This window comes from Micromesistius poutassou (assembly GCF_964030765.1).
Source record: "Micromesistius poutassou genome assembly, chromosome: 20".
NCBI lineage: Eukaryota > Metazoa > Chordata > Actinopteri > Gadiformes > Gadidae > Micromesistius > Micromesistius poutassou.
This window is the reverse complement of record NC_140290.1, coordinates 3749573-3893751: the sequence shown is the minus strand read 5'-3', so window position 1 is coordinate 3893751 and position 144179 is coordinate 3749573. Positions and strand designations below refer to the sequence as shown.

The window sequence follows — 144179 nt, the reverse complement described above, 5'->3', positions numbered from 1 at the left end:
TATACACACACACGACACAACATAAAGATAGATCCAAGACAAACATTTGTTGATGCACTATTGTTTCCAGAAAGGAGAGTCCTGCACTATGTCTGATTAGTAACCTGATGGGCTGGGATTGGATATATCGGATATATTACTGGGATCAGATCTATTGGGCATAGGGTTGATTACTTTGCATTTCAAATGACGTTGGATGTTTTGGCACAGCACATTTTGTCCCCACCATAACCTTTCGAAAAGGGTCTCTCCGCACAGACAGTCTTTTCTCTAACTAATACATCTTTAAGTCATGCAGCAGATTGCAAACCAACTCCTTTGGAAGAGAGTTGCTTAATGAAAGTTGAGTCTCCTAGCCGACATCACAGACAACCTCGACCGGGATCAAAAGTGGACCGATGGTCAAAGAGGGCCTGTCGTCTCACCAAGAGGGCCGGACAGGCAGGATAAACCATTCCTACTGGAGAACAGGACAGAATAACAACGTGTCTCTGAGCAGCCAGAAGAGCAATAAAAGGGTTGGTGTTGGTGTGTGTACACACACACACACATACAAACAAACACACAAACAAACTCATCCTGACACCAGCCAGGAGGAATCAATGGCTTCTAAACAGTTTCATTTGTAGCCTTGTGTGATCAGAATTCACTCAGGAATATTCCCCTCTGAAGTGTGGCAATCAATGGGAACCTACTAGGATGTACAAAGTATATAACCACAATGGTGTACATAGTGGTAACTTCAAGAAAGCCGGTCAAAGACACAGCGTAGAATGACGGAGGGCTTGATACGCTCTAGTGACTTCAGAGGGGGTCTCCACCAAAAGGCCAGCCTATAGAGGCTGAAGATTAGCCAGGGAAAGCAATTCTTTCACCTATCTCTAAAAGACAGATTGTTTTTTACATTAGTTATAAAGCCAGAATGAAAACACAAAGTCTTTGAGAAATTGTTCACATTCCTAAACACAATACCGATTTTACCTTGCAGCTCAAAGTGAGGTTAACCATGTGGCCTTCATTTAATCCAAGGACATTTGATCCACAGGAAATAACCTGGAACAACAAATATTTGTTGTTCCTTATCCTTAAAGTTATAAAATAAGGTAAAATGACCTGGACCCATATCTCAGGCCCCATTGGCTGAACCATCCCAAACTGAAGCCTGATTTCCAGCTTGTTCAGGGATTTATGGGGTTTATGGTGTTTATAGGGTTTATGGTGTTTGGTGCAGACTCACAACAAGATGGAGTACAACAAGTTATAGGGTTTGCGAGCCGTGGGCTACTGGGCTCTGAGAATAAATAGGAGAATTACAGCACCACCCCATTAGAACTACATGCCCTTAAATGGGCTGTCAGGAAGAAGTTCCCAGATCTGCTGCTATATTCAAAGGTCATGGTAATCACAGAACACTGTCCTGTGTGGCTCTTGGAAACGGAGAACCTTAGGGCAATCAAACAAAGGTGGCGGCCCACTTGGCCCAGTTCACTTTCAAGGTACACTGTAAGCTTTTCGAGATTGAATCTAAATGCAAATGTACTGATGAAAGCAAACTACTGTATGCTGCTGGGTCACCCAGCTAACCGGAAGCCGACCAATGCTGTAAGGAGCCACCTCCTCAGTGGACACACTGAGGAGGAACTTCATCAAGTGGGTCCAGCGGCGACAGTCCTGAGAATGGGTAATGAACCTTCCTTAAGGGGAGTTGATCGGGCAGAGGGGCAGTCTGAACCTGCATTAGGGGGTTTGTTCAAATGTCTAATGGATCCAACCGATGGCGAGGAGGTCACTGCTGACATATGTTTACGAAACCCTGCATGATCATGGTGGTCATTTCAGCCATAAAATCACCATGGACAGGCCGGGGAGGAGCTACTACCGGCCATTCTTGTCCAAGGATGTGTGATGCTGGTTACAACAATGTGGTGAAAAGAGGTGATCATTGGCAAGGGATGCGTTTCCCAAGACACAAGCTCCAATGACCTGTTCCAATGTTACCGCACCCCTTGAGGTCCTCGTCAAAGATAACCCCGTCCCAGAGCCCTCAGAGGGTCTGAGATGGTGCTGGTGAGGACGTACATGTTCACCAGATTCTCACCAAACAACCTGATACCCGGACCACAGCGGCAGCCCTTGTCCTCATGGTGTGTGACTCCACGCTCAGAGTTTGAAGATAGTAGCTTTTCCGGATCTACAGGATTGGAACTGGAACTGGAAGGAATACTTACCTGTTTTAGACCTTGCATACAATAGCCACGGTCATTTATCCCATTTCTACCTGCTTTTTCAGCGTCGCTGTCAAGCGAAACATCCCCTTAGACGTGGAGAAACTCAACATCCCTCTGAGTCTGACGCTTACAAGGTAGTGTGTGTTCCCCATTGCTATCCCAACACCCCGCGCCCTCACTATGTACTAGCCAAAAGAGACTCACCTTGTTACACCCCTGATACAGACCCAGGGGAGGGTCTGGCAGGCTGGGACAGTCTGAGGATGCAGAACAGTGTGTGGAACAGCTGCAGGGTTAAATCCCCATTAGGTATAAAGACTTAACAATTAACAGGTGTTAACAGGGTGCATGCTTAACTAGTTGTATAACGTGTGGTACTGTTTGTTATTCTTAAAGGTTTGGATGGGGTAAATGTGGCCAGACGCAGAGAAAGTGAAGGAAGACATTAAAAATACATTTGTATTCCTCTGTAATAATCCGGCATAATCATAAAATATCAAACTAATGCTTCGTCCATGCACATTGGTCAAATTAAGAAGTACAAATAATTCTAGCAGATGAAGTACAGTGTGTCCCAGCAGATCATTATCTCTATCCACAAGTGTGCTTACTTTGAAATACGGTTGCTATGATGATGAGCCAATGGTATCCAACGGCACACTGTCTAAATGATCCTTCAGCTGAGAGAGAGACTCTGAATTCATACAAAATTGTTTCTTCCTTCCTTTACAGATTTGAAAAACTAATTTAATTTACCTGGTTAATTTTTCTATTTCAAAATTAGAACTGCCATGAAAACATACGGTGTCCCTTGGGGTCTACCACTACCTATACATCCACTTATCAAACTATTTGAACAAAAGGGGAGCAGAGGGCTTGTCTCCAGCTTCTACAAAACCCTTCAAGATGCAGTCCGTTTGCCCATGGGGATAACCACTGTATGGAATACGGATCTAACCTATCACCAATCCCAAACCAACTGGAAAAGGGTTTGGGATAACATCTCAATTTGCTCACGGAATTTGAACCACCAATTTATAGACTTCAAATTAATCCATAGATTTTACTTAACCCTACCATATTGGAAACCCGCATACCCTGTGCTCCTAATATCCTACTCCTAAATGATGATTCCTTAATCTCACTTTTATCCAGAGAAGACTATGGTTAGGGCAGGGCTAACTGCAGCCAAACAAATTCTGGTAATGAGATGGAAGCCTCCCCATTCTCTTAGCATCAACCTATGGCACCTAGGCTTCTTGGATGTCCTCACATTGGAGCTTTCGATAGCAAGAATGCTAAAGAAACCACAGTTGAAGCGTATTCTAAAAACATAAAGAAGACGAAACAGTCATATCTCACATATTTGACCTAGATTCAATACTAATAAATAAAAAGGAACCAAATAGGCCTAAATAAATTCCAAAGGTGAAATGGCAGTATAATAACAAAATAAATAGTTTTCATTTCTTCTTTTTATTTTTTTTATATATTTTTTTTTGCCACTTGATTTTTATTATTATTATTATTATTATTATTATATATGTTTTTAAAAATATTTTTCTATTTGTATTATTATTTTATTCATTTTCTCTCCCATATGGCTATTTTAGATTTTCTTATGAGAAGTAGGTTGTGGGTGGGTTTGGGTGGGTGGGTGGGTGGGGAGGAGGGGGGGTAGGTGGGCGAATGGGGTGATTATGTGTCTCTGACCACTATAATTGTACTGTTGTGAATCCTCTTCATAAAGAAAAGAAAAGAAAAATAAAATTGTTTCTTCTATATTGCAATGGATTTTTTTTTTTAACAAAAGCACCCCAAGTCAGTATTTATTTAAGACAATTCCCAAAATCGTGTTTAGTTTAGGTAGATTGTTACTTATGGTTAGGTTTATTAGGTTAGGTCATGTTTAGGTATTAGGTATGCTTATGTTTGGCTATAAGGTTAGAGGGTTTAGGTGTTAGGGTTAGGGTTATAGATGGTTCATTTGAGGTATTGGGTTATGTTTAGGCATTAGGTTATATGTGGTTAAGATCAGGGCTCCGTTTGTTGCCAACTGTACTTTAGTCCCTTCATTAAAAGAGGGTTCCCAGCTGTGTTAGGAGTACAGTAGCTGGGCTCACAAACACAGTATGCAGAAACACAACTAATCAAACTAGACAAATCCACTGTGGTCACTGCTCCAGCAGATTGGCATAGATACATTTCTGTCCTAATGCCCGCTGTCAATTGATTCAAAATTGTTGGTCAGTGTTGCATAGTAAATGTTTGTTTTGGAAATCCATGGCTTCCAGGACTGACTTTCATGCCAAGATTATACCAAGCCTAAACCAACCAAACCCAACAGGGAACCAAACCTTAACATGCACAATAATTGTGAGTCTTCAGTCTCTGAAAGACTTCCACAGGTCCAGTGGCAGTAATCAACAGACGGATCACTAACACGACACGCCCTTTACTTTGTGGATGTCCTTCACCTTCACAATCTATGAATGGGATTCATAGATTTGACAAAACATTTGTAAAGTGTTTCCTGCAGATCCTTCACCATAGTTGCCACAGTTATTTCTCCATAGTTGCTATTTTGCGGTTCTTCCAGTTTGTTTCAACTTTCCACGTCATCATAGTACACATTTCGTAGTAGTAGTAGTAAGTAGTAACGTCAGCTCATCAAAACAACATTTACACATCTCTGCACACAAAGCATTGAACACAATCAGCAAAGCCATGTTGGCTATAACAGTAAGTGCATTTAAAGGTTTAAGGAGGGGAAGAACAGGGGGACCAATAGCTTGGGTCTGTGACTGTGCGAGCAGAAAAGGAAAGTGTAATGCGTGTGGTACACAAATCCACAACCACACGGCCGACCAAGAAATAACATTGCTGGAACATTTGATGATCAAATAAAAAATACAGGTAACACTTTATATTAAGGTACACATATTAACCATTAACTAGTAGCTTATTGGCATATTGGCCCTTTATTATTCATTATAAAGCACTTATTAATGCCTTATTCTGCATGACCATATTCTACAACGACTATGCCGTTAACTAAGAGTTTACCTTCAATAACCTCATAATTACTGATTATTGATAGTAAGAAATGAAGTTGCTGTACATGAATAATCTTACTATCCCTGGCTCAGTGTGGGCCTTATAATGTGGTAATACCAAAATAATTCTCCATTAATAACAATAAATAAATATGGTATATTCCTAAGGAACAAAACACAAAGGTTTTAAGAGTGATATGTTCCCTTGAGTGTGTGTGTATGTATACATATACATATATATATATATATATATATATATATATATATATATATATATATATATAGACCCTAATATATTGGGTTTTTGTTACATTGCACACATACACTTTGATATACTGTGAAGTACTGGCACTGGGCCACTTGACAATTTATACTGTGTATAACGTTTGTCCTGTTTGTCCTGTTTGTTCTGTTTGTCCTTTTTTTAGCACTTATCTATAGCATCTATTGGTTTTCCTTAGCGCTACTTTGTATTTTTTCCTGTGTTTTCCACACTGTGTATTATTTACTGTTAAAAACGATGAGGAATTAGTAAGGCATGAATTAGGATTTCCATTGGGACAGAGTTTCCTGATGGAATATCAATCTGATTCCACTGTATTCTACATCTCGGCAGGTAGCAAGATATTCATTGAACTTTGTAGGCTTCTGTTTCATGACTCTGTTGGTCTGATGACGGTCACTCGTCGCCTGTCATCACCCCAGGGGATGTGCGCTACTCCGTCACACTTGATACCCAAACCGCACGCTTATTAGCGTCTAGAGGAGCCTCACAAAGCACAAGAACAACGAGGGACCCTGGGCTAGTGTTTATATGAAACCACGTTTGAACATTGTTTGTCGAAGCAAACCTCTCATCGAAAATAGAAATGGATTACTCCTTTTGTGGCAAGGAAATATATTGACCAAGAGAAAGTGTGTGAGGTTATCTGAAGAGAGCCAGATGCCGTTAACACCATGAACTGCAGAAGAATCCAATTATCCACAGCCATGGTGTGTGTGGAGGCCCCAGCATTTGTGAAATTAGAGTCCCGGAGAACACAGTGGCAGTAAATACTGACAGCACTGTAGCTTATTGATTAAGTCATGAAATGCAATCACACTCGGAGTGGCTCCTTCTGCAGAGTTTAGCCAACGTAACGCCGGAACATTCTTCAATAGAGCAGGCATTGATCAACCAGGGATGGGAAAGAGAGAAACGACAGAAATGACAGAAAATGACAATTTATTTGAGATGGAAGTAAATAAAATAAAGTTTCTGGTTGAAATGTATTCAAACGGGGGGAAGGCGTTGGTTTAGTGGCTTCAAGAGCGGAGCCAAAACACCTTTTTGTGACGGTAAATAATAAACATAAATGAATCAATCAGGCGCTTGAGCCTCGTCACTATAGCAGCGGTGAAAAGGCATGTGGGCCGGGGTGAAGAGTCTCTGCTCTCCAAACGCTGATTGGAGGTTCTTCACTCCACTTTAGCGCTGCATACGTACGCATGGCTGGAATAATGGACTCATTGTTCTCATGTTACGTTATGTTATCCAACAGTTTAGGAGGTTCATATTTTAGCATTCTAAGGCAGTCAAACCTCAGGGCAGACGCTGGAGCACACACACACACTCACACATACACACGCACGCATACGCACACACACGCACGCACACACACACACACGCATGCTGGACCAGCCGTTAATCTCTGACACACACACACACACATGCACAAACACACACTCACACACATGCACACACTGGTCTCAGAACAAAAGTCCAACCCACAGGCGTGTTTGCCACCTGCTCCCCGCTAAAGAACACAAAGAGCAGCCCACGGCTCCATGGTGGTGAAGTGGTGAAGGGGGTCGTCGCCTCTTAGACCTAAACTCATAGTGACCCACCCCCCCCACCAACCCCACCCACCTATCTGCGTGCTCATTGGTCCATCAGAAAAGGGTAAAGTGGCTGTTGTGCATGGGACAGTGTGGAGGTCATGAGGGGCCGGTGCTGCAGGTGGAGACGGAGCCCGATGAAAGGAGAACGGGTGTCATGGGATGGTCAGGTTTGTGATCACAGCCAGGGATGGATTCAAAGGGTGTTGGATGATTTAAACACAGACTCACCATGTCCACCATGTGACTCCCGCACACCTAGAATATAGAAAATCTGACAATTCAACCATTGCAAAAACAAATATCAAACATCCATCATCTGTAAAATCAAATGGTTATTGTCAAACACAATTTTAACACGTAACTCAAAACCTCTCGACAGAAACTGTAATGTCTGGTGCCAAGACGCTGAACAGCCATGGGAGGGACTGACGATCGCTCCTCATCACTGTCATAAACCCGGAACCACCAAGATCGTGCCCATTAACTCACGGCACCCCTAATGCCGCACACCTCCCACACACACACACACACACACACACACACACACACACACACACACACACACACACACACACACACACACACACACACACACACACACACACGGTTGAGTCAGCCTGCGTGCCGAGCCGACTCACCCAGCACCTCGACCGGCTGAACTCCTCCACAGTGTCGCTGCACGGCGACGTGTCAAGTGCAACAAACGTCTTGTTCAAGCTGTCATGTCCGTCATGCGTGGCCCCCCCGCCGAGGCCTTTGTCCCTCCCCCGTCCCCCGCTGTGCCAGAGGAGACGTCTTCTCAACCAACGTCACGGCGCACTGTGTGCAACTCGTCAAACATTTATGAGGATTGTTGTTTGCTGAATGCGTTCAACGCCTGGTGATCGCTCATTGTTTCTTTGTCTGGAGGCGGAGGCGGCGGTCTTGAAATTGGTTAAGTGCAACGGAACTGAAGGCCACTATGTCAGCGTGGAGCGAGACCACCGTATCTCAGCCCTGTTTGTTAGGGAGAACTATAAAGCGCTGTGCTACGGCCGTGACTCTCTGACATTACTGTGCTTCTCCATCGCTGCATGTTACCAAAAGCTGAAGTCATTGGATGAGTTTGAACAACCAGGTGGTGGAGGTGTTCCGTTGATCTATATGATGCGGTTTATGTACTTAATCTAAATACATGACCAGGGCTGCTGGTTCTCTGGTATTTTACATCTCCTGGGCCACACTGGGATCGTTATGGGATCTGACATCGATAAAATGCATAAACATCATATTTGAACATTGATTTGTCCAAGCAACAAAGCACAGAAAGCCCAGTGGTAACGTTGCAAATGATAAATAATAGTTTTTTGTTTTGCTTCTATTTTCTCATCTCATAATCATCATTTCATGTCACTACCAGAGTTGCATTATCAGCAGTCGGACAGACAAGCAGAGCTTTCATACATTCATCTGGATCAATAGACTCTTTCACCGGGGTGCCATCGCAGGACAACCCAGGTGTCCCTCATCCCGCTATGGGTCAGCTCCCAGCACCAGGGCCAGGAGCAGACAGCTCCCAGCACCAGGGCTAGGAGCAGACTGCTCCCAGCACCAGGGCCAGGAGCAGACTGCTCCCAGCACCAGGGCTAGGAGCAGACAGCTCCCAGCACCAGGGCTAGGAGCAGGGCCAGGAGCAGACTGGTCCCAGCACCAGGGCCAGGAGCAGGGCCAGGAGCAGACTGGTCCCAGCACCAGGGCTAGGAGCAGGGCCAGGAGCAGACTGCATCCAGCACCAGGGCCAGGGCCAGACTGGTCTTCACTGGGGGGTCAGCTCCCAGCACCAGGGCCAGACTGGTCCCCTCAGGTGGGTCTGCCCCCCCTGAGACACTGTGCTACGACTGAAGCGCTGTGGAAAGGCTCTGTGATCAAGGGGATTTTGTCATGAATGACTGAATTGAAAATGGCAGATTACCCAGAGTTGTAAATAGCCAGCCTGTTTTTCCTTTTCTGTTTCTGTGTCTTGTTGGTTTTGATTTTTACATTGGATGTATTCTATATCTCCTACCCTTTAATGCGTGTCCTCCCCCTTGAGTCGTATTTAAAGATGAAGATGAAGTCAGGATGTGCATCAATTATTCAAGGTGAATATTTCAGCGGCGGCGGTCTGGAGACTCATTAAGTCTTCTTTATGGCCTCTGTCGCTGTCACATATTTTTAGAATTACCACAAGTTCCCCACCATAGGCTTCTTGGAATTATGAAGAGCACATTATGATACAAGCTTATCGCTATTATAGTAACAATGCCATCAGGGAACTAATAATGGCATCGCTTTACATTACAGTGTCCTTGTTACAGTATAATTACACATAGCACGTAGCATGTAACCTGTTTCACAAAATGTATGCCATAGTGTTGGGTCTAACCCTAACCCTAGTGAGGAACTGGTTTCTGCTGGTCCTGACTGTTACCCAGGCCCCAGCCCCAACCACACTGTGTAGATACATACTGTTCCAGAGTGTTATTACATATTAAGTACATACTGTTACATTTCTTGTTTAATTACACTGTAACAAGAAAATTGTATGTAAACTAATCTCACCTGAATAATAACAATCAGATCCACTTTAGTATCTGATGTGTACTGTAATGATCTTTAAGCATTGTGACCGTCCAAGTGCTAGTCCATGTAACAGTTGTGTAATGATTGCAGATGGACCTCATATTTACAATTGGGAGAATAGGTTTGGTGATGTCGTCCAGCTCACAAAATGCTCTTTTGTGAGCTTTACGATTTCACCATAATCTGAATCCATATGAAAACAAAATATATATATTTACATATCTCAATTATGGAGCTACAATTGAGGGTATTGAATTGAGGTTTGTTTGAAAATAAAATTAGTTGTTTTTGAGAATTAACTAAAATAAATATTCTCTCACACATAAATATATAAATAAACAAAAAAACATGTCTCAAACGATTGGTAACATCCTATGACGTCCAAACACTTGATGTGCCTCATTGTGCATTCCTCTGCATTAAGGACAGACTACAGTGGAGGCATAGTGATTAGCTTCATTAACGATAAGGGAGGCTACGTCCAATTTAACTCTCAGATAAATAGCTTTTGGCAGAAGGCAGGGAGACTCAATCAGCGGCGCCTGCTGGAACACAAGTAATGCAATGAGGCAACAGAATAGAAGACAGCCCCATGCTCTGAGTGACAGCTCCGAGGACAGACGTGACACATAATTTGGTCGTCTTTCGACTGATTTGGCCTCACAGGAACGCGGAGCCGATCACAGAGGCACGATCAATACTGAGCCCAGACACGGCACTGCCCTGACAAAGCAAACTGTCTGGCCTCCTATGAATTGTTTTTAGCTTTCAGAGATCCATCCCTGTCGCCTTTGATCGGTTGCAATGACAGCTAGGCTTTCTGTGGGGTTATGTCATCGTGCCATCCGACGCTCAGTCCATCTGCCAACTGTGGAGAGCTGTTCTTCTTTTTCTTCCGGACACAGCTATCTGAAGATCATCTGTGAAGGAAACGTCAGAGGGCAATCTACGTCAGTGTCAAAAGCACACGCACCGATAAGAGTCCCGTCTCTTCCTGTTATCTGTTCACATGCAGGTTGATAATGGTGACCAAATCCCCCACGTATGATCGTCATAAAATGAATGAGCGCCAATATAATGACTGGTTCTTCTTCTTCTTCTTCATGAGTTTGCCAATTGGTCATTTGCACAAAGATATCGTAGCTAGCTAAATTAGCTAGCATAAGGAATTAGGTTATTAACTGTCTGGTGCCATTTTATTAAGCTGTTAACACTGTATATTCAGTAAGAAGAAACTTGTTGCTTTATTGTGTCCCACATGTAATTTAGACAATTTGTGTTTATAGCGAGGCAAGGTTTTCTTTATGGGCTTGTTTCTGTGTGGAATCTCTGTAGGAGTGAGCACTGTGTTTGGCAGGCTGGTGTAAAAGGCTGGAGGCCGGTGTGCACCAGATATATGTTGTTAATATGTGGTTAAAGGATTGCTTTGACATATACTCAGTGCTCTCTAGTTGTCACACAACAACTGTTGCTGCTCTAACCTGTTCCACACGGACGGAACGGAACTATTTAGTTGTCATAATCATAAGCAGATGTATTGAGTGCAATACTAAATAATAAGGCGTCACTTTGGGTGCCAGTGCAACACAGTCAATTATTTACCTTTTTTACGTTTACGTGTCAACATTTTGTATATTTCCACTTTCTTATTAATGTTGAGTATGATGGCAATCAAGGTGTGTGACCTAGAGAATTTAGAAAAAGAGAAAAATTAAATGGTTTCCATGGGAACAAATATGGCATCGTTAAGACAAGGTTTCCTGTTGTCCCGGTGGATGCCCGGGCCGTCCGGGCTCGTGGCTTCAGCCTCCTTCAGCGTCCCAACTGCCAACGGCCAGAACGTGAGGAGGCTCGCGGGTCAGTCCAGCCGTCCAGTCTTGTGTTAGAGGCATGACCTGGAGAGGAGTGAGAAATGAAGAGCGTTGGATTGTATATGGAGCTCCTGGTTCCACGGTGGAGATCTGGTTGGTTTTCATCAGCGTTGAGCGTTCCCATTACACTGACACGGTGACCATGTCACACACGAGGAATCCAATACGGACGCTTGTGCAGATTGATCCGCACTAAAGGTCTCTCTGTTACATTTATTCATGGGAATTCAAAATAAATCAAAGATCCCCCCAGACACTAAAGCCCTCTTTAACGTCGGCCTGACCTGTTGACCTCTGTGTCTGCTGCGACGCGGCTGTTTTGCCCCTGAGATCATACGATCAATTGTCACCAATGAACCTTTGGACACCTATTTTGGGATGCAAACTAAAACGTATGGAAAGACGCCTACAAACACCGGGTCAATGCCTTTAACAGAGAAGAAGAGCAGTGGATTCTCTCTCTCATCCACCCAGAATGCGGATTGCTCATTTAATTGGCAGATCGTATTTTTCAAGAAATCAGGAACAAAGGAACAAAGCTAAACGTGCATGAATGACTATGGGCTTGGGGGAGAGCGTGCATATTCAAACAGTGGGATGGTATTAACCGGTATTAATCAGACGCTGTCATCCTTTAGAACCAGAATTAAAATGCAAGCTGCATGGCAGACATCAACTGGTCTCAAACTCAGAACACAGCTCCTGAGGGCTTTGAGGAGACTCACATATGCCACCAGTTGAAATGGATTAAATTTCCTTGAATAATAACTGAATGCTTTTAAAAAGTGTGCTTTAACATATTGCAGTGACAGGATGCCAGCGTAAACTAATGAGTGGGAGGGAGAGAGGGAGACAGAGAGAGTGAGAAGGGAGAGAAGGAGAGAGAGGTTGAGCGAGAGAGAGCGAGAGAGAGAGAATGAGGGAGAGCAAGAGGGAGAGAGAGAGAGAAGGAGAGCGAGAGGGAGAGAGAGAGAGAGAGGGAGAGAAGGATAGGGAGAGAGAGAGAGAGAGAGAGAAAGAGAGAAAGAGAGGGAGAGAAGGATAGGGAGAGAGAGAGAGGGAGAGAAGGAGAGCAAGAGGGAGCGCAAGAGGGAGAGGGGGAGAGGGAGAGGGAGAGAAGCTGTATTCTGCTCCACTGACAGCTACTCTCCTCCCTGCATACTCTCAGTGTCTTTATGCAGAAGGTAGTAAAGTGCCCTGTGAGAGGACCATCCTCTGTTTTAAACCCTCCGGTTGAGTCTGATATGAACTGTCGTGTTGTCACTGACGATCGCCAGCAAACAAACAAGTGGGCCTTCCATTCAGCGGCCTGACTTCTATTGGATACCTGTTATGGAGAGAGAGGATATGTGTGGGTGTGTGTGTGTGTGTGTGTGTGTGTGTGTGTGTGTGTGCAAGGTTACAATTCCAGCGAGTTCCAGCGATTGGGGGCTAGGGGAGGGGAGGGTGTTTGGCATTGCTGAACTCACTGCACCCTCCATCACCAGGGTCACGCTGTCCTGTGTCATGGATGCCATCTCCTAAAAGGTCAGATTCGACAGGTACTGTGCATGACCCCTAGGGGCTTTCCAATCAATCTCTTAGCTTGCTCTTTTGATCCAGCCAGCAGCTATTTTACCAGAAGATACATTGGGTCAGGAACCAAATCCCCCAACATCAGGGTTCGTCCCAGGTCAATGAGTGGTTTTGAAGGGTTGGTTTTCACAGCATTCTGCTGCCACTTAAGTCGTAGGATCCCTTGCAACACAATAGCACTTAGCCTAGGGGGCAGTGGCGGTGGGTCAATAGAGGGCGCTAGGGCGCCACCCCTCCGTGAAATATTCACTCGAATAAATCTGCCAACTATGAATCAACTATTATAAATATGAAATAAATCAACAAAAATACATAGCGTTTAATTGTGTGATAGACCGAACTTGCCACTGCCAGCAACCATTTAAATGCGTATGAACAATTCTTTGGGCTAGGCTTGTTATTGGTCATTCGAAATAAAGCCCTCCCCCAAGTCAGGGGTGCCGGCCACGTTGAAGTTAATGTAAGCTCGCGAACTTTCTGCTGTCTATCAAGCAGAGACAGCTTTTCATTGGTGCAAGAAGATTTTTCCTCGGGTTGCACCAGTGTGGCCCCAGGCCAATGGTATGGCTTTTCTGTTTTTTTATCACCACATGATTGGACAATTCAGCGAATCAATCATATAGTCTTTTTTAGTCTTTCGGCCTGTAGGCATATAAACAAAATGAAGCAACTGTCCCATATTTCTAACTGCATTTCAAATAGACATTGAGACTCACAAAAAATGGACGCTATAGGACAGTGATCATGATTTGTCGCAATATCAGAGTAACAACAATGGGTCAAATAGCAATGGCTGGTGGAATGGCCATGAAGTAGGTCTGTATATGCAGTTTAAGCTTGTCCAGGCCCTGCAAGTCAGCATGTAGGCTATGAGTCTGAATAAATAGTAAGTAGGTAATAGGTAATAGGTAGTGGCCATCCCCAAAATGCACCAGAATACAGGAAATCAAATCTACCTAATTTTTACTAGTAGTATTTAGTATTAAGGTAGCATCTTGTCAATATTATACAGTAGGCCTACAATGTTATGCATTATCCTTTGTGGTTTCCGTAAAAACGCTGTGAAATCATGAGATTCCTCCATAAATCACTATTTAGTTCATTTTTCTAGCACCTTCTGAAATGGACTAAAGAATGGGTAAAAGAGTAGCTCAGAGACGATGGGTCACATTAGCATGTTAGCACGTTATCACATTAGCCTTGTGCTAATGTGATACTAATGGTACTATTTTTTAATTTGTTTGTAATAGATTCATTTTAAAAAGGCCATTTATATTTTATACATATACATATATATATATATATATAACCCTATATATATATATTTATAAAACGGGTGGCTTAAATCAAGCGATCTGATTGGTTCCCAACTGTTGTATATTGAGCGTTATACACACAGCTATGACGCCCGTTCAGTTTACAGAGTTAAGTATCACTCCGCGCCTAACTTGAACTGTTTATTTATATATAAAAGCAATAGCATAGTTCACTGAAGCCTAAAAACATGTTGATTGCTGGAGAGGGTGGAATTGTTGTAAAGCAATAGGCACACGGTCGCCGGCAATTTTGCCTTCTATCGAGTTCACTCAAACTCGATAGTAGGCTAAATTGCCGGCAAACCAAGCTACCGTCTCTAGCCTTCTCTCTGAAGGACGCTACAGTGTGTTGCATAGCAACCACCGCACACTTTGCAGGCAGCCAGGAGGAACTACTTTTCTGTATTCGTTAAAAAAATGCTTTTCCGACTTTCTCGCTTTTTCAAAATTGAGGGTGTCTATGACTTTCATTTTGCCATACTTATGTAACCATTTTATAAAAGCAATAGATCACTTCAGTCAGTGGTATACGGTCATTATACCACAGTTAAGGGGGTCGCCGTCCCTCCGCTGCACGTCGGGATGGACAACGCCCCTTAACTGTGGTATAATGACCGTATACCACAGCCTGTCGTGATCTATTGCTTATATATATATAGGGTTAGTTCTTAAGCGTCAGGTGATATGTGTGTGTGTGTGTGTGCGTGTGTCTGTGTGTGTATGTGTAGCTGTAGGAGACGTAGCTGTAGGGTGTTGACGGTGGGATTCATTATTTCGGGATGGGAAATAAGTTCTGATGATCTGCCCTCTACAGAGAGGAAACGTGATAACGAGTCTTAAAGAGGGCCTTTTACCGTACCAAAGGGGGTCCAGTAGAGAGAAGGGGAGCAGTTCTGTATAGGGCAGGCCTACAGGGGAGAAACCATGATGACAGCCCAATCAGGGCCCTTCTGGAGGTAAGTGAGAGACATAAGGGCCCTCCAGTGCAGAACATGGGATGTGGTGTAAAGGAACCCTACATGTGTAAGGCTGCAGGGAGGTTCCTAAGGGCCCTCCGGTGCAGAACATGGGAGGCGAGGGGCCCTTCCAATGGGATGGCTGAGGTTCCCTACAGGGGTCCTCTGATGAAGAAGACATGAAGTGTGGGCTCAGATGGCCTTCCAGGTGAGAAAACACAATGAAGTGCCCCTGCAAGGCAAGCATCAGATTCCCAGTGACGAAGGGAGAGGCAGTGTTCTCCTGGCCCCTGGATCCTGGCCCTGGCCAGGCGTCCCCAGAGCAGGGTGTGATGGGGGCCCCCGCTAAACACTTTGATGGACTCATTTTGATGGAACGTTTTGTTGAAGTGCTTTTGGAAGTTCTCCCCAGCGTTGGGGTCCTGCTTTGGGGATGGAGCTTCTGGAGCGTTATAATAAACCCATCCGACATTACAAAACGATATCTTTGGTCTGGGCAGATGATGGATGGGAGAAACAATTCTAAGTGCATGGAAAGCAGTCTAGATAACAATTTAAAACGGACACACAGAAGCGAGATGGGATGCGACAAGAGCTGTACAGCAGGGGATAGTTTTCCTTTTCAGAATAATTTGAATTGAAGCTTGAGTCAGAGTTGTTGAAAACCTTTGTATAAACTCAACAGGAAATCAGGGCCTGCACATTTCCCTGATTGTGTCGTACACAATCTTTTCGCTAACTTTGTGTTTAATTTTTGGAATTATTGTTTATACATTATTATAATTGTTATTATTATTATATAATATTATATTTTTGCTAGTTGTAACAAGCAAAACATTTCAGTGTTGAGAGTGAAACCCAAAGTATTTAATTTCAGTTAATTTTTCAGGTTCCTGAGTGTTCCCTAAAGTCTAGATAATTTGTAGTACGGTACAGGGCAACCTAGTGTGAGTGCGCCCTAAGAGTAATGCTTAAGGGCTGATTATGGTCCCACATTCATGCAACGCAAGGGGGTTACGGACCCCTTACGTCCTTGCGGACCCTCCTTGCGTCCATCGCAAGGGCCGGATGTGCTCTTCCCAAAAATTGTAACCTTCCATCGAGGCGACACAACAGCAAGGGCTGTGATTGGTCCGCTCACTAAAACCCGACACAGAACCAAAACAGGTGCGGTGGTCATTGTGTTGCGTGAACGTGGGACCATAATCAGCCCTTTAGTTTATGTCTTCATTCCTTTGAACATTGAACACTCCTTGAACTCATTGTGTTGAGTTTTGTGAACAGATTTGAGAGTTTAGAATGGAGTGAACACAATGTGAGCTAGCTGGGGTATTCTTAGACCATGGCGTTGTCATGCCATGAGAAGAATCCATTATTAGCTTGTAGATGTACATTGAAAAGTGACATGTTCTGAGCCCTGGACGCCTGAGAGATATTTTAAAGACTTTCTGTTAACAGGATGTTTACAAGTTAATTTCAGATATGCACGTGTATACACACAGTGTGTATCCTCACTTCTGTGAGGATTGTTTTGGAACGAGTCTTAAACTATCAAAAGTAGCTAAAAGTGAAACAGACAAAGAGACACTCATGCACAAGTGAAGGTTTTGAATATTTATATCATGTTTTTAAGATTCTGTACTAAACCGAAAATTGGGAAGAGGAATGAATGGATAGTGTCTTCATTCCTCTGAAGATTTCCTCTTTGTTTTTCAGGGACAGAAAGTCGTGAACCCAGATAATGTGTTAGAGTGTTCCCAGCCTCCAGATCCGTCACAAGGGCCACCCGAGGCTACTGGATTACATTTTCAACCAGATTACTTCCTCTAGGTTATTGCTACACTATCATTGCTGACCTGAGGAGTGAAAAGGAGTCAAAGAATGGGTTAACAGCTGAGGAATCAGGTTCTTTCTGACAAGGAGAGTGATGTATAGAACTCTCTGAACTGATAATGGATGTATTGGGCTTCTAGTTTCCTCCAGGTTTGAATCTGGCTGATGAGTAGAGGAGGACTGAGACAGTAGACCTCAATCTTCTCACCCCGTGTCCATATTGATAACAGCAGACCTAAATCTGGACAACGGGTTCCCGATGTGCTCAGTAGATAGCTCTAGACTGTAGCGTGAGACTTTAAACACATCAGGAGAAGAAGATTCAGCAGACACGATGTCAAGTTGTGATATTCGCTTAGTCAGATGGAGGTCTATTTTTCTGAGCAGAGTTCACGGTTACAGATCTCTGTGTCACAGGAGTGAAAGAGTTGCTCAGAGTCCGCCCCCACTGCTCGCTGATAGCAGTAATTACAACGTCACACCCCCGGAGCGATGCCACGGCAGCAGCAAGCCACCTGGGAGCATCTCATGGTCCAAAACAAATCAACTCCACAGGAGACAGTGTCCCCACAAAGGAGCACTCCAAACGGAGAGGAGGAGCAGGAGGGACTGTGGAGGATTTCTGTGCATACCTGTGGATTCTGGCCGGGGACATGCAAACGTCAGGATTCATCACTCTGAAATCAACATCCAGGGCCATTCTACTTTTGTATTGAATGGCTTTTAAACGTTTCCGTTCAAAGCTTTGATTCATTCGTCATTCAGATGTAAGATGTAAAGCTGAATGTGTAGTTATATCAATATTTAGAATGACACAAGGCTTGTCACATGCCTGCATTGAACAGGTGTGTTAACAAAACATGTCCGAACACGTGATGGACAGATGGAGACAAAAACAAAGGGTTTCTTTCAAATCACTTTTTTTTTTTTTGATACTTTTATTTTCGTGGTTTTACATAACTTTACACATACAGACAAAAATCAGAATAAGTAGACACATACAATACGTACACCCCCCCTCCCCTCCCCCCTCCCTCACACAATCAGACAAGACAGTCAAAATAACAATAATATGTAAACACTACCTGGATGTTCAACAAGTAGCAAACCTAGTAACAATGAGTCAAGATATACAGAAAAAAATAATAATAAATAAGACAATAATACTAATTATATATACAATAATAATTAAGAAAATAAACTATAAAAGTAAATAAATAATAATGAAAAAAAAACAATAGGGACCTTGCAGGTTCTGCTCGGTCCCTAATAAATAAATAAAAAGAAAGAATAATAAAGTTGGGGCAAACTTCACATGTCCATCATAATAGTCTCTTCACTGCAGAATTCAAAAGAGGTACCTATCAGGGCGAGTGGTACTAAGGGGGCAGATATTTCAGTCCTTGATGTGCTGCAGCACTGGGTTCCATATGGCAAGGAACTTTTGAGAGTTGCCGGACAGGTCATATCTCAGCCTCTCCACATGTAAAATGCCCATTAGTTCCCTTAACCAAGTGTCAAACTGAGGGGCTGAATCTGATTTCCACAATTTCAGAATACATCTCTTAGCAATTACCATGACATAAACCAGGATTGTGCGAGCATTGTGGTCTAGATTTTCCAAGGTTGTGGAATGTCCGAAAAGAGCGGTTTCAGGATCAGGAGTCAAAGAAACATTCAAAACAGTAGAATACCATTGAAATACCAGACACCAAAAGTTGTAAAGGTTTGGACAGTCCCAAAAGTGGTGAGCAAGCGTACCCTCAGCGATCTTACATCTGTTACATAAAGGCGAGAGATTTGGGAAAATGTTATGCAGTTTAACCTTAGAATAGTGCAATCTAAGTGTGACCTTAAATTGAATTAGCTGAAGCCTCAAGTTTATAGAGCAAGATTTTATGCTTTTTAGTGCTCCCTCCCAGACATCGTCAGAAATTTCAATGTTTAAGTCTCTTTCCCAGGTCTGCTTTATTTTTATAGTAGATTTGTCCTGCTGGTTCAAAAATATTCCTACAAAAGATGAAATCAGGTTTTTAGCTTCCGGTGAGCCCAGCAAAATTTTGGACAATGAATCATCTGCGGGCAAGGACTCAAAGGATGGTATATTATGTCTGACATAATTTCTCAGCTGTAGATACCTAAAGAATTGAGCTTTCGAGAGTGAAAACTTTGATACTAGCTGATCAAATGAATTCAAATCACTTTGAGTTGGTAAAAACAAACTGAGCAGTGAACCAAAAGAAGTGAAAACATCATCGCATTTTTCGCAGATTTGCTCTTTAAATTAAATAAGCATGATGCTGTCCAATGGTAACACATTGCTGAATAAGCCTAAGTGTAAATATTGCTTTGTGATCAAATATTTATTCCAGTGTAAACACTTTTGTTCATGGTAATTATTAATTTGGACTATTTGTAGCATAATTGAATGCCAAAAGCTTCAGCCAGCCTGGGGATTGTTCCCTGTGTGTTCCAGCAGTCCATCTGGAAACGTTGCTAATTAATTTCTGAATAAGGTAAAAGTGGACAAAAAGTGAACATCTAACCCACCTACCCTAAGGGTTGATACCCTTAAGGTAAGCCCTTAGGGTTAGGGTGGATGGAAGTGGTAGTGTAATGACACAGGCTAACACCGGCAAGACATCTCAATGCACGACTCAGAGAAAGATTCTTGATAGAAATCAAGTGTCTTTACTTGACTACGGTTGGGTACCTGGGCAGTCAGCCAGGGGATCAGGCTGACAAAGGCCTCAAGGACACGACAAAAACAGAGTCAGTGAAAACCTAGCGGCGATCCAAAACCAGGAAAAGTAAACTGGAGAAGACTTAGCTGAAGCGCTTGACATCGGTACAGAGACGAGGTGGTCAGAGAGGACACACACATACTACACTAGCAGGGAGGAGAATGAGGACCAGGGGGAACTCACCAGGGGACGCTGGGGAATCACAGAGGAGGAACACATGAGGCAGGAAGTGTAGTCTGTACGGAGCAGGGCCAGAGGTCAACGGACAGGTATAGGAAATGGTAAAGGTCACTGATGTGGATGGTCAGTAATAGAGTGCGCTTATAGAATGAACCTATGAACTACTACTACTGATGGAACAACAGAACCCCTTCACACACACACACACACACACACACACACACACACACACACACACACACACACACACACACACACACACACACTAAATGGTAAATGGTCCTCATCTATATAGCGCTTTTATCCAAAGCGCTTTACAGTGTTGGCTGACATTCACCCATTCATGCACACATTCACACACCGACAGCAGAGTCAACCACGCAGGGCGACAGCCAGCTGGTCAGGAGCAATTAGGGTGAGGCGTCTTGCTCAGAGACACCACGACACACACAGACACACACACCAGAACCTGTCCACACACACAAACACCAGAACCTGTCCACACACACAAACACACACACAAACACACACACACAAACACACACACACCAGAACCCGTCCACACACACACAAACGCACACAAATGCACAAACCAGAACCGGTCCGCACACACATGGACAAGATCCTTCCTTGTTTGCATTCTCTCTTTAATTGATTTAAATTTTATTTCGAACATGGAAAAGAAAAACAGAAATTGTCATACAGAAAATCATGATGTTACAAAAAATAGAAAGCATAATTAGATACATAAATGACAAACACTTGCGGATTTGAATAACATCTCTCTCTCTGGCTCTACTCCACTACTATATAATACTATTTATATATTATATTATAAAACGGGTGGCTTAAATCAAGCGATCTGATTGGTTCTTAACTGTTCCGTCAGAGTTCCGTATCACTCCGCGTCTAACTTGAACTGTTGTTTATTTATATATAAAAGCAATAGCATAGTTTACTGAAGCCTAAAAATATGTTGATTGATGGAGAGGGTGGAAATGTTGTAAAGCAATAGGCACATGGTGAGTGCACTGCTCGATAGTAGGCTAAATTGCCGGCGACCAAGCTACCGTCTCTAGCCTTCTCTCTGAAGGACGCTACAGTGTGTTGCATAGCAACCGCCGCACACTTTGCAGGCAGCCAGGAGGGACTACTTTTTTGTATTTGTTAAAAAAAAAGCTTTTCAGACTTTCTCGTTTTTTCAAAATTGAGGGTGTCTATGACTTTCATTTCGCCATACTTACGTAACCGTTTTATAAAAGCAATAGATCACTTCAGTCAGTGAAATGTTCTCATTATACCACAGTGAAGGGGGTCGCCGTCCCTCCGCTGCACGTCGGGACGGACAACGCCCCTTAACTGTGGTATAATGAGAACATTCCACTGCCTGTCGTGATCTATTGCTTAATTATATCATTATAATATATACTAGAACAACAATATCAGAATGCGAATGGTGCTTGGGTCAAAGTTAATTTTAAGATCAACATGATCTATGACCACACAGGTTGGAGCCTCATCGATCAAAACAGCCACACAGCATTAGCCCTGATGAAATGGCCAACCGCATTAAAACATAAAACAAAAGTTATTTAAAATACTATAGCCACACAGAGAACTTACACAGTGTTTCTCCATCCATGTCTGTACAGCCAGACAGAGAACTTAAACAGTGTTTCTCCATCCATGTCTGTACAGCCAGACAGAGAACTTAAACAGTGTTTCTCCATCCATGTCTGTACAACCAGACAGAGGACTTAAACAGTTAAACAGTGTTTCTCCATCCATGTCTGTACAACCAGACAGAGGACTTAAACAGTTAAACAGTGTTTCTCCATCCATGTCTATACTGCCAGACAGAGGACTTAAAGAGTGTTTCACCACTCATGCCTGAGAGGCAGCAGTGGAAGCAGGCCCAGTTAATGAAATGCTCTGGTGTTCACGGTGCTCCTATCTTCACGTCCTCATTGGCCAATAACCCGCCCATGTCCAATTGATCCGTCTCCAGCCCGGTCCGCCACGGCCTGCTGGCCTGATTAATACATCACGACCCCCCCCGAATCCCCGCCCCACCGCCCCGCCACCCCACATAAATATTCAATCAGCTGAAGCCATAAAGGGCAAGGTTAAATGCAAGAAGACAGCTGTAGCCCGAGGAAAAAGAGCCAGTGACTTCCTGCCCGGAGCGTCGGCAGCCCGGGCAAAAGGCAGAAGGGGCTGCTTGAACTGGACGTTCGGGAAAATGTTTGTCATTTGCTTTTGCAGTTGTGATTATTGTCCATCAGAAGCTAGTTTTCCTGAAGAAATAAAAGAATGGGTACAGGAATAGAAAACAGAGTTCACCAGTTCCAGATCTGTGTGAACCAAAGTAGCAGAGTGTCTGTGTGTGTCCGCCCACAGGACTCCCTGATATAGCTGTAATCTCACACACACACACACACCCCCTCCAGCCGGGCCCCCACGGCCCCAGACAGCATCCTGGGAGCCCCCTGTGTCTCCACAACAACATTACATTCATTACACAGAGTCCACATCCAGAGATTCAGGTTTCAATGGAATTTTTTTAGCAATTTTCCCTGAAACCTTAGATTTGTGTCTCAGTCCTTCAAAGACATGCCACTGAATGAGCTGTGGACTCAATATTGTGAGTAACGGCAAGCTTGTCACACACCTGCTGCCATTTCCTTCTGAACATTCAACAGATGGAGATTCAAATAAACTGACATTTTAGTTGATGAGGAAAAACTAACCAGTGAACCATAAAAGATTTCCTCTTCAAAGCAAAACAATGTGAAGGTTTTCAATGATGACAAATTGGTGAATAGGCTGATAAGTGTATGTTGCTGTCATCAAATATTTTACCCTATATAAACATTGTCATTCATGGTCATATTATATATGACTCTCTGAAGCATCATTTAAGATGCAAACTCCTCACCATTCGGCCAATTCACAGTTTTATTTCAAAACAGGTCACCCGCATGGAAAGGTCAAGGTCAGGTTCCATAGATACATACATAGTGTACTTGTATAATCTGTTCAATGTCTCCCCCACACACACCCACACACACATACTACTGCAGTCCCCCTGAAGTGAACCACATGCCTCTAATAAAGATGTTATCAGAGACATGGAAAGGATGAAAATGTGAAAATATATAATGAAATAAACCGATCAGCACGCAAGGCCAAGTACAGGTCAGGGACTCGTGCTTCTGTGAGTACTACTGATGGAACAACAGAACCCCTTCACACACACACATACAGCAGTCACAACAGAACCCCTGCCCCCACACACACACACACACACACACACACACACACACACACACACACACACACACACACACACACACACACACACACACACACACACACACACACACACACACACACACAACAGAACCCCTGCCCACACACACACACACACACAATCACATGAGAACACTTGCCCACACACACGTGAATGCACACTCTCTGAATAAAGCCCTCCTCACCAACCTTTGCATTTATTCTTTTTGAATACATTTGTTAGTATGGACTTTAGATTGTAAAGTCCAGGTTGTGTTGGGTGTAACCAATAGGATGTGTTGATAGAGAGACATCTAGGTCATTAGTAGAGGGGTCAGAGGTCAGCAAGAGCGGGAAAGTGAACTTTGATTTCAAGCAATAAATATGCATTTTATTATTATTTTCTTCATCTTCAGTCGGTGAACGTATATGATGTTCATTAAGTTATTTAATGCAACATTTTCTATCGTTGCCATAGGGATTCATATGGACTCTTGCATGATGTTTGAATCAATGTCTTTGCGTTGTGTAGTCATCTGAGCTTGTTGTATTAAGGGCTGTTTTATGTAAAGGATGATGTTCCTTTTCATACATTTTTTGCATTTTCAATACCAGGGACGACATTTATTCCTCTTCTTTGGAACGTTTCTATAACAGATGTAACAATTCCCCTTTTTCTTAGACCAAGTACAAGTACTTACATTTGGGTACTCGTCGATATTGAGTACCGACATAATAATAATAATAATAATAATAATAATAATAATACATTTTATTTTTGGTGCCTTTCAAGTCACCCAAGGTCACCTTACATAGAGTAAAAAGCATAAAATAACAACAACAAAGCATAAAATAACAGCAGATATGAGTACTTAATAATAACATTATAGTTGAAAAAACTCGCCACCTGTAGGAAAGAGGGGGGCTTGTTATCGCCATGGTTACGGCCCACGGCAACTTATGATAAGTTTTTAGTACCGTCATTGTGTAACTGTTAGGAGCATTATAAGTGATGTTGTATATGACACACACCACACAGAACATGACCGGGAAGCCTAACCCTCACTCAGACGGACATTAAACACATGGCTGCTCAGACAGAGCTCCACAAACACACTGCGCCGCCGCACCCCTTTATCTCTGAATTGTGGACTTATTTCACTAACAGCATGAAACATAGATTACTATGTTGACGATCATATAAGATTGTTAAACTGGCTCTTCATGTTACGTCACGTTGCGTAAAGCGGTTTCGGGTGGTTGACAGTCTGTCACAAATCAGAACAAAAAACAGTGAAAAACATAATTGCCTTTTCAGAGGCATGTCAATGTCACAAAGAGAGCAGGGCCTGAGAGGGGAGCACCGCAGGATGTGACAAACTAGTGACTGGGAAAGCATAGGCCTGGACAATGGTCACCTGCAGTAGGGGTCTGGGGGGGGGGGGGGGGGGGGGGTAACCTGCAGTAGGGGTCTCGGGGGGGGGGCGGGGGGGGTGGTCTCTCCTCCAGACAGCTGCAGGTCTTGATAAGCTTCTTCAAGCCTCTTCAGCTCATTATTCCGTGGTGAGAAACAGTTGTGGGATAATTGCTTTGTTACCCTCTTTTTACTGTAGACTATTTGGAGTATATGGCCTCTCAAATGATAGTATTCATCCCCCTTGTTACTTTTTACTTTTAAAATGTGTGTGTGTCTGTGTGGGAGGAGTGTATATTAATCATTCTGAGAGAGAGAGAGAGAGAGAGAGAGAGAGAGAGAGAGAGAGAGAGAGAGAGAGAGAGAGAGAGAGAGAGAGAGAGAGAGAGAGAGAGAGAGAGAGAGAGAGAGAGAGAGATCATTGTGGTGTCCGGTGAGCTCTATGTTGCTGATACATGGGAGGATTCCCAACACTCCCAGGCCCAGAAGTGACAGGGGAAACAAAATGGAATGGATGAAATCAGCATTTGGATCATAAACTGCACCACCAGCATCAGTCTAACCGCTCCTCTGAGTCATCTGTTTATCCTTTGAGACGGGCAGATTGGGCAAGGATACACATTGTGCATTAGGTGATGAGATACACAAACACACTTACCCAAATGGCTTTGGGGATACATGGCATTGTGCGCCTCTTGATTCCTGCTGCCAGCATTAGTACTTTAGGGGAACAGCCCCGTGGAACCAGGGCTGTGGCCATCGCTGGAGATAGAGCTGTTGGGTGAGTGTGTGACGGGTCCATCACACGGTGAATAGTGAACACCTAGCTGACCTACAACCATAGCTTGGGTTTAACAAGACAGCTTCATTCACATGCTGTCATACCAGTTGTTTGCAGATGATTAAGGTCAAGTTTAACTGGTCATGAACAGTTAAACAAGACCAGTACAGTACTGTACAGTTGTACAGTACTTTAGCTACAACCACGTTGTTGCATTTCTGCTGCTTCTGACCATCTTAGTTTGTGAGCTGAATGCCACATCAAAACCTCTAATGGCTGACAGAGCCCTCAGAAACACTGTTGTAGCGGCCTGTGTTTCCCCAGGGACACTGCCGCTCCCCAGGTCTCCAAAGACCCTGAGGAGAGTCATAATAGAATAACACAGATGTCATTCACAACACTTACTATGGATCTGCTCATTCAAGGTTGCACCAGCTGTGTGTAAGGCTGTTACTTAGTCAGTGCGGGAAGTCATTACTATGTTTCAAACCACCACCTGGTGCACCACCAACAACTTAGTGGTGTGAGTTGAACTTCAGCGGCTCGTTGTGGCTTCAACAGGACGCCGACCAAGTTGTGACGAATGATCGAGCTTCCTTCAGACAATCAGCGCAACACAACAAGTGACGGCTAGGCGCCTGCTAGTCCTACGATGAAGCCTCGATGAAGGGGTGGCATTAGCTTAGGAGGTAGAGAGGGTTGGCTGGTAACCGCAAGGTTGCTGGTTCAATCCCTGGCTCCTCCTAGCTGAGTGTCGTGGTGTCCCTGAGCAAGACGCCTCACCCTAATTGCTCCTGACGAGCTGGCTGTCGCCCTGCGTGGCTGACTCCACCGTCGTTGTGTGCATGAATGGGTGAATGTCAGTCAACACTGTAAAGCACTTTGGATAAAAGCGCTATATAAATGAGGACCATTTGCCTCTGAAACGGTCTACTGAAACCTCATGAACACAGGCCGAGACTTTATCTCTAGGGTACTCCCATAAAGGTGGACAGCTAATTTCTACAGAGGGGAACAACAGTTATGGAGGGAGGCTAGACTAAGGAGGCATGAGAAATGAGGGAGGCTGCCCCAACACTGTATCTTGCTCAATTACAAGACTTCATGCCTTGTTGTCGATGTTATTCAGTGATAATAAAATATTCTCTAACTTTTATATGCATATGGGCAGTCGGTTGAATCGGGTCAAATGTTTGAATTTAACACTTTTTTGCATGGTTGAGCGTCAATCGTAAATAGGCAATGGCTGTGCCACCCGACCACCAACCAGATCGCATTAAAACCCAATTTATAAAGCAAAGACGATATTTACCACAGCAATCATTCCCATATCTTCCCTATCACTGGAGCAAATGTACAGCTGCTCTTAAAGAGGGGGGAGAGTGATCTGGGTTACTAGGACCGTTCATCAAAGACGTTTTCCTGAACAACCAGAGGTCACACCGGGACAATCCCTGAGCAGCACGCTGATATTGACGCTATGAACTCTGGCGGTAGGGAGGCTTCAAACAGCCCTCAGCCAGACTTCTTCCTGGCCTGCTGGGAGGAAACACAGAGCTCACACACAGCCATTAGCGCCGTTAGCGTGTATAATGCAGCTAATTTGTCACCGCCAAACACTTGGCTACTGTTTGTTTCAAAGGCTGCTATTTACTTTGCTGAGCTGTAAGATCAACACTTGTTTTGGTCGTTGGATTTGGTAACTCAGCAAGTGTAATTATTAATATTATCCTATCGATCTCTCTTCATCACTCGACGTTCAAAAGATCCATGCTGGTCTTGTCGGCACGCGCTCAAACAAAGCATTTAAAAATTCAACAGCGCTGACATTTGAGGTGTTTGGAAACCCCCCCCCTCCCCCCTCCCTCACTTGTTTCATCTTTTATGACTGCATATAAACACAGCAGCGCAGCCTGAGTAAACAGCATTAAACCGGTTAGCAGAGGCATAGACAACGACATAATCAGGCCTCACCAGGGCTTTGGCACCTCATCCTCCTCATCCTGCCAGACCTGGACCAGGTAATAGAGCAGCCTGCTCTGATTGTACATGAAGAGTAATTTCCTTTGCAGGCGTTGATATAAACCTGCCTTTATGGCCGGTCCGACGGCTAATAACCTGCCCCCCCCTCCCCTTCCCGCCCCTCCATCATCTACCTTGGCATCAACCCACTCATGGCCCGGCGCACGACAATCAAGCACCCATAAACAACACAGTGGTTTCCACTTGTTTAATCAAATAGGCCTGCTTCCTTGCTTTTAAGGAAATTACCTTTTATTCTTTATGTAATTTGCGTTGGAGGCTGGGCACTGAGCTCACTGTCCTGTGGTAATGATGGTTCAGGCGTCTAGAACGTCGTTACAATAGAGCCAGGGACGTAGTTGTTCTATTAACATGGGGATGAGCAGAATCCCATCTGTAAACGCTCAGCCTACACACAGCACAACAATGGCTGGGAAATGAGGCGTGGGACACGCTCATACACAACGGACTGTTTAACAAGTGGTTGTCTTGTTTTGTGTGGTTTTAGCTTGTAATTATCAGTTACGTACTTTCCTCATCTCCAAAGGCCAGCTCTTTTTATAATCCCTGCACACTGGTGGCGTGATCCATGCCACACACACACACACACACACACACACACACACACACACACACACACACACACACACACACACACACACACACACACACACACACACACACACAGTAAACATGCATACACACTAAGAAGCTGCACAGACCTGTGAGTGGTACAAGCGTTCTTCCAGGTTAGTTATTCAGAAGTTATTCGTTGCTGGACAGAGGTTTATCTCAGTATCAGAGGCTCCTAGCAAACTGAGCAGGAAAGAGGCCGTTGGATGTACTAGGAAAACAAATAAGGTGCATTGAAGTCTACCTAGCTGGACTAATGGCTTACAGAGAGAGTTTCCAGAACATCCTGTTGTTAGAATACACCGAACTGAGACCCCGTCTTTGTGGAGACACGCCCTCCACAAAGGAAGACCTGAAAACACAAGGCGACCATGAAGGCGGTAGAACTGGACTGAGAAGTGAACGTTACGCTGTGTGAACAGTCCTCTGTACAGAGTCGTCTTCAAGATTCAACATCGTCTCTCTCAGTCAATTAGCCTCCAGTGGTAATTGACAGCTGTCAAACTTAACAAAATGGAATCCTGATGTGTCGTAGAAACGGTACTAGAACTCGGAGTGAGAGGGAAATTATAAAATGCTGTACTTTTGTCCCATTCATCTGAACCATCTTTCCCTGTTCTCCTCAGGATGGGTGTTAACTAAATCACCATGGCAACAACCTAAGATGTGTGTTCTCCTGATGATGATTACCAGAGATACATAGGCAAGTTATCCAACACATTCCAAATAATTTCCATCTTAAGAAAGAGCATCAATAAACGAGTCTGAATGTATTTATAAGACCTGTTTCTCTGTGTGTGAAGGGCAGATGATTTAAAGCAGTGGCAGAGGGGAAAGTACAATGTTACTCTGCTTCATGCGCACCGAATTAAGTAAAACGAATTAAATAGCTGTATTTCCGAGGAAAATATTAGGTCTCTTTTCTTTGATAAATGTTCTAAATCATAATAAATACATGTACTGTGGACTAGCCGCAAGACCTCGACAGAGGCGAGAGAAAGCCTCTGATGACCTCGGCCCCGACCCGTCGTGTCCTTGCTGCTCTGTCCTCATCATTCACCAAGCTCAATACAACCCCGAATGCCTTGGAGAGGCTGAATGCCTGGAGACCCGTCAGTGTGCAGAGGAGCAGCCTTCAGCAGGATGGTGAGCCATGGAAGACGACCTCCTACCTACCTACTGTCCTCGAGAAGGCCAGGAACAACCATTTGTAAATCGTGCTGTAGGACTAAATCATGGCTTTATTCATAAGTGATTCACCGATGCCGGTCTTTTGAATCGGCTTGTACATAATCCTTTGTAATTAGTTTAGCTAAGAACGTCAAATCGATCCGCTGAAGAGCGACAGCCTACTTGGCGTGCGATTACTGCCAGCCTCTCTGTCAACGTCCCAGCGAGGTTTTGACGTCGCTGCACCGTCCCCGTCGTCCATGAAAGAGGACGATACGCCTTCTTCTACTATAGATATATAGATATTTATAGATGTATAGCTATATATCTATGTATAGATATAGATATAGATCTTTGTATAGATATAGATGTATAGCTATGGATAGATGTAGTATAGATATATATTTATTTATAGATGTATGGATTTAGATATAGATATATTTATGGATGTATAGATATAGATATAGATATTGATATTTATAGATGTATAGATACAGATATAGATATATTTATAAATATAGATATAGCTATATTTATAAATGTATTGATAGAAATATAGATGTATAGATGTATAGATATATCTTCAGGCTGGAACTGGGCCAGGCTATCATCCACAGCGTGCTCCTCAGGGCCCATCAGTGGTCACTCAGTGGTCACTCAGTGCTCCATTGGGAGAAGGCTGTAAACAGGCTCTGGTGCTGATGCTGTTAACCAGATGGGTGCGGCCTCCTTAGTATGCTGCCCACACTGCAACCTGTCTGGACGGGTTCAATACTCCGCAGACATTAGCAGGCCAAAGAGGTAGAAAAGAAGGATTTCTCAATTAGTTGTCTTAATGGAATGCATTGGCTTGAACAATAAGACATCATCTCCTTGTCCTTACTGAGGCCATCCAGCATCAGGTTACAGCCCCGGGGAGCCTGCTCAGACCACTGAAGAGCAGACTACACCCTCTACATACCTCTCTCTCTCTCTCTCTCTCTCTCTCTCTCTCTCTCTCTCTCTCTCTCTCTCTCTCTCTCTCTCTCTCTCTCTCTGGCACATGCTCACATTCACAATGCCAAACACACACACATCTTGGCTCCTGGTCATTGCTCAGGCTATTCTGATGGATTCCTGAACCTGATTGATAAGGTCTTTCCGGTGAAGCATCCCTTCCTTGTTGCACATTGCTGCTACAGTTCCTATTGTGACCTTGGTTTCCATGGCTCCCTAACTATACACGGCAGAAGACCAGTTCAGCTCCATGCTTCCTAGTGGTCCTGAGGAGGGCTCTAACTCATGTTGGGTGGTGTCTGGCTGGCTGGTGGGCGGTGTCTGGCTGGCTAGGGGTGGTGTCTGGCGGGCTGGTGGGTGTTGTCTGGCTGGCTGGCTGGGGGTGGTGTCTGGTTGGCTGGGGGTGGTGTCTGGCTGGCAGGGGGGTGGGTGGTTTCTGGCTGGCTGGGGGGTTGGTGGTGTCTGGCTGGCTGGGGGGTTGGTGGTGTCTGACTGGCTGGTGGGTTGGTGTCTGACTGGCTGGGGGGTTGGTGGTGTCTGACTGGCTGGTGGGTGGTGTCTGGCTGGCTGCCATCGATGGTCCAAGGTAACTGCCATACTTTTTTTATAACACCAGAAAGTCTTGCACCATGCGCTTGTTGGGAAAGCAACATCAACTCTGTTCCCACAAGAAAAGAAACGCTAAAAAGTTGGACGACTGACATCATTGGTCCGGGATTTGAGTTCGTAAGCGGTCCAACTCCACTGTGATTTTACAGAAAATGCTTGTCCTATTGGCAGATACTATATATACTATATAAACAATACTATACTACTATTCTACATATACAATCCCAAATAAGTAGTGAATGAGGCTTTGAAGGTGATTGGATCCATAGTTAGTATAATGCTGATGCCAATGACCCTCGACTTCAGACACAGAAACACAATGTTCAATTCAAAAGTCGCTCCACCACCTCCTCTGAAGGAACTCCAGTTATACAAATCTGGGGCCGTATTCACAAAGCTTTTTATCTTACCGCTAGGAGTGCTCCTAACTCGCGCTAAAACATTTTACGTAGGAGTTTTTTCTTAAAAGTTATTCACAAAGCCGCTGAGACCTACTCATACTAAGGATAAATCACTAAGAGTGAACTAAGAGTAACGCCCCCTAACGCCCCCTTACGTCGATTCTCGTGCACGAGTTTTGAAGCGGTCAGTACGGTGATTGGCTGTTGAGTGCCGGCGGTCTCCGTGAAACTCATTCGCAACTTCCCACAAACGAGCCCACTAAATCAACGACAAATAAGGAAATAGCCTAGGCTACAAATGAAGTCCTATGAAACAGTTATGGACAGTGCAGTTAGCAGAATACACGCACGATGACAAGTTTGTGCAGACCACGATAATGACGTTGTATGCACGTTAAAAAGAGAGCCAAAGCAAACAATAAAAATACGTAAATTGCATTATATCAAGGAAGTAATTAAAAGCACCCTGCAAACTATTATCTAATGAGCATATTTCCAGCACTTAAAGTTTGGGCGTAGCCAGAGATTGTAATTAAGATGCGCCTGTGAGAGTTTGGGTGGCCTCAAGTTCACCGCGCTCTCTGTCACACTTTGCTTTAAATCGAAAGAAATCGTTGTAATGAATTAATTCTGAAAATATTTAGGTGTGCCAGGACCACGCTTGGGTGTCCCAGGCACACCCATGCACACCCGTGGCTACGTCACTAAACACTTTAAATATCAGCCCATACCACCGTTCAAGTCCTCCTATCATGATGAATGAAGGAGAAGACAACGTGAAACGCAAGCGAAAGCCCAACTGGTCCGACTCCCGAATCCTTACTGAGCAGATTATAAACTCAATACAATAAATTATCTTACAATAAATGATTAGATAGTAATCATAAGTAAGAGTAGTTATAGGCCTATTATTTTTACTTCAAACCATTTATTTTTATTTGAAATAAATAATAATGATTAAAGTGTTGTATTACTATTAATACATGAGACAAATAATGATGGGTTAAGTGATTTATTTATATTTATATATTAAATAATTAAGGATGATTAAAGGTACATTTGTAACATTGCCCCTGTGTGTTTTAACCATCACTGATGGTTGCGCTATTCCTAAATCGTCGTCATTGCAAAGTTGCATTTTCCCTGTTGCTAAATATCGGAGTGTTATTCACTAATTCCACAACAAGTTTGATACCCTCACGATTTTGCCTATATCGTCTTATCAATTCACAGTCTTCCATTGTCTCCAAAACATTTCGTCTCGCAGCCATTTACTTATTCTTTGTGAATAGGTCTTACTGAGTTAGGAGTCCTCTCGAGGACTTTTAAGCTCTCCTAGACTCCTAGAAGGTGCTACTTTTAGGCCTAAAATGCTTTGTGAATTGCTCTTAGTGAAAAAAGTTAGGAGTCCTAAATTTAAGACTGACACGCCCATTATTTTTAGGAGTTACTCCTAAATTTGCCACTTATGACCTACTTTTAGCCCTAAGATTCTTTGTGAATACGGCCCCTGGTCTGCTACGAACAGAGAACAGGAGCATATGTAGAATGGTAAAGTGAACCATAAATTACCATCCTTGATGGTGGCCCCGGGGCCCGCAGACACTCTGTGGCGGCTGCATACTGATCATGGCGTCGTATCAAAGGAAACCATTCGATTCCTCCTCTCCATCCTGATGTCCTTGGACCCACACTATGTCGTGTCGCGTGCTGGTCCATGCAGAGATATATGAGAGACTGCTTCTCCACTGTGGACCAGAAGAGAGCTACACTCCACATGGCCATGGTACTATCTAACCCTGCAGCCTCGCCCCCTCTCCCACCCCCTTCCAAAAATGTTGCACCTGGCTGTTTGTGTGTGTGTGTGTGTGTGTGTGTGTGTGTGTGTGTGTGTGTGTGTGTGTGTGTGTTTCTTTACTTATTTACAAATTGAAAAACGGCTTAGCCCATAGAACAGCCCCCTGCCTTATGTGAAGTACTTTGAGTTGCCGCAGTACCATAATTGTGTGACACAAATAAATGTGTTCTGGCTGAGTGACAGCCCATATGACAGCCAGCGTGTCCTTGTTGAAGCTCTCTGGGACGGGGGCCTGTGGACGCAGGAGCTGAACAATGTCATCTGATGCAGCCTCAGAACAGGATTTAGGCGGCTGCAGGGAGCCTTTTTATTTCACATGTGCTCCTTTCAACTCCACATCCACCACTGTGGCCAGACAGTCAGCCAATGAGTGGTACATAGAGATTAATGGTGAATCCTTCTATTAAATTGAAACCCATTTATGATGTCCTAAATGTTTCCGGTAGAAAACGCCTCCATTGATTGAAAACCTCCAAGACAATGGTTTCACTTGATTATTGAGCAGAGTTTAGTGAACAAATGTTTTTAACACATCCCCTTTGCTTTGTTCCAATCTTCAGATTAATCTTACTACTTAATACTACTTGAAATATACATTTATTATCATTTTTTAAGCTTTATGTTCCAGTCCTGAAAAGCAGGTTACTTCTGCAGGTAATTGTGTGTTTGACTGTAGCTAGAGCTTTCAGTCCAGATCTATAGACACAACTATGTTTTTAGGTTTACATCTAAATAACTAAGTGTCTGCAGATCTCTTCTCCACTGTTTGTCGGTATCTCCAACACAAGTCTGTCTCTATAGAAACCCTGCATTCACTGCAAGTCCTGTTCACCGTGAACAGTAAAAGCCTCAACTCAATGTTGTTGTTGTACAAACCTTGATCTGTTTGAAATTAATATGAGCATATGTCACACAATTGTTAGTTAAACGCACATCCAACTTTTTGAATAATACGGACATGGATGTTAAAAAACTATAAAGTACATTTTAGTTCAGTGATGGTGAAAACTTTTGATCTCATCTCTGAGTGGGGGTTGGGGGGGGTTACCTAAGTTCACACACTATCCAAATGAAAGCTGTAAATGGAAAAACGTGTAGGCAAAAATAATATTCTGGCATGACTTCAAGTCCCCCCTCTCTCAAGGTTTGTGGAACAAAGGGAGATGACTGCTATATCAAAAAACAAAACAGCTGCACTTAGAGGACCGGAAAAAAGACTGGACTTCCTTTGTGTGCAGGTGTCACTGTATTGAGCTGCATCCACCATCATCCTACAGATGATGGTGGGCTTTAAATGGCAATTTCAAAGGTCTCCAAAGACCTTAATTTAAATATATATCACCCATTATCCATCCCCGAAGGAGGTTGCACTACGGTGAGTGAGCCTTTGCCCGCTGGTTACAGCCGTGCATTAGCAGTATCATGATGTCACGGACCGGGGGGAGGTGCACACACGAGGGGCAGGTGGTGACGTGTTTACTGACCCCCCAGCAGTGGTTGTCCTGCTGGAGAGGGTCTTACAGAAGTACCGCAACAGACTTTCCAGACTCTCCAACTCACTGCTGGGTGAAGTGCCATGCACTTTCTTTCACCATAGGAGCCAGAAAAGAGAAGGAAACGATGATTTCTAGATTGGTGCGTCAAAACCTTGAGATTAATGAATATCATTAATGAAACAAATAATAATAGTAATTAAAACTGTGCGCAGTGATAAACGGGACCGAGCACCGGCTTGCGGCCGCGTCATCTGCCGTCGTAACATGTGCGCTGACGCTGACCAATGTAGAAGCAGATTGGATAAATTCCCTAGGAGGACTTTGTTCAAATACAAGGCGAAAAAGACCAAAATGGCCAACTTTGACGGCACGCCACGGACACGCCCTTCTATGTACAGTCACAAATAGCACGGCGTTGGTTCAGCACCATTTTCCGACTTTACAGAAAAAATTTGAAGCTGATCCAATAAATTCCCTAGGAGTTTGTTCATTCAAATACAAGACCACGGAATTATTCAAAATGGCCAACTTTGACGGCACGCCACTGACACGCCCTTCAACGTACAGTCACAAATAGCACGGCGTTCATTCAGCAACATTATTCAAGTGTACTGTCCAATTTTGAAGCAGATCCGATAAATTCCCTAGGAGGAGTTAGTTCAAATACAATGCAAAAAATTCAAAATGGCTGCCGAGAGTGAAAATCAAAAATGAAAATAGCCGACTTCCTGTGGGGTTTGGGGCATGGGTCCAAGAGGCTTTTCTGTAGGTCATGGGACGTTTTACGTGCCTACCGAGTTTCATACATATTGGTGAAACGTTCCTGTAGGGGGCGCTACACACATGAGAAACACGATTTTTGGTATGTGAGCTACCGGCACCAGTCCACACGTGTCCTGTGAATTTCGTATTCATAACTATTACGGTCTCCGCAGAGTGATTTACCCTGACACCAGAGCCTCTGGCGGCCATGTTGTTTTGCCAATCGACTTTATTTTACTTGAGCAGTTAGAACTTTGGTCCCCAACGGCCACTGTGTCGGTCCCGCTCAAATCAAACATTGCGTCTATGAACTGTGGCGATTTTTGTGACAGGCCACGCCCATTTCGATGCCACGCCCCATTAGAAAAAAAGCTGACTTTATCTTGTTTAGAATTTGATTCTGAACAACTTTTTTATATGGGTCAACATCATAGGAGTCAAAGTTGATGCTGATATGAGCAATTAACTTTTTTGTCATTTTTAACCACACCCAATTTAGAAGTCAATGGCTCATGGGAGCTTGAAAATTTATTTTACAGACTAATCCTTATGTCAGATTGAAGCTAATGGGCCATAGATGATATGTGCCAAAGGATTTTTGTGAAAGTCGAAAAACCTGGGATTCTTGGGCAATTTACTGTTTTTAACAAAATTCAAAATGGCGGAAAATCTGGCTACCCGGAAACGTTCAGTTCAAGAGGCTTTTTTGTTCATCATGAGGATACACATGTGTGTGAAAAGTTTCATGAGTGTAGGTCAAACTGGTGACGCGTGCTGCTTGTTTCCGTTTGAATTTTTGGAAAGTTGGTATAGCGGCACCTTTGGGCCAATGTGAATTTGACGCATAGAATATCAAATTTTACAAATGAAAAATGGAATTAAAAATTAGTTTTTGTATATGTTCAGATTTAGATATACTGTACATGCTAATTGCATAGTACATGATAAAAGTGTGTGTGTGTGTTTAGAATGAGTTCTTACCTTCTCAAACCATGAAGACCTCCTCAGCTGAAGGGCTGTTGCGTCACATCTGAAGATGCTATCGCGCTGCTCCAGCAGGGATATTTGATGAATGGTTCCCTGTGGAGATATATCAGTGCTAGTGTGACCCCTGTGGTGGCTTCAGGTGGAGATGCTCAGCACGGGGGCCCTCACACACGCCATACTATGGCTGGGTTGACTTTTGATTGCCTTTATCAGGGAAAAAAACATGACCCAGTTACTTTAAACTCTGGACTGTAGCTATGGAGGAACTTGTACAACAACAATGACATGTTCACAACCCCATTTTGGGATATATTTTACTTCCTTTCCTTCACCGAATGTATTTTCACGGACTGGTACACTTACGAAAATAATATTGTGTGCTGTGCAGGTGATGTGTGGTGAAGGCTGCCAGGGGAGAGAAGGTGGGAGGGAGGGGGGCAGTTAGTATTGGTGTTGCCTCGATGTGTTCTGCTCTGTGTTGATCGTGTTCTTAAGGACCCCTACGAAATCCAGCTGATACATCCTGTGACGCCGCGGTTGTTGGCGCGTCCTCACGCGTCCGTATTGCGACCGCACCAAACATTTCTCTAGTCATTCACTAGCGCTAAAACATTAACCCAAGCTAAAGCCGTATGGCCGTTGTGTAATGTTCGTTTAGGAGATTGTGATCGCTGCAATGTGTTTACTTATTCACTGTTTAGAAGTATAAACTTCTCACGCTGTATCCGCTGCTCTCTCTGGGCTGCTCCTAGGAAGCGTGCTCCCGCCCGCGGACAGCTATATGGTTGCGGGTGCGTGCAAACGGAGCAGTCGCATCAATTATGTTTATTTTGACTTTTACTTTGTATGTAGTGGCATGTGTCCATGCATGAATGTTCACTGTAAGGTTTGATGAAGAGATATTTGTTATAGGTACCTTTTCACCACTGTTTAATGTATATTTATAGGTTGTTAGGTAAACACCCCCGTGTGTGTTCAGTATGTTGGTATGTACCAATTTGGGGTGGGTCTGGTCAACGTATATAAGTGATGCGTGACAGTTGGGCGAGAAGGACGAGTGGGACCAAAACTATGACGTGTTGTCCTAGTCCATCAGTTGCGTATGTTATGATGTCTGCCATTATTTGCAAAGGACTTTTGTTTGGCTGAATTATAGCCTAGCCTTTACTTTTTGTATTTTTTCTAGTCTTTTCCTTTTTGCCATTTTCCTTTATTTTTGGGTTGAAGACTGCCTATGCCTGGTGATATAAAAATAAAAATATCACCACGTCATTTTTGCCTCTCTGCTGATTATTGTGCCGACCCTCGACACCCACCTTTTAACACATCCCGAAGGACTTACCATTCAATTAAAAACTTAAAAGTTTAAAAACACACAAAGAATAAAGCATGAAAAGAGAAACTCTCGAGGTGTTAAGTGTTACTAAGTTAAATATGTGTCTCTGCAGTGTATTTTCTTTCACTGCAGAGACTCAAATAGTTGATTTATTCATTAGTGAGTGTGGTGAATGATTACAGAGTGTTATGGTTGTGACAGGGAGCCTCTGGCCCCAACCTCCCTGAGGTCTCAAATTAAGCACCTGCTAAGCTTTAATCTGAGCCTCAGTCCTCCAGAGAAAGTCCTTGAGAGAAGGGTTTGTGTCCATCACCATCTCCCTCCATCCCTCAGACCTAGGCTTTAAAGAAGGTGCGTTTGTTAGGCTCCTTCATTTCTGCTAGTGTTGAAGTTGGCTGTAAACGTGGACCCCCATTCAACTCCTTAAAGATAGGATAAGCAGTTTGGAGAAACCAGCCACTCCCCCAAAACCTGAGACTAGCTCGCTAACTCTAGCAACAGGCTGCCGAAACTTGTGGAAGACTCCGATCATGTTTTACTAGCTTTCTAGCTCTAGCAGCAGGTCTACTAGCCTTATGGAAGACTCCGGTCATGTGGTACTAGCTGGCTAGCTCTAGCAACAGGCTGCCAAGCCTTGTGGTAGACTTCGGTAATGCGCAGTGAGTGCAAGGGCAGATCCACAGATACCCAGTTAGGTAGATAGACAGACTTCAAATTTGTTTATCAGAGCATTGGATTTATTGATTGCTGTTTGGAATTAAACGTCATTTCAACAAATATGACAAAAAATGCCTCTAAAACTAATTTACTACCCTAGCTTCAAAAGCTAGTTATACACTAGAGGATTTCACAGCCAAAGGTTACAAGCGTAAGTGCGATGTTCAAAAAGCTACAATTTCATTTTAACTGATACAGTCTGCAACGTCCTGATTATTTTCAAACATAATGATGTTTTTGACAATGCTTGGTTTGATTTGTCACACTGGCCAATGAGAAGCCAGAATCAGGACTGTCATTTGTGTCAGTCCTCCTGTTCCTTGTTGACATCAAAAACACGTCTAGATAGAAGGCTCTACAGATTGTATGGTATAGAGGAGCAGTGTGTTCTCCATATGTGGAAGCAATTCCTCTTTTTTACTTTCTGCATGCTAGCTATGACGAACACACAGACTTGCGACCACGTTGGCATTGCTCCAGGAATGGAGGCGTGTCAGCGTTGCATTTGGCTGACTGACGCACAAATTATTCTTTGTTTTGTTTTGTTTGTATTATATCACTGTTTTGCGATTACTAAAAATCATATTTGGTCTATTTTGAATGACATTTAACACATTTATTACCATTTATTATAATTTAGAAATTCTGAATTTGTATGCAAATGCACACCAGGGCTACACCAGGGATGCCCTCTAATTGGCTCACAGCTGCAGAAGCGATCCCACCCAGATGGCCATGGTCATCTACACTAATATATAATCATTCTCTTGAATACAAATGTGTCCTGTATCCTTGTGTCTGTGTTGCTACACCAAACACCACCCCCTTCTTTAGACCAATTAGCATGTGTTTGATGCACAGACCACCGACATGCACAACACTGATTGACAGCCCTCCTCTGCAACCCCACCCCCCCCCCCCCCCCCCTTCTGCAAAGCTTTTACGTAGCTAGCAATTACATCTCTGTGAATCCTCCCCCAGATGCGTCCACACACACACACTCTCCCGCAGCCCATGGGGGTCTTACGGAGTATCAACCACAGAGGAACGGCACACAGAAGTGTTTTTTTTGGGGGAAAGTCTCTGCAGCCACCGCCTCTAGTCTGACCCTTGTACCCTTCCTCTTGATCTTCCTCAGCTTCTAGCCCTCACCCCCACCTAGCCTGGCTATTGCCAGACAAAGCTCCATCGTAGATTGCACGTTGGTCTGGGGTAGGCTGCTGTCATTTTCTTAGCAAGTGGCGTGATCGACAGGCCTAGTTCAACTAACTCTGTACGCAATTGGCTGCTTGCCATCGCTTCCCTGTCGTCATTGTGTTTAACCAGCCAATAGCGTACCAGGGGGAGAAGCCAGCTTGGTGATTGGCTCCCGCAAAAACGGATTGGAAGCAGAAAGAAATGTATTGCTCTTCTCCAGACCCTTCTGCCGGGCAAATTCAAATTCACAAGCACGCACAAACGGTTAAAGTCACAACCAAGTCTATATCTGCAGAGGGGAGTGAATGAGCAGCCCCTCCCCAAGTGGTACAGCCAATGAGCGGCCCCTCCACAAGTGGTACAGCCCAGGTGTGGTCCCTCCCCAAGTGGTACAGCCCAGGTGTGGTCCCTCCCTAAGGGGTACAGCCAATGAGCGGCCCCTCCCCAAGTGGTACAGCCCAGGTGTGGTCCCTCCCCAAGGGGTACAGCCAATGAGCTGCCCCTCCCCAAGTGGTACAACCCAGGTGTGCAATTGGTCAGAAAGCTAAAGACATAACAGCTATGACAACATTGATCTCTGGTGCAGGCTCGTAGAGAGTGTACAAGTTATCCTGGGAACGGTATACACATTGTGTTTAAAGCAGAAAGAGAAAGGAGAAAGGAGAAAGAAAAAAGCACTGGAGGAGGTTGCAGTGAAATCCATGAAAATAACAGATATAATCCGATTCCGAGCAGGGAAACAGTCATAGCAGGGAGCTGGGATGTAGCATTAGTTGCCAACATGCAAAGTGTCATGATTATGTCACATTTCAAATAAAAGCTTCCCCAATTTTTATTTTATCACTAGCTGGCCCACTTCGCCATCGCACTATAACAAATAAATGGGAGTAGGCAATGAAGAAGATGAAAACGGGCAGATTTTAGATAAAGTAGCGATGATATGATTTATCAGTAAAAATGTTATAATTGCAACATATTGAGAAATATGGGAAATATATATGCTATAATACGTAGGCCTCAGAGTCCACTTGTTATTTTATGTAATTTTTTCAGAAGCTAGAATGGGTTCTTTAGTTGATTTGTCCATTGTGTGTCAATTAGTTTTGTTTGTTGGGAGGCACGTACAGGGCTTCATTGTTCAGTGGCTCGTAAATAGAAAAAGCACCCCCACCCGCTCCCCCCAAGCGGGGTGGGCCTGCCTGCATCAGGCTGAAAGTGAGCTCCACTCCAGCCCTGCATATATATATTCTCCCTCGCAAAAACAGCCTTACACTTTAAATGTGTTCCTTAAACTTGTGTTATCTTTGGTCGGACCTGAATGGCCGAGGCGTCATGAGAGGAGAACAACAGAGGAGCCAGAGGGGACGAAAGAAAGGAAATATTAGCATTAACCCAAAAGCACATGGGTAAATAAAATTGAATCAATTGTTAGAGGCATAAAAGCACTCGATCAAGTGCTCAGACGAGGCTGAACTTAGCCCGTGGTCCATGTCTTGTGCTGAGGCCAGGGCAGATTCCATTATGTGGTTAAAACAAACAGCCTTTCTCATGTAAAGCAGCGACCCTGCGACGCATGCACCTTCAAGTGGCCTCCGTCCCTTTGAGCCGTCACCTCCCTGGCCTCGTGAGGGGGGCCCTGGAGTGATGCGGGGCCCCTCGCTGTATGCGGCGGGGCTGGATGAATCATCCTGATACCAGGGTGCATTGTCACATGCGCCTCCAGGCGTGAAATGCTAACCAATTCATTATTGAAGCAGAGGAAGAAGTAATATGCATTGCATGTACATAGAACCTATATGCAGCGGTTCTGTTGGCTTAAAGATGAATACAGAAATCATTGTGTGGAGGAGGCCTGCATCAAAAACTACTTATTGAGTCTGCTGCATCTAAACTTTAATACAGTAGAATGGTACAAGCGTATTGCCGTGAAATCATTTGCTTTCTTAAAAAAGGACGAAGAGCCCTCGTGACGCCAGGTGACCCGCGTCATCGTGCGGTTCCTCGTGACTCATGACGGATGCCAATTGGCTCTCATGGTGAGCGTGGCGCAGCAGAACTTAAATAAAGCTCCCGCATCATCCGGACTGGGACCCACAGAGAACTGATGCGCACCATGTGAGGAGAGGGACTGACTTAAAGCTCACCACGACACCTGACGCCTCCCCGGAACCACGACAGCCTATATAACAGCGTGTGCAGGACTGGGTGGGCACGAGGATACGCAGAGGCGGGAAGTGAAAGGCGAGCGCGCTCACAGCTCGAGAGGGGGGGGGCCACTGAACACGGGGTCGCTTTTGCGCACGCACGCTTGAAGGGCTGGTATGGCGCGTATCTCGCGCTCTCAGGTGTAACTTGGAGGAGCTGCACGTGAGGCGACTGTCTGGGTCTCAGTAGTGGGCTGAGTTGATTCTTCTGTCCCGCAGATCTACTGTTTGAACACAACTTTATTCAGCCGAAGCCTCGAGGCGCTATCTGGCTGAAGAGTCGCCCCGCCGCGTCGCCGCGCCATGACGCCCCTCGTGCCGCTCCTGGTGGCGCTCTGCGCTGTCACTCAAGTGTTTTCTGAAGAAATCGGTCCTAAAGAAGAACTTGATTATTGGACGAGTAATCAGATCCAGGTATGATATCAGGTCTCTAGATGTGTGTAAAGCATAATATAGTTATGTTTTATACAGGCCGAGCCTCAATCTTTATTTTCTAAAGACAAAGTTGTTGTTGATTGTAGGTCCTAATATCGTTCCCTATAGTGCTACTTCATCCCCGTGTATTACACAGAGGTTTCTCCTCACCATAGAGACTAAAGAGGATGCTGCTCGGTGATGTCTTATTCTAGCAGGCTATAGAAGGCTCATTAAGCATAATGAAGTGCGTGAGTTTAAAGGTTTGTTTGACTTTACGGGTTGGAAGGCTGCCCGCCCTGAGTGGACTTTTAATTCACCTTTAAATGGAAAGTCACGTTAGCTCTGCACTGTGAGCCCGGTGCCTCGCGCAGGGGGGCTCGGACCCGAGGGACCCCCATCACCCGCGGCTGTTATTGGAGGCGGCCAGTGATGTCCCAGCTCCCCCCGTCTAAATGTAACATCCCAGATCGATGTGAAACCTGATTATTATTAGGTATTAGGCTGTCACCCCCCCCCCCCCGCGCTGATTCACCGAGGTAGTACCGAGAGGTGAGCGTGCTGTGGTTCTCTCCCAGGACGGCTGGCCGGCCCCGGACCCGTTCCGGGAGATGCTCCGGAGGATGACGCGGAAGCCCCGGCCGCAGCAGTTCATCGGCCTCATGGGGAGGCGCTCCGCCGGTGAGAGACGCCCCATCCCATAAACAACATGTCATAAATAACATGACATAAATAACATGACACGGTTTGTCTCTCTCTGTTCGTGTTGGTCTGCATGTACGATCTTTTATTCTAATTTCTAATATATTTTTCTCTTTCTTATTCTACCAAAGCAGACGCACAGATCACCCGTAAGAGTAAGTAGCGCTGCTCCTAAATGAGTTATTACAGAGAAATACATATTTTTTAATTAATAGGCTAAATAATAAATAAATATGCTGAATAATAAATCATGTTTGTGGCTCCGTCCGCTGACTATGAGGCATGTTGCGCTTTAATTGTAACGTCGTTTATCTTAATTGACTTGTACGCCATGTCTTGCATGCAAGGGTTTGGCTCATTAATTCTGGCAAAGGAAAAAAAAAAGGGAAAATATCAAATGGGGTTTAATTAATTTACCACCATCCCGGCAGCTTAATGGGACTTTGAAGGTTTGCTTTTCCCTCTAAACACCCCCCCCCCCCCCCCCCCCAATCCCCCCCCAGCAGCAGGAATATATGCACGTTTAGTTTGCGTCTGCGGATGTAAATCCCTCATCATAATGCGCCGTCAGTGCGGTCTCTCCTCCGCTCAAACACTAGACACCGCTCCCTCTCATCTCTCTCTGGTATCTCTCCTCTCATCTCTCTCTGGTATCTCTGGTATCTCTCCTCTCATCTCTCTCTCTCCTCTCATCTCTCTCCTCTCATCTCTCTCTGGTCTCCCTCATCTCTCTATGGTATCTCTCCTCTCATCTCTCTGGTGTTTCTCTAGGGCAGAGCAGAACGGCTACATTAGAGAGTGAAACCCTAACTAGGCGGAGTTGTGTCGCGCTGCAGTGACTCCAGTGGCTCCACACCATTGTTCCCAGATACTAGCAAAGTGTTGTTCTTTCTTTTCTCCTCTCTGTTCTCCGTGGTGTTCCCTCTCCCTGGAGTCCAATCTTACTTTACGCGTGCCCGCACGCCCGCGCGCACACCGCACCGTGACTTAATTCCATTCCATTACCGTGATTGGTCGCACAGTGACGCATGCCCTTGAGCACACACGACTACAGGGTGATTCCTCACTGTGATACTGTCTCTCAACTCACCGCACGCAGCCGTCGGGGCCGGCGGGCAGAATCACCAACCCCAGGGTTAACTAACCCCCAGGGTTCACTAACCACCAGGTTAACTCACCCCAGGGTTAACTAATCCCATGGTTTACTAACCCAGGGTTAACTAACCCCCAGGGTTAACTCACCTCAGGGTTTACCAACCCCAGGGTTAACAAACCCAGGGTTAACTCATCCCAGGGTTAACTCACCCCAGGCTGTAGGCTAAATGGATGTATCTTGGGCTCAGAGCGCTGTTCCCCAGCCTGTCCACCCGTGGAGCTGCTGTGATGAGTGGTTCTAATGGCTCCTGTGTGTGATGACTCTGAGTGGTTCCAACGGGTAACCCTAACCCTGTGTCTGCTCCCCAGGGCATAAAATCAACTCCTTCGTGGGCCTGATGGGCAAACGTAACCAGGAGGAGCCAGGTACCGTCTGCCACTGTATAACACACACGTCTGGTGAAGCGCCTCCCACAGGGAGACACAGACTAAAGGTCTTCCCCTTCTCCCCCCCCCCCCCCCCCCCCCGACAGACTCGTACGAGTGGAGCTCGAGACACGACTACGAGCAACGCCGCCGCCGCCGCTAGCCCCTCCCCCGTGGCGCCGCCCCGCGTCAGAGTGGGGGGGTCACCCGGTCACGGCAGCAGGGAGCGCCCGGCCGCTCAGAGAGAAGAAGAACCTATAGCTGATCTATTCTAATAAACTGTTTCTCATCGTAGTGTCGTAGCGGTGCCGTGAATACCTGTGCCAATTCAGTTTCCTTCATGACGGTTAGACAGAGGTTGTGACGTTGTCAGTGGCCTCACCAAAACATGCTTTATGATTTGATTGGCTGAATGCGTGACTATGTTGGGGGTGGGGGAGGGGGGGAGGGGGGTGCTGTTCTGTGGGGTAATGTGGACAATTGCACTGCCAAATTCACTGTATAGTGCCTCATACACGTCATCCATCATCTCCTCCATGAGACCAGCTGTACTGACTTCTCCTTTCCCTTTTTAAATTGAGTTCTGAGATGTTTGGAGGTTTTTCCAAAAGGGTGCAACATGCCAAAATGTGTGTTATAGTAGCTTGATGCTGTATAATAAAACTATTTTCTTTATTGATTCAAACTGCCTGGAGTGTTGAGTGTTGTAGTGTCAAGTGTTGAGTCGTTGACCTCGACGGGATGAAAGGGGCCGGAGCGAGGAAGAGTACGGAGGATGAGGAGCAGGAATAGACTCAGGCTCAGGCAACCGTGACACAACTCAGGATTCAGAATCACTAACGTAACAGAAAAACACCCAACAAATGAGCCCGGAAAATGTACCTTTAATTATCCCCATAGTCTTACAATAAGACAAGGCAGCGTGTTTTAAGCGTTTCTTCAAACCTTCAACATTTCAAAGCCTTCATCACAACTCCCCTAGAGTCAGAACGGAGACCGAGCTGAGACCGAGGTCATCACGGAGGAAGGCTTCTGGACTATTAAGGTCTGCCCAGGTCTGCTCTCCAGACCCCCAGGGCTTTCCTAAAGCAGTCCTACTGTTGAGCTACAGGAAGAAGGAAGAAGGTTTCATCGTCCTTCATCTTCTAGAGAAGGCCCGCTCTGAGGAATGGAGAGGTTTCATGCTGCCATCGTAGCAACAGAAATGGCGTCTAGCAAGCTGCTGCTCCCTCTGACGTCTGACACTTACATAAGAAGCACATCTAACTATTAAACCGGCTAACAAGTTCAATGGGGGAGGGATGGGCTGGTTCTGGATAATGGTTCTGATTACTGGTCCTGGTTACTGGTCCTGGTTACTGGGCCTGGTTACTGGTCCTGGTCCTTGTCCGGCGTGTAGATGGCCAGGGTCCTGGCCGAGGGGTCGGAGGCGTGGATCCAGCGGGGCATCCAGTAGTGGGACAGCCACTGGGCGCGGCCCGGGTAGAGCTTCTCAAACACCTGGCGGTAGTAGTAGGCCTCCTTGGTCTTTGGCGGGTTGTGGGGGAAGGTCTTGGGGGCTTTCTCCAGCTGGGCGTCGTTCACCTGAGGGGAGGGGCATCCATACCGGGTTAAAAAGGCTCCATATCTTCTGTTATTCAAACGCTCTCTGACTGGAATAGAGCTGGACTGGGGTCTTCTAGTGTAAACATAAGATGATGCTGCGCTGGTGACAGTACTACTGTACTACTGTGTACCTGGTGACAGTACTACTGTACTACTGTGTACCTGGTGACAGTACTACTGTGTACCTGGTGACAGTACTACTGTGTACCTGATGACAGTACTACTGTGTACCTGATGACAGTACTACTGTGTAACTGATGACAGTACTACTGTGTACCTGGTGACAGTACTACTGTGTACCTGATGACAGTACTACTGTGTACCTGATGACAGTACTACTGTGTAACTGATGACAGTACTACTGTGTACTACTTGGTACTGTGTAACTGATGACAGTACTACTGTGTAACTGATGACAGTACTACTGTGTACATGGTGACAGTACTACTGTGTACCTGATGACAGTACTACTGTGTAACTGATGACAGTACTACTGTGTAACTGATGACGGTACTACTGTGTAACTGATGACAGTACTACTGTGTACCTGGTGACAGTACTACGGTGTACTACTTGGTACTGTGTACCCGATGACAGTACTACTGTGTAACTGATGACAGTACTACTGTGTACTACTTGGTACTGCGTACCTGATGACAGTACTACTGTGTACTAGTTGGTACTGTGTAACTGACGACAGTACTACTGTGTACTACTTGGTACTGTGAACCAAGCCGTTCTCCCAGAGAAACGATCTGTATAACTAGACTGAAAACAGCAAAACCTTAAGAACTTCAATTTCTAATGTGCCTTTCAAGGGACTGAGGACCCCTGTGTACCAGGGCTCATTGTCCAGGTTCATCTCTTCCAGAGGGTTACCCTAGTGGAGGAGTCCTGTACCCTTGTACCTGGAGGCAGCAGCCCTCTAAGTCAGGAGATGACAACCCCTGTGTTGGTCTTCCGGTTTCGAACCCACAACCAGCCTAATATCTGATAAACACCAGCCAGAGCCATAAGGGAGGCCCGGTATGATCCTGGGTGGTGAGGTCACCTGGGTCTCCATGTGCTCCTGCAGGCTGGTGTACAGAGACTTCTTGACGGAGGTCAGCCCGTCGCTGAACGCCTCCTTCCTCCTCCACAGGATGTCGTCCGGTATCAGACCCAGGCCCTTGAAGGAGTCCCGGAGGAGGTGCTTCTCCACGCCGTGCTGCACACGCACACGCACACACACACACATACACACACACACACACACACAATAAACGTCATGTTAAACCTGTAAATATGAAACCTGCAATAAACACATTTTTGTTTGGAAAAAGATTCTAAAAAAAAAATTGCAAAAATTCAGTCCATTTTTGCAATACAGGGAGGTAGCTGGCATAGTAAAAAACAAAAAAGGAATATAAAAACCTTATTTGTGTGTCAACAGAAGCCGGAGTAAATAGTAGCTGAATTATAATATTATATATGGCCAACTGTATGTTTTGTATTCAACAGCAGACTACATATTAAAGATCTTAAAACAGACATTTGGAATGGGTTTCTATTCATTTAAGAGGGATATAAAAAGGTTCCAAACACCAAATTAAGGGAAACATGCAGCGTGTGTAATGCAATGGAAAGACAATGCAAGGCAGAGTGACACAGAGTAACTACAAATGAATTAATTTACATCCTGGGGAGAGCAACACACTGACTGCACTAACCACTGCCGTGTACCAGCTGTAAAGTATTGTTGGGGAGTGATGCGACACTGACCTTGGGGGTCCTCATCTCCTCCGGCAGGGACAGGAAGTAGGCCGTGAATCTATGGTCCAGGAAAGGCACTCTCAGCTCCAGACTGAAGAGACAACACAATCAGTACATTATTAGAACATCAACTAATTATTAACAAGGTAAAGTCTTCCAGACGGGGCCCAGTGCATTATTTTTACTTTTACTTCAGCATTAGGCCATTAGTAAATATTCCTTTGCAATAACAAAACTGTATCGAGTTTTTACCCCCCCTCCCCCACTCTAAAGATTAATAAAGATTATATTCCATTTCCCCCCGAGGATGTAATTTCCCCTCTAATTCACTCAGATCGAATTACGACTCATTCAAAGTCTAAAAAAAGGCCCTCATGTGTTATGGTTCATATTGTTTGTAGGATCTTTACCATGCAGTAGTTTCAGTCATCACTTCGGACATGTTTCAGGCCCATAGTTCCATAATTTCAAAATAGAAGTCATAAACGGTCTGCCCTGTAATAAACTGCTCATCCATACTTCATCATGCTCAACATAAATCATGCTGACGTTTTTCTTGGAGAAACAGAATAGATTCACTCATTCACTATGTTTTTAGTTTGACTAGGATGTTTTCAGTCAGAATCATGAGCCCAGAGAGTGAGGCCTTGAAGGCATGGGGACATCTGATGGAGAGTTTGTAGAGACTGACCCCTGGTGGACAAACACCAGTACTTTGAGCTCCATTGTGAATACAAAATCTTCAGTTTTATCATGGACTCAGAGTGTCTTCAGCTACTGTAAAGATGAGGGTCCTGGTAGGCCTAAGGGGAGTTTGTACGCTAATCACTCTCCAGAAATGGGTTGGCGGGTTGTGCGTTAGTGTGATAAACAAGCCGCCAGGTCTTGGATTACTTGAGCGGCCCGGGTCTCAGCGACTGAGGACCGGTCTCCTACCTGGGCCCTGGTGGGTCAAAGCAGCACTGATCAACACCTGAGGTGGTCCTACCATGACGCTTATGTGGGTCTGTACAGATGGTCACATACTGTTTCTCTGTGCAAATGTTGCGTCAGGGTGACCTCCAAGACATGTCGCCTGCTTTATGACACCAAAACACACCCATACATGTCCGGAGCCAACTGGTGTCCGAATGGAACCGCTAGGCATCAGGGGAAACGGATGCAGTGCCTCTTTCACAGTGCATTATGGGTATTAAATAATGCACTAAATAAGGGGGAACCATGTTGTGGTTATGCCCTCGATAGAGCATCGATAGGACACGTGTGGAAGCAGACAGAGGGGAACCAGTAAGCAGTGTGTTACCCGTGTGTGTCCCGTGTGTGTCCAGTGTGTGTCCCGTGTGTGTCCAGTGTGTGTCCAGTGTGTGTTCAGTGTGTGTCCAGTGTGTGTTCAGTGTGTGTCCAGTGTGTGTCCAGTGTGTGTTCAGTGTGTGTCCTGTGTGTGTCCAGTGTGTGTCCAGTGTGTGTCCCGTGTGTGTCCAGTGTGTGTCCAGTGTGTGTTCAGTGTGTGTCCAGTGTGTGTTCAGTGTGTGTCCAGTGTGTGTCCAGTGTGTGTCCAGTGTGTGTCCAGTTTGTGTCCAGTGTGTGTCCAGTGTGTGTTCAGTGTGTGTCCAGTGTGTGTCCCGTGTGAGCCGTGTGTGAGCCGTGTGTTACCCGTGTGCGGCGGTGGTGCGGTCGGCGCGCAGGTTGTCAAACAAGTAAAGCTCCTTCAGGAGTCGCACGCTGTCCTCTGCTGCCGCCTTGGGGTTAGGAGCCTGTAGGACACAGTTTAAAGGTCCAGTGGGTTGGGGTTAGGAGCCTGTAGGACAGTTTAAAGGTCCAGTGGGTTGGGGTTAGGAGCCTGTAGGACACAGTTTAAAGGTCCAGTGGGTTGGGGTTAGGAGCCTGTAGGACAGTTTAAAGGTCCAGTGGGTTGGGGTTAGGAGCCTGTAGGACAGTTTAAAGGTCCAGTGGGTTGGGGTTAGGAGCCTGTAGGACAGTTTAAAGGTCCAGTGGGTTGGGGTTAGGAGCCTGTAGGACACAGTTTAAAGGTCCAGTGGGTTGGGGTTAGGAGCCTGTAGGACACAGTTTAAAGGTCCAGTGAGTGGGAGCCTGTAGGACACAGTGTAAAGGTCCAGTGGGTTGGGGTTAGGAGCCTGTTTAAAGGTCCATCTTTGTGGTAACAAGGTGCGGTTGTTGCCAAGGGAAGCTTCTTGGACAGAGGGGCCCAGAGCATTATTCTCAGACTGGAATTTATATTTCAGAAAATGATGCACAACCTTTCTACAGACATAACATACAGTAATAATGAATTAATTAACAACATAGAGCTTATGGAATAAATTGTCAAGGTCCAGTGTTTAGAAAGTGACATTGATGTTAACCGCACAATGGTACATTTTCGATCCTGTAAATCAGGGGTCTCCAACACGTCGATCGCGAGCTACCGGTAGCTCGTGGGAAGGTTTTCAGTAGCTCGCCTGATAGGTTGACCGACTGAGTTGTTAAAAAAATAATAATAATAAAATAATATTCAGACGACAGTAAATGCACTGTAATGCAATGTAAAAGTAATGGGCTTGTACACGATGTCTGGGTCAAGAACATATGTGTTTGCTGTACGGTGTTTGCAGATGCATTGATTTAAAAGTACAACTTACCGCTGTATCAGCTGTTCTTTCCCAAATCATTTAACCAATCATTTACCCTAAAACTAGATTTTGTTTTGGAAGCCTGGAATATACTTTGCTCGAATGTATTATTGTTATTATTATTTTAACGCATGGCATAGCCTACTATACTTCATTCATGTTCATTCATGCAGGGGAAAAAAATGTTTCCACAATCCACACGCTATTTCTATGCAGTTTCACACGTATGAATAATCTTTGACATCATAATATTTAACATGCAAGTGTAGTGGCGCCTGGTTGCTGCGGGGGAAATCAGCTTTGCGCCGGGTGCAAACTAGCAACGACACATGCGTCGGTGTAGAAAGTCAAATGCGCCGGGCGCAAGATAGGGCCCTTCTTCTGTTTGGCGCACATGGCTAATTTGCATACGCGCACAGGACTGTCGGAATGGGAGCACGTCGGACTGGCAGCATTACGGGGGCGCGGTTACGGGCTGGCGGAGTTACATTTAAAAATCGCGTTCAAGTAAAAATAAATAAGAAAAGCGGAATCAATTTGTGGCGCTCGTTGTTCAATCTGTGGCGCAGCGCCACACATTGGCCTATGTGTGGGAAACACTCAGACCTGCAAACTCCTCAGAGGAAAAATCCCGTCCGTCCGCAACGACGCGTTATGTGACTTGATCGCTGTAATGCCATTCCATGTCACACTGATCGTTTTTTTACACAACGAGCAAAATGCTTCTCGTCATTTCCCATCACAGGTTTCAGCCAGTCTTTAAATGCCTCCCTATAAGCCCCCCGATATATAAAAATAAATAAATAAGGCCCTTGAAAGGTAGTAAAAGGTAACAAACCCAATTTGACTTGTTAGTAAATTTTTCATCACCACCTCAAACAGAAGCTTAAGTCAGTTGATGTAAATAAATACAAGCGATGTGATGCAAGTAGCTCTTGGCCACTTAATTTTTTTCTAAGTAGCTCTCAGTTGAAAAAAGGTTGGAGACCCCTGCTGTAAATATTGAAGCACTTCAAAGCAGTTTCTTTTTTCCAATTTCATGAATTTTATGTACTCAAATTCTTCACAACACCTCCTATTGCATCCATTGTGGTAAACTACATTCACAGACCTATAACTATCGTTATCTTTTATATATATTAATCATTCATCTTCAGCAGTCAGTGGCCAAGCCAATGTTTACTTGCAGGTCGTTAAGTATAGGTTGCTTTGATAACACGGTAAGTATAAACTCCCCCGCTGTAAGTGGGTGCTCATTAGAATCCCCCAGCGCATGGGCATACGCAACCGTATTTATACACCTGTCGCAATCAAGCCTACCTCTGTTGTTCATTGTGTTCATTGTAACAGTGTGCGTTTTGACCAAGTAAGTGCTGAAGTTCCTGCCTGAACTATACTTTGCCAGACGCCCGTCCAGACCAGTAGCTGTACGTTTGGTTTATTTAAACTTGTTAATGAGCTTCTACTGCCACCTAGAGGTCATCTAATGTTTTGGTGTAATGTAATGTCTATCTACCTGTGACTCATTTGTAATGTTTCTGAACTTTTAGGAACCTCACCAAACACCACAACTCACCTGTGAGCCCACACTGAAGATTCTCGTCATTCGCATTTCTCTGACCAGAAATGAGGCAGGCTTCATCAGGCCCAGATCATCATTACTAGCACATCTGTTACAGTGTGCAGTTCATCTAAAAACCTAATAGTGCCAGTCGTGAAACCAGCCCAATCTGCCGGCTCATGTTTTATTTGGCGTATTCCCCCCCCCCCCACCTTGTTCAGCCAATCACTACATAAATCACTACCAGAGGCCTTTTGGTCTGCAGTATCAGGCTGTGTGTGCAGGACCAACCTTGTGGAAGTAGATGTATCCCTGGGTGAGCTCATCTGACCCCTCCCCAGAGAAGACCACCACACTGTCTGACTTCTCTCGGATGTACTTGGACACGAGGAACATCCCTGTGGGCGCAGGAAGAAGACCCCAGGAACCGGTCAGGAACACGTACAGATATGGCATATCTATTATTAAAGGCATTCGATATAGAAATGTATACACGGCACTGTAGGAAAACACAGGTGTCGCTCTAACACCGGTCTGCTACTTCTCTGTACCAGGGCACGCTATAAGGCCCCGTCCACACGGAAACAATTTTTTTGTGAAAACACAAGTCGCAAGTCTTGTGCGTTTGGGCCGTCCAGACAGATCCGGCGTTTTCGGTGGCCGAAAACTCACTTTTCTGAAACCAGGTCCCAGGTTGAAAACGGCCCCATGTGTTTTCGTGTTCGTAGTCGTGTGGACGCCAGATACGCAAACGATGATGTCATTGCCGAAGGAGATGACATCATCATGTTTTGTTTGATTTTGATTATTTTTGTAGCTTTAAATACAGCCCCTTGGTCAATTTAACCTACAAGTATAATATATACAAGTATTTTCTGCTCAATCTAAAAGGTTAAACAACTGCTTTCTCTCCCTCGTCTTCTTCTTTTATTGGTGGAGTCTGTCTTTACGGAGATATTCCTGAAACGCAGCCAAGGAAGACGGAGGGGAAAATATAGTTTTCGCCCGTGTGGATGGGGCCTTGTCAACAACGTAGGGTTGTTACGGTGGAGAACAGCCACTCACCGATGGAGGCCCGCACGGTGGTGATGTCATAGGTCTCCAGGTGGAGGATCACCTCCTCCGCCACTCGGATGCCCTCCTCTGCCGTGAAGCTGACCTCGTGGTGCTCACTGCCGATGTGTGCGGCTACCTGAGACAGACACACACACACACACACACACACATACACACACACACACACACATACACACACTTTGATGGTATCTGCCATGGCAAAGGGTTTCCGTGGGGCCTGTGTCTGAGGGAGGGCGGGGGGCTTCACCTTGCGGGCCGCCATGATGTCTGGGCTGTCTTCTGCCCCGATGGCAAAGGTCTGGATGGGGTAGGGCAGCTTCTCCTCTTTGGCCAGCTTCACCAGCGTTGCAGCGACCAAACTGGAGTCCAGACCACCTGGTGGACGTAGTGAAGAACACACAGCGGATTTGATGTTAACTTTGATGTTAACGGTTTTACTGAGTTTGACTTTATTCATTGATTGTGCAGATAGCCATGATGCAGAGAGAACACATTGGCTCACAGGCTAAACATGCCGTCATGAGCTTTATATTTAAGATGTATAAAGTTAAATTGATCATATAGTTGTAATATTCTCCTTCTACTGAACAGCAGCGGTTCACCTGAGAGAAGACATCCGATCCTCCTCTGGGCCATCAAGCGTTTGCGTATGGCGTTCTCGAAGAGCAGTCTGATGTTGCTCTTCACGGCCTCCTCGTCAAAACCTGGGGAACACCGTTCAAATCGTTAGCTGGTAATCCATCTTGGAAATTTATGTAGGAGGAATTGTAAAGAATATCAAATGAGAAGCACGTATTCATAATGACCATTGCTCACAAAAACATACAAAAATAAAGAAAGCTAATACAACATCGTACACAACTACAAACTATGACAGCTGTTGTTGTAACAGCGCCTTGAGCATTGCCCTTTAATCCAAACCCATGCTGACGTGTGTGACCTGCTGTCTGGGGGCCCGGGGGGGCCCTAAGGGTCTGGGGGGGGACCCGGCTAGGGGTCTGAGGGGGGCCCAGCTGTGTCTGGGGGGGGGGTCTGAGGGGGGGGGGTCTGGAAGGGCCTACCAGAGGCGGTCTCTGTGGCGTCGTACAGGGCGTGGGCGGGCTCCTGGGTGCAGCAGTGGAAGCGAGCCAGCTCCAGAGACTCCACCTTGCCCGTGGGCTTGAGGTCGAAGGTCTCGAAGTGGCCCGGCAGGAAGGGCACGATGCTGGCCTGGCTGGACATGGAGTGGCTGAGTTCAGTGAGGCCTGGAGAGGGGAAACACAGCCATTTAGGAAGGTGGGCCAGCTCATTGCAATGGATACGGTGGTGCCTTTATCAGAGCAAATTCACCATCGACAATGAAGACTCCCAGGGTATAAGTATTATAGTACTATTCATTCGTTTTGCAGAGTCTAATATGGACACAGCCTTGTTAACTGGGTCAAGAACAGCCTACTTGTCAGGAAGTGGTCGTGACTGACATGTGAGCCTGACCAATCACGGCCTGTAGGCCGGGAACTGTACTTCTAGAAAACCAGACCCATGGTGAGACAAACAAAACCAAAAGACCTACTGGCAGACTGAATGAGACTACATGAGACTAAATGAATGTAAACATAGGAATAAACTAGGATCCACTCGTGTTACGCTGGAACTACGACTGCATATTTGTGAGTGTCAAAGCGGTGTAGAGTTTCCATAGTTCCTGCGAGACGCCGCACTCGCTCCATCTCTCAGACGTTCAGTGGGAGGAGTCACAGGGCGACGCAGCAGACGAGAGCGTCCAACCCCTCCGCCGTGTACCTTTGGCCTCCGAGCATACGGCCATGAAGCCGTTGTCGGTGAGCAGCTTGAACAAGGGCCGCACGCCGTAGGTGTCCCTGCCCAGGAACACCTTCCTGTTGGCCGTGTCCAGCAGGACGAAGGCGAACACCCCGTCCAGTAGGGACGCCATCTTCTGCACGCCGAAGCGCTCATACAGGTGGAGCATCACCTCGCCGTCCACCTGCGTCTGGAAGTCAAACCCAAACTGCTTCTGCAGCTGAAGACGTGAGAAAGAAAGAACGGTATTAACAGAGGCCAACGTGTTGGAGCTGTTTCCCATCCGTCTCCCATGGATAGAGCTGCACTATAGAACAAACCCTTTACATAGAGCTGCACTATAGAACAAAACCCTTTACATAGAACTGCACTATAGAACAAAACCCTTTACATAGAGCCGCACTATAGAACAAAACCCTTTACATAGAGCCGCACTATAGAACAAAACCCTTTACATAGAGCTGCACTATAGAACCAAACCCTTTACATAGAGCTGCACTATAGAACAAAGCCCTTTCATAGAGCTGCACAATAAAACAAAACCCTTTACATAGAGCTGCACTATAGAACAAAAACCTTTACATAGAGCCGCACTATAGAACAAACCCTTTACATAGAGCTGCACTATAGAACAAAGCCCTTTCATAGAGCTGCACCATAGAACAAAACCCTTTACATAGAGCTGCACTATAGAACAAAACCCTTTACATAGAGCTGCACTATAGAACAAAACCCTTTACATAGAGCTGCACTATAGAACAAAGCCCTTTCATAGAGCTGCACCATAGAACAAAACCCTTTCATAGAGATGTCATCATAGGACAGGTGCAGGTGTTGCTCATAACACTTGGGTATGCTACTTTTATGTATCAGAGAATTTCTGGTAACTAATTTCACTAGTTAAGTCTACTACCCATGCCTGGCCTGAGAAGGTAACCCTACATTAATAGTGCACCAGGATCTGACCCCACGTCAGACGGTGTGGATTCAGTGTAAACTGACAACTGGGTCCGGGGCCTACCGCGTGGTGGTTGTAGATCTCCCCGTTGTAGCACAGCCACAGGAAGGGGAACTTCTTGACGCGCAGTGGCTGCATGCCGTACAGCTGGTCCACGATGGCCAGCCGGTGGAAGCCAAAGCAGCAGTTGGTGAAGCCATTGACGTTCTCAAAGCGGAAGGCGTCTGGCCCCCGGTGAGAGATCTTCATGGCGCTGGTGCACTGAACAGACAGGCACTCATCGCTGCCGAATAAAGCCCAGATACCACACATGTTGGGGTGGGAGGGAGTCCAGCTGAGAGGGAGAGAGAGAATACAGTGAGAACGACAGCTGGTACAGTGATATACATTATCCCCTCAGGAATACCCATCTCATCAAACATGCATTAGTAAAGTGTTGTTTGTGTGGGGTGATTCTGCGGGTTGACTGTTCCTAACTGGTACGACAGGGTTGGGAGAAGAGGTGGAATGAGACGAGAAAGAGGATACAGTAACAATAGCTGTTCAAATGATATCCGTGGCCCTCGGCAACATGTGATGTTCCCACGCTGGTCCCATCGGGGGTGAATAAAGTACCCATCTCATCAGACGTGCATTTAGATATATAAGACTTTGCTTAGAAAGTCATTGAATTTCAATTTAACATTAGATACATTTTGAAGATAGAAGAATAGACTCCATTATTGTAAAAGTCCCTTTGGACCCTCGTCTCTCTGAGGCCATGGCCCTGGGGGGCCGTGGAGGGACTTGTGTTTAGAGCTGAAATCACTGTTTCAAATCACTTGGTTGTTCAAGCCTATGTGGCAGCCGTTAGGCTGCCACATAGGCTCAAATCAAGCCAAAAGCCTATGCCACATAGGCTCAAATCAAGCTCAAATCAAGCCACATAGGCTTGATTTGATTCCCTCGATTTGATTTGATTCCCTCGCTTGTGTCGCTTGTGCTTCATGTTTCATTCTCAACATTTATTTTTGCAGTATTGTTGTGGTACTATTATCTGTCTCCTTTCATCATCACTCCATTTCACATATTCCTCTTCTCTGAAGGCCAAGTCTTGGCCTTCAGTGGGACCTTCCCAGTCGGCATTCTTCAGGTCACAGTTAGTCACTCTTCATGTTGCTAAGGTATCTTCCCCAACAATATTTCCATGTTGTTTCACAAGTAGATGACTAAACATGGTGTACTGGAGAGATTGAGGGTGAATTCAGCCAAAGAAGTGACCATGCTGATGAACATTTGCATGTATAAATGTATGTATGTATGTATGTATGTATGTATGTCAATTATGGCACCCATTGCACTCCTGACCATCCCTGGAAGGAGGTTTCCCCCACACTACATTCCTCCTCAAGATGTCTTCCCTGCTAATTAAGGGAGCTTTATATTTTGCCCTTTTGAGGGCTAGGGTCAGGGGGGTGTCATAAATATTTGGCCTGTTGAGCCCTTTGAGACTGTACTGGTGATTAAGGGCTATACAAATAAAATTGAATTGAATTGAACCTCTCCAATGCTTGTCAGTCCTTGCCTGTCCTGGCATTAGGGTTAGAGTTACTGCAGCAGCATGGACTCCTGGAGTCTTGCTTAAGATCCTCCAGGGTGAGAGTGTGGGGCCGTTGATTTCACCTCCCTGATTCCTATCCAGCACCTTTACTGGTTGAACTTGAGATGAACCTCTCTGGCTCTGATGAGCTGCCTAGGTCTTTTGTTGCGTTGTTTTCTTCCCTTGGTCTTTTGTTGCGTTGTTTTCTTCCCTTGTGTTCGTGTGTTCGTCCCTTGAAGAATTAGCTGGGCGTCAATGTAGGTCACTCCTCCTTCAATGTCTTCACTGTGCCATCTTCTTGTGCAATACTTCCTGTGTGCCATTTATTCTAAACAGCAAACCCATCTTTTTATATCTTCCAAATGTTGTTCATCATTGGTGGGGATTTAATATATGGTATAAGGTATTTCTTTCCCTACCAAATGTCCTGAGATTGTGCACATTAGGAACAAGCTTAGAGGTGACACCCTGCAATTCCCATAATTGACAGAATATTGTTCTAGAAACTCTTTGTATTTGTGTTACAAAGGGAAAGTAAATCCATGGCTAAGTTTCAAGAATTGATTGACCGATTGTATTTTGGAGGCTGGTTGCCCCTGCGTGTTCTTATGTTGGTCTGGTCCACCGCAGTGGAAACAAAGGTAGCGCTGAGTCAGGTGGGTCCCTGACCCCGGCACCACAGGAGTCAGGCGGATCATTCAGCCCTGACCCCAGCATCACACGGCTGAGGGTGGACTCCATATAGCTCCAACATGTCGTTATTTCCATTACCAGGCTACTCATCATAATGTAATTCTACATTACTATGTCTCACTGTGTCAATCATTCAACCTTCATTTAAATTTTCTCTTATGAATCATTGAACCTCATGAACAATGCAGCCAGATAACATCATAGAACATAGAACTGAATGAACACTAAAAGCAATTTGTCCAAGATCAGTCCTGGCACGATCACAGCGACTTCATACAACGCATAGTTGTGGTGTGTAGATATATGAATATTCTCACCTCTGAGGTTTTTTATATGTCTGGAATTCAGCATTGAAAACCTGAGGGTATTTCTCTGTGCAATAACATTTATTAATCTGACACCTGATTGGCCAGACTCCAGATTTACAGTCTTTCAGTACCAGTACAACATTTATTAATCTGGCCCCTGATCAGTAAGACTACATCCAGATTTACAGTCTTACAGTACCAGTACAACATTTGCCAGTTTATTGCCAGATAAACTTCCCATTTTTACCCAAGCAATTAGCTATAATTTTACAAGCACATATGCCTGGGCTGCTGTCTATTGTGAATTTAACGTTTTGGTCCAATCCTACATTCCATGCGTTTTCCTTTGCGTCGCTTGTGACGGCATCAATATTAAGGTCACATTTTCTTGTAGCTCATTTGTACTCAATTGTGCAAACTTGCCAGATTTTTTGTCACGCAAGTTATGCATGACTTTCCATAGTTGGGGCATCTGCATTGTATGAGCATGTGTTGGTCCGCAGTACTACTGACAAGAGATTTTCTGCTACTTCTGGAGTCTCGCTAAGATCCTCCAGGGTGAGAGTGTGGGACCGTTGATTTCACCTCCCTGATTCCTATCCAGCACCTTTACTGATTGAACTTGAGATGAACCTCTCTGGCTCTGATGAGCTGCCTAGGTCTTTTGTTGCGTTGTTTTCTTTGTCCCTTGAAGAATTAGCAGGGCGTCAATGTAGGTCACTCCTCCTTCACTGTGCCATCTTCTTGTGCAATACTTCCTGTGTGCCGTTTATTCTAAAGAGCAAACCCATCTTTTGTTGTTGTTCATCATTGGTGGGGTTAAGGTATTTAAAGGTATGGGGTTTTCTTTCCCTACCAAATGTCCTGAGATTGTGCGCATTAGGAACAAGCTTAGAGGTGACACCCTGCAATTCCCATAATTGACAGAATATTGTTCAAGGAACTCTTTGTATTTGTGTTACAAAGGGAAAGTAAATCCATGGCAAAGTTTCAAGAAACCGTTGGCTTCGATTTTGTCCAGATCTCCAAACTGGACAAAATGGATGTGAAATGTCAAGCTGATCAGGAAAACGCCAGGTATGTCCCGTGGAATGTACCGTGTTTGGTAGCCCCTTAGCTAACGATAGCATGCCGGCACACCGTAAGGAAGATAAACAATCTGTGGACGACGAAACAGACATCGACAAATTCATAGATTATCTTCAGATTGGTTGACGTAAGCAGGGTTACCAACTTTCACACATCTGGCGTGACACTCGCGCTTTCAGCATCAATTTCACGCTCTCATGCAAAAATCACACCAAAAAAAAAAATACCCGTTAGATCTCTTGTCGCTTTGGACGAGCGGTAAATTGCTGCGGCCGTCAACCCCCCCACCCCCCGTCAACAACTCCGCCTGCCTGTAATCTCGCACCCCCCCCCCCACCCGTCAACAATCCCGTCCGCCCGCAATCCAACACTCAATTCCCCCCATTCCCCCCGTCAACAATCCCCTCCGCCCACAATCCAACACTTAAACTCCCGGAGTTATAATGTAAGGGTTATAATTACAATATTTAATACCATTTTCGATACCATAGGGAAAACTTTACCCAAAATAAGTATATCTCCTGCAAGGGCAATCATATGTCATCTTGGTGCTAAAAGAAAGATGGTTGTGCAAGTGAAATATTCAATATTCAAAGCTAGAACACAGCATAAGTGGAAGATTCAAATTTGAAAATAATTATCAGCTGTTCATTATCAGTTAGTAGCCCTGGCGTACTCGAGACACAAACAGCTAGATATCTTTAGAACCCATTGTACCATTTTGAAAATTGACCTCTCTATTGAAAGTTCAGGGCAAATATAAATGAATTACACCAAGCCAAACACTCGCAAATACACCATATGGCCATCAACCATTTTTGCAAAAAAAAAAAGAAGGAAAGTTTGTTCTTGATTTGTTATTTGTGAGTTTTAGTCACAGAGTGATATGGTTGGACTGCTGGAATCAGTCTGGCGCATAGCCACGTGAGGCCAATGTGGGCCAGTGGCCAATTGTGTGAGATCTATTTTGGCTGTCGAACTCTAAAACAAATAACATCAAATTGCCTTTCTTATCTCAAAGTGCACTATCAAATAATGAGGTTACTTAGGATTTTATCTTATAGGCTGCAGGAAGCATAAAATGTACCCAGTTCAAATAAATAGCAGTGTAGGCTGGCTAGCTAACCTATAATAGAATATGCTCATGTCCTTGCTGCTGATCTTTGTCTTCAGGCAGTTTATTGAAGATTCCATAACAGTTTTCTAGTCTCTGCTGACACAAACATTTACATTTAGCAGTCGCTTAAATACAAAGCGATTTACAACCATTTATACACACATTCACACACCGACGGCGGAGTCAACCATGCGAGGCGACAGCCAGCTCGTCCCCGACAGTCAGATCAGACTGTCATCTGTGTGTATCCGACACGCTCCCTGCCGGACACTCTTTAAACACAGAGGTACGGGCCGGCCAGCATTGTCTATTGGTAGAATATATCAGTTATACAAGTTTATTTTATTGATAGCATTATTTAAATCATTATCCATCAGCATTGACTACAGATATGTTCATGAAATGTTAACCTTAGGGCTTAAATTGAAATTATAAAATGTTGCGTATTACAACTTTAATGCCGGTGGTGCCTTCAGCTATTACATATTATTTCATATTTTTAATGGGGAGTTTTTACTTATGCTATTGTAAAGGAGAGAAACTAATAATCAAGTTAAACCTTTACAAACTTTATTCAAATCTGAGTTGCAACATCACATTACAAGCATTACTGTAGGAGCCAATTCCTTTGTTTTCATTTAGTTGTCATTTTCAGTATTGTGTGTGTGTGTGTGTGTGTGTGTGTGTGTGTGTGTGTGTGTGTGTGTTAATTGATATGTATGCTCTCTGTGCTCCCCCTAGTCGAAAGGACCTGAGACCTGGGGGTGGTTTTAGGCTAGAAAACAGTTTTTATACCTTGCATGTCTTGCTTGTCTTGCATGACTTGACCTGTCTTATGTTCTCATTTTCAACAATAATCTTTACTTTGAATATTTGTTTGAATGAGCATTGGAATCTGACTCAGTTTTTTGCAAGACATCAAGTGTCTACTATAGCATATACCCAATCAGCCCAAGAGTGATCTACACAAGGAACAACAATGGACATCTTAGTCTCTACAATTACCTTTTATAATAATTTACATTAATCGGATGCAATAGACTAGGGCTGTACAGTGTGGACAAAAATGTATATCACAGTATGATTTGAAGTATAGATGGTAACGGTATTATATCACGGTATGTTAATTTTTTCCATCTTTAAGGGGGTCTCTCTATCTCATAAAAAAAGTTGGCGCACCGCGCACATAGCCTTACCATGCGCAAAAGCGCCGGTATTCGTAACCTCTTCTTTAAGTTCTACATTAACATTTTGCGTGTTTCCCGAAACGTTCTTTGCTACGAATCTCTTTCGTACATTGTTCGTTGGTAAGGTTGGTCTGAAGCGCTCGTAGAACCTTCTTAGCCGTAGTGACGTTTCAGCTCCTGCAGTCTCCGCCGCTGTACAGTAACCTTTAGAAATCCCAATTGTACATGTTCATTCCAAGTTTGCATCCGTAGCCAATTGATCCGTAGCCAATATCCTTAATTCAAACGGCTTAATCCTTAATTCAAATTCTTGACTTGAATTAAGTATATTGTCTCGGCTGTTCTTTATTTTGGGCCGTGAGTACAGCAAGCAAGGTCAGCTCGACTCGCTTCCAATAGCCTTATTTCAAAAACTCGCAACTTCGAAAAAATATTTTATTTATTTTACAATTCAAAAATGAACAAAACTGTCTTCTAAATTAAGGAAATTATACTGGGAAACGAATAAACCATTATAAGCAACGAGTGAACTTAATAAGCGATCAAAATACTTTTTGCAACCACTGCCTCTTTCCCTTGACATTTAGTTTTCACCTTAAATATGCAACAGATGTAATTAAGGCAACCTGGTCTCACAGGAATCCGTGAAATGAGTGGGTCTACGTCCCGTTTACAAAAAAGAATGCCCATAAAAGGTTTGAATATTAAGGGCTGCCTAATATTCGTTTGAATATTAGAAATTGTTTTCATATTCGAATAACGAAGTTCGGAGTCAAAGCCCTAGTCCATACACAGGTAAACAATGACGGTGTTTGTTATCTCGTTCCACCTCTGTTTTTTTTGTCGTAAGATTTGGAAAATACCTGCAGAAGCAATGTCTGAGATGCAGAGACAGCTTCACGCTACCAGCGTCTGTCTCATACGGTGTGGAATGAGAGCTTGTGAAGGGACGCAGGCAGGGACGCGGCTGCATGCTTGCGCAATAGCAGACTGCCTGAGAAGGCAGTATTGCTGTAAAATCTGTCCCTGGGAAAAGTAACGCTGCGCCGAATTGAAAAAGGAACTACGTTTCGTTAGTCGCTAGTATTTTCCCATATATACCATATTTTCAGTAGTTACGTGTAACTTGACTTTTTACATGAACAAGTAGTTGCCTAACGTGTTACACACCGGCGTAGCCACGGGCAGGCCTGGACGGGCCTAGGCCCGCCTAATTGTCAGTCTTGCCCGTCCAATCAGAGGGCTTTCCTTCGTTTACGTTCACCATCTAAAAATGGGGCGCAAGTTAGCACTGAGAGCTCAAGAATCAGTCAAATTGTGAACAACCGGCAGCTCCTCCCCCTCCCCTCCTGAACGTTTCTGTGAGAGCCCTCACACTTTACGAATATAAGAAATAAAGAAATATAGCCATTATACATTAGGCCTGTCTGTCGGTCTCTGTCTCTCTCTCTCGCTCTCTCGCTCTCTCTCTCTCTCTCTCTCTCTCTCTCTCTGTGTCTGTGTAAGTGCCAATCTGTTTCAATTTGATGTGATGCACACCAAAGCTACGTTCATGAAGTTTTGCGCAGGTTTAGAATGTTTAGCCTAACTGCAAATTGTCAGCTGTGACCGAAAGTGTTCGATAAATGTGACGCGCCGATGCTTGGGTTCATGCAGTTTTGCTCAAGTTTAAAATGTTTCTGCGTAATTTGTCAGCTGTGATCAAATGCCTTTAATAAATTCCACCTTTATGTCATAAATACAACATGCCTTTGATTAATGTTTGTATGGTGCATCTAATCTAGGCCTATATGTTCAATCAAATTGGCATTGCGCGCCTGTTTTTTTCTGTGCCCACCTATATGGACATTTCTGCAGTGTTGTGCAAGTTCACACTTCACATGAACTAGCTAGTTCAAAGTTCAGTTCATACAAAAAAAATAATAAATTCACATTCATAGTTCACAAATTCAGTTTCGAACTAGTTCATGTTCAGTTCATCAACAGTTTTTTTAGAAACCGAAGAAAAACTGTTGGAGTGAATATTCTGTGCTTACCTTTTAAAATGAATTCTCTCCATTACCAGCTGCCCATCACTACAATCTCAAATTTTTTGGATTGTGGATATTATTTGTACACCTGTTTCATTAATCACAACTAAGGCAGTAACTGTATTTAATAAACATTTGGACCTAGGCATCAATTCAGAATGTCACAAAATCTGAACTAGTTCAAGTTCAAGTTCTTTAGTTAAAAATATGTTAAGTTCAGTTCAAAGTTGAAGTTCAAAAAACTTGTTCAATTAACTAGTTCTTTTGAACTAGTTCATGCACAACACTGCATTTCTGGCTACGCCACTGTTACACACAACACTGTTACTCACAACACTGTCTACCGGTCACACCGGTGTCACGGTATCATCAAAATCCATACCGTAGCGCAAATTCACACCGGTGTACTTTCTATACCGTAGGCCTACACCCCTATGTGTCATCGCGGGCCAAAGGGTGCCGCTTATTACCTGCTGCCTGCTTATTACCCCTGTGCCGGTACTTAAAGTAAAGTAAACCTCTGTAAACAGGCTCCTACATCCTAACTTATACCATCAGTCTGATAAATAATAATATATATATAATAAATAATAATAATAATAATAATAATAATAATAATTATTATTATTATTATTATTATTATAAACTCGTACACTACTTGTTCCTATTTTGCCACCACAGACAGTAATGACCATGTTGTAGCGCTTCAGTCCGGGTCAGAGCCCACGTGAGGTGGACCCCCAGCTGCCTCATCACTTCTCACGGCATGATGCATTTTATAGTGTTAGTTTCTCTGTGAATGAATCCATATTAAGAGGCGTTACATCGCGGTGAATGGTATGGGTTGTTAAGCGAATGAAAGCTGATTCAAAGGGCTCTTACCTACCTGTGTCGGGCAGTAGTGAGTCGGATGATGGTTGAGGAGGAGCAGGCTGCACTGATGCAACACGCGCTGCTGTTGATTACGTAGTAGTGAAACATGCGCGTCAGGCAAGGGGCGTCGTTCTACAGAGCGGCAACTTCCGGTTACATCTTTAGCACCGCGGCCACTTCCAGTTGCATCATTACGACGGGGACAGAGTACACGTTTTAGGAAATCTTGTACGATTTTGAAATCGTGAGGCACCACAAATATATCGACATTTATTTAAAAAAATATTAATACGTTTTTTCCTGTAGCGCACCCAGAGCTACCTAGAGAGACCGGCTCTGGCAGAACTCAAAGCCAGAAGTCTCGCGATAAGACAGGATGATTCACGTTCGTTGAAAGTGTGGGTAATCTAAACCTAATGGTTATATCGGAGCTGATGTTTTTGTGCTTATCCTAATTACCATAGAGCTGAATACTTTGTTTCACATCACATACAATGTATAAAGAATAAATAAAGATGTAATGTTACAGGAGAAGAGAAACTTGATATTTATTTTATTTTTGTATAATTTTAGAGTTATTATAATGGACATCAAAAACGTAAAAAACTAATGCTGCAGCTTTGGCCATCCAATACCACTCAAGAGAGTGATATTGGGCAGCAGGCAGGGCTGCCCCGCTAGTCCCAGTCTTTTCAATTTATTAATTGAACCTCCCAAGCAATACGACAGCAGTCAGATCTGAAGGGTATATCTAAAGAAGCTAACTTGAACTTTAACTTGATGGATCCAGGTTCTGGCCCATCTTTACTAATGGAAATGCTGGAAATATACGGGCTAAATTCAGGATATGTCCTTAACGTACAGAAAAAAATATGATATTGTTATTATATGGTTATGATATTCAATTACAACCCCATGCAAGAACTCACTGCAAAGTAGCATTTCAAATTGTACTCACCCCATATCAGGTATCTAGGAGACGGAGTAAGGCCCTGTCTCATTTCTCTCCCCTAACACTTGCTTTGAGTGCCCTTAGCTGCAAGTCAGCTACAGAGCTGGCTAGCGTTCAAGGGATGATTTTAAGGGAAAAACAGCACTCCCCCTAACTCCCCTAAGTATTGGGACACCCTACCCCTTCGCGGGAACGTGCAAAATCTAGGGTTAGGGCTCAAATCTAGGGGAAGGGGGAGAATTGGGACAGGGCCTTTGTCTACCCAGAGATCTATCACTTTTATTTGATATTTACTGCATAAATAAAAAAATATATGATGACCTGGATGGGTGGGGCTTGCTCCCTCTCGCTTTTGGCAGCAGAATCAGATCAGTTAAAATTAACATTCTCCCCAGGTTATTATATCTTTTCCTCTCGCTTCCAGTAGAGATCCCTCCAAAACAATTTAGAAAATGGAATAAGCATATATCACGATTCATTTGGGACAAAAAGAGACCACATTTTCTACACTTCGGCTGCTGGGGAAGTTGGCCCTCCCTTCTTTAAGGGAGGGCCCAGTAGAGACCTCTTGTATACTAGAGGTCATTAGTGGTTGAACGTTTTCACCTCCAAAGAGAGATCAAACTGCTTAGATGGCCGGCATACAATCCTCATTTTACGTCCCTTATTGCAAGATTTTAGGTTTAGACAATGGGTTTATTCCGGTATCACTTCCATATGCAAGATAGTTAAAATGTAGGAGATGAATAGTTTTGATGATCTGTGTCAGACATATGGGTTGGGTAGGCAGGACTACAGATATTTACAGCTTTGTGATTATTTCTGTAAAGAGGTAAAAGGTTCTAATCTAAGAGAGCCACCCATTATTACTCATATATTTATTGATGCTTATAACTCAGGAAGTACAAAAGGTCTTATAGGCAAGTTATACCATGGCATCACATTGGTGAATACGGACACCACAGACTGTGAAACATCGATGGGAAAGGGAACTGGACATTGAAATAACTGAGAATGTGTGGCTGAATGCATGGGAAACATAGTCATCCCCCACCAACTTCCTGACTTCCAGGACTTCTGCTGGATAAACCTAATCTGCTTTTTTATAACTCCAAAGCAGACATCGAAACAAACTGGAACTCATGTTGCTGGAGTTGCTGGGAATGTGGAGATAATTATGGTTGATCATGATCATATTTTCTAGTCTTGCCCCTCTATTCAGACTTTCTAGAAGGAAGTAGTGAGAATCATTTAAAAAACCCTGGGTTTCGGCATTAGTACAACATTCACATCCCTATATATCTTGGACGGGCTAAATAAAGATGATACTTACCTCCTAAAGGTCTTGTTGGCAGCAAGCAAAAAGGCCATAACAGGCTCTTTGTCAATATTGTTAATAACCTGCATCTCTTAGAACAGATGACCCACTCCATACGGCTCCAAAAGGAGCTGGGGGAAAGACGGTGGGAAAAACGTATTAATTTTGTCCATGTGACATATCATAGTATGTTTCATATGTGACATTTTATTTTTGAATGAGACAAATTTTGTTTTGAATTGACCGAACATCCCATGACCTCATGTTTGTTTACTACTTGTATTTTTCCTGTTTTCATGTGATTGCTTTGATTTGTGCTATATGTTGAATATGAAAAATGTTTGTTTAAAAAAAGAAGAAAAAACAATATTGGATGTATATGGTTTTACGTTTAGATTCTTTAAAATCTAGATCCTAACCCTCTAGATTGAATCTGTAAACAACCACCAGATAAAGGTACCAAGCATCGGCCCGACCTAATCTGTCCCCTGACACAACCACAGGTCGTCTGTGATGACACGAGAACCACAGCAGCCACCATGTCCGCTTCATCTGTCAGCATGTCAGCTGATTAGTGAGGAAGAGGGGCCCAGAAAGCCGTGAACAAAACACCCTTGGTGTTCCATCTGAAGGTATATTAACCAGTACACTACTGGGCTCAGGGAAAGGACCCAGTAGGATCTGTAGTGGGAGGCGTGCAGCTAGAACTGAGCCTTGTGGCTCCCCAGTCACTTGATGCAACCCCCTCTTGGCCCCAGTGTTCCTACCACCTGAGCAGTCCAGTGGAGACCAGAGCTGAAGGAAAAAGCAGAACCTGACGGCTGCCTAGTGGAGGTATTTCAAAAGGTTCATCAGCCCTCCTGCAGCTGGAAGCCCCTTCTCCACCAAGCTCAGATCACGGATATCAAGAGTTACGTGCTCCTACTCTTTGGACCTCAGACACTTCGGAGTTCAGGGCAAATCATTACTTTATTCAACTCTGCATTTACTAGATGAACTAAGACATGTTCGGTCACAGCAGGCATTTATTAAAGTCATTGTTCCACAAATACCCGATACACTGTGTTGAGGAAAACTGGAGTGCTTTAAAGTAGACGGTACACGTAAACACTTATAGATGTCCACCGATTGTAATACAGCAATATACCTGCATACACGTCATGCTCAATAGGCAACAACATGTTTACCGTATCACTGGGCACATGAGACGTGTCCAACCGACCGGATAAAGATAGATGTTCAGAAGAATACTACAGAATACATTGATAAACATTTACCCCATTTCACCAGATCACTCACGTAAACAAAAACCATGTATACAATCAAAAAAACAAAACATGACAAAGAAGACTTGTGTAATGTTTGTCACACAAATGGTGTTTAACTAGACAGGATACAAAAAACCCCAAAGGCATTACCTTACAGCAAGCCACGACATATAATAGAAATAACACGTTGTGCATTTAGGGCCTCAGCCAGTGCCGTCATGCAGTAGTAAAGTTCAGCTTGCTCCATATATACCTACATCTATTTTGTGCTTCGACACCATTGCAGTATGTATCGTCTCAAATGTCGTGATTACAATATGAAAGCCATGCTCATAAAAGTGTATAGTGTGTTCTTGATAGGCATTGGCACCTAAATAGTCAAACGCTGGCTGCTTAAACACATTTAAGCTTAAAAACAATTAAAATATAGGCTTAACCAGAGCCGCTAAAATATTGTATCGAAATGTTAGCAGTATGGCTTTATTGGTGCTTCTCATCCTTAACAGCAGATACTCCATCTCTCTCCTACATCCACCCACAGTATTGCACTCGGTAAGCAAAGCGGCCCTGGCAGGACGGTCACAGGGAAGGGCCCCCACTGGGAGGGCCCTTACTGGGGGGGCCTCCTCAGGGAGGCGTCAGGCACGAGTCTGGCTGCCACATGCGCAGGTCCACCAGGATCTGGTTCAGCTTCTGCATCCACAGGAGCCGCTCATCCTTGGTGTCTGCACTCAGCCAGTTCCTAAGCGGACCAATGGGAGGGCGGATTACATCAAGTACCACAAGTAAAGACCACCAAGACTCAGGACCTGCTAGTTGAACCCCAGCCCCTATCAGGCAGACCTGATAGGACCATTGTAACCAATATTGGTTACAATGGTAAATAGTATATGGACTGCATTTATATAGCGCATTTTTTGTAACCAGTGGCCACCCAAAGCGCTTTACAATATTGCCTGACATTCACCCATTCACACACCGACGGCGGCGTCAGCCATGCAAGGCGACAGCCAGCTCGTCGGGAACAGTTAGGGTTAGGTGCCTTGCTCAGGGACACCTCGACACTCAGCTAGGAGGAGCCGGGGATCGAACCAGCAACCTTTCGGTCACCAGCCAACCCGCTCTACCCCCTGAGCTAATCCCGCCCTACAATGTTGACATCTGTCAATCACAATGGTACACAAAGATCTTGACATGCAGGATCATAAAAACAGTGTTATTTCGCAATACACAAGGCTCGTTCCTGACGATGAAGAAGAGAAAGCTCGAACCGGCTGCGTGGGGGCGGGTCTACGTACTTGGTGACACACATGGTGTTGCTGCAGTGGCTGACCAGGGTCTCGTGGTCGTCTTCTCTCTGGGGCCGGACTGTGATGAGCTCCAGGGTGTTTGGTCGGGCGCAGAACTCGCGGTTGGCGGGCTCCACCCGCGGGCTGGTGCAGTTGGCCAGGTTGATGCGGCCTATCGGGTTCTTAGAACGGGAAAATAAAACAATTAGTCTACATTTATAATTGACCCGTTTAGAGACTAGAAGTGTAACCACAGCGATGGCATCAGGCATACAGCATGTACCAGACAGAGGCTTTACCGTCATGTGGAAGCTTCTGCCAGGAGAGCTGTGCACCACCATGCACCAGACACCACAATGTAAAGCCCTGCAGCCAAACTCAGGGCGTTTAGGCTGCAGAAGGCAGAGGCGTCCAGGGAGGTGGACAGAGGCCTTCAGGGATGTGGTGTTGTAGTTCCTCAATGACTGATGAAACCTAGAGCTCCCACTCCACCAACGACCAACCAACAACCTGCACCTGGCCAATAACGGGACTGTTCTGCCCCATCCCCTGTCACACCTGCTACCAGCACCAGCCCATCTGCTCCAACACCCACCCACCACAGCAGGGGGCGTGGCCATTCCACAGCTGCCCGCTTCAGAGGCCCCCTCCCCCTGACCACAACGACTCGCTCCATCCTGGATAGAGGTGCTAAGAGACTCTTCCAGAGACAGATCCCCGTAAAGGAGCTGGGCCAGACTGTCTCTTCACCCCCTATCAGTGTCTATTAAATCAAATACTGGGTCCTAGAATAACACTTTCCCAGGGCGCTCATTCAGTGCGTTTACATGACACTCAAGAAAGTCGACTTATTGGCTTAGTCCAACTATGATTGGATTACTATATGTATGTATACACCTTAGTCGAGCTATACTCGAATCGAATTGGGTTACTCATAGTCAAATTAAGACCCCTAGATAATGTGATTCATAGTCGAGCTAAGTGTGCATGTACGGAGTAGAATTGGATTATGCGTTGAATTTCGTTCTGCGCATGCTCGAGATCTTTTACCTGGGCCGTGAGCCGGAAGTAGGATAAGGGATAATGAGAAACGGCGATTTATTTAAAAAGGTGGCGCAGAAGATGGAGGAAGCCGGTGAATGTTACCCCCTATAAGAATTGTGTCCCGGCCGCGGGAGCACGCATGCATTCAGTAAAGGTGGAAGCACACAGACACTACGCTTCGATTTCACCCAAGGCTGAATTAAAAGAACAATCATCAACAAGGTTGTAAAGTAGTAACTTCGGGCACTTCTGTCAATATATATATATTTTTATACAATCTTTATTCATTCATTGCGCCGTGGCGGGGAATGCCGTATACGGACAAGCGGCGGAGGGGCTGCTCCAGTGGGAGAAAAATGTTTTCAGTAGACAGCTGTCAACTCACTTTGGGTCGACGATTTATTTAAAAAGCTGGTGCAGAAAGCCGGTGTTGTGCCAATGTAGTTACCCCCTATAAGGAGTGTATCATCATGTAGCATCAACATGCATTCACTACACACTACGCTATGATTTGGAGCGTCAGAGAAATTATATGGACCCGAAGTGAACTGACAGCTGTCTACTGTCAAAACATCTTTCTTGAATGCCGCCTGAGTTTGTTGTTGCTGGTGACGTAAAGAGGTCAACCGGTGGCTCTATTACCACTAGTTGAAATGGGCACAGAGCCACCTATCGTACCGGGGAATGACATGCTTCGCCCAATGAATCGATTTACTCACCACCATGTATACACGGACAATTGCAGTTGTCCAATTGAGGAGCATAGTCGAGCTATGGCTTTAATCGAATTAAGCTGTGCATGTAAACGTACTGATTGATCAGAGGGAAACAGGATGTGAGCATTTTTTAACTTTAAACTAGGTAGAGCTCCAAACTCCCAGCCCACAACAGCTGGGCGTGTGAGACGTGGTGCAGCCAGGGCGAGGTGTGGAAGAGGAGGACCAGCCTACCTTGCGTCTCTCGTCGTCTGGGTAGGTCCAGTAGGAGATGCAGTACCCTGAGAGGACGCACCACCTGCGGTGCCACGAGCCAAAACCACTCACGTCCTCAAACATGGTCTGGAGGGGAGAGAAAACACACAACACTCAGGATGACTCCACTACCACTTCAAATCAGAGGGAATGCCAACGCACATTTAATAATTCAACACTTCGGGTTAAAATTATTAAGCACACTGTCATCTTAGTCAGCCCGGCCTGTCTAACCCAATGTTTTTCATATCACATCATATCATTAAAGCATTCTGATGGAAACATTTACAATTTTCCTCACAGAGCATTCCCTGCTGTTCATTTCACTGTTGCACCAGAGCTGTTGCAGTCCCTGCATTTTGATTTGATCTGTTAAAAGCACTTCCCTTTTATCTTCAAATCAAACTGAATATGTGATTTTCAGACGATCTTGCACTCACCAGGAAGCCCCTCTCCTCCACCTTGCTGGAGCCCACCTGGCACTGCATCTTCAGGTAGATGTGACCCTCCAGAGGGCACAGGAACGGCACCTAGAGAGCACGGCCACAGGTTAGTGAGGAGCCCCATGGCAACTGCTCCACCTGACCCCTGGGGGCCTGCAGCAGGGAGTTACAGTCGGGCTACAAAGAGCTCTACTCTCTTAAAACCGTCTACAGTGCAACCGCAATGCCCCAAGTGCTGAATTTGACGTTAAAAAATGCTCCAAATCCTTTGGGAGAATGCATACATGTTGATCCACTTTGACTACAGGTTATACTGGCCCAGATACATTACAAAGTTTCAAGACATGCAAACACCATGTGCAGAAAGACTTAAGAAAATGGGTAATCCTGATGGACAGCATTGCAAGTCTGTTTATATTGAGTATGTTTTCAGAAGGCCAAATAAGGGTAGAAACAAAGACTTGGTTTTCACAGCAACAGACAGATTGGCAGGCTGATTGGGTTTGTTTGAATGTTAGTGTCACGACTGATTCAGTTCATCCGGTGGTTATGTTGATTGCTCCACACCTTCCCCCACACAAATGTGAACATAAATAACACAAAGAAAACAAATCTGTCTGTGAGACAAGAAGTAACCTTTTTATGAAACATGTCACTGAGAAGTTCCCTTTCCCTTCCTTCATATATGATCTATAAAAAGGGAGAGACGGTTTGAGAGTGAGTGAGCGCCTAAGGGATCACACATCGTCAGGGACAACCAAAGACAGTGGTGAGCCTGTGACCACAGAAGGAACCTGTAACGATAGGAACCAGTAACCAGAAGAAGCAGATAGAGAATCAACAGCAGCACCTTAGCGAATGGGGGCTCCAGGTGCAACTGCAGCCCAGGACTGTCAGAGAGACTGACAGAGAAGAATGAGATTAAAAAAGGCCTGCAGAACTCTGTGACTCCTCTCGACAAATAGTCTCCAGCTTGCACTTCGTTTAGCACCTAGTCACAGCAAAATAATATTACTTCTTTGATATACAAGACCAATGTCTTGAAATGTCCCATGCTTCTACATGAAACATCTTTTTAAATTCAAACAAGCCCATAGCCAAACCTTTTTCCAATGAGGTGATTCAATCCAATGATTCAATCCTTACAGTCTTTGTTTGTTAGGGTTAAGGATAAAGGGACCAAAGAAAGATGCCTAAACAGTCTCGTTAGGGGAACCACAAGGGAAACATTATTTGTCGGGTTGGTACCTTCTCCAGGGGAAACTTGTTCTTCCCGACGGACGAGAGGGTCAGCTTGTGGGAGCCCACCAGGACGAAGCTGCTGGTGTGGACCGCGTTGGGCCCCCCGGGGCTGGCCACCACTGCAGAGAGACGGGAGGATTAGACATCAGGACACAGGCCCCTTAAGACCCAGCCAGACCACACAGGCCCCTCAAGACCCAGCCAGACCACACAGGCCCCTCAAGACCCAGCCAGACCACAGGCCCCTCAAGACCCAGCCAGACCACACAGGCCCCTTAAGACCAAGCCAGACCACACAGGCCCCTCAAGACCAAGCCAGACTTATTACATTTAGCAGACAATTTTATCCAAAGCAACTTACAATAAGTACATTTGTCAGAAGAAGGTGAAACAATATATTGCTGTTGCTACAGTAAGGATGTCCATAGAACCAAGTGCAAAGCACTAACAATCACTAGGTTAACCCATTCCCCATATATAACAAAGATAGCTAAGATAAGATGCTACACAACCAACTACTATAATGCAAGTACGACATACAACAAGTTTGTACATTAAGTGCCAGGACGTATAATTTACAATAATTAGGGGTGACCACACAGGCCTCCAAGATCCAGCTAGACCTGATGAACCACACAGGCCAACAAGACCCAGCCAGACCTGATGAACCACACAGGCCAACAAGACCCAGCCAGACCTGATGAACCACACAGGCCAACAAGACCCAGCTAGACCTGATGGACCACACAGGCCTCCAAGTCTTCTCCTACCACTGTTTGCTCTGCACAGGTGAACGTCACCGCTGCACTGAAACCAGACTAGGTTGAGGGTTAGTACTACTACTGAATTACCCCCCCCCCCCCCGGCTCGTAAAGGCAGAGCCTCCACGCGGTCTACAACAACATTGACCAGCCAAGTGTCAAGTTGGGAGGTTCCTTGACAGTGTGCAAAACCAAATCCTCTATAGATGGTGTAACAGAGTAAGAATAGGTTTTCTTGTAGACGTGTTGTTTTAGAGCCACCTGGTGAGTAAATAGCATAACTGCATCTAGTGTTCCTATTCGTGCACCTTAGATTCTGCCGCAGAGAAAAATATATCCAAGCTGGAGGTCTGAATACTGATGATTGCAGTTACCAATCGTTGACACGATTTGTGGGTCATCATTTTATACCAGAATAAAGAGGACTTTTCATATGGGTGGTAGCAATGGGGATAACAAGCCACCCTCCTTCCTACAACTTTAAACCCAAAACACTTTCCCTATAGTCCTCTTTCTGTTCTGGTCTACCATATAAAAATGGTGGGATCCGTGGCAGAGGGGGCTACCCATGTAGATATAAAGGGCTCATTCTAAGGTCTTATTTTCATGGGATAATACTCTTCTAATCCATTTCTTCCAGGTCTGTTCCCCTAGAGGTCACTGAAGTCTTTAACCATGTGAACACCTTTCTTCTTTAGATTGTCTTGAGGACTCACCTGGAGCTTGGTTGCTCTTCTGCAAAGAAAAATGAAGAATTTGTTAATGAATGTAAAAGCAGATACCATTAAAAGTACTACAAATTCAATATCATAATGTTGACATGACGTTACATTTTTGATATTTGTTCTAATATTTGTCAAACCGTAATTGAAAAAAGGCTTACTGTAATGGCAAGGAATCTCTTTGGTGTCATAGCCTACAAAAGATGAAGAACCAAAACACAGATTTCAATGCCATGCAATTCTACTCCATCATCCTGAACCCCATCTGACGTCTTTCAGCGCACTGGGATTATCGGCAGTTCACCACCAGTATCACCATTCACTAGTGTGTATCCACCCCCACCCATGGTGCACCCCCACCAGGTGAGAAAGGTGGTACTGAAACTGATCCATACCGACATACACAAATCTTGGGCGTCAAGAAGTCTCCAGATTACCTGAACACACACACACACACACACCCCAGTTACACACACACACACACACCTCAGTTACACACACACACACACACCTCAGTTACACACACACACACACACACACACACACACTCTTCACCTTAGACTTGCTGGTCTTCTTCTTCTTGTCATTGGCTGCCTCCCGCTTCATCACCTAAACATCAAACCACCGTTATACCAAAAGATACATATAAAGATGTTCAAAACCAATGAATAATGAATGAGCCACTCACCAGACAGTAGACCTGGATATCCACCTCAAAGTCATTGGAAACATCAGACCTACAAAAGAAGGGAGACAGGTTAGGCAGCTGAATACATACTGCAAAGTGGAAGTAATATGGCAACAAATACTAAAATAGGCTTTATAATACTGTAATAGAGGACCAGGGTGATGGTACTGAACTCACATGGTGAACTTTGTTTTGAAGGAGAGTGCGTCACCGCTGAGCCCACTGCGGGTGCTGGCCAAGGGCGTGGCAACCATGTTCTCCGCCCCTGCCCTGATCATGATGAAGAAGAAGTGGCTGGAAGACTCTGAGAGACAGAGACAGAGAGTTAGCGGGCGGTTTAACCTCAGGAGCTGCAGCTTGAACTGGTTGTTCTTCAAGTAATGAAAGCTGCCACTGTGTGTACTAAATACACATTCAAACTTTAAATGTTGATGATTCTGTCTTCAAATAACGAGAAGCCAAATAAATGCACCTGGCTTGTTAGCGGCAGCGCAAACAAAGTCAGCCTTGAGGGGCAGCCGGAGTTCCTGCAGGGTGATGGAGCCCTTGGAGGCAGGGACCCCCATGTTCAGGGGGGCCCTGGAGGGCCCGGCAGCCCCCCTCTTCTGGCCCGACGGGCCCTCCCCCTTCAGACGCTCCAGCTCAGCCTTCAGCGCCAACCTCTTCTCAGCTGGGTTACAGGAACAGGAGGGGAGGACATGTTTACAGACACACCAAGAGAAACGTCGAGTACAAATGTGAACCAATGGAGTGCTGGCTCTGGTGGTTGAACCAATGGAGCACTGGCCCTGGGGGGAGACTCACTGGCCACCAGCAGCAGCCGCTGAGCCTCGGCCTCCACCGGGGAGCCCTTGCCGTGCTCCTCGTCGGTGCAGCAGTTGAGCGCCTGGCTGGCCTGGTGGATCACTGTCTGCTGCATGTTCATGTCGCTGGTCAGGGCCTACAGGGGGCGGGGAAGACGAGGAGCAGCATTATTACTTCAGTGTGGACTAGAGACTTCTTCAGACATGAGGCACTCGTGTCTGAGTTTGTATTTGCCGTAAGCCAATAACCTGCATAAGTATCAACGCCTCATGACTGGTCGAAACAAACACGAGAAACCGGATCTGTGTTTGTCTGCCATCAGAGCTGAGGTGTGACCCTAAAGTGTAACCTGAGACCACCAGACCCCTCACCTTCAGCCTCTGCTTGATGCCCGCCTCCTGGCTGGCACCCCTGGGCCCGGCAGCCGCGGTCCGGAGGGACACGTCCTCGTTCCTGACGATTACCTGCTTGACATGGGGCCGCTCCGTCTCCTTCACCCGGATGGAGCGGTACGCGTCCACACTGGGGAGAGAGGAGGGAGACCGGCATCATCCAACGGCTTCAGCTAATCATGCTGGGGGGAGCAGTTCCTTTTGTCGTTACCTTAGATCGGATGTAATTAAACTATGTGATTTTGCTACTTGATGTATGCATTACGCTTCCTCAATTGACCTTTACATTCCCCAAAACCAATTAGCCCCCCCCCCCCCCCCCGCCTCCAACCCGACCCGTTTTTTTGGATTTCCTCATTAAGAAGTTTGGGAGGGGTCAAGAAATATAGTCCTCCTAACCCATGATTCAATGACAAGAGAAACAGACCATATTAATTTCCAACGAGAGCTTCGATATTAAAGGTGCAAGGAAGTACATTTCAAATGTCAATCCGCTACATACACAACAGCAGCTTAACCTTCTCGTTTAGACACGTTACTAAGCCTCAGATTCAAAATCCTGTTTGCTGGAGATCTAAGTTTCTAAGCAGATGCCCCCCCACCTGTAGAGAAGCTTGTGGCCCTCCTCATCCGTGGAGGGGCCCTGGGACACGCGGGCTCTCTGGAACTTGCTGGGCGTGGGGCTGCTACTGTTGCTGGAGGGGTCACACTTCTCCAGGAAGGAGCCAGCCGGTGTGGACGTCTGTGGTGCAGAAGAAGAAGATGACCAATGGAGCCATGTTGGGTCGTACTCAAGCTTTGCATTTCTCCTTGATGCTGCCATTGTATATCATACATCTGCCCAGCTTGGCTCACTATGCATGGAAGGAGGGATTTCCTTGTATAGCATTCTTCCATTGAATTAGAGGTGTTTTACTTGCACTTTGCACAGGGTGTTGTATAATGTTGCATATAAAGACTTGAGACTGTAGAGGCCCTGTAAATGAACATGTTCCGAGTTAATCAAACGTTTCCCCACACGCACCCCAATACTGCCGGTAACCAAACCACGTGAATGATCACCTCACTCCCGTCTGACCACGACTCGCATCATTAAACCGAGCGGAACACAAGCATGTCTGTGGGTCTCACACCTGGACCGCCATGTGGCTTTGGTGCCAAGGCCTTGGTTATGATGCTTCATAAACAAATGTAAGGGACCCTTCTTTGCATAGACCCCTCCAGCGTACCATCAGCTCCCTCCTCTCAGGACTGCGGATCACAGACGCCACCGTCTCTGCCAGCGGCGTGAGGAGCGACATGGAGGAGATATTCAGAGGATCTTCCTCCTCCTCTTCCTCCCCGGTGCTGCTGGGCGTGTCATCACTCTGCTCCAGAACCCCCTCAAACAGCTCGTTGATCACTGCAGAGTTGATGGACGCAGAGTCCACGTTCATCTCCACCTCCTCCTCGCTCTTCTCCTCCTCCGCCCGGGGGTGGGGGACAGCCAGCGGGGCGGGCCGCTCCTCCCTCCTCATCGGGCTGGAGGTGGAGACGGGTGGGGAAAGCCCGAGACCTGCAGTAGACAGACCCGGTTACAATACTACTCAAGATAGTAAGTAAAGGATTAAAAACAAAAAAGTACTCTATAAGACAATGCAAGCTGATGGCGATGTGCCAAACAATGTACGCAAGTAGACTATCGCTTTGTATTTAAGTACACCTTGTGTACATTACTATGAGCACATAGTGGCTCATGAAGAACGCTGACATATTGCACACGATAGGTTAAAGAAAGTGGGACACACACAATTTTTCTCATCATCATCATCAGGTCATACCTGCACTGTTCAGGCTGGAGAGGGTGCTGGTCTCAGGAGCAACCACTGACTCATCTCCTCCCTGAGACTTGGCGCTCACGCACTCGGAGGGCTGCTGTGCTGGCGTCTGTAAAGCAAACACACAAGGCCATGAAGATCCTGATGATTCCTACAGCATGTCCAGTGGAGCAGCACTGGCTCCTCCCTCACCTTGGCCTCCGTGTTCCTCTGGCCGTCGGCCGCCTCCTCCTTGTTCTTCCACATGTTGCCCGCCTTCTGGAAGCGACTGCGGATTTGAGCAAGCTCCGTTTCCCGTTCCTGTCGTAAACAAAAATGGTCAGAAAGGATCTTCAGCAGTCGGCTGAAATATCATACATGGCATACATACACTACCATTCTAAAGTTTGGGGTCACCCAGACAAATCTTATGTTTTCCATAAAAACTCAACCGTTTTCAGCTTTGCTAACATAATTGCACAAGGGTTTTCTGATCATCAATTAGCCTTTGAACACGATTAGCTAAACAATGTACCATAAGAACACAGGAGTGATGGTTGCTGGAAATGGGCCTCTGTACACCCGTGTAGATATTCCATTAAAAATCAGCCGTTTCCAGCTAGAATAGTAATTTCCCACATTAACAATGTCTAGACTATGTTTCCGATTAATTTAATGTTCTCTTCATTGAAAAAAACTTGCTTTTCTTTAAAAAATAAGGACATTTCTAAGAACTTTTGAACGGTAGTGTACAAATAAAATATTTTCTAAATGCAGATTAAAAAAAATCAATCCATGAGCCGGTGTTTGTGATAGGACTATATAGTGTGATAAATATAGTGCATTAAGACAAGGTGTTCACCAGCTTCTGTCTCTGGGTCAGGTCCGAGGTGGTGGTGCTGGCAGCCTGCGCTGCGCGGAGCTTATCCTGGACCAGCCGTGTGTTGGGGGTCACGCTGAGGTTCTTGGCCTGGTTACCCCCCGTCCCGGTGGGGGTGCCCTGATGAGCGCGCTCCTGGCACTTTTCTCCAAAGCGCTCCAGGAAGGACTTCACCCCTGACAGGTCAACAACAAGCAGAAGGTTTCGCAATAAGTAGACCATTCCATCAATACAAAGGAAAAGTCGACAGCTGGGGATCACTATAGCTGAAATCCCCTCAGACGTCAGTATAATGCATTGTTATGGACTGTTTCTTCATGGGATACAGATACAGTTGTTATTGCAGTTTTGATCTTACCCGGGGTCCCGGAGGAGGCCTTCTGGGTCTGGGGGGTAGAGGAGTCCTGAGCAGCCACACAGACCCTCTCTCTGGAGGGGATGGAAGGGTCCGTTCTGGCAGGCTTGGCGGGGAGGTCCAACTTACTGGGGCTGGCGTTCGGCGTGTGGGAGTCCAGACGCCTGGACAGGCCCTGGGTCTTGAGGGGACTGGGGGACATGGGGGTCTTGTTCAGAGCCTTCTGGGGGCTGGGGGCCGGTGAGGCCTGAGACACACCAGGGGTCTGCTTGGGGACGTCAGACTTCTGAGGGCTGGCTGAGACCCCTCTGGTGGACCGGACTGGTGATGGGACCCTCTGCATGGGGTCACAGGTACAGCAAGTTACAGGGTTTTTCCTACATTCAAAAAGCTTTGGCGGCAACAAAACGATTTCACGGTCTGCCAAAGCATAATGCTGACCGCCAAAGAGAAGCAAATGAGAAAGAGTCAAATATAGTCATCTTTAAATTAATTTGTTTGGAGTGCAATGTGGTCTCTTGGCCAGTGGATGGCGGTATGTTGTAGACCTACTAGAAGCCAACCAAGCGCTGATTAACCATCAGTCTCATGGATAAGAAGGACGTACTGACTATAGTTTAATGTAATTTCCACTAAGGACCCAACTGTTCTTATCCATTCAATGGATGAGTCCATCCCGTACTGCGGAGACGAAGGGCAGTGAGAAAAGCCAGTTGATCATAACAACCAATAATATTAACAAGAGTTAAAATATACGTTAAAATGCATACTTGCACACGTGCATTCACAAGACTCAATCTCCATTCAACTTACTCTCCAACAATGTTTCAATGAAAGGTTTTAGTTTTGTTGATGCTGCTCCTGTGGTAGAAGACCTTTGTGTTGCATACCTAGGTTTTATCCGATAACAATACACTATTGGATCAATCCGCCTACCTGAGCAGAGCTGGGGAGGGGCCCGCTGCTGGGGAGGGGCCTACTGCTGGACGGGACGGCGCTCTGCTGGGGGGTCTTCCTGGACATGAAGGTGGAGGCGGGCTTGGCTGGTGGGGGGTCCTTGGGGATGGTGGGGTGGCTCAGGTCATCCTCCCAGGAGCCGATGGTGGCAGCCAGGTTGGCCAGGCGGCCCCTCCTCCCCATCGGGGCCCCTGAAGGAACAGGGGCCTCGACCTGCGGGGCCACTTCTGGCTGTCTCTTGACGGGAGATGGGGGGGCATCGTCGGATGTGTCTGGAGTCAAGAAATAAAACAAAACAATGAATTCATAATAATCATTTGTATATAGCCCATTTTGTTGTGACAATACCAAGGTCCTCCTTAACAGTGCATTCAAATGATGAAACAGAGAGTGCAAGTTAATACTGAATGGCCTAAACTACATTAGGAATCCTAATGAGGCCGTTGGCTTTGCCCTTCATCCCTTATGTTGTATTAATGCATCCTGGATGAGGTACAAACTGGCCTGGCCAAAATAAATGTGTACTGCAGCAATCTTTCATCTTTCATTCTAGTATTCTGTATATCTAATGAAGACATGAGGTACCGTTATCCCAGTAGTTCCTCTGCACCGCCAGCTTCTGTAGGCGCGACCTCATGCCGGTGGCTGTCAGACCAGGAGCCTCCTCTGGCCCTTCGCTGGCTGCCTGTCTCCTAGAGGGGGCGGGCTCTGCCTGGCCCCTGGACGGAGCGGGCTCTGTCGCCTGGCCCCTGGAGGGAGCAGACTCTGCCTGGCCCCTAGAGGGGGTGGGCTCCGCCTGGTTCCTAGCGGGAGCAGGCTCTGCCTGGCCTCTGGAGGGAGCAGCCTTCTCCACGCTCCTGGAGGGAGCGAGCTCCGCCCCCGGGGCCGAGGTGATGACCATGGCCTCGGGTTGGGCCCGGCCGCTTCTCGCCGGCTCTTGGGAGGCCTGCTGGACGGGGGGGCTCACGGCGCTGGAGGAGGGGGGTCCGGCCCTCCTCTCCAGGGAGGCGGCAGAGCGAATGCTGGCGGGGCCCGTGGGGGGTTTCCTGTCTGTGGGGGGGTCCTGGGGAGCGGGCGGGGGCACCACCACTGGCTCCTGGTTCTCCTCCTCCTCTCCCCCAACGGTGGGGGCTGGCTGGCCGTTCTCCTCGGAGCAGCGACGCTTGGAGGGGGAGGGTTTCGAGGAGGGGTGCAGCGCTGTATGGGAGGGTGGGGGGGAGGAGGTCAGACCAGAGTCAGGACCTGCAGGTCTTGGGACCACCATGCTTTTGGTCCATGATGTATCATTTAAATCATGGTCTCTCAAACAAAAATCATATAAAACAGAGGCGATGTTGACTAAATGTGTTCAATTAAATTACTTAAGTAATTTTAAAAATACTAATAATCAAATAATGATTTACCGGTAGGATTCAACATATGGCAAAACTGTATCCATATCATCATTATATTTTACAACCATCACAGAGATCCAATACAAAATATCAATCTGTCTAAAAGCATGATGCCCCTCTTCCTACCTTTATCCATGATGGGCTCAGTCAACAGGCTATTGGTGTCAGCCAATGGCTCCCTGCTTCTCTTCGCCATGGGTCTGTTGGCGGCTGTGGGCCGCTCCGCCATCTTCTTCTGCAGGTTCTCGCGCCGGGCGCGTGTACGCTCTAACAATTTCTGGTAAAACAAACAGGAAAGGTTGTTGTTATGCAAATCGTATACCAGCAACTTCCCATCACTCTGTTAATCTTCATGTTGTTGTTTTTTGCAGAAGTAGACCATTTTATAAAAGTTTTTTTTTTTTTCATCTATGTCTGACTAAAGAGCAGATTGCAGCTGACTTCTGAACCCGCAAGTCTCAATGAACTACATAACAGGAAGAAAAAAAACACGACTTTCACTAAAAGGTCTTAGTTCTACACTTTTGGCTGTAAGCAACTGCCATACAAACATGATGCAGTCTTAGTGGAGACAAAAACAGGGCAAAAGATTTGCATTTCAATAGGTGATATAGTAGCTTAATGTTACTAAATGTAAATAAGCTTTGACAACATGACCCTACATAGGCAGTGCCATGTAGACGTTCTTTGAAAACCCGGCCCCTTGGCCTCACAGGGAAAACATTGTGGGAGCTGATTTACAGCCCAGTAACTGTGCAAGACCAAACACATTCCTCTCATTCAACGGTCGTTTTCCACGCCACTTGGAAAACTTGCAGATGTGAGTGTAAATGTCATTCCACAGGAATGAGCCACTCCTGCCAGGAGGCCCAGCCAAGAGGTTTGAACTCTCAAATCCTATTGGCTGGGACAAGGAGTGCCAAGCCCTCTCAGATACAAACTGTAAATAGATTCATTCTCCACGTATGTAAATAATGCAGACATTTATGGGACCTCATGGACAAAAGTCACCACACTGGAAGGTATTCCATGGGGTGGTCGGCATGTTGTTAACCAGTGGAGGTCATGGTGCTGGAGGTTGTTTACCTCAACTGCAGGTGGTTAGAGTATGATCTAGCGGTCTGATGTTTGTGGTGTGTGCTTTTGAACCCACATGTAACCAACTTCACATCGAGATGTGCGGATTAGCTATAAGGATCAAGTTTCAGATTACCTCTGGAACAGCAACCACATTTAGTCCATGTCCTTAACTAAGGTTATGGACATTTAGTCCATAACCTTAGTTCACTTCATGACTCTTTGCTTTGCTAACTTATTGTACTTTATATGTTTCGTGTTCGTTTCAGTTTACTGCCACATAGTCGACGAGTGGCTGTCATCATTAAGGGTTAAAGGAAGACGACATGTGACACATCTCTATCTGATCGTCGGTTGGGAAAACTTTTTCAAAAGAGAAGGATTTCTAGTCCAACAAACACATAATCCAAACAAATAACATAAACCAATCAAATGACTTGTTGGTTATTTTAAGAGCAGCCAGTGCTAAGCATCCCTTCACCATGATGAATAAAGGAACGACGGTATTAGCTGGTATTGATAGCTGACGTCAAGGCGACCTCTGAGTCTATGATAATATTATATTATAATACAAACACAGTTGCTCACCTCGGTGAAGGGGTCCATCTCGGAGGAACGTTACACCTAATACCTATCCACTCTTTACTAATGTGTTGGGCTCGTCCACAAAGAACGGACCGCTGTTGAACTAGACGCTCCTCGGTTCCTCTGCTCTCAAACGACACTTTGGTTCAAATTTGAATTTCAGCGGTGCACCCACTGCGCATGCTCCAACGGTTGAGGAAGCGCTCGCGAACCAATCACACCAAATGGGCGTGTCTCAAGCTGTGTGTGTGTGTGTGTGTGTGTGTGTGTGTGTGTGTGTGTGTGTGTGTGTGTGTGTGTGTGTGTGTGTGTGTGTGTGTGTGTGTGTGTGTGTGTGTGTGTGTGTGTGTGTGTGTGTGTGTGTGTGTGTGCGTGTGTGCGTGTGTGCGTGTGTGCGTGTGTGCGTGTGTGCGTGTGTGCGTGTGTGCGTGTGTGTGTGTGTGTGTGTGTGTTTATTTTCTGTAAAGCTTGGCAAATTTGCTTGTAATTTTTTTTTTCGAAATATGCGATACTCAAATAGGGCTACTCAAAATAAGGCTTAAAAAGTCTTAATTTAATTGAAAGACTTCTACTATATGTATTACATTTGCAACAACAACATAAACACCTTAATTTGGTAAGCGTCTTCCGTGCTCTCGCGATTAATATAACATGCATGGTTCACACATTAACGTCGCATTGAACTCCATCTCCCATGCAGCCTTGCGCATTACGTAGCGAGAGACGGAGCCATGGGGACGAGCGAGCGCTGGGGGCGTCCAGTCGGTTCTGCATGCTTTGGTCGCTGGTGGAAAGAAGGGGAACACGTTTGAAGTCGGCACTTCTGAATAAAATATTATCTGTCAGCTTTACGGGACTTTTAGATAAAGTAATAACTGCGTTCTTTGTTGGTCGTTCAGTTTGTTCCTCCTCGCCAACATCAGCTCTGCTGGTTCCACTGGGAGGAAACAAGGGATGCTGGGACCAATACGAGTGACAGGTGAGGACCCCTGATCCCTGTCTCTCTCTGGGGCGGCCAGCATGCTGTTAGTCTGCACATAGAAACGCTGATGTTCAGAGTTGGAAGGATATCGTTGTCTTTCCGTTTCTATGTACTGTTTTCAAATGTAAAATTCAAACCCCAAATTTGAAAGTGGAGCCATCACATGAACATACACACATGATGCAGCATGTTGCAACTATTCAATTTAATATCTGACCATAATATCTCATCATAGGTTGATGAACCAACATAGTACAGGGATGAAAAGACTTAGACATTACTTGACAGCATTTACCAAATATTTACAACGTGCCAATGAATGTTCTTAACCTTTTATAATCACATTGTAGGCACAAGCATCACACGATCCAAAGAAAGACAAACCACAACGGATCTCATTTGATTAATATTTAGGTTTGATATATGAAAAACAAAAGGTAGATCCAAGCCCCTTTTATATGTAGAGAGAAGGAGCTGCCAGGTGGATCAGTCATACAACGTCTACTACTCAATTAACTAGTAGGCCTGACAAAGCAGAATATTATATAATTTGGGATATTATTTTAATGATATAGTTAACTAAATCTAAAGATGACAGTTTCATTCAGTTTATCTGTTTTTTTTGCATCCAGTGCTGTAGTCTGTGGTGGGGGGACAGGATCATCAGTGCTCCTGTCTGACCCTCTGCATCAGTGAGCCTGTCTGACCCTCTGCATCAGTGAGCCTGTCTGACCCTCTGCATCAGTGCTTCAGTGCTCCTGTCTGACCCAGCGCTGCTCTTTGTCTTGACACGGCTCAAGGCTTCAGTTTCAAACTGGGCTCCTCACAGCAGAACTCTCCCACGATGGACTCAGAGACTGTAATTACCTCTGTGGGAGCGGCTCTGGCGCTAAAGAGAAAGTCAGCCTGCATTAGCTCACGGCATACACATACATATACATATAGCACATATAGATATCTATATACATAACCACTGGGGTGTGTCAGTGCCGATTCTACTCTCACTGAAAAGGAATGGAAGTAAACACTGGAGAATGAAAAAGGGCACGGTGGCAGCGATGTTAGTGATTATTTATTTTCACTTGGTCAGCACAAGAGGTCCCTTTTAGATTCCTCCTCCTTAAGAGGATTAGTCTAATACAGTGTCGGCCGTCTGGTGACTCAGACCAGGGAGAGGGCGAGTCATGCCTCCTTACTTGCTGTCCGTGTTTCCCTGTTTCCCTGTTTCCCCAGAGCTGCTCCGCTGGCCCCAGAGAGATATGTCCAAGCAGAGCTTCCTGAAGCCCCGGGCAGAGGTGCTGAGCCCCAGCCAGGTGTACCTGGAGAAGCTCCACCGCTCCACCCCCAGCAGCGCGCTCCACCCCTCCACCCAGCCCTCCACCCCCAGCAGCGTGCTCCACTGCTCCACCCCCAGCAGCGCGCTCCACCCCTCCACCCAGCCCTCCACCCCCAGCAGTGTGCTCCACCGCTCCACCCAGCCCTCCACCCCCAGCAGCGTGCTCCACCGCTCCACCCAGCCCTCCGCCCCCAGTAGCGCGCTCCACCCCTCCACCCAGCCCTCCACCCCCAGTAGCCCGCTCCACCCCTCCACCCAGCCCTCCACCCCCAGCAGCGCGCTCCACCCCTCCACCCACCCCTCCACCCCCAGCAGTGTGCTCCAGGAGCTGCTCACCAGCGGCAGCAGCAGCTACAACGTCCTGCTGCAGGCGGAGGAGGCGGAGCTACGGGGGGTGGAGGAGCGGGTGGGTGGAGGAGGCGGGACCCCCAAGCGCTCCCCTTCTCGCCGCCGGAGGCTAAGGACCTCCGTCAAGTCGGCGTCCTCCACACTGCAGAGGAAGAAGCGTCCTCCGGGGGCACCGGCGCCGCTCTCCACCCGCAGGCCCGACGGCGGAGCAGGGGGCTGCGTGCGGCCCGGCGGCCCCCCCGCCACAAAGCCTGCACGCGGTGCCATCGCCGTGCGGGGCAGCTCCATGGGCCTGGCCCAACGCCCTGTGCCCCGCCCTAGGGAGAAGGCCCAGGCCCTTGCCCGGCCTGGCAGCACGCCGCCCCCCCAGCCCCGGGCGGGCGCGGCACTCAGGGTGGACAGCGGCAGGAAGCCCTGCATCCTGGCGGCCATCAAACCGTCCAACGTGGAGAAGGAGAAGCTCAAGTTCTTCAAGTCGGACTTCACCTACAACCCGCAGTTTGAGTACAGCAACCCGGTGTCTCCACTGGTGCTGGCCCGGCACAGCCACGCCTCGGACCGCTTCCTGACCCAGGTACCGGATCACAGCCCTGACTTACACCCTGCCTGTCACGTTTAGCTTCTCCACATCCTCCTGAAACAACATCCAGCTTTATGGAAGCTTTAGAAGCAAGTAAACAGATGTAGATTGTTTACCGCAGGCCCAGAGGATGCGTCCATTTGTCACAAATCAACTGGACAAACGTCTGCTGCTGTCTGCTGAGCTGGCTGCTTTAAGCTGGCTGTGCCAAGTCAGGCCCTGCACTGTGGCGAAGCTGTGCCCACCCCAGGCCAGACCTCGTTACTGCGGAGGGCTTAGGGACGTAAATCTGTCAATCTGTGTTTGTGCAGTTCCTTCCCTTCAGTGTGGTAGTCTCGGATGATGCTGAAGTTAAAGAGCGTCTACACAGTAGGCTAAAGTGGGGAGTTGGCCGCCATCTACAGGCTAAAGAGTGATCTGGAACTGAGGGATGAAGGCCGAAATTAACCTTTGGAATTTTCTCCATTAATAGACAAAGCATTCAGACAGGTAACTGACGGCTAACCCAGTGACATCATCTTATGCAAGGCTTAAAGGAACCAAATTAATTTATACTATTTATATTGATAATGATACACAACAGTAATAATTAGACATATTTGTATGGCCATCATGCATAATTTATTTCCTATTCATAAAGTCCTCTTGGTGATACATTTCCACATGGCAGCCAGTGACCCATCCTACTTAAGGTCCTGTGGAACTAATACCCCCCACACACATGCTGTCTGGGTGTTGTGTTGCCAGAGCGACTTGGGGTAACACAAGTCTCCAGATGGTGCAGGGAGGAAGTGTAGAGGATCTGTGGAGTGAGCCACACACACACACACACACACACAGGTAAACCAGTAAACCGATCCCACACCACCTCTCAGTGCCAGAGGCAGATCATGTTTGACACTCTTCAATTTTGAAGACCTTTATTCCTACCCCACCCCCTCCCCACTTTTAAAAATGTATAAATAACGCTAGAATATTTTTGGGGCAATAATTGTTGACATGATAAAAAGCAGTAATTGAGATGAGGCGGAGATGTAGGATAATGTGCAGCGGGACAGCTGCTGTTGGGTGCTGCTCTTGCCTTTTCTTAATTATAAGGTTGACTTGAATTACCAGTCCTCTATTATTGGATCTGGGCTACGGAGACCCAACGGAACAATCCGCAACAATGAACAGCAGTTGATCAAACTTGCCTCGACTTCACATTACGGTTCCTCTAATGAACAGCAGTGGATCAAGCTACTTTAAATGATGGTTCCTCTAATGAACAGCAGTGGATCAAGCTACTTTAAATGACGGTTTCTCTAATGAACAGCAGTGGATCAAACTACTTCACATTACGGTTCCTCTAATGAACAGCAGTGGATCAAACTAGCCTCCGTGTTACATTAAGGTTCCTAATGAACAGCAGTGGATCCAACTACCCTCCACTTTAAATTAAGGTTCCTCTAATGAAATACTCAATAATAATGCTAACTACCTACAGTTAATGATCAATAACCATTCCCTTTATAAACCAACTTTATAAAAAATTAACTTTTAAGATGCAGCAAACAATCTGTCCAGGATCAAGGTACAGTTACAAAAGAGAAAATATTTACCAAATGACTTGGTAAACTTTGACTTATCTTCACTAGTTTAGTGTGCTGCTCTTGCACTGGTAAATAACTGCTAAAGACCCACACCCGTGTTTGTCCTACGATGAAAAGTGTCTGTTCCCCTTAGTTGAGGCCTCTTTAACTTGAGGACCCCTGCAGTTCCCCTTAGTTTAAGCCTCCCCTAACTTGCGGACCCCTGCTGTTCCCTTTAGTATAGGCCTCCTTTAACTTGAGGACCTGTGCTGTTTTTCTTAGTTTAAGCCTCCTCAAACTTGAGGACCTGCTGTTCACCTTAGTTTAGCCTTCCCTTAACTTCAAGACCTGCTGTTCCCCTTAGTTTAGCCCTCCCTTAACCTGAGGCCCTGCTGTTCCCCTTAGTTTAGCCTTCCCTTAACCTGAGGCCCTGCTGTTCCCCTTAGTTTAGCCCTCCCTTAACCTGAGGCCCTGCTGTTCCCCTTAGTTTAGCCCTCTCTTAACCCGAGGCCCTGCTGTTGCCCTTAGTTTAGCCCTCTCTTAACCCGAGGCCCTGCTGTTCCCCTTAGTTTAGCCCTCTCTTAACCTGAGGCCCTGCTGTTCCCCTTAGTTTAGCCCTCTCTTAACCTGAGGCCCTGCTGTTCCCCTTAGTTTAGCCCTCTCTTAACCCGAGGCCCTGCTGTTGCCCTTAGTTTAGCCCTCTCTTAACCTGAGGCCCTGCTGTTCCCCTTAGTTTAGCCCTCTCTTAACCTGAGGCCCTGCTGTTCCCCTTAGTTTAGCCCTCTCTTAACCCGAGGCCCTGCTGTTCCCCTTAGTTTAGCCCTCTCTTAACCCGAGGCCCTGCTGTTCTCTTCCTCCCCAGGCGGTCCGCATCCTGGAGCTGGCTCTGAACAAGTACGGCAGCTATGAGAACTTTGAGCAGGCCACCGGGGGGAGCCTGCTGAGCCGGGGCCGCATCGGGGCCAACGTGAGGAAGTACCTGGAGAAGGAGGGCTGCGTGGGCCAGGTGAGGCCTTCAGGAGGGTTGAGGTCCTTGAAGCTGTGTGGGCCAGGTGAGGCCTTCAGGAGGGTTGAGGTCCTTGAAGCTGCGTGGGCCAGGTGAGGCCTTCAGGAGGGTTGAGGTCCTTGAAGCTGCGTGGGCCAGGTGAGGCCTTCAGGAGGGTTGAGGTCCTTAAAGCTGTGTGGGCCAGGTGAGGCCTTCAGGAGGGTTGAGGTTCTTAAAGCTGTGTGGGCCAGGTGAGGCCTTTAGGAGGACACTGTGGTTGAGGTCCTTGAAGCTGCGTGGGCCAGGTGAGGCCTTCAGGAGGGTTGAGGTCCTTGAAGCTGCGTGGGCCAGGTGAGGCCTTCAGGAGGGTTGAGGTCCTTGAAGCTGCGTGGGCCAGGTGAGGCCTTCAGGAGGGTTGAGGTCCTTGAAGCTGCGTGGGCCAGGTGAGGCCTTCAGGAGGGTTGAGGTTCTTGAAGCTGCGTGGGCCAGGTGAGGCCTTCAGGAGGGTTGAGGTTCTTGAAGCTGTGTGGGCCAGGTGAGGCCTTCAGGAGGGTTGAGGTCCTTGAAGCTGCGTGGGCCAGGTGAGGCCTTCAGGAGGGTTGAGGTTCTTGAAGCTGCGTGGGCCAGGTGAGGCCTTCAGGAGGGTTGAGGTTCTTGAAGCTGCGTGGGCCAGGTGAGGCCTTCAGGAGGACGCTGTGGTTGTACACTCAACTTAAAGATGGTCTTAAGGCTTACTGACAGCACCTTTAATTGGCACAACATGGGGAATGTTTTGAGTATTGAGAATATGGAGAACCTTTAATTTAGAAAAATAGCTATGCCAATGTGTTAATTTCCCTGGGATTTCTGCCCTAAACTGACCTCAGCCGTCACCGGAGTGCTACAGTAGCCTACAGCCTCCCCAACACAGGACCAGGACCAGGACCAGGACCATATAATGTACTCCATGACACAGGACCTGGAGTTGAGCCAAAAGAAAAATGGCTAGTGGTCCCTAAGCATAGAACTGTTCTCTTATGTAACCCTTATATCATCTAAACCATTACATCACTGTTGGTAACGTTTCACTGAACAGCACACTGGCTCTCTGTGCCAAGTGTACCACACACACACACACACACACACACACACACACACACACACACACACACACACACACACACACACACACACACACACACACACACACACACACACAGCGGAGTATGTGTGTCACACTGTATTACATTAACAGCAGATGCCTCACCTTTTCTGACTCGGATTGCCTTTCTTCTGGGCTATTTTTGTCTTCTATGATTTCATCTCAGTGAGCGGTCTTTTGGTTTCAATATATGTAATATATGACGACCTCCAGTATATAGGAGTCTTCTGTTCCTCTGTAGTTCTGGTCGTGTTCTATGGGAAGGTGAGGGGGATATCGGGAAATGTCAAGGAGATTAATTTGATTTGTTTCTACTTCATTGTTAAACTTTGTTGTATTGCACCGTGCAATACAACTAAATCCAATGATTATCCAGCTAGATAGTGCAAAGGTAGCTATGTAGGTATACGTATGTTTACAGAGTCCTAAAGGCTGAAGTATGAAAATAAACTATATGCACAATGGGATGTTAATACTGGGTATTATAAAATAAAATGTGTAAAAATGCTCTTACAGGGATGTAATCATGTAATAGGTTCAGTCACAAGAGCCTTCAGACTCCTGAACTCGTGTGATCATCTGGCTGGATGAGGCTGACTGTGTGTGATGACCCTGGTTCTGATTGGTCCAGATCGTGGTCCACGTGACGGAGGACCTCCTCTCCAGAGCCTCCATGACGGTGGTGAGCGGCCGGCCGACCCTGACCATCAACCTCTCCACCGCCCGCGAGCACTGGCTGGAGGGCATGCTGCGCCACGAGATTGGTAGTGTGTGTGTGTGTGTGTGTGTGTGTGTGTGTGTGTGTGTGTGTGTGTGTGTGTGTGTGTGTGTGTGTGTGTGTGTGTGTGTGTGTGTGTGTGTGTGAGCGCGCGCACGCGTGTGTTGGAAAGGTTCAGTCCGAGTACATTGTGTTTGTAGTGGTTGCCAGGTCTGTTGGTGTGTAGGGAATGTAAGCATATTTCCACAGATTTGTTTTAATGAAGTGTTTAAAATGGCACATTGCTCTGAGGTCATGAAGAGGGTATGGGTCAACTTTACTTTGATCACTTTGGTCATAACAGTGTTATTATCTGTGAACGCCCCTCTGCCTATACCCTCGTGGTTAGGGAGGGACTGTGTAACAGCCAGGAGATACATTAACCTCCAACCAGGAGATATATCCAGCTCCGTCACCCTGTATGAGGACAGAGGACAGGCTCAAGTGAGGACCTCCTCCCATCCTAGAACGGGATTGTAAACATGGGCTCTGTGAACGGGCCTTGTGGAGATGAGCTAAATTGCAGGATGGTATGAAAGCCGCCAGCAGCGCTAATGACTCAGTATGAGTTAACGACTACCTCTGGACTACTACGTCCTGTGATCCCCACCCACCACAGACCTGTGTTCTCCACCCCCCTGCCCCTCCCCAGGCACCCACTACCTGCGCAGCCTGAACAACAGCCAGCAGCCGTGGAGCGGCTGCGCGGGCCGGCGGAGGCACGGCCTGCGGCCCCCCAACCCCACGGAAGAGGGGCTGGCCAGCCTGCACAGCGTGCTGCTGCGCCGGGACCCCACGCTGTGGCGGGCCGCGCTGCTGTACGTCACGGTGCAGCGCGCCGCCCGCACCTCCTTCACCCAGCTGTTCAGCGGCCTGGCACGCTTCCTCAGGGACCCCCACACGCGCTGGGACTACTGCGTCCGCGCCAAGAGGGGCCAGACCGACACCGCACAGCCAGGTGGACCCTCACTCTCGCACTCTCAGTCACTCACTCAGTCACTCACTCAGTCACTCGACAGAGAAAGGGTTCTGGAGCATTATAGGCGGTATTGAAAATGATTGCCTGATTGAGGTATGAAGCCATAAGCATGATGATGTTCATTAGTTCTCTATAGACTGGAAAGACTGGAGCATTATATCTATTTACACAAGGAGAAGAATAAATAATAGTAAAAAGGGCACCTTATTTTTTTACTTTTTTGATGCGTCATTTTGATGTTTTTCCATCCATTAGAACATTATAGAAGACAACAACAACTCTCAACACAAAATTAGTCTATATGCAGATGATTTATTATTATACTTACAAACCCCATCCCAATCACTCAGCGAAACCTTCAACGTCATCAACAATTTCTCGAAAGTCTCTCAGTACACACTTAACTGGAACAAATCAAGCATACTTCTGCTATCAGGAGACGGTGGAGACTCTGCAGCCCATGACCCTTCCCTCCCCCTCAACACGGGTAACATCAAATACTTAGGTATCTCAATCTCCCCCAGGCTGTCAGAGCTATTCAACCTCAACTATGCCCCACTCCTTAAGAAAATACAAGATGATTATAAACAATGGAACAAGCTCCCACTCGCACTCATAGGCCGAATCGCTACAGTCAAAATGAAAACCCCAGATTAATTACCCCAACAGACCCCACCACCCCGACAGACAACTGGTTCAAAAAACTAGACTCTCTCACCACTCACTTTTACTGGAAAGAAAAAAAACAAGGATACACTCCAAACACTCCAAAACACAAAACACTTGAAGCACCAAATTTCATGCACTATTTCCTCACAAAACAATTACAGTACTTATATAAATGGACTCAACAACAGATACATTCAGACACATGGCTTGATCTCGAACAAAAATTATGCTCCCCCAACTCAATCACAGACCTCCCCTTTCTACCACAGTCAATCAGAAAATTGGACTTCTATCATAACATTACAATATCTAACTCTGCCAGCCTGGTGGAAAGCCAACAAAATCACCAAATCATCCCTAGCACCATGTAGGCACACCCCCATCTGGCACAACCCTGACTTCCAGCTTCACAATGAACCAATCCACTTCCCCAAATGGCAGCAAAAGGGCATCACCCACCTCCATCACATATTTGAAAATCATGAATTTGTCATTCACCTCAATTATCCAGAAATTCGGGATCGGGAGAGACCAATTTCTCCACTACCAAGAGCTTAAATCTTTGATCAAATGCAAATTAAAACTAACTAACAAGCTTACAACCTTCCAAAACCAGTGAACAGATATTGGACATAGCCAACCACCCCAAAAGAGAGTGAACTAACATTACCTCCAGACCCAGATTTCTGGATACACATATGCACAAACATCTTCACTATGACCACCAACACAAATTTACAACTCATACAATATAAAACCATCCACAGAACTCACATCACTCAGAGTACAATGTTTAAAATGGGACTATCAGACACAGACACAGTGCACTTCCTGGAGCACTGACACCTATTTCCACACGACCTGGCTCTGCCAGCCTGTTCACTCTCTCTGGACCAAAGTAACCAACACACTATCTTTGGTCCTGAGCTGCAGAGTCCCACTGTCTCCTGCACTCTGTCTTCTAGGAGATACCTCAGATAACCCCTTCCCCATCAAATATAAAACCACAGTCCCTGTCTGTCTGTCTGTCTGTCTGTCTGCCTGCCTGCCTGCCTGCCTGTTACTGCTTGTCACGCTTTATTGCTTGTTATGTTCTGCTTATTTTTTTTGTTTTCATTGTGTGCACTGAGCTAAGTGGGCTCGGAGCTACTTTCTTTTTTGTTAAACAAATGATGTAGAAGAAATCCCATGATGCTGCTCAGCTCTTGTAGAATGATGTTTTTAGGGGTGAATCTCATATATTATTTCTGTATTGTGTCGCAGGCTGCTTCAGCAAAGACCAGGTCTACCTAGAGGGCATCTTGAACATCCTCAGATACCGGGAGCAGATCGACTTCCCCATGCTGATGGCTCTCGGCAAGGTGAGCTCATCTCGTTCAATCTCAGAGAGAAAAGGAGTCCATCTCCATCAGTGCTTCAAACAGTTTAAAACTGCAGCATTTCTATACACGCTACAAAGATGGATGAGAGAATAGAATCACTGTTAATCATGAAACATTGATCCATTGGTTAACTCATAAACATGATGTGATGCAGGGAGGCTGCAATGAGGCTTATGGAGCCACAGAGTGGACATTCTCCAGCTCCGTAAGGTTTCTGAACAGAGTTCACCCTGGTTGTTTCATAGCGTATTGATACCATAATACTAGAGTACAGGCTTATGATGAGTACAGCATTGTGGAAGCACCCTCCTTTCATTAGAGAGGACCATTTCAAATGCTTTCATGAAGCGGGCCGGATGGTGTAGCTGTCACCAGCGTGTTGCGCCTCCTGCAGTATGTGTGAGTAATAACGTAAAGCCAGTGGAGAAGTTAGTCAAACGAGAAACAAACTCTGAGCCATTGACTCAACGCTCCATAGATGGACGACTCATAAAGGAGAGTTGCAGAATGACAACCATGAGGACTCATGACTCATCAGCAGTCTAATGTGATCGACCCCCCCCAGGCCCATCCTCTGCGGTGTCTCTGCCTCCCCAGGTGTCCTTCGAGGACGTGGAGCGGCTGAGGGCCTCGGGCCGGACGGACAACGTGCGTATCCCCCACTTCCTGCAGGACCGCGCCGCCTACGCCCAGCGGCTGGAGAAGATCATGGAGGTGAACCAGCTCAGCGACCCGGAGCTCCGGAGCATCGTCTGAGCCCCGGGAGACCGCCCCCCCCCCCCCCCCATTACAGCACCAGGACCGAGTCAGACGGCACCTAGCAAAGGCCTGGGCAAAAAAACAATAAATTATCGTATCGTGATGGACTTTTGATCAATATCAATATAAAACATGTTCAATATATATCGATAAGAGACTGGACCATTGAATCTAGCTGCTGGGTTTGTTACACAAACACGGTTCCATACTTATTTACAATATTGTGAAGTGTTTTTCATTGTTGTATTGACATTGGAGTATTTATCAATGAAGCAGTGGAAGGTCATATTTAGTGTTAATGAGAAGTGTTTAAATCCAGCATGGTAATTCATAGTCTTTTTGGGTCATTCAAATTATCAATAGTTAACGATATCGATCAATATGATCAAGTTATATCATGTTATGTCTTTCAGCCATATCACCCAGGCCTAACCTAGCATGTCCCGTTTCGCCCGCTCTGATTGGCACGCTGGACGCTAGCAGAAGGCCCTGTATGTCCCACCCCTGCCTGCTTGGGGGGTGGGGCTTCACCTGCCCTGCTTTATTCTGTAGAGGCTGTCTGTCAATCTAGGTCCCTGAACAGCTCCTTATCTCAAACTCAGGCCAACCTCAGGTTTGTGCAACGTCGTCATGGAAACATGACGCCTGCTTTTGGCCAGAAAAGATGCGCCAACATCTACCTCCTCCCAGAGTTCACTGTGATTAGAACCTCACACACCCACACACACACACAAACACACGCACGCACGCATGAAGACATGAGGGCATGTGGCTTCTAGATCGTAATATATGTTGAGGGAAGTAATGTAAATATCGGAAAGGAGTAGCCCTGCTGCTCTTATAAGAGTAACCCTTATATATCTACAGAGTATTTAAATACTTAAGACATTTTCTATGACAGGCGTTCACAAGGTCTCTTCAGAGGTTAAAGGTCATGTCCAACCCTTACCCTGCCTCACTATTTGCACTTTCTTACCTTTTGACTTGGTTTTTTAAAACTATGTAGCAGGAGTTTGTAGTTTAGGTGTAACTTAGGTTTGATTTCCCTGGACTTTCCAAAGCAAATCAAATGCCTGTTGACGTTGCTAATGCTAGATGGCTCACAGACCTCCGGCTGTCAGCCCTTGTACTGTGGACTCGTCAGATGGTACCAAGGCCTTGAAGGTGGTCCTAAAGTATGGTGTTCCTATGTGACATGTTTTGTATAATATTAAGTGTATACTTTTTTGTGATCAATATCGATAAAAAGTCTATAAAAAGTGTATTTTTTCCCTAAAGAAGCTGGTGTGTGTTTGATATAGGTCACAACATCACACATTTGAAGAGGCCTTCCTAATGGAAGCTGCCTGGGGGTTCAGAAGGTCTGGTCCAGTCTGAAGCCTCATGACCTGCTCCTCAGAAGGGCTGGTCCAGTCTGGAGCCTCATGACCTCCTCTTCAGGAGGTTGGGTACCATCTGGTTACACTGTAGCCTCATGACCCGCTCCTCAGAAGGTCTGGTCCAGTCTGGAGCCTCATGACCTCCTCTTCAGGAGCTCAGGTACCGTCTGGTTACACTGGAGCCTCATGCCGGCTCTTCAGGAGTGGGATCCATTACTGACCTGTTGGAAAGTGTGCACAGTTGACCCGGAGGTGTGACCGGCCCGGGGAACTGATCAAGCTCCGGTTTCACGGGGAAACTGGAAGCTTCACATCCCTGATCGACAACTTACAAGCGTGGACATGCTGGACAAAAAGCCTCTTTCCACACACACACACACACACACACACATCATGGCTACTGTAACTAAATATGAACAATGCACATCGATCTCCCTTTGTGGACACGATGCAGAACTGCAGGCTGATAGATGTGTTAATCACCAGCGTCAGTCGACCCCGAGCTATATACTAGAGCCTTAGACTTCTGAGCCTGTATTCTGGTCATAAGCAGCCGCATGTTGCAATACTGCAATACCTTCATTATCTTTTGCCTTTAAGACTATCTTTTTCCTAGGATGGTGTTGCATTTTAATAAAAGGAAAACATTTATTAATAGCTAATTTTAGCTTGTTAGAGATGGTTAGTTTAGGTATTAGGTTAGAGATGGTTAAGGTAAGGTACTATGTTAGAGAGTTAGTTGGGGTGTTAGGTTAGAGATGGTTAGTTTAAGTTAGTTATCCATATGTTGTGTTTCATCACTAACCCTAACCCTTCATTAACTATTCTTGAGTTACTCATGAGTGATTGGATTCCATATGAATCATCCACATTCCCCCCCGCATTCATCAGTGCTGGCGTCACTAAGGCTGCCATGGAGAACTAGGGTCCTAGAACTGCCATGGAGAACTAGGGTCCTAGAACTGCCATGGAGAACTAGGGTCCTAGAACTGCCATGGAGAACCAGGGTCCTAGAACTGTGGTCCCGAAGCTGCAGCCTCCGGTGCTCAGGAGCTACTCCATCAGTCACCCAGAGCTCAGATTCAGTTACCGTAGTGCCGTTTGGTGGCCACCAGGGGGCAATAAAAGGCAACTGGAAAACTGTTGCGTTGCCTTGTAACAGGCGGTAGATGCAGAACAGATTAAAATGGAGCACACTGCGCCGAACCAGAGATCATTCAAGTTGGAGCATGGTGCATTTAAAAAGGTTAATATCGGAACTAACATTTCTGTCACATTTGTGATACACCCTTAAATGCGATGAATGAACTCACTTATTTTCCATACATCCTCCCTGAGGTGGATTTGAGGATGAGCCTCCTCTATGGCGTCCAGCCTTTTAACATCCATCCATGTCAGAGAGGTTGTCTCCACCCAGGATGGAGGGCCCATGGCATCACAGCCCTCAACGCGGTGGAGCCTCAACACTCCCTCCTACAAACTCACATTAGAGAGACTTCACCATCAGTCGGTTATATAACCCAGCGGGTGAGTGTTCAGCCAGCCGGCCTCGTTCACCTCAACTCCCTCAAAGTGCTGCGCAGGAAGCACATGGCTCCACAGACCTCGTTAAAAGATACTAAATCAATTATTCAGAATAAATAATTGCTGTAGCTTGGGACGCAGGACACAAGACGTATTATGTGTCTGTGGTGAATGTGAGAGCATCACCAGCTAGTCTCCATCGTTGTGTTTGATGAATAACGGCTACATGGGGACTGCCTGCTCCGCCATCTCAGGCAGGACAAGGGCTGTCCTCCTCTTGATGTCCGGGCTGCTCTAGCGAAGAACCCGTGTTCAGGATGACTCTCCATGGCAGAGGGAGTGTGTTTGAGTGGCCACTTCACTAGCGGCCACTCCACTAGCCAGCGGCGATGTGCAGAACGCAGCCCTCCACACACACACACACACACACACACACACATAAATGAGCTCTCAGACGCAAAGAGGCATAATCTATTTTATATATATTTATATATATATATATATCTTAATTTTTATTTCATATTTACAAAAATGATTGGCACAGTCATTTTAAGAAGACGAATTGAAACCTGTAAAATGTGATCTGCATATTTCCATGTCTTGGCGTCCTATCCTAGGATCAAAACAACACCACTAACAATACTAATAATGTACATCCATAAAAGGCAAGCTCAAAATAAAGGCAATCTTGGCACTTTGTCACATTGAGCAGGAAACCTGTGTGACCCGGGACCAGGGCGGTCTGCTGGGGCCGTCTGTGATATGAGGGTCTGCTCCGGGGCTCTGGCCCCGCCCCCCGGGGGGGGGGGGGGGGGTCACCGCTCATGTTTGGGGGCGGCGTCCCCCCCCCGGTCCACCCCCGGCAGCCTGCTCCGGCCCAGCGCCTCCTTGGGCGCCACGTCCACGTAGAACTCGGCCAGCACGGGGCAGTGTCCGGACGCCACGCCGCCCCACGCCCAGCCGTCCGGGATCCAGGGGTTGGTCAGGCCCTCCCGCACCACCAGGCAGCGGCCTGCAGGGGCAGCAGGGAGCACATCAACACGCTGCACGGGACACACACACACACACGCACACAGGCACACACACACACACATGCACGCACGCACACACACACACACACACACACACACACACACACACACACACACACACACACACAGGCACACACACACACACACACACACACACACACACACACACACACACAGAGACACACACACACACACACACACACACACACACACACACACACACACAGAGACACACACACAGGCACACACGCACACACACACACACACACACAGAGACACGCGTACATAGAGACACACACAAAAACACATAGAGACACATGCAGAGAGACACACACACACAGACACACACACAGACACACACACACACATACACACACACATAGAGACACACGTACATAGAGACACACACAAAAACACAGAGACACACATGCAGAGACACACACACACACACACATACACATACACACACACTCTCTCTCACACACACACACACACACACGCACACATACACACACACACAGACGCACACCCCCTTACCTGAGTGGATCTTCTTGAGCGAGCGGCTGACCCAGATGTTGTCCAGGCAGCGGGACCCCTGGGGGCAGCTGGTGCTGATGTCGGTGAACTGGCCCGACGGCACCAGGGCACACAGCTTCTCCCTGCGCAGGGCGTCCGGCTCGCAGCCCTGCGGTGAGCCGGCGAAGCCCCCCAGCACCAGCAGGTCCTTCTCCCCTTCACACACAAACACACTTTAATACCACTTAGTCAGCGCAACAACTCATAGTCACTGGGTCACCAAACCCATCCATCACCACCACCACCACCACCACCTTCTCCTTCTCCCCGTCTCACACAGACACATTAAACCCAGGGTTATCTAACAGGATTTAGATCCTTTCGATCTAGTGCTTAAAAGAGATGTCATGCGATGTCACTAAAGCCGTTAAAAAGGGAGGACGGCTGTGGTTAAGTTTTACAGAAGAGAGAGTGAGGAAGAGGAAGCAGGTCTCAGTGCGGCTGGAGGCCGGTGACGCAGGGCTGAGGACTGACCTCGGAGCGTCTCCTGCAGGCTGGCCGAGAGCGACCAGGCCTTGGAGTCATCAGAGGGCTGGCTCCGGCTGCCGGCCTCCCCGCCCGGAGCAGGGGTCGCCTGGAGGTTCACCAGCGCCACCTCAGACGAGCCGATCTAAGAGGACAGGAAGCGTGGGTCAGTTTGGTCCGCCGTTGGGGGCCATGGGGGGCAAAGGGACCTTAAAAGGTGAGCTGAGAGACTTAAAGAATGAGATCACGTAATAGCAAGATTATATAATAAACAACACACAAAAAAACACCCACTCCCACTCTGTGTGCACACGTGATTGACAGGCAAGATGGATTCCCTGAACCAATCATGGTGGAGACCCAGATGGTCCTTAGTCCTCACTACAGCGTACCAACACATCTCAACTCAGACAGGCGGACCGTCTTCACACACTCCCACCATCGCAGACAATCCTAGAAACCAGTAGCGGCCGGAATACTAACCAGGAAGTGGGCCAGGAACGGGAGCGTGTGGATGCTGTTGCCGTTGCCAACAGAGGTTTCCAGGATGGCAGCATCTTTCAGGTCGATACCGGAGGAGCTGTCCCAGAGAAAGCCAGAGTAGCTGCTTCCCTGAAAACAGAGAAATCAAGAGTTTATAAAAGGTCTCATCTCCAACATGGCCGCTGATCCTTCGGGTTTATCAAAAACGGTTGATATACAAAATGTTATTATTGTAACGCTGATGGACTTGACCTTTTTTGAAGATATAAGTTTTAATTTATAGACTAATAAAGCTCAGACTATAGTCCAACTCCATGAAAAGGCAGTTTAAAGACCAACTTTACACCACACATACCATCTGGAGGTTCAGCTCCATTAGGAGTGGTACACTTTACTTCTTATTAATTATGAATCTATTAGGGGTTATCAAGGTATGAATCATGCATCATAAAATGATGATCCATGAGCTCCATTGTATTCTCATTTAATTTCACTTCCCTGTCACTGCTTCATGCTGGGGAAGGAGTGGGTGAAGTCTATTTTCACTGCTGGCTGTCACAAATGAAAGCATCCTCACGTGGGCAAGGCAGTGACTCACAGTATGGCGCACAGAGCAGCTGAATGACGCTTTCAGACCATGTTTTGTGTACATTGTACTTCCTCAGTGACGGGGGGATTCAGACCTATGTGTGTGTGTGTGTGTGTGTGTGTGTGTGTGTGTGTGTGTGTGTGTGTGTGTGTGTGTGTGCAGTATGAGCTGTGCTGGGCCACAGGGTCTTAGAGGTGACCGTGCGCCGGTGAGAACAGACGCGAGTGGCAGCGCTGCCCAGGCACCAGATGGCCTAGTTCACTGTAATGATGTTCTATATGGGAGGAGAAGGGACTCACAGGACGGCCCTGCGCTATAGATAAGGCTGGCTTGTTGTTTAACAGCTTCCTTTTCTGCTGGGGGGATTAAACGTTAAACGTTACTACTTTTTTCACTCCCAATTAGGCCTGGGCGATATGGCTGAAAGACATATCCGATATAACTTGATCATATTGATCAATATCGATGAATATATTGATCATTTTAATGACCTAAAAAGACTATGAATTACCATGCTGGATTTAAACACTTCTGTTTAACATTTAATAAGACCTTCCACTGTTCTTCTATTCTTCTATTTTTAATACCACCACCCAATCCTCTGCTCTGTTCTCACTGTCTCATAACATCAGCGTCAGTGCATCCATACGTCAGCAGCATGAAGAGTTATGGTGCTTTCAGAAACGGTAATCACTTCCGTCTCACGAGGGGAAATTACTCAATCTTGGCAGCTTAGCAACAATGGTAAACAAGTCCTGCGTTGACTACCAGATCTCTGACTGGAAAGGCTGCAAAGGGCCGGGACGAACATCTGTCTGCCACACTCTCTCTGTCTCCCTCAATCAACACTGCTCCAGAACACCTGGATGGATTGACCAGGGGGGTTCCTAGAATACCTTGCTGGATTGACGGGAGTTTCTAGAATACCTTGCTGGATCAACCAGGTGGTTTCAGAATACCTTTCTGGATTGACAGACGGTTTTCCAGAATACCTTGCTGGATTGACGGGGGTTTCTAGAATACCTTGCTGGATTGACGGGGGGTTCTAGAATACCTTTCTGGATTGACTGACGTTTTTTCAGAATCCCTTGCTGGATTGACAAGGGGTTTCCCAGAATACCTTGCTGGATTGACCAGGGGTTTCCCAGAATACCTTGCTGCATTGACATGGGGGTTTCTAGAATACCTTGCTGCATTGACATGGGGGTTTCTAGAATAGCTTTCTGGATTGACCGAGGGGGTTCAGAATACCTTGCTGGATTGAGTGGTGGGCTTCTCCGACACGACACACTTCCACAGCCCCCGCGGGCCCTTCCACTTGCGCACGCTGGCGAGTGTGCCCTGGTTCAGCTCCACGCAGAACTAGAGGAGATACAGAAGAAGCCGTGTTAGCAAACCCTTGCAGTAGTTTGGCAGCACGAGGGAAATGAAAAAAGAAAAGACCTCTTCGGTGACAGGGGGCGCCATAACTCGCAATCAAACATAAATGATCAGTAACATTGTTCGATCATTCACCAGTCCGCTTCAAAGCAGCCAAGGGACTTGAAACTCGCCGTGCTTGCTTATTAGCCTTGCTAGCATTAGCATGTCAGCATGCTCACCGAATATTGCGCACACAAACACACATATTTTCTTCCGAAAATGCCCATGCAGCGACATGTCTAGTTAGTAGTGCTGATGCTTTTAACTTTAGCCCACTTTTAGCCGTCATCCAAAGCCATTGACCATCACCACATCTGCTTTCTAAAGACTCAACACTTTTGTTTTCTTAACACTCAAAAACACAAGTAATATCAAACCAACAAGCAGATATAAATCAAGTCCCATTGAAAGCATACAAATTAGGAAGCCCACATCATGGGTCAGAGGTCTGATACGTTTGAAGAAAGGTGGCGTCAGTACTCAGTTCAGTGAACCCAGTATAGCAACGCTCAAAGAGGAACCCAGAAACACGCAACTCATCAGCTTTTGACGATATTCGCTGTAAGGGCAAAATAATAAAAGCTATGACTCAGAATGGGCTGACGGCAGCGTCTCGGTCCAATGCGAGTCAAACCAGTGACCAGAGACGGGCCGGAAGGGGGCGGGGCGGGGGGCCGGGGTGACCAAACGGTGGAGTGAGTGTCCTCAGGTGACCCCCCCACTGCTGCTGGGTACAGTGGGCCAGGGAGGAGTCACATACTGACCCCCCCCCCCCCCCGCAGGGCTCCCTCTCTATGCAACGACTCATCTTCAGCAGTCATCACCAAGTCCCTCCCCACCTCACTACCTTCTGTTGGTGTTCAGAAATGAAGCAAACATGGACCTGATGGATCTAATGGATCTAACAGATCTACTCCGGCTCCTCCCCCGTGAGTGAGCCGGGTCCCCTGCTCTCTGCCTCCCGCCGCCCCCCCCCCCCCCCCCCCCCCTGCGCCACACAACCCAATCACATTAATGATCCCGTCAGTAAGCTGCCAACGAGGCCGACCAGAGGGGGTGCCGACGGCCGGCTCCTGGCAGGGTCCATGACACCGGAGAGAGGAACCCAAAGGGGAACCCTGAAGCAGCTCCTCAGGAGGGAGGGGGTACAGGAGGCCCCGGTCCCAGACCCCCTCCCCTTCAGAGGCAACGGCACGACTGCTATCTGACCCCTTTAGCCCTTTAGGTCAGGTCGTGCAGCGCCGCCACGTCTGAAATGCGAGAAGCTAGCATGCATAGCACCAATGACAGGTCCTTTAGGGGCTAACATGCATAGCACCAATGACAGGTCCTTTAGGGGCTAACATGCATAGCACCAATGACAGGTGCGCTGGCAGGGTTGGCTGCTGATGGGGGCGACCACCGCCACAAAACTATGTGTGTACCAGCACTCTAGGAGAATGGATGTGTTTGCGTGCACGTTTGCGTGTGTGTGTTTGTAAGCGTGCAGAAACAGAGTGCATGTGTGGGAGTGTGTGTGTGTGCGAGGGAGTTTGCCCTTGTGTATCCTCTCCACACACACACACACGCACGCACGCACGCACGCACGCACACACACACACTGTTGAGACAGACATCTTGAAGGAATATTTTTAGCATAGATTAGCCTCTGAGAGTTCAGCTTGATATATTGTTAAACACTGTACAAATGAGACTGCTACTGCAAAGGGGCCCCTGACACTCATGACTTAGTGATAACACAAACGTCCACAAAAGAAAGGTTCATCACAATGGCAGAAGCAGGCCCTGCCTATAGTGAAGTGTACAGAGAACAAGGCCCCACTGCAGAGCAGGTACACTGCAATCTGCAGTCATAAAGAAGGCAAGTGATAGGCTGTCTGTCTCTTGATTATGCTTACATAACTCACATTTGTTCTGTCGTTCTGTTTGCTGCTAATCTTTACCCGTCAGAGTTTTGCATTGAAAATGTGTGCATTTAAATGCAATGGTTTAAAGAGCAAAGTCCTTTGGGTAATACAAAGAAAATACACTTTATACAGTCTATATTTAAATGATTGATATTTTTAGGAATTTGGATTGTAAATAAATATTAAGTTGATATGTGCAAAACATTACATTTATTTAACGATAATTAACACACATTAACACATTTCAGATTTTAGTGCAGACCTTTCTTTTGTCCCACTAATAAAGACCCAAAGAAGAAAGGGTTTTATGAAGGGGACAGAAGGGGAGCAGGGGGACACCGCGAAGGGTGCCCCCCCCCCCCCCCTATGGGGGTCTCTGTATGTGGGACCCTCCCCCCTTCATGGAGGTCCCTGTATGTGGGACACCCCCCCACCTGTATGTGGGACACCCCCCCACCTGTATGTGGGACACCCCCCTCCCCCATGGAGGTCCCTATATGTGGGACACCCCCCCACCTGTATGTGGGACACCCTTCTGATGACCCACTTCCAGGCCAGTGCTGCTCTAGATCAGCTACAGCCCTCCGAGCTCCCAGCACACAGCCACAGAAAGTTCCCGAAAAAGGGTTCAGAAACGCAGGGGGCAATATTATATTAGTATAATTACATAAGTTATTACTTTTAACGCAGTAGGTCATGATAGCGGGCGGTTAATGTTATTTACGATATCCCATTAATAAATGACATGATCATAACTCCATGATTGTATCCCGACATGGTTCAGTGGGACTGATCTCCTCACATTGTGTATCCTAGACCCCTCCCGGGCCTGAGAGGAGTTACCTTGTCCAGCGCCTCACGGTCCAGCAGGTCCTGCACCGCCAGCACCTTGATGCTGAGGACAGAGAGAGAGAAGAATGTTACACAGGTAGTCACTGACGTGTCACCATGGTTACGGTCACCCAGCACCTTGATGCTGAGGACAGAGAGAGAGAGAGAGAGAGAGTGTTACACAGGCAGTGACTGATCACCATGGTTACTTTGAAGCACAGCTGAACCGCCTCCCTCCATTACAAAGCTTCATCATAACTCCACATCCATGAGTAATGATTATTATTCAATAGGGAAAGGATGGGCAGTACAGTAGTGGTGGAGATTGGGTCACAGCCCACCGGCGTGTCTTGCTTGGTAGGACGTCTCCAACCGCTTGGGCTTGAAATTAGTTTTTCTTTCTGTCTCAGGAGAGGCAGACCACTGGATGGACGGGGCCCCGAGTGCAGGAGCCTGGGGGCCCCGAAGGCAGGAGCCTGGGGGCCCGAGGGCAGGAGCCTGGGGGCCCTGTGGGGAGGAGCCTGGAGGCCCCGTGGGCAGGAGCCTGGGGGCCCTGTGGGCAGGAGCCTGGGGGCCCTGAGGGCAGAATCCTGGGGGCCCGAGGACACGAGCCTGGGGGCCAAAGGACAGAAGCCTGGGGGCCCTGAGGACAGGAGCCTGGGGGCCCGAGGGCAGGAGCCCTGAGGGCAGGAACCTGGGGGCCCCGTGTTGACACATGAGTTAGGAGCGCAGCGGAGTGGGGGGGGGGGTGAAATTCCAGTTGAGCAGCAGTTTATTGTGCGTGGACACTGAGTTAGAGTGTCTGTGTTAGAGTGTGTGTGTGTGTGTGTGTGTGTGTGTGTGTGTGTGCGCGCATACGCTAAACCCTGGCACTCAGAGTGCCATCCAGGCACTAGCTGCTGCCAGTTCTGCTGCCTCTGTAGAATATCTCCAGTTCCATAACCACCAGGTAGTTGATGTGCACAGAGCATGCCCTCCAATGGCCCACCGCCACCCAGCAACACCCAACAACGCGCTTTGGTAGCCAAGCCCGCCTTTGATGAAGTGTGAGAGAGTGAAAGAGAGAAGCACAGCCACAGAGACAACCAGGGAGAGGGAGGTATGCAGGGACGGCGGGACGGCAGCAGAGACAAGCCGCGAGATGGAGGAGGAGATGGAGGAGGAGGAGGAGGAGGAGGAGAAGGTCATCGGCCTGCCAAGGTCACGCTGTGCTGCACCGGCCCGTCCGCCCACAGTAACCTGCCCGCCCCCAGCGGTCTCTTCACACCATACACACACACACACACACAGTCTGGATCAGGGGAAACAAGGCTGCAACACACACACATACACATACACATACACACACACACACACACACACACACACACACACACACACACACACACACATACACACATACATACATACATACATACATACATACATACATACACATACACATACACATATACACACACACACACACACACACACACACACACACACACACACACAGTTTGAGGTGTTTGCATTTATCAGCGAGCCCCATAATGCTGAAGGCCGTGGGGAGAGCCCTGATTAGCTCCTTTGTCTCTTTCCCTGTCCGGGCTCCAAACGTCCCCTCTGGGAGAGGCTGGACACGTTAAGCAGGACAAGATGCCTCAACGCCCTCGGAGACCCGACGGCTAATCACCCAATGGGAGGGCCTGTTTCTGAGGTTGACCCTGTGCAGTAGGAAGGGCGGCCCCAGACCTGGGGCTCCAGAGCCAGTGTGTTCTGAAAACAGGATCTCCCTTGCCGGGCTATTTACAACTCTGTGATCCGTATCTCTGGAAGGTGTTGCATAACGCGGCTCAGCGGCTCCAGAAAGGAGCGGAGCGGACTGGACGGACCGGGACAGGGCGGGGCCAGGGCCAGGGAGACGGGCGGGGCCAGGGAACGGACTGGGCCGGGGACCGGGCGGGGCCAGACGGGGGATTAGTGAGGCGAGAGTTGGCGAGAGTGTGGGGTTTCATGTGCAGATTAATCTGCATTGATGGCATCAGGATTGGTGTTGAAAGTTGTCGCTTGCATAATGATGGGATTACAACAGTATCGCAGGGTGAAATGTGTCCATTTGTTTTCGTCAGACCGCGAGGTGACAAAACACCCAACCGCCCTGACCAGACCTGGTCTTGAAGCGGTCCTCCGTGCCCCAGCCTTTCACTGAACAAAACAACCCCCACAACAAACAAACTTGCCATGCTGCGGTTAGCATGATGGCTCTAGATACTGGAGAACTGTTAATGCGTTATCCTACCATTCTTAGTTACCGAACGCCCTCTTCTCTCCTGCCACTCGTCTGGTCAGCAGGGGGTCATGGATGGGGGACCTGGGAGCAGAGCTTCACTTGAGACCCACTGAGATCCCAAACAGCAACCGCCCACGGTGGGACCGGCCACACACATTCAGACGCCCAGATGCCAACGAGTGAAGTAGGAAGAAGTGGCTTCAAGGTGCAGCAACGGTAACCCCAGAACACATCCAACATTTATGGATTAATGACAGAGTCAAGCTCCCGGAAACTAACGGGTGAAGTCTGAGGCTTCAAGGTGACAGCGACGGTAACACCAGCACACATCCAACTTTTATAAATTAATGTCAAGTTTCTTATTTTAGCTCTCTCCACCCCCCCCCCCCCCCCCCCCCCCCCCCCCCGGCTGGAGTTATGAGCCAGGCTCGTCTTCCAGGGCTCATGAGTACACGTCCTTCAGAGGCTCCAATGACAGAGGACCCACGTTCCAACGGGCCCTGCAGTAGAGTGGGGACAGAAATATCTGAACGTATGGAGGATACAATCTATACATACACTGTGTCTCTAATGGGAGCTGCTAGTGCAAAGGGGTGTCGCTGGCTAGCCCACTGCCCAATCGGAACGCACAGACACCAGACTGTTGAACACCAGTCATGGCTGAATTACATCTGTTACATCTATATCAGAGGCAACGTCAACCATTAACCTGCTCTTAGCAAACCAGCCCAATCCTAATTACTGATTACTAATCGTTTTGGCAAGAGACCTCCCTGGGCACTGATTGAACCATTGTCCTCTCCTCCCTTAGGTTTGGGTTAGGTTTAAGAGGATCTTGATCTGTCTGATCAAAGATCATAAAGGAATTAGGTTTTTGTTTTACTGGGACATTGTGAATGAGATTAGAGCAAGAGCGATTTATTGGTGGTCCCCTATTGGTCCATCACAGACATATCTTGTCAGCGTATAGGTTTGCCGTTATGCGCCGATATGAAAACTTTAGTAATGACGACAATTTATAAATGTCATGACCTCTTTATAAATCCTCTACTGCGGTGGTTGAACCTCTAAACTCTTTAACGGAGCACCTCCACGTCAACGCTCCAACACTAAAAGTTCTACATTGTGTTCTGTGTGGAGGTCAGTAGCTCCTCCCCCTAGAGGTCAGTAGCTCCTCCCCCTGCAGGTCATTGGTTCCTTTAGCTCATGGTTTTAAGGCGATGTTTTGGCCTGAAGGAAAAATTCCTGTTGACAGAGCAGAAGTCCTGGTCCAGACACCAGCAGGGACACGGTATTGATTGGTGCCAGGTAACATGTGTGCCGTGACCAGTGACCCCTGACACCAACGGGTCTGAAGAACAATGTTTCCACTGTGTGTGTGTGTGTGTGTGTGTGTGTGTGTGTGTGTGTGTGTGTGTGTGTGCGCGCTTGCGTGCGTGCGTAGAAGCTTTTTGTTAGTAAGTCTTATTGATTTTTATTCAATGAACAACATCAACGCTGTTTAACCATTAAGTATGTGCGTATGTGCGTGCGTGCGTGTGCCCACTGTATTCAGAAGCAGGCGTGTTGATGTTGCAGGTGATGATCACATTAAGAGAGTGATACAGAGTGATAGAGAGCAATAGAGAGCTTTGTGAGCGGCCATAACAATAGAGTGATTGCAGGAGCAGAGGCCTCCTCTCCCCCTCTCTGATGACGTTAACTCAGACCCTGCCCTCTGAGAGCACTGAAGTGTGAGCAGACCTTCCATCGCTTTATGTTTGTTTTATGAACGTTCTCGCTCTGGCCCAGGAACTGGACATCCGTGCTTTGTGTCGGTGGTGATCTACCCCGAGGTGAGAACCTTTCTAGGACCTCTAGCTCTAGGAGCGGACACATGTCTGCCTTCCAGAGGAGGTTCCCAGGGGTCAAGGGTTAACTACAGACAGATGTTGACCTTAAAAACTAAATCCTTGTCATGTGACAAAACAAATCACTTTGCTCACGGTCAACCAGGAAGTAAACAGTTCTATCAAGTCCAGCCACAACAATATTATATTAATATAATATAACATTGGTACGACTTCTGAGACACTTCCCATCAAATGCTGCCCTCTTTGAATCGAACTGTTGACGTTTGACCCGGCGTTGCTCAGACGGTTCATGGAAAAGTAATCTTGAATGAAACAATTACAGAACGAGAGAAAGGTTCAGTCACCAGATCAGAAGGGCCAAACCCTGCACCAGCAGGGCTCTAAAGCCCTCAGCGTGTGAACCCAGTACAGTCCCCAGTCTGTTTGTTTTGCATTGTCATGAGTGGACCCAGTCTGAGCAGATAACCTGTAATAACCCCGCTGCCTCGGCAGCCGCCAGCAGGGAGCTGGGCTTCCTCTGACAGCCTGCGGCCGTGTGGGGGGGGTGTGTCTGTGGGACCGGGACGTGTAGAACGTCTCCCTCTCTCTCTCAACACACGCATCATGGCGTCTTGTGATTGATCACAAGCTAGTGCTGTGCAAACACACACGCCTCCAAGCAACCTTTACAGGCTGCTGGGCAGGACGCCTGGAAGTCAGACGGCTGCATTCACTGGGGACAGGCTGGAGACCTGCAGGTCTGGGGGGGTCTAGACCCAGTGGAGACCTGCAGGTCTGGGGGATCTAGACCCAGTGGAGACCTGCAGGTCTGGGGGGTCTAGACCCAGTGGAGACCTGCAGGTCTGGGGGGTCTAGACCCAGTGGAGACCTGCAGGTCTGGGGGGTCTAGACCCAGTAAGACTAAGAGGAACAAAGAGTTCTTGTTCTCGCTGTGTTCAGTTTGGCTCAGACTGTTAGTTTGTGTTGCCCCGTTGCCTAGCCGGTTTAGTTTCTTTACATGACATCACTTGACACCAACGTGTTTACACAGAGGTAACAACGTGTCCCAAGAAGACACAACACGTTCAGTGCAAATCATCACGTTGGTACTACTCACTCGTTCTCCAGTAGGGTCATACACACGACCTCTTTGACGCCCGGGTTGTTCGCCTTCTCACTGGAGCAGCGCTGGAGGTCCCAGGTGGCCAGGCGCACCGCGGCCCGGCCGTCCCGCGGGCCCGGGGCCGGCTCCACGCGGGGCCGCAGGGACACCATCTGCGTGGGTCCGCCCGGCGGGAGGTCGAGGTCGTCGCTCATGAGGCTAAACGAGGTGGGGCTCGGGTGGGACCGGCCCGTGTAGGTCAGCCCGCCGTTGGTATTGGTGGACGGAGTTCTGGAGCGCTCCACAAACACCTGGAAGCGGATCTTGTCCAGGAGGGAGTAGTTGATGTGCTCGACCCGAACCAGGTCTTCGATGCTCTTGAACGGACCGTGTTGGGTCCGGTAGGCCACAATGTTCCTGGCGATCTTCTCCGTGATGCCGCGGATGCTCATGAGCTGCGGCGGGGTGGCGGTGTTGATGTTCATACCGCTGCAGGAGGACATATGCTCCGGGTCTCTTCGCAGGGAGGACGGGGAGTGTTGGGACGAACTGGTCCTACTCGACACGCAGATCTCCACTTTAATAATCTCCAGTTTGGTGGCACCGATGCCACTCACCAGGGCCAGGTCCTCCACCTTCTTGAAGCCCCCGATGCAGTCCCGGTACTCCACGATGCTCCGCGCCACGGGGCGGTTGACCCCGGGCAGGGTCATGAGCTCCTCCTCCGTGGCCGTGTTGATGTTCAGCCGCTCCTGGTTCACCAGGATGTTGCTGAAGTTACACGCGGCGCTGAATTTGCGCTTGCTGCCGTAGCTGAAGTCCGTGGGGTCCCTCGGGATGGACCTGTGACAGCCTAGGTTCCCCCCCATGGTCCGGGGCGATCAGGTCCCCAGACCGGGTCTCGAGACTCCAGACTGCTGCACACCGACCTGGGGTCGCATGTGGTGGGGTGAAGAGGTACTCGGTGGTAGTAGGTCGTCTCCTGCTATGCAGCCTGCATTCCTCCGTCAAGCACGACTTTACACGCAGGTGGAGGTGGAGGTCTCCTGGTTTCAGACCGCAGCGACGTAGTCCGAAGATGAGCAGAAACCCAACAACCAGTCCTGCTGTCCCGCGTGGCGCATAGTCCACAGAGCCTGCCCTGTCCCGGGACCTCCTCACCTCATCGGACCAGGTCCAGGACCAAGCTGTCGACGATCAGATATGAGATGACGCGAAAGCGTGTGCGCTGTTCTCCAACGTCCACCCGGGTCCACCACCACGCGAGGGACTGCTGCTGCACCACCGCTCCTCGCGGACGGTCTAGTAGTCGGAGGCAGAGGGGGTGTGTCCTGCGGTGTGTGGCAATGTTTAGAAACGATTATCCTGCAACGTCATCCCATGTCCGTCTTGCTCGTCTGGCTGTCATGCTGCGTGCTGCGTGCTGCGTGCACAGAGGACCGCTGGAACCACTGCAGCCTGCAGAATCAGCTGCAGCCCCATGGCTCTTCTTCGTTAATTTCCGCTCACACACAAACAGGAACCGCTGTTCATTTGAACGGCTCGCCCCTGAAGTGAAGTGAGCGCTATGAGCCTCATAGTGACACAACCGTCCGCCTGAAAGCGTTCTCCTCAGCACGTTCATAGCCTGACACAACGAGTCGGACTCAATAATATCCTTTCAATGTATTGGATACTTGCATACATAGCCTATACAGTTCGATTCCCTCTCAAGTGTGAAGGGTTCCAGTCAGGTGAGTCAGTCACATTATGTGATTAACTTTTCTTCAAATTCTCCTTTTTATTAAACCACAACTACTAAACTAAACTATTCGACAACTATATAGAGCTATATTGTAGTAGGCCTACTACATGCGTATGAACCCTTTCACAGTTTGTCCTGTAGGACAAACACAGCGTGGCTCATTCCAATAATGATGGGTCTGCTCCTTTATGAACCGGAGCACATGTAGCAGACTGAGCCTACTACTGCAGAACCAAATGAACCACCCACTGGACGGGGCACCTGAGAGCAACACAGGACAACACAGTAGAACACAAGAACATGTAGGATTACTAATGAATAACATGTTGTAGGATTACTAATGAATAACATGTTATTACTAATGAAGAACATGTTGGAGGATTACCAATGAAGAACACGTTGTAGGATTGCTGATGAAGAACATGTTATTACTGATGAAGAACATGTTGTAAGATTACTGATGAAGAACATGTTGTAAGATTACTGATGAAGAACATGGAGGATTAGTAATGCTCACAGAGAGGCGCTCAGTACCTAGTGAGGAGCCTACTTGATAGGTTGTTACGTGGTAGTGCATACGTAACATAGGTCCTTTACCAGCCTCATCACTGCAGCGTGATGCTGTTCATCCATTTGCAGTCAGCCAGTCAGTCAGCTAGTCAGTCAGTCAACTAGTCCGTCAGACAACCAGTCCGTAAGTACATCAGTCGGCCTGTCAGTCAGCCAGTCCGTATGTCAGTCAGCTAGTCCATCAGACAACCTGTCAGTCAGTCAGTCAGTCGGTCAGTCAGTCAGTTTGTCCGTCAGTCAGTCTGTCCGTCAGTCAGTCAGTCAGCCTGTCAGTCAGTCAGTCAGCCTGCCAGGCCTTGCTGAACCTCCCCAGAGCATCAGGAATGGTAGGAGGTGGAACGCTGAGAACATGTTCAGCGTGTGACTGTTTGTCTTGTCTGCACTTTAACATCCTGGGTTTAAAGTGCTGTTAAATCCCTTCTGCAGCAGACTCTAATCCCCCCAGCCATGTGGCATTAAAGTATCCTGACCCAGCATGTTGACCCTCTCCGGCCCCAGGCAGCATCACATGGTTTACTTCATTTGAATCTTGATTGAAGGATTGGACCCGGGAGGTGGGGGTCTTCCTGAATCAGGAGGGCTGGGAGAAGGTCCTGGTCCGAGTCCCAGCCACCGAAACACTGAGCATCTCACAGGGAGACACCACAACCTCCAGGATTCGGTTTACTCTTTAAGGGGATTGGCTGGTTCAACTTCAGCCCAATCACGTTCCCAGCCTCCAGTTGAATATTCAGACTCGACTTCTTGAGGAGACTTGCGTTCTTTAGTGTGTGTGGCAAGATGTTGTGTCAAGTGGAGTTATTTCTGCAGCCATCTGTTGAGGCAGCAGCTCTGTGCTAGCCTGGAGCCCCTGCTGTTGTTTGAGAGGAGGCGGACGCTGCGCAAGCTGCTCAACATAATGCACAACACCACAGACCCCCAGACAACTGACTGGGGCAACAACCTTCAGCTGCACTGCAGTGAGGTCCTCACCTTGCTGCTGCAGTTTATAAGGCACATTTAAATACAGTTTTCCCTGGCCAAAGTGCTGTACATGGTGCAAAAAAGGCACAGCAAAAGCTCTGTCACCCCTCAGGTCCTCCTGTAGGTCCTCACTGCAGCAGTGAGGTCCTCCTGTAGGTCCTCACCTCACTGCAGTAAGGTCCTCCTGTAGGTCCTCACTGCAGCAGTGAGGTCCTCCTGTAGGTCCTCACCTCACTGCAGTAAGGTCCTCCTGTAGGTCCTCACCTCACTGCAGCAGTGAGGTCCTCCTGTAGGTCCTCACCTCACTGCAGTAAGGTCCTCCTGTAGGTCCTCACTGCAGCAGTGAGGTCCTCCTGTAGGTCCTCACCTCCCTGCTGCAGTGTCTTCAGTAGAAGGCCACACAGGAGGTCTGGAGGTTAGGGTATTTATATATATATATATATATATATATATGGTAATTCTGTGCTGTGTCTTTAACCTACCTCGTTGTGTGTGTTTTTCTAAGTAATGTGTGTTCTTTGTATTTGTGTGAACGGCTGCTGCAACACTTTGATTTCCCTTTGGGGATCAATGAAGTTCTCTGCCTACAACACCTCCTTTACTAAGAGCCCCAGCAGGCAGAGGGGCCCTGACAGCAGCCCACCACTACAGTCGGCCCCCTGTCAGCCCGCCAGGGCTGGAGGGCTTCCAACACCACCAGAGGGAGTGAGGGGGGGGGGGGGGGTCATTGTCAGACCAGCAATTACACTATGAATGTAGAGTGTGGATGTGCCAACAGAGAGGGCACATCCACACTGTCACCAGCTCCACAGTACGATGAGGCTACAAAGCTTGGAGAGAGGGAGGGAGACACAGAGAGGGAGGGAGGGAGACAGAGAGGGAGAGGGAGGGAGATGCAGAGGGAGACAGAGAGTGGGCGGGAGACAGAGAGGGAGAGGGAGGGAGACGCAGAGGGAGAGGGGGAGGGAAGGTATAAAGTCTACATCCAAACTCCCCACTCACATACAATCGTACACTTCAGAGGAGCTTTAGATTTGCATACTGTGATATAACATTAAGTCTGTACAGGGTGCTTCTGGTTGAGTTGAACAGTCGACGGTTCAACGGTCCAGTGATCGGTCAGGGAACAGGACTGTGGCTGGGTGCACCTTGGATGGTGGAAACACGGGTCAGCCAACTCACTCTGCCACATGGCTGGAGTTTTGCACCCTGCTCATTAGCATTCAGCTACTGTGCTGGAGAAAGGATTTAAGGTCAGGCCTGGGTCTCACCAAGGAGTCCAAAGGCTCTTTACAACACAGCTCATAATTGACTGAGCAATTCATGGACTGCGGCCTCAGCACTCTCATTGTAGACATACAATAGGGCAGTGACTACATTGGTCTCATCACTGTCCGTCTCCTACATTGAGACCTGAAATGTATTTCAACCACAAAAAGACAAGCACACGAGCCTCCCTGTCCTAAAGTCCCTTGGTTTGTGTTTCTCCCGGCCCCTGGATACCCGACTGGCCAATAGTTGCCAACTTAACAATGCACATCTTTGTAAAAACGTTTCTGAGAAACAGGCACTAATTCGATTTGTTTCCCTCCAGCTCTCCTCACCTCAGACCACGTCAGATCTCTCCCCATGTGGTCCGCAGCGGCGGCGGCGTCCCCGTGAAGTGATTGGTCGAGGTGCTTCTTTACTCAGATGACCAGACACCATGCCAGGCCAATCAGACGAGGGGAGCCGGAGAGGTCCTGAGCACCGTGGCGTGAGGCCAGCAGCACCGGTCCAAAGGCTCTGTTTGAGCACACTGGAGGGGCCCACTTAGAGGGCCAGTGGGCCCCTCAGAGGGAGGAGGAGAACCACTATCGCAACCCAGGGCCTCACATGCTTACATGAGGAGATTGGGACAATAAATAATAATACTATAAAACTATAATATATATATATATATATATATATATATATATATATATAAATAAATATATATAAATATATATATATAATACTAACCAACTAAATTTGGTTTGGACAAATATAGCAGCCAGGAAAATGTTTCAATATGACAATTATTATACCTGCATCTATCGATCATTAGCAGTTGTTAATTTTGGAATATACACGTACACAAATATATATATATATATATATATAGATATATATACCCGGTATGTTATCAGCCTTCAGTGTCAGCAGAGCTAGACACAAAGCTTTCATTTGATTCCCAGTGACTTTACATGTATTTATTTTGTTCTTTTTTTTGTCTGCTGTTGCAAGAGCCCAGAATTGGGCGAAAGGTTGGGGTTGATTATGCTTCAGTGAAAAGCATGACATGGCAGCATGCACTCTGCACAAATGCTGGTGTGCTATCATCTGCAGAGGATCCGCGGATTAAAGTTCAGAGAGTGCCTACTGGGCAGGTGCGGTCGTTTGCCGAGCAGGCAGAATACAGCGCGTCGATCGAGCCTTTCTGCTCGGACAACCTGACCTGCAGTTCAAGTTTGACCCCGCACTTACTTACTTCCATTTTTATTATTAATAACCTGAGTCAACAAACCAATTATTGTGAGATGGTTTTGGAGGGGGGTCATAAGTAACTAGGTTCGGCAATGAAGCGCACCCAAAGTAGCGTCACCTTGTTGATAAAGGCTGTGCGATGGCGCCCTCTGCTGGACGTTAGTTTAACTGAAAAATATAGGTCAAACTTTTTTATTCCCCCCTATCACTTTTATTTCTGTGACTTTGTACAGTAAAAACGTAGATTTAGTGATATTACAAAAAACACGGTACAAATAAAAAGAATTTAACTGGTAACAGCGAGAATACTATGTTGATGAATACGAGGCAGGGTTACCCAGGCCTCAACGCAGGGTTACCCAGGCCTCAGCTCAGGGTTACCCAGGCCTCAACGCAGGGTTACCCAGGCCTCAGCTCAGGGTTACCCAGGCCTCAGCTCAGGGTTACCCAGGCCTCAGCTCAGGGTTACCCAGGCCTCAGCTCAGGGTTACCCAGGCCTCAGCGCAGGTGTTCCAAACCCTATCCCAGAAGGGGTTAAACATGAGAGCTGATTGATACCGCTAGTCTTCATTCTCGCTTCTGACCCTCTTCTTTATTTACACTCAGCACGTCAGGAGATACAGGAGGGACAATGATGGGTATTGGGAAATGGAGAAGGGGGTTAACATTTGGAGAGCTACAGTATATAAAGAAAGAAAAAAGGATTGCACAGAAGTATGAAGACATCAGAGGGCCTGGAGTTAAACACTGATGTCTGAGGTTATATAATTTAAATGGAAGTCGAGCAAGAGAATAATATCTTGGGTGGGGAAGAAGGAGAGCGATGTAACTGAGAGTCAAAGGTAAAAAAAAAAACATTAAAAAACAATGCCTGAGGGTAGGAGGTCCACTGGTGTCACCGGTGGCTTTATAGTGAAGAAAGCTCTAATACTTTCTCTTTGTCTTTTGACATTTGGCATTTAACAAACTGACGACACAGCTCTACTGAACCGAGGCGGCAGAACGATTGTACAACTCTGTTGCAGCAGTCTCTGAATATCTGGTGAAGAGTTTCTTTGGATCCTGAAGGGAGCGGAGAGGAGGAGAACAGGGCGGGTTTGAGGTCCGCAGGTCTGGGCTCCGCCCCCAGCCCGCTGTCTTTGGCTCGTCGCTCGGTGGCGTGCTGCTGCAGGTCAGACGCTGGGGTCGGGGGTGGGACGTGGATTGGCCCCGGGGCAGGGCAATGGAGCCCTGGAGGCCGTCTCGGGGGCATTAAAAAATCTTCTTCTTTTTGTTCTTCTCCAAGGTCCTGCAACGCATCAGAAAGAGCAGGATTCAGGAACCTGCCCATCATGGAGACCCCAATGGCACCGCTCAACGGCATCGACATGTTATCTATCTCCAAACTATCTAGTCTGAACACATCTGGTCTGAACACATCTGGTCTGAACACATCTGGTCTGAACACATCCGGTCTGAACACATCCGGTCTGAACACATCTGGTCTGAACACATCTGGTCTGAACACATCGGCTAAAGAAGATAATTTCGTTGTATTATCAAAATAGGATTCAACCAATTTATTTGTTTAAGGCTTCAAAAAGCAGACCCGACCATACCAAAGCACAGAATAAGTTCAGCCCAGTGTGAGGGTTCTCCCCCCAGGCCCTGGTGATACCTCTCCTCCCCTGAAGTGGGCAGCAGGCCCCAGAACGAGTGCACTGTGTGTAGCACTGTGAGCGGGTTACCTGGAGGCCTCCAGCTTCTGCTGCTCCAGCTGCCTCTGCTGGGCCTCCCACTGGGCCTTCTCGTCCTCGTGCTGGCGCCTCTTCTCCTCCAGCTCCCGGTGCTGCGCCTCCAGGTTCCTCTTCATCTGCTCGTGGCGCCGCTGGAGCTGCACCAGGACAACATGCTAACCGTCAGCGCCTTCTAGTGATCACCAATAACTTTATTTACACAGTGACTTTCATGCATGAAGGCGGCGCAAAGCAGCCTGGAGAGCATCCTGATCACGAGACCTCACATCCTGTTTGGCTGAGTTGACACTAGCCATGCTAACGTTAGCGTGGCTGAGTTTACCCTAGCCATGCTAACGTCAGTGTGGCTGAGTTTACTGTACTCATGCTATCGTCAGCGCTCCTGGCCTCGGGAGACGCCATCACTGTTGGCCCTGAGTACATGGTCATTTCAGGAAACTGATCCGTGTAGCGAACCAGAAGGTCACGTGATCATCAGGCTCTCCAGGCTCATCTCTAAGGGCTTCACGTTTCAAAAGGGGCAGTAGGCAGGAGTTAAGAGCCATCATTTGAGTGATACTTGTTCCGCTATGCTCTGAAAAGATCTTTTCTGGTTGACCTCACGCCGGCCTCTGTGTGAGACTGATCCTGGTTCATTCCACTGTAATGTAACTACTGTAACACTAATAAGGACATCTGATTGGACTCGATTTGATCAGGGAATGCATCTCGCCTGTCAATCACAGGTGCTTGAACTGCAACACTGACTTCCTCCCTCAATGTGGAGAGGAAGAGAGAGAGAACGGGACGTTAGAGTTTAGTTTTCAAAATCGTTCTCTCTCTTTCCAACTCTGGAATAGTACCTACAGCAGCTCAGCCAGAGTTTGCATTAGAGTCAGAGAGGGATTCAAAGTGGATTCAATCCCTCCCCCACTGGTCGTATTTGAAGCGCACCTCAGCCTCGGAGTCTTTGAGCTTCTGGATCTTCTCCTTGACCTTCATCTCAAACACCTGCTCCATTTCCAGCTCCATCTTCTTCATCTTGGACACGTGCTCCCTCCTCTCCTCCTCCATCTGGGCCAGAGGACTCCTGGAGACACGCAGGAGAAAGGAGCGTTCATATTCACGTCAGGAAGAGCCTGGTTCACAAGCTAAGAGTCCTCCCTGGGTTTCTGAGCTGCACGTCAGAATGGACGTTTAGCGACAACCCAGTAACGCACCAAATACAGAGAGAACAGAGGAACATGGGAGGACTTCTACTTTGTGAACCAGGAGCTCAACATGAGGTAGAACCCCTGGTGCATGAAGCCTCTGAGGCGAGCTCCACCCCCCCCCCCCCCCATGCACTAAGGCAGGTCTAAGGCAGCCGGAGCAGGTCTAGGAAGGACAGTAGGTGAGGAAGACCCAAGAGGGGAGGTGAGAATAGCTGCTAGGATGCACAGAGGAATCAGAGAAATTCAGTTCCTTTAAATCGACACATTTTAAAACGTTCCCCATCTCCTCAATTTGAACAATTGTTTCATCCAGAAGGTCAGAAGATCTTTCAGAGGCTTAGTGTAGATGAGGTTGGAGGTGAGAGGAAGGGGGTGGGGGGGGGGGACAGGGAGGGGCATAGCTCTGGGAACGCACCCAAGAGAAAGCAAGATAAAAACATGAACCGAAAACAAACTTACATGCCGTCACCTGTCTGGTTTCTAAAGAACAGAAACAGAAACACACACAGGCTCTCGTCATGCTGCAAACGACCCCATGCGTGAAGACAGCTCAGCATGTGGCGGGAGCTGGTCATACTCTTACACGGGTGCTCCAGCCTTTGGTGCTGTTAAATAGCTGTTAAGGTGTGTTAAGGTGTGTTAAGGTGCGGTAGATGTTTCAACACTAAGGACTGCTCCTAGTGGTGGAGAGGCTTGGGCACTGAGGCTTTGGTGGGCTTTGATTTAAGCTTCAAAACAGACTTTCAAATGAAAGAAACATTGTCTAATGGGCAAAACGTTTCCAAATAACTTGACTAGCCAGTTTTAGCTATGAGCTATGACCCTGAGCTATGAGAATAGGACATAAGTACAATTTATTTATTTTTCTTTAGTTTCCTGCGCCTGCCTCTGTAGGAGACCGGCTCCTGGCTGCTTCCTGAACAATCATCTCTTCCCAAATTGGGAACAGATACAGATTGGGAATTCCATCTTGCGTGTAAATCACAGGTTATCAGTGGTGGAGAAAAGCAGAGAGGATGAGGCCTTTTGGTGTTTTAAACGTCTTGCCCTCCTCTGCTCTCTTTGTAGCTCATGTACCTACAGCAGCTTTTGAGGCGTGAGTTGTGTGAGGAGGACCTACTTGGTGAGCTGGCCCTTGTTCTTGTTGTTGTCCACGCCGTTGTAGGTGACGGCCGCCAGCTTGCGGCTGCGGTAGTTCTCGTAGTGGACGTTGTTGGTCACGTCCTTCAGGTCCTGCATGTGGGTTCTGGAAACAGGCGGCTGGTGAGAATCTGACCGCTTCAACGCAGTGCTGAATCACTGACTTTTTTCTTTTTTTCTCTCATTGGGCCTGCCACTGAATTTTGGCCAATCAAGATCATTTGATGAATTGTGTTGTGTGCTGTGCGGTGGTTGTTAATTGGTGGTTGCTCTTTAAGGTGATCCAATGTGAACAGCATAGTCCACAGTCAGTGAGGGAAGGCCTCGGCAGAAGTCAGTGGGTGCTCTGGCTGTGAGGTGCGGGTGTACCTGATGAGCATGTTCCGGAGGATGGTGAAGTCACAGTGCTCCCCGTTCTCCACTGAGGCAGGGGCAGAGAGGTGGGGGGTTAGTGGAGGTCCGATCACAGACAGAGACACATGGAGAGAGGTTATTGACCATCACCACTATCCAGGACACCTGCCGACCCTGAGGCCACACCCCCCCCCCCCCCCCAGCCACAGAGACCCTCCCCTGGAGGAAGGACCGTCAGCAGAGTATGGTGAAGAGCCAGTGGCCCAGACAAGGAGCCCGGGCGTTAACCGAGACAAAGGAGACCCTATAGAATAGCAGCCTGGTGTGTGTGTGTGCTGCCTGCCGTGTCTCCACCCTCTTTCCTTCTTCGTCTACCCAGCCTCCAGTTCAAACCCTGAAGGGGCGTTCTCGGTGGGCGCCAATACTCCCACTGGCTCAGACTTCCTAGCTTAGCAGACGTAAAACATGTATACATAGATCATATAACAAAGGGAAAAGTCGAAAAAGAATGATATCACCCTTTTAAATAAAACCCCTGTTATTCCTAAACTCACAACCCGTCTATTGATTAAGTAGACCTTGGATGCAACAAACTGCCAAATTGAGGCAATTGTTCCTCATTGAGGCAACAGGAGTCGGTTGGAAGGCTGCAGTACAGATGACCGACAGCAGGTGGCCTCCAACACTTCCTCTCACACATCACACATTACAGAGCTCCCTCAGAGAAAGCCTCACAAACACAGAATGTTGTGGCTTGCATAGCTTTCAGAGCGGCCTTGGCCTCTCTCCCGCCCCTGCGCCACTCTTATTCTGTCATGGGGCCAAACAATGTTTTTTGGTGTTGAAATAGTCACTCCCCACAAGGGCGGGAAAAAATGCTGGTGGTGAGAATTCCACCGCCAGCAATACCACAGATATTCCACTAGGGGGCAGAGTGTCCTGCTCGGCCAATAATGTCACCAACCACTAGTTTGACAGCTAGACAAGGATCAGCTCAATGACAGTTTTACCCTTCATCCACCCTGCATTAGCTTTACTAGCTCACTCCTGGCAGGGCTGGAGGCCACATGCAGTAGAGGAGGTACAAGCTGCCTGCGTCCCCACTACACACAACTCACAGTGCACACTCTAGCTAAAGAAACAATTGAGAATCAAAAGGTCACCCTCACTTCCTCTACATCTCCTGAACCCTCTCCACTTCCTGTCCACACAGCTGTCTAGTAACGGTATATGTGTTCAGTCGCTTTGGTGTGATCTAATCCTTAAATCCTAAAAAGGGTTATCCTAAAAAGGCTTCCAGAGGTAAAGATACACGTGACGGTCAGTCCCACTAATTCCTTCTCCCTAGTTGCTTCGTCTTGTGGTGAGGAATCCCCCTACCATGTGCCCATCATGTAGTAGCTCCACCTCCGTCTCCCTCTGTAACCCCAAACAGACCGTCTTCTGAGGGCCGCTGCTTTGGTGGCTGGGTCTAGTTTGGTTACAGAGTCACGCCTTGATGCGGCGCACTTAATTCAGTACATATCAGTCCTGTAAATCTGAACCCGTGCATCAGGCCGTGATGCGGCTTGCTGGGCCAAACCAACTCTCTACTCTCACATCCTGTGTGCTGAGAGGCAGCGTGTGAACACAACACATCGTCTGGATGTTTGTGGTTTGTCGTTTTCTTCATACCGTGTTGAGGGAGTTATGGTACTTTACTTTGCAGTAGAGAAGTTTTATGGCCATGATGCAGAGAGAAGGAGGTAGCGGGTGCTTGGCAGACGGTTCTGCTCAGACAAGAATGCATGCTACGCCAAGCATAGCATTCAGAGTTCAGATCAGATAACCAGACAGCGTTCACATGTCGGATTCAGCTCACTGGAGCACAACAAAAATTGTAATAGCTCTTCACATCTGTCACATCTGGAACGGTTAGTGTCCTTATGGCTGACATGTCAGCCCTCTACGGCCTTTCCCCCATGAAGCCTAGGGAACAGCGGGGGGGACCTGAAGCCCAGCAGCAGGGGGGGGCTGTAGTCTAGGGAACAGCCCAGCAGCAGGGGGGGGGCTGTAGTCTAGAGAACAGCCCAGCAGCAGGGGGGGGCTGTAGTCTAGAGAACAGCCCAGCAGCAGGGGGGGGCTGTAGTCTAGAGAACAGCCCAGCGGCAGGGGGGGGCTGTAGTCTAGAGAACAGCCCAGCAGCAGGGGGGGGGCTGTAGTCTAGAGAACAGCCCAGCAGCAGGGGGGGGCTGTAGTCTAGAGAACAGCCCAGCAGCAGGGGGGGGGCTGTAGTCTAGAGAACAGCCCAGCAACCCCCCCTCCCCCCCCGTTCGTTTCAACAGTCACATATCAACTGATAGATCAACAAAGATCAGGCAAAATAGAGCATTGTAAAGATGGAAAAACAGACATAGAATTGGCTAACAGGGTGCAAAACAGCTAAATAGAACCGTTGGTATTAACAGAGAAATAGAGCTAAACAGACGGCACTATGGGGTTAGCTAAATGGAGCAAAAACAACGAGCGATATAGACTGGGCCAAAAAGAGAGGCCTTTGGTCCACTTTAGGAATCGATCCATGGCCTCTCACCTTCGGCCACGCCCCAGGGGTACTGCCGTCCCCGCACACGCTTCCCGTTGACCTCGATTATCGTGTTACTGCCGACCACCGCCAGCGGCAAGCGCTCCTGCAGGGCCAGGGAGGGAGGTGGGGGGGGGAGTTACACAGCTGGCCCACCACGGATACACCACACCACAAGTCTGGACCAGCACTGGCCAGCACGAAAATAAACAGGACGCACATATGCTAATGTATGCTTTTATGTTGACACAATTATAAGCTTTTGGTTGTGTGAGATGACCACTAAATGGAACAGCCCAGGTGTGAAATGGCTTTATGTAAGTGTGTGTGGGGGCAGGGTGGGCCCACAGCAGCAGTGGAATGCACTGCCCTAGATCCAAGCTCCAAACGGGTCGATATGTGTGGGCATGCTGAGTGAGGCTGTCCCATGTCAGAGCCAACCCACCCACGCGTTCCCACAGAGGCCCCTGGGGAGAGAGGGAGGGGGGGGGGGACTGCCAGCACAACCAACCTTGATCTTCTTAACCAGCTTGATCTCCTCCTCATCGTCCGTCTCGGGGAACTCGTAGATCCTGATTTTGTGCTCCTGGATCTCCCGCATGATCTGCACACAACAAGCGTGTTTAGCTACAGACGTCTGAGTGAAGCACGCCTCTATTCACCCTATACACCTCGCTATAGTAAACACATCCTAACTGCATCATGTCAACGCAATAGATTAACGGGTCTATTAATCACGTAATGACTCCAACAAGTCGTTATGTGCTAACTAAATGATTCATATTGAAAACATACAACCCAACAAGACTTTAAAAGGTGAGATTTGTATTCATGTTAAATGCCCTCTGAGTAGGTTCATGATAGGGCCCTCTGAGTAGGATAGGGCCCTCTGAGTAGGTTCATGATAGGGCCCTCTGAGTAGGATAGGGCCCTCTGAGTAGGTTCATGATAGGGCCCTCTGAGTAGGGTCATGATAGGGCCCTCTGAGTAGGACAGGGCCCTCTGAGTAGGGTCATGATAGGGCCCTCTGAGTAGGGTCATGATAGGGCCCTCTGAGTAGGGTCATGCCTTCTTGGAGCGAGATTCTCCACTAACAGACTGATGAAGGTGTCTTTAACTGATGACGCGCTTTTAAAGGCGCCGATGTTTAAAAGCACTGGTTACTATTATTCTATTGTTACTATGACTACCATTATCGGCCTTGGTGTCAAGAACTTTCTTGTACTGTTGTCTGATGATCGTCTCTTAGTGCGTGTCTGCTGGCTCCTCGCAGGAGGCTGTGTTGCGTCAGCAGGCCGAGATCTTGTCATTCTCCTCGGTCTTTGCAGGTGAAACTGTCGCTCAATCTGTCCAGCAGACTCACAGACCCGGACCATCACCTAACGTGTTTAAACTGGTAATGCAAATGCAAATCAACGTGCCATGGTTTGACTGGGCAGGGCCGAAGGTGCCAATACATATGGCCCAGCCCTGGAGGACTGGCTGTCAATCAATACGGGCCAACCGCGTGTCAATAGTCCAACTGAGGTCAGTCGATACACTCAGGAAGAGGAGGCACACACACACACACACACACACACACACACACACACACACACACACACACACACACACACACACACACACACACACACACACACACACACACACACACACACACACGTTATTGGAAGACAAAACAACACACCTGCTTCTTGAACTGCTGGCCTTCCTCAGGCGTCATGGTGTCTGCCTTGGCGATGAGCGGGATGATGTTGACTTTCTCGTGTAACCGCTTCATGAACTCTATGTCCAGGGGCTTCAGCCTGGGGACCGGCAGTGGGGGGGTTGAGTTTTGCTTATCCTTTTTAACCCAAGCGTAACATTAGAAACAACCAATTGGTCGACTGAACCTCGCTCACCGTCTCTCCTGGCTTTACTCGAATCTCGGCCACAACATCATCAGTCCAAATGACTGATGCTGCTGCTGGTGGTTTACATTCAGGGCATTCAAGGCTCCGGGGCAGAGACGTGTTGTCCGTTAGACTAAGGCCCTGTCCCAATTCTCCCCCTTCCCCTAGATTTGAGCCCTAATCCTAGATTTTGCGCGTTCCTGTGAAGGGGTAGGGTGTCCCAATACTTAAGGGTAGTAAGGGAGAGTGCTGTTTTTCCCATAAAATCAACCCTTGAACGCTAGCCAGCTCAGGAGTTGACTTGCAGCTAAGGGCACTCAAAAGAAAAATAACCCAGGAAAGGATGTTATTCAATTAGGAATTATTATGACGTTAGCTTGTCATCGTAAATGCTTCCCGTTATCCAATCAGGCCCTGCATTAGCCCACAGCGAACAGAGAGAAGGCCCAAGCACAGAACCATGCCGGGCCTGCAGGCCTCACAACCCTGAGGTGTGTGGCCGACCAGGGCCAGTGTGAGAGAACACACAGGGCATCTGCTAGGCAGTGTGTGTGTTGAGCCGGGGAGACCACACGGTCACAGGGGCCAGGTGTGAGTGTGTGTGTGGTCAGAGAGGGGGTCTCCAGGTCAGCTGCCCCCTCCTCTCCATCGGCAGACTGCCTACCTCTACACATCAGGCTGCTGCGGAGACGCTTCATACATTCAGACCCCTTTATACATGATGAAGATCACATGTGAATATGAGTATGTGAGTATGAGAACTAATGGTTGTTTGGCGGATGTCATTGCTTCTACTGTGATGAAGGAGTCTCTGATGGTTTGGGGTAAACGTTGTGTCCCCCCCCTGCATCGGCTCTGCTGATGTTAGAAGCTCATGTAATGGAGGACAGCAAAGCCTTCATCTGTCGGGGACGGCTACCTACCCGTGTCCGGAGGGGGCGATGAAGTAGAGGCAGCAGTGCACTCTGTTGTCGGGCATCAGGCGTCTGTTCACCCGCGACTCCGAGTTCAGGTAATCCTCAAACTTGTTGTCAATGTGGTCGATGACCGGCTGCCAGCTGAGAGGGGGACCAGACGTGATTAGATCAGAAGCCTCCAGGAACGCTCTCCCTTTGTGGTGCTGCGCCACACTCTGATCAACTGTAGAGCCCTCAACCATTTAACAGAAGGATGATGATTTATCCCCCGAGAGGGAAACCATCAGCAGCATGAAAGCAGACAGTCCACATGAACCCAACAAGACACTGCCCTGTACTCATCAGGGCAACACCAGCACCAAGCAGCACTGCACGCACATTTCATGTTTCTGCTTTACTACAAATCAAATGCTAAATAAGCAGGTAAGAGGATCCCAGGAACATACTAAAGACATTAGTATAATGGACACCACTGTCTAGGGAGTGCACATCTTGTCTTTTAACATCTGCTGCAGGCACCAAATCCGCAGGGTGTCTCACTGCATCCGCAGCGTGTCTGTGTCTCAATGCATCCGCAGCCTTACCAGTCGCTGTTGTCCACAGCGTCCCCGAAGCCGGGCGTGTCCACGATGGTGAGCAGCAGCTGGACCCCGCCCTCCTTCACCAGGACCTTTGACTGCTCCACCTAGAGGAGGGGCGGAGGACCATCTTAGCAGTGGAGGAAAATCAGCATCCTCATTTCACCGGTAATTTCACCGGTAATGTTGGACAGAACAAGTGTTTCTATTGGGTAGAGCCGTTTAGGAGCAGGTCCTGCACACCGGGACATAGTGGCTCTCCGCTGCTCAGCGTGTTGGATTAATGCTGGACGGTGTCTCTCTCTCTCTACAATCGGGGGGTCGATTTGGAGCATGAGACCCAACACCCACTTCTCCAAGTTTCCATTCAATTCAGTTATCGTGTTGAAGACCCAATGACAGCTCTATAGATATAGCTAAGAAAGCAACATACTATAGAAATGTGTCTCTTTCTGGTTGCAGTATAGACGTGATTCCATTTATTGCACAGCCATAGTTTTCCTGTGCATAGACGACAACTAACTAGTACGGTTGAAAGAGTCAAGCATTTTATTTCCCCCCAGGGAGTCTGTCTATAGATAAACAACGACAAAAATGTCTGAGAAGAATGACATGAATTCTGAGCAGGATTCCTGTAACGCAACGCAGAGAGACCCTGGTTTCCCCCCCCCCCTCCCCGCTAGACCAGACCGTCCCTCCCCACTCTGCACCTAGAGGCCTCCACCCCCCCCATTCATATACAGTTTCACGTTAGACAAACAAAATCTCTGTGTGTCACACACACACACACACACACACACACACACACACACACACACACACACACACACACACACACACACACACACACACACACACACACACACACACACACACACACACACACAAACTAGGTGACCTCAGCACTCAGAGCCTCGTCACTCGTCACAGTGACCAAGCTAACCCACCCACCCACCCTCTGGTCTAGTGAACCAGCATGCAGTAGAGAATGGGGGAACTTGATGGTGTTCTGCCCCTAAAGAGTAAACCTGTGACTGGGATATTCCTTTCGGGTGGTTCAAAAACAAGACGGGCAACAGGCCGAGGAAATCTGACTCAGACCGAATAAGCATCCACATCTGGAGCGTCAGTAGCAGAACCTCGGCCCGCGCTGGAGCGTTTACCTTCTCTTCCTTGAGGAGAGCGAAGCCCTGTGATGCACAGGGATCTCATTACGTGACAACGTGAACCAGCTCAATCCAACAGATTATTCCCAGCATATCAAAATATGCCGTCAGTCCATGTAAAACTGCTCTTTGGTAATTAACGGTGTACAGCATTGAACAGCATTCATGCTGTTCAACCCCAAGAACAAACAATGGGATGCATACGTTTGGTGTGAACAACAACAGCATTGAGCCGAGGTGTCCCTGTGTGTGTCGTGGGGCACTGAGCACCAGTGTGTGTGTTTCCCAGAGACAGAGAGGGGGTGTGTGAGTGCCAGGCCCACAGCAGCTTAACCAGCACATTGTAGGGTCAGGAGCACCGCCAGACGTTTGGAGTGTCTCCGACTGGAGACACATTAAGAGGGTATTTCAAAAACCATAATGGGCTGAGGGAGACCCAGATGACCACATTATCTCACACTCTCTCACACACACACACACACACACACACACACACACACACACACACACACACACACACACACACACACACACACACACACACACACACACACACACACACACACACACACACACACACACACACAGCCCTTCGGTTGTCATGGAAACCAGTGACTCGAGTGCTCTTGCCTCCTTCAACGGTATGTGGTTGTGTATATTGCGCAGACCTGGCAATATTTACATAAGCATTTGTTTAACAAACAAATGTGTTTACTTTGAAGGGCAAGATGCAATTACTATCATCGTTTATACATTTCTATTGACGTCGAAAAATCAAGGCTTTCAAGCTTAAACGCCACTGTAGTGAGGAAGGTGGTGCAATAACAGAACGGAGACAGCGTCTTATTAAAGACCTTATCTCACTTCAACCCATCCTTCATCTCAGGACAGAAGGACCTCTGCTCCCACAGAGGAGGGCTCTGGAGAGAGTTTAGAGAACTATGAGGCACTACTCGTCACAGGACAGGGAAAGCCTCTCATCGCAGAGGACATTCCTACACAGAAATAAGCTTGGAATTTGGTTCCGGTGTTGCGTGGACATTATGGCTGTTTAGGTGCAGCAGCTGAAAACACATGATGCCTTTAGAAGCACAGTGTGTTTTCACAGCACCACTCCTGTTGAAGTAGGCGTGGGCATCAGGTTACCACAATGGAGGACTCCACGTTTAAAAGGCCACTTCATTAGCAGGTTATCTACCTTCCTGGAGGGAACTCACACATGATATGAGGGATTAAGGAGATGAGGGGTCGCCAAGGGTCGCAGCATCCCTGGTAGCCTTCTAATCCCAGGGCCCAGGAGAGTGGGGAAACGTCACTCTGCTTGACTGACTTAACTGCTTGTTACTGCCATTCCTTTTGAATAAGAGACATTTCTCTCTACACATGGACAATGTTTGGAAAGTGAATCAAAGTACTCCCCCACATGAGCAGCAGCTAGGCTACTGTAACCCTGCAGGTCAATGGAAGCGGCTAACGGAGAGCTGCGTGACTGCCTGCTTTCAGCGCGTATTTATTATTATTATTATTATTTTTTATTATTTTTTATTAGTCGTTATAAAATTAGTCCTTAGTGGCAGCACTAGTGAACACCTGATTATGCATGAAAAAAAAATACCGTCATATACCGTGAAACCGTTTAGAAAAATACAGTGATATCAATTTTTGGTCATACCGCCCAGCACTACAGCTTACCCAAACACAGTGGTCTGGGTCAGAGGGTATAGCCTACCCAAACACAGTGGTCTGGGTCAGAGGGTATAGCCTACCCAAACACAGTGGTCTGGGTCAGAGGGTATAGCCTACCCAAACACAGTGGTCTGGGTCAGAGGCGATAGCCTACCCAAACACACAGTGGTCTGGGTCAGAGGGTATAGCCTACCCAAACACAGTGGTCTGGGTCAGAGGCGATAGCCTACCCAAACACAGTGGTCTGGGTCAGAGGCGATAGCCTACCCAAACACACAGTGGTCTGGCGTCGTGTCTGGAGCGCCAGACATGACCCCAGTGACCTCCACCATGAAGAACACACAGGGGTTAAATCCAGGACCTTTGGTCAGGACTGTGCTAAAGGCCGGACGGCAGTTAAGGAATAAGGGCCGAGGCTAAAAGGCAGTGCTGGGGACGCACTTCTGCTTAAAATATTAATAGAAAATATGTCCACTTAGGACTTCCTAAGTGTAAGAATAATCTGTTTTGCTCCACTATGAAATCTTTTTTTCCATCGATTTATAGCATTGTTATATAGGCTTCCACAGAGTTTGGTATCCACTTTGAAAACAAATACACAAGGCTTTTCTTTCTGACTCCCACTGCCTTGAGTTGGAACAATGCTTGTTTGGCACAAATTAACATGGAACCCTCCACAACTATCCACACTTTGTGAGGATCCTTTGAGTGTCTCTTGGCATTCCACCACAGAATGAGCCAAGCCACAGACTCGTCTGTTTCAGCAACAGGCTGGCCAAAGTCAGTGAGCTCATGGGAATAGCATGAACAATATGGCCTGCTTCAGCTCTATAGCATGAGCATACCATCAGTTTACTGATTCAATTAGTATCGGCGGACCACTTCAGTATTACCATCTGGCCGGCACAGCATGTGCCATAGAAACTGGAAATTAACAGAATCCCCTTCCACTTTTTATTCCTGCAACATTAAATTCCTGAAATGGGAATTGCATCGGAACAATTTTTTATACAAACTGCTGATTATACACAGAGCTTTTCTGGCAAGGCCCGTAGCTCTCTGGTCCAGACGAACAACCACTAGCAGAGATCTGAGCCATCACCTTCAGTGATCTTACACCAGATGAACCACTAGCAGAGATCTGAGCCCATCACCTTCAGTGATGTTACAGCAGATGAACCACTAGCAGAGATCTGAGCCCATCACCTTCAGTGATGTTACACAAGATGAACCACACAATTATTTAAAATGTAATCAGAATGTGGTTCCTGGCAGGGAGAGGGAGGGAGAGCGGGACGAAGAAGCTCTGTGCCCCGTCTCACAGCGATTTGTTCTTCTGTAGGATAAACAAACGTTGTGCAGCAGTTTTTCCCTTGGCCCAAACCGCCCGGGATCTTAAACCAACAAGCACAGTTTATCATCAGCGCTCTGAACAAAGGCTCCCTGTATGAGGACACACTGTGGTAGAGCGGAGGCAGGAAGGCCACCTACTGGAGGTTCAACACCCCAACTACTGTGCTGCGGGCTCACACACGCCATGGCTTACTTCACCTCTGAATACACGCCGGGGGGCTGTAATGGGCAGGTGGACTAATTGGTGGTGGCGTAGGGTGGATTAGAGGGATTAAGTTCAAAGGGAGTGCCAGGCTGCAGATCACAGGCAGCAAAGCCAAGGGAAGCCCCGGTCACCCTGCTGCAGGGAGCTCAGACCAGGACCCACTAGAGGTAGAGGCACCCAGGGCTCCCTCTCCAGAAGGGAAGCGGGTCCTACCAGACTCTCGTACTTCATTTCATTTGCACAGACAGTCTGGCCATTCTCCATTGACAAACGTTAACTCACTTTAAGACGGGTGTTTGTTGGAGTTTAAAACTATTGGATCTGCCCAGTGCCACTCTGGATCAGCCAAAACCGCTAACATTTGGTCTTCTGACTACAACTTAACTAGCCCATGACCTCAACGTCATTGCCACTCCCTCTGTTCGCTGATTGGACAGCCAAAAAATTTGCTGCAGAAAACCTGTGAATATACCGCATATCCAGACCTAGTACTGAAGGGAAATGAAAATTGAGCGGAAGTATGAAGGCGGGCAGGTAATTGGTTAAATTAAAAAATGAAAGAAGCAAACCCAGTTCATTTTGGCTGAATACTGCAGGTCACAGACCGCATGAAACCAAAGTACCATGATGTTACTGCCCCCAAGTTAAACACACTGACAGCTATTTGGTCCATTTTGTATTTCTTTTTTATGAGAGTACATTTTCTCTGATTATTGATGGTAAGAGAGTTCTAAAAGTAGAGATGACCAGTACAGTCGTACAGTCACCACCAATAACACCCAGCCATGGCTCAGCAGTTTAATATGGACTGTCCCCCTACAATCACAACCACGGGCAGTAGTCCATTCTTTCCTGATAAGCCAGCAGTGTTGATAATCACAGCCTCCATCAGCACAGGAAGCCTGTTTGGTGTTCTTGTGAGGCACATGTCTCCCAATACCTCGGCCAGCGGCCAGAGGGCCCAGACCTCGACACCAGCCCCTGGCCAGGGCCCTGGACCTCGACCCCAGCCCCTGGCCAGGGCCCTGGACCTCGACCCCAGCCCCTGGCCAGGGCCCTGGACCTCGACCCCAGCCCCTGGCCAGGGCCCTGGACCTCGACACCAGCCCCTGGCCAGGGCCCTGGACCTCGACCCCAGCCCCTGGCCAGGGCCCTAGACCTCGACCCCAGCCCCTGGCCAGGGCCCTGGACCTCGACCCCAGCCCCTGGCCAGGGCCCTGGACCTCGACCCCAGCCCCTGGCCAGGGCCCTGGACCTCGACCCCAGCCAGGGCCCTAGACCTCAACCCCAGCCCCTGGCCAGGGCCCTAGACCTCAACCCCAGCCCCTGGCCAGGGCCCTAGACCTCGACACTCTGTAGACGTCCCCACTTGCAGGCTGAACCACTTTAGGAATTAATTTGTGCCCACCTCAATAAGGATCCTAAATGCCCCCAGGGCCAAACAAATTGTGCAATAGTATTACTGATCATGACCCATGGTGTAACTACATTCAGAATGTTGTAGATAAGCATAATTATTAAACTATTTGAATTATTTTATTATGCAAGCAAGAAGTAGAATAAACAGGATAATCACCTCAAGGCAGGGCAATAAACAGCTGCCTTGAGGTGATTATCCCTTATTTATTCATACAACTATCCATGGGAGCAGAGCAGGTAACTGTGTGTTCACACCAAAATACACTTTTTTCGCCTGGTCGCGCTGTTGCCGAAGTTTTGTCAAGCAACAAATCATAATCTGTCGCTGTGCAGTTATGTCAGGCGAATTTTGTCGCGCAACATCTTTTGCCCGCCAACGGTGCTTTATGCACTGTCTCATCTCATCAACCATGGCCGAGATAACCACCATTGCATGAGACGTCACAATGCCCGTCGTTTATGGGTTCATAATATCATCCGGAGGCGCACACAGCTTTGTGCCGTGATATTATATATATCGTATATATTATATTATATAGATATTTATATATTATATATAGAGCTCCGGGAGTCGCAAACGGCAACAATCACTTTCTCCTCCAAGCTGCGGTTCACTGCGGAGTGCAGGGAACATTTGGCCCGGCTGGATGAACGCTGATTGGCTGTTTTACGTTACTTCACCCAGGGAGTGAACGCTGATTGGCTGTCTCACGCGAATGCCATGGCAAAGTTGAAATATTTAAACTTCAGCGAAATTTGTCGCGCTGCAAATCCTCATGAACGCGCTCGCCCGTGACAGGGCAAAATGTTGCACCGTCAATCAAATCTTGCCGCAACAAATTTCGCCCGATTCGCGTCTCTACGTTGACTTTGTATGGAATCGTGTCGCGCCGTCGCGTTTGGTGTGAACACACAGTAAGAGGCTGCACTTGATGCTAATCCAGTCCATACTAATTGTTTCCTATCCAGTCATTAGGGTCACTAATCAGAACATTTCTTGAATCGTGAGGCGTACTCAGTAAATGTGGACGGACTGGTTTGCATTGTCTTGCAACAGGGGTGTTAACAGCTAGGAGGGGTAGCCCAGCCAAGAGGCAAGATGTCAGAGTGGGTCATGACGCATCTACAACATTCTGAAGGCTCACCTGCCTTAGAGAAAGAGGGCACACCTGTATTACAACAGCCCCAGGCCCTGGCACTAGATCTGGACCGAGGAGGAGTTACACAGCACAGAGCCAGCAGAAGGATGGGCCTCGAGCCCAACACAAAACCAGGTACACACAACTTGTGTTCAACTTGTGTTTTTGTGACTTACACCTTCTTCCCCGCCCTTTCCTTAACAAACCAAGAGGAGAAACTCAGGTCACAATGGCCAAAGCATTTATTGGGTGAAGCATTTATCCTTTCAGAGGAATGAAGCAGTTTCCTGTCATAACCATAGCTCGATACATAACCAATAGGAGAGGTGGAAGGCAGAGGGGTCGAGGCGGCAGGAGGAGGAGCGTTACCTTGACAGTCTTCTTGATTCTGTGGGAGGGGCCAGGGTACTCAGGCGAGTACAGGTCTGTCAGAAAGAGGGAGTTGATCAGCGTTGATTTCCCCAAGCCGGATTCTCCTGGTAAAACAAAGACCGAGAGAGAGAGAGAGAGAGAGAGAGAGAGAGGCGTGAGTGGGAGGCTCCAGGCCTAGGTGTAACCTGACAACACAACATCCAGATGTGTATCAGGGGCAGATTGCAGAGACGGCTCGCCATGTGACATTCTTTGCATGTTTGACACGCAAACATTTTACTAAGGGAATTTCATTTCCTTCTTTTTAAGCTTGTTTTTTCCCTTTTCTTTTTAAGGCGGACAGGCTTTAACATGAGACGAAGACAGGTTTATACTCCCCCAAATTCTTTTCCCTGTCTGCATTTTCAGGAATCCAATCAGGGAGTAGTAGGGAGATTGAGAAGGCTTTAGATTGGGAACGCTTTAGACGTGACTCGTTCACTGTGGTTTTTCCCTTTCTTGGAAGGAGTGTGGGAGCAGACCCTGGAGGGTTACAGCCCTGTATGTGCACGGTACTTCTGATGGGAGTCCACATGCTTCCTCACAAGGCCCCAGTTATGGAGCTACATTCATATGCTTAAGGGGGAATCAGACACACAATGAACCAGACAATCAGAATGACTCATTGCAAGATGTAGACTTTAGGGTTTGGTTGCTATTCAAAACTGTAACGCTGACACACGAGAAATTGTGATGCTGACAAAACCTGTCGAGTGGACCTCAAGACTTGTTGCCACCAGACATTCCCTCCTCTCCTTATAAATGACCCTCGCTGCTCAAAGGAATGCACTGGGACGAGGTGATGGCTCCCAGGTGGTGGCCTGTGTCTGGAACTGAAATCTAACACCGACACAACAGTGTGAGTGGCACGGTGTGGGGAGGACCCCGGGGCCAATGGGGAGGAGACCGGGGCCAATGGGGAGGACCCCGGGGCCAAACAAAGGCAGCAGTGTATGGCTGGGCGAGGCGGCCCACTGCCTGGCACGGTGCACTGGGCTGCTCCTGACCTTTGAGAGGGAGAAGCGGCCCTGCCCGGTGACATCACGCCACAGCTGCCTCGGCGGGGGAGCCCTCCTAACCCCCGTCGTATCCCTGCACTACAGCAGAGGACGCTCACTTGATGGCAGCTGGGAGTTATTAGATTAATTTCATGATCCTATCATGAATATCTCCTAGTGGACATCCACATGTTGAAGTTTGTCATTGCAAGACTAAAGGTTTGCTTGTATGTTGTGCTGTGAAATAAAGCCAGTGTAAAGGTAATGAAGAGGGTTTATATTTCTGAAGTGCACAGGGTACCATTCCCGGGCGGAGGTACTTCAGCAACGTTCCAGGGCCGTCCCAGAGCCGCTGGGCTCTCCGATACGTGGGAAGGGAATGGAAAGAGGAGACGAGAGCTGCACAAAGGGGCCGTTCTCTCTACGAACTGTCTACTCAATGTTCTACCACAATCATAAATATTTCCCCAAGAGGGCACAGACACATTGATCTCACATGGGCCTGACATCAAACCATGTTGACGGTCTGTTGTGGAGGAACCACAACCTACACTACGTAACTCAAAGGTTGTTTTCCCCAGGATTTGACAGGATGGTCTGGAGGGGGGGCAGCTAAAGGGTGGTCTTCTGCAAACATTGGCTAAAGTTGATGTCAGCTTGAATTAAGAAGGCCAAGAGCAGACGGCTGCCAGTTTGAGGGGACACAGGGAGCTGGCCGATGCGGTGTGGTGTGCATTTAGGCACATAGCGCAGAAAGGGAGGAAGCAATGTTCTGCAGGTTTATGAGCCAGAAAACAGCTTCTCTAACCATGGGTTGTGTTTAACTTGGTGGTGCGGTCGTTTTGGAAAGAGTCTGCAAACAGTTTGTCATGTTGTTTTCATACCTCCACACGGGGCAGTTCAACTAGAATCAAAATACAGCTTGGTGAAGATACAGGCATCCTTCCCTCTCAGCGAGGCTGAGCCTCGTGAGGGCTGGGCCTCCTGCAGGCTCAGCCTCCTGCAGGCTCAGCCTCCTGAGGGCCCTGGAGGCCCGGGGCTGAGCCTCCTGAAGGCCCTGGAGGCCCGGGGCTGAGCCTCCTGAGGGCCCTGGAGGACCGGGACTCTTGCAGGGGCCCAAAGCCCGCCAGAGAGGGGGGCGCCGGCGTGCCCACTGCGGCTCGGCGGGACAGTCCGCATACTTCCTTTAAAGGAGATTTCCAGCAGCTGTATAAACCATGTGGGCTTTTTCCAGAGGAACTTCCCCACTGCAGGCAGGGGCGCTGGCGGAGGGGAAGAAGGAAACGCTTGACTTGTAGAGAGAGGGGGGGAGAGAGGGGGTGAGGTTGGGGAGAGACATCTGACGGGGTACTTGAATGTCGTTTGATTCATGCCCTCACAGAACACTGCCAAAGTTTAAGTGTTGTGTTGCTGCAGTCGTGGAAACTGTAAACATCCAAAAGGGTTGGCAGCGGGGGATTGATTATACTGCGACGGAGCTCTGGGTCATTTGACAATAATCTGGAATAAAGGTCTTTTATTTATAAAATACATGCCAACTCTTATCGTGTGTATATTTACAGAGCTGTTAACGTCGCAGACAGTCAGGCAGTCAAGTTGTCCCAGAAGTGATTTGAGTGATTTTGCAGCGACATTCTTTAAAGAAATAAAGGGGAATTACACAGCAGACATTTCAAACCATTTGGTTCAAAAGAGACCCCACACAAGCTTCTGCTGCTCCCACCACAAGGTGGGTGCTACATGGCACTACATGTACTGGGACCCTATCTTTCATATGACCCAAGGCTTTCCCACTGCACTCTGAGAGTGCAAGTACCACTAGTATCCTGACGCCTCATCTTCTCCTGGCTCTTGACGTTTGCCAATTACCCAGCTATTCTAATTAGATGCATTGCACAAAACCCCTGTGACAGAGAGGAGGGACTGGAATGCAGTGGAGGAAACATGGGCACCAGGAGTCATGACGGGGCACAGGAAGTGACAACATGCACGGAGACAATCGGCCTGGCTTATTTTTACGCCTACATATACCTCTGTGCTGCACTGGACTGGCGAGTCTTATCTGCCTGACAGGCAGCTGAGGGCAGCTGCATGAATGGAATGTGAAGCTGAATGTGAGTAAACATGCAGTCCTCAGACACTGTGTGGAGCCTGTGCGTGTGTAGAGACAGCAGTCCATGTTTACCGTAGTCATCCATTTATAGTGCAGTCACGACGGGAAGTTGCAAACAAACGTATGTGCCACTAATCCGTTTGAGAAACACATTTCAATCATACCCATTCATCATACCCATTGTTACTACCCCTCTATTGGATATAATGGAGGAATATGTTTCTAAGAGATGTAAATCCAAATCATAGTTGTGAATTTAAGCATTACTTTAACCGATCTAAGCATAACAGATTGTGTTACATTTCCTCCACGATGACCTTAACCCTCAAAGCTATTTTTGGAGGGAAGCCATATCCACTTTGAGATGACATTTCATTGGTGCATTATGGACTATAGCTTTCCAAAACATCTACGTGATGTTACAATCATACGATGTAACCTTACTTTATAGTTGGATTATACAGATATTATACAAATATTATCCAGAAATGATTAATGTTGTTAATTCTACCTGTTTTGGTCAAATGATTTGATTAACCTATCACTGACCACATGAATGTAGCATGGCATTGGCCATGTGGGGTTTGAATAATAATATCAACATTAGGCCCAGTCAATATTAACTTACAATAGCCCTTCAAGCAGAAAACATTTGAGTTAGCACCCATTAGGTGATTAGATTAATAATATAATATACATTGTATACATTAAAGTTAACAGGGCGTAGTATTCCCAGTTTGTTGATTAAAGTGTCTAGTATTCTAAAACTTTTTTATCTTAAGACGTGTCTCTCTACATGTCCTACAGCTGGAACCCACCCTGGCTCACGGCTCACATTCAGAAGGGCCAACGTTACTGTCAGACTGGAGCATCACAGCATTCTGTAGAAAGAGCTCACAGATGGACACTTTATCCAAGACTGCATTCTGTGATTAAAGCTGCAGATGGATTTGCAAGGACATCATCATCATCATCTGATGCTCAATTAGTCCATTTTCCAACCCATTTGCATGATGATTTGATTTCTAGACTCAAGCTTGGCGCGATATTCACAGAACCACAGACATCCAAACGGTGAGACCCGTCCTCAAGCGTGACATGGAGGGAAGTTGAAAGGCTAAGGAAGCCTCTGATGTTTCAGTTTGTTGTGGAATGTGTAAATGTGTGTTATAACCCTGGTTCCTCAGTGCGTCCATATGCAACTGGATGCTCCTGAGCTAAAGCCATCCCTAATGCGCTGGAGCAGCCAGCTGCCTGGGCTCTCAGGCACCCCGTATCTGTGAAACTCAACACCCAGGGACATGAATGAAGCGTAAAGAAGGAATGACTATGGTTATTGGTGTGCCAGAACAGATAGGAGCACTGGTCAGAGGGGATGCAGCGATATATTGGCCAAAATGTGTCCTCTCGCTACATACTAACGACCAAGTTGTAAGTGCAATTCGGTCAAAACTCAACAGAGAAAGTCTTATTCACAGCTGCATACTTCATCAAGGCTTTGGCTGGGGGAATGGGAGGAGAAAAGATGAGGTTTGAGGGAGTGACTCACCCACAACCATGAGTGTGAACTCAAAGCCTCTCTTCACTGACTTCCGGTACACTTGGTTGGGCAGATTGGCGAAGCCCACGTAGCCTTCCAGGTTCTTCTGTTGCTGTACCAAGACCAACACAAACAGCTTCAGCACCGACCCACAATACATCCACAAACAGGCAGCAGCAGGATATTGGATTACATTGTCAATTGTAAGCACAGATAAAAAGTCATTTGTCTCATGTAACAAGGCCTATTGACAGAACCAATATTTTGGTTAATTGCTGTACAGTTGATACTCAATAAATGAGTTACTGCAGATGTAATGAACGTAGTTTATTCATACTTACAGCTGTTCAAAGGGAAAGGTTGTAGAGACGGGGTGATCCGAGCAGGAAACCCAGCAGGAAAAAAGCAAAAGGCAACATTAAGTTACTGGACATATTACAACCAGTCAAGAATATAGCAGATGGTCTGATGTCCATCTAGCTGTCCAGCCTGGCCTGATTCAAACAGCCAAACAAATCACTGGAGGACAAATGTGAGACAGAAGAAAGACTGTAATAACAACAGTCAGACAGGCCATAATTGCATTAGGTGCTGATGTCCTGATGCGACCAGGCAGAGGCCAGCCGGCCCGGGTTCTCCCCTGGTCATGCTTCAAGTAGCAGCAGAAATATGTCATTCATTCAATTCCCTGTACCTTGATTGAGTGGATTACACCATGAATGAGATGCAAACATGGACCAATCGCCTCCACGTCTGTGCATTGAGTAACAGCCTAAGTTCACTGTTTTACTAAAACAATAATTTGCCCGATTTGGTGAGTCTATTATATATGTGAGCTTTATATTCCAATCAGTTTAGGGTTACACCAAGAAACGTAGGGGCACACGAGACACGATGATGAATTGATATGCTAGGCTCTCTCTGCTTAAATGGCTATTGTAAGCAATACTGAATCTGTAATAGTCAAGTTGGTTTAATAACATCCTCTGAAATTTACATTTGCGTTAGTAGGAGTGGTTTTGTTTAAGTCTGTTTTGATTAGCGAGCAGAATGGGCTCAGTGGAGAGACCACTCTACACAGTGATGCAAAGAGAAGCTATTATCCTCTGAACGTATGCATCCTCTGCTTGACAAGCTAAATCCAAGAAATGTGACAGCCTCTTGGCCATGTTGCTGTTAAAGCAAGCTCACACCGTCTCCCCACCACTTCCTGTATTGGAGACAAGTGACGAATCGCAGATCACTCGAATGTTCAGCAAAGTCACAGTGTGGGAATTGGCTGTGAAACCTGCAGAGAGCTGCACAAGATGTTTATCAAGGCTGTGAGAAACGCAGATTCACAAAAAAAGAAAATCTTATTTTCAGAACATCTTAACTTAATCACCCTCTACTTGTTGTGGGATTTTTCTTATTGTATCTGTGAACGACTACCAGCTGCTAAAGTATAACAAATGAAAACCATGGCTGTAGTTAACACCAAGTTCAGCCTGCCTGTATACCAATAGATTAAATACAGTTGATCAAATGCTACAGGAGGCAGAATAGCAAAATAGTTATAGAGTATAAGAGGGAAGACTGCTGTACCAGGTTTATCATTAAACTAAACAAATGGGTTCTTTCATTCAATTCAATGTGAACCTGCAATAGGAAAGGAAATTATTTCTCCAAGCAACAAACTACTTTGAGTGTTGAATACTAGTTTACAGCAGGGTTACTCATTGATCCACGTTGAGAACAACTGTAGGCCCCCTTTTTTGGCTAATCCACTGCAAAGTGTTTCTGCTCTAACGTGGAATGAAGAGAGAGCAAACGATCACACTGCCACAGTACTAGTTAGAACAGAATGCGGTGGAAGAGTGGCATTTTCTGACTAAGAAATATACTGATCATACCATTCCATTGGTCGCACGGCATTGCAGAGATATGATTGACCTGTTTATCTGGAAATGAAGCTGCACAACCAAACTAATGTTTTATATATATATATATATATATATAAGATTTGACAGTATAATATCAGAACTGTTCCTCATCTTGAGGACATGATGAAGGGGGCTGCTTTATCCAGCTGTAAGTTATCAAAGGGCTACTTCAAAATACAACCAGAAGTGAGCTCAAATGAGTCACAACATTTGATATTTTCTCCCAATTCAGAGGCTGCAAGGACGTCTATCTGCATACTTCGAAAGGGATAGAGAAGACGCTGTCAATTTTAACTAATGACAAGCCGACCTCTCCCAGATAGATCAAACTAATCAACATTCTTCATCAGAATGTTAGTATGCCTAATACCAGATGCCAGCCTTTGAAAAATATATATTAGCTAGTGCTGCTTGTCACTGGACATTTTGGATGAGTTTGTGAGCTTGACTAGTTAAATATAACAATACAAAAGGCACATGAACATATGAACATACTGGAACTAAACAGGGTAGTGTCAGCTGTTTCATCCAAACATCTCACTGTGGTATTTGAATGTCATGCACACCACGCAGCACTATGTTCAACATGCACTCTGGCTCGGCTGTTCAATAGACTACTACCCCCTGACCCTCCCGTCAATATCAACTGAAGTAACATGGATTAGTACGGCCCTTAATCACAGTTACAGTCTTAACAAGCTTTACAGGCCAAATATGTATAGTCTGTAAAGCCATAAGCTTCTAGGTTTCCTAAACAATTACAAGAAATGAAGCTAGGGCTAGTGGAGTCAATGACAATGTAATGATGATCCATACATAAACGCAGACGGGACATCCTACACAACTAACTATCAAACCTGGATGTAACAATCTGACAAAGTGTGGCCAACATTACTAACCATAACAGACTACCTTTGACAGGCTAGCCCAACTTTAACCTAGTTACGTAGACTGACTACCTGTTGACAGGCTAGCAGGCTACCCTAACTTTAACCTAGTTACGTAGACTGACTACCTATTGACAGGCTAGCAGGCTACCCTAACTTTAACCTAGTTACGTAGACTGACAACCTGTTGATAGGCTAGCCTAAAACTTCAACCTAGCTCCGTAGATAGCGTAACGTTAACCTAGCTACGTAGATAGCGTACCCTGTAGTCACTCACTGCTATGGCACAAAGTTATAAAGAAACACTTGAATAGCTTGTATCCACAAAGGCGCACAATCACACCGAACAACTCCAACAAGCCGTACTACAAGTAGTACTGTAGTAGTACTACATGTGGTAGTAGTAATACATGTTAGTACGGACATGAAGTATCCCCGTACTCCAGGAACATATTATGAGCTGATCTGTGAGACCCAGGAAACAGCAGACCGACCCGAGGCGGCGGGACTCAACACCCTTCAACTACACCGTAAACTAGTGGTTTAACGTATTCAGTGATCAGATTAGTGAGGTAACTGTTGTGGTGATGTTAGAGAGCTCACCCATCATGCTACTGTTCCGGTCCGCCTCGCTGCTGCCCTCGAGCCTCTCCGCGTGCGACATCCTCTCTCTCGCGCTCGGCGGTACTAACGTCGTCGGGTAGGAGAGGGAGAGGAAGACACGCAGATATTTTAGCGTAGTGACTGAAGTACACCGTTCCGTTCGTAGTACGGATAGTTCAGGGAAACTGCGTACGATGTCTTTGGTGAATACCAGCAGAATGACTAACAAACTAACTAACTAAATAAATAAATAGTTAAATACGTACAGTAATAAATGACATATGTATGTGTGCATATGATTGTTTAAGGTTAATGAGAGAAATGTATGAAATCTTAAAGAGATTGGGATACGGATAAAGAGATTTATGCTTTTTAGAGATAGACTTGATCCTCTTTTGCTGTTTCTTGGTTCAGATCAAGTCTAGTATTATTGGTCTGGTTTGTCATTTACAAAGCAGCTTGAGTTGACGAAGAGCTGCGAAGGGGAGTTCATTCTCAATCTTCATTGGAGCTAAAATCTAAAATGAACTATTCGAACAAACGTGTAGTACGCCCTCTCTCTCTCTCTCACTCACTCACTCACTCACTCACTCACACACACACACACACACACACACACACACACACACACACACACACACACACACACACACACACACACACACACACACACACACACAATAACACACATGTAGAGTATGCATGCATCGTATCTTCCACTTTTTTATTACAGCATTTAAGTCATGAATGCATGCGTCGGTCTCATGGGAAAATATGACCAATAGCGCCATCTAGAGGATGTTTGAACACATTCGGTAACACATGAACCCGGTTCATGATGAAACATTATCCCCATCTTGGTACAGCCGAGACGCAAATCGTATGGCACTAGATTTCTGCTGGGTGATGAGAGGTTGAGGGTCTACGGAGGAGCAGGGCCTCCAGTCACTGCTCCATGGACTGGTGAATATGCTTGTGTGTGTAAGATGAATCCTGAAGTTTGAACCCCAGTCTTACCCTGCATGAGCAGAGGGCAGTAAGCATTTGTAGATACAGAAGGAATACATCAAGAATCCTTTTATTCCCAACCATTGAAATATCTCGGGGCTGAAAGTAAAAGGACCTCATAATGTGGACCCCTTTTTACTAAAGCAACTGTGCTCTCACCATTACTACCCACACACTGATTACTAAAACCCCTTATTCATTCAGTGACTCATTGATTCAGTAGCATATTTATCATTTTTGAACAAAGTCTCTATCTATATACAAAGAAAATCCAGTTATTGATATAATACTGTGGTGTATCTATAGTATATGATATCTTTATTGGGAATACACATATGTTTTCCGCTGCTATCCGATCTCTGCCATATAAAAAACAGAAAAAAATGACAAAATAAAACAATTTTGTTCTTCGGCAAGAGGAATCTAAAATATCCCTCAATGCATTGATGGGATGGTATCTCCCCCTGTCCTAACCCTTGGCTGCCCAGTTAGAGATTGTATCTCCCCCTGTCCTAACCCTTTGTAGTGCAGTGAGAGATGGTATCTCCCCCTGTCCTAACCCTTTGTAGCGCAGTGAGAGATGGTATCTCCCCCTGTCCTAACCCTTGGCTGCCCAGTGAGAGATGGTATCTCCCCCTGTCCTAACCCTTGGCTGCCCAGTGAGAGATGGTATCTCCCCCTGTCCTAACCCTTTGTAGCGCAGTGAGAGATGGTATCTCCCCC

At 47.0% G+C, this 144179-nt stretch overlaps 6 protein-coding genes across 8 annotated transcripts; 2 read left to right on the top strand and 4 right to left on the bottom strand.

The window, feature by feature from the left end:
• The first annotated feature begins 42397 nt into the window (after positions 1–42397).
• On the top strand, positions 42398–44987 carry tac1 (tachykinin precursor 1). Its single transcript, XM_084484513.1, has 5 exons — positions 42398–42529; positions 43108–43210; positions 43366–43386; positions 44696–44752; positions 44860–44987. The coding sequence occupies exons 1-5, from the start codon at positions 42419–42421 to the stop codon at positions 44913–44915; spliced, it is 348 nt and encodes a 115-aa protein (XP_084340639.1). The 5' UTR covers positions 42398–42418; the 3' UTR covers positions 44916–44987.
• A 752-nt stretch (positions 44988–45739) lies between these two features.
• asns (asparagine synthetase) lies at positions 45740–65038 on the bottom strand. Its single transcript, XM_084484451.1, has 12 exons — positions 65025–65038; positions 56199–56469; positions 55160–55397; positions 54439–54621; positions 53980–54081; positions 53625–53752; positions 53366–53492; positions 52592–52698; positions 49763–49863; positions 48119–48200; positions 47409–47564; positions 45740–46336 (listed from the first exon to the last, which is right to left on the bottom strand). Exons 2-12 carry the CDS (start codon positions 56445–56447, stop codon positions 46121–46123), a joined length of 1689 nt encoding a protein of 562 aa, XP_084340577.1. The 5' UTR covers positions 56448–56469; positions 65025–65038; the 3' UTR covers positions 45740–46120.
• Positions 65039–68292: 3254 nt separating this feature from the next.
• On the bottom strand, positions 68293–84084 carry anln (anillin, actin binding protein). The gene is made up of 23 exons (XM_084484951.1): positions 83953–84084; positions 82414–82564; positions 81479–82090; positions 80873–81165; positions 79940–80273; positions 79564–79757; positions 78915–79022; positions 78726–78831; positions 78135–78460; positions 77508–77647; positions 76885–77035; positions 76514–76649; positions 76182–76379; positions 75887–76013; positions 75710–75758; positions 75577–75630; positions 75183–75215; positions 75016–75034; positions 73545–73657; positions 72294–72383; positions 71833–71940; positions 69848–70020; positions 68293–69291 (listed from the first exon to the last, which is right to left on the bottom strand). The coding sequence occupies exons 1-23, from the start codon at positions 83968–83970 to the stop codon at positions 69177–69179; spliced, it is 3648 nt and encodes a 1215-aa protein (XP_084341077.1). The 5' UTR covers positions 83971–84084; the 3' UTR covers positions 68293–69176.
• Positions 84085–86677: 2593 nt separating this feature from the next.
• matcap2 (microtubule associated tyrosine carboxypeptidase 2) lies at positions 86678–95437 on the top strand. The gene is made up of 6 exons (XM_084484358.1): positions 86678–87189; positions 89629–89772; positions 91524–91656; positions 92302–92607; positions 94561–94658; positions 95277–95437. The coding sequence occupies exons 1-6, from the start codon at positions 86902–86904 to the stop codon at positions 95433–95435; spliced, it is 1128 nt and encodes a 375-aa protein (XP_084340484.1). The 5' UTR covers positions 86678–86901; the 3' UTR covers positions 95436–95437.
• Positions 95438–98802: 3365 nt separating this feature from the next.
• eepd1 (endonuclease/exonuclease/phosphatase family domain containing 1) lies at positions 98803–112125 on the bottom strand. The gene is made up of 7 exons (XM_084485021.1): positions 110867–112125; positions 105658–105709; positions 102737–102847; positions 100897–101025; positions 100423–100558; positions 99910–100104; positions 98803–99353 (listed from the first exon to the last, which is right to left on the bottom strand). Exons 1-7 carry the CDS (start codon positions 111718–111720, stop codon positions 99157–99159), a joined length of 1674 nt encoding a protein of 557 aa, XP_084341147.1. The 5' UTR covers positions 111721–112125; the 3' UTR covers positions 98803–99156.
• Positions 112126–116839: 4714 nt separating this feature from the next.
• septin7a (septin 7a) lies at positions 116840–139142 on the bottom strand. 3 transcript variants are annotated; one of them, XR_014639428.1, is made up of 14 exons: positions 139046–139142; positions 134344–134450; positions 127013–127113; positions 126435–126569; positions 125307–125424; positions 124131–124223; positions 123629–123725; positions 121072–121123; positions 120683–120808; positions 120022–120042; positions 119303–119438; positions 118361–118506; positions 117109–117921; positions 116840–117020 (listed from the first exon to the last, which is right to left on the bottom strand). XR_014639428.1 is itself a non-coding variant. In XM_084485082.1 (13 exons), exons 1-13 carry the CDS (start codon positions 139053–139055, stop codon positions 117885–117887), a joined length of 1179 nt encoding a protein of 392 aa, XP_084341208.1. In that variant the 5' UTR covers positions 139056–139142; the 3' UTR covers positions 116840–117884. The 3 variants fall into 3 exon arrangements, 2 of the variants coding, with proteins under 2 accessions (XP_084341208.1, XP_084341209.1); XM_084485082.1 differs by having other exon boundaries at positions 116840–117921; XM_084485083.1 differs by lacking the exon at positions 120022–120042 and having other exon boundaries at positions 116840–117921.
• Positions 139143–144179: the final 5037 nt, after the last annotated feature.

Excerpts from the sequence above, each read along its gene's own strand:
- tac1 (XM_084484513.1), top strand. The coding sequence starts at position 42,419 with ATGACGCCCCTCGTGCCGCTCCTGGTGGCGCTCTGCGCTGTCACTCAA. Across the intron at positions 43,211-43,365 it reads CATGGGGAGGCGCTCCGCCG|ACGCACAGATCACCCGTAAG; the intron begins GTGAGAGACGCC and ends CTACCAAAGCAG. Across the intron at positions 43,387-44,695 it reads CGCACAGATCACCCGTAAGA|GGCATAAAATCAACTCCTTC; the intron begins GTAAGTAGCGCT and ends TCTGCTCCCCAG.
- anln (XM_084484951.1), bottom strand. Across the intron at positions 76,650-76,884 it reads GCATCAAGCAGAGGCTGAAG|GCCCTGACCAGCGACATGAA; the intron begins GTGAGGGGTCTG and ends CGCCCCCTGTAG. Across the intron at positions 75,759-75,886 it reads TTCAAAACAAAGTTCACCAT|GTCTGATGTTTCCAATGACT; the intron begins GTGAGTTCAGTA and ends CTTCTTTTGTAG.
- matcap2 (XM_084484358.1), top strand. The coding sequence starts at position 86,902 with ATGGGCCTGGCCCAACGCCCTGTGCCCCGCCCTAGGGAGAAGGCCCAG. Across the intron at positions 89,773-91,523 it reads AGGAGGGCTGCGTGGGCCAG|ATCGTGGTCCACGTGACGGA; the intron begins GTGAGGCCTTCA and ends TGATTGGTCCAG. Across the intron at positions 94,659-95,276 it reads TGCTGATGGCTCTCGGCAAG|GTGTCCTTCGAGGACGTGGA; the intron begins GTGAGCTCATCT and ends CTGCCTCCCCAG.
- asns (XM_084484451.1), bottom strand. The coding sequence starts at position 56,447 with ATGTGTGGTATCTGGGCTTTATTCGGCAGCGATGAGTGCCTGTCTGTT. Across the intron at positions 54,622-55,159 it reads CGTATGCTCGGAGGCCAAAG|GCCTCACTGAACTCAGCCAC; the intron begins GTACACGGCGGA and ends TCCCCTCTCCAG. Across the intron at positions 47,565-48,118 it reads AGGAGATGAGGACCCCCAAG|CACGGCGTGGAGAAGCACCT; the intron begins GTCAGTGTCGCA and ends GTGCGTGTGCAG.
- eepd1 (XM_084485021.1), bottom strand. The coding sequence starts at position 111,720 with ATGGGGGGGAACCTAGGCTGTCACAGGTCCATCCCGAGGGACCCCACG. Across the intron at positions 102,848-105,657 it reads ACCGTGAGGCGCTGGACAAG|TTCTGCGTGGAGCTGAACCA; the intron begins GTAACTCCTCTC and ends TATCTCCTCTAG. Across the intron at positions 101,026-102,736 it reads CCACCACTCAATCCAGCAAG|GGAAGCAGCTACTCTGGCTT; the intron begins GTATTCTGAACC and ends CTCTGTTTTCAG.
- septin7a (XM_084485082.1), bottom strand. Across the intron at positions 127,114-134,343 it reads GAATCAAGAAGACTGTCAAG|GTGGAGCAGTCAAAGGTCCT; the intron begins GTAACGCTCCTC and ends CCCCTCCTCTAG. Across the intron at positions 123,726-124,130 it reads AGCTGGTTAAGAAGATCAAG|GAGCGCTTGCCGCTGGCGGT; the intron begins GTTGGTTGTGCT and ends CTGGCCCTGCAG.